The following is a 144,179-nucleotide window of genomic DNA, read 5'->3' on the forward strand; positions in this document are numbered from 1 at the left end:
ATTCAATTCTGTGGTAGTTTTTGAAGCCGTAGTTTTGTGATGTTTAGCAACTAACTAACAGTGTCAGTCTAGCCCTGCCAGTGAGCTCTGACTTGTGACCACTGTTCCTCCTTGCTGATGCAGTTTGTCCATGTTTGGTAAATGTTGTCATCATTTTCCAGACTGTTCCCCTTGCCACAGTTTTTGGGATCAATGCACCTGCAATCCAGGCACTGAGGAATCTGTTAGCTGCGTCATGTTTCTTTTAAACTCTCATATAAAAATGGTGATTGTCAGATCTCTTTTAAAGCTGACACATATTAATTGCCATTCAACTTAATATGACTCGCCTGTCTAACTGCCTTTGTAACTTTGATTTGTCCCTTTTAATGTACCAATTTTGTCCGCCCACTGTATGCAAAAGGCTACAGTGGCAAAGTGAACCACTGTGTCTACGAACAAGTCTGTTGGTGTCACATCGTATAGCAATGCAAGCAGAAAGGAGCTGACGTTCTGCATAATGATGTGCAACATTCATAATCATTAACATTGCATTCTTTCTGAAACTGAATTTGACCTTTTCAGACAAGGAGTCACGAAATCTTCTACCTCGCTGTGGGGAAGCCTCGAGCATTTCTCCAATAATTAATGCTCTATTGCTGCTGTTATGTTAAAATTAAACAAGGCCTGAGTCATTTCATATCACAACAGAGATGGCTGCCATTGTACCTCCAAGGTGAACTTGTACACTATTTTACACAATCCTGTAGGCCTTGACTGTAATTTGTAATAACTAATTAAACAAATGAAAGGCTTTGAATTTTAGAGCTGAAATATCTCAGATTTCAAAAATCTCCCTCCATGACTTCCTATAGACCCACTTTCTGTACAAACCAGTATTGTTACATTTTCAAAATCCTAGAATAAGGAAATAAATAGACAAATATGTCAAATATACAAGTAAATATTATAACTGTGTGTTTATATAGAAATATATAGCTAGATAGTAGTATAGTTTTGTGCTGCCATCTGCAAAGTGCGATATGTCTTCTTTTATCCTAAAAGTAATCCACACTTTAAATAGTGTTGTGCACACATGAAAAAGAGTAATACCAAGGAAATATGATTCACGACACACTCTGTTGTCGCTGTAATTGTTTTTTTTTTTATCCCCACCCTTTTTTCTTTCCATTTTTGTTTGAAGACCATAAGGCTGAAAAACAATTGATCTTTGAGGTTGAGCAAGTGCATTTTCCAAAGCAGATACAGAAGAGAATCAATTTGAGGCAAGAGCACCCGGCGCCACAATTGTTTGTGGGTATCAAAGGCTACCCTTCTCCGTCTCATGAAACAAACAAACCATAAATCACTGCTGATTGGACAGTGTGGCCGGCGCTGGCAAGGCCACTCAGTAATAGTGGCTTCACCACAGCTGATACAAGCAAGCCAGGAGTCCGACTAGAGTCAGGTAAACATAAAAACAACTTTCTTCTAGAAAGGAAACAAAGTCTAGGAATTAATACACTAACAAGTCAGGTGGGTTTTTATTATTATCATTCATTAATCGATTCACTAGCAGACCATGTTATTATCTAATATCCATGGGGATCATCTTCAATGAACGTGAAAATTAAAATGCACTTCTGGATGTCTAAAATGTATTCAGTGTAGAAAGTGTAGAAATTGCCACCAAGTCACATGGGTTGTATGTTATCCATTAATAGGCTGTAGTGTAACAATGACAACACAGTGTACTTTATATACGAGGTACATTTTTTATCTACCTACACATTATGACTGTGTACTTAAACTACTTTGGCATTTCCAGAGCTAGAACTTTCCTGAAGTATTGGCTAAACCACTCAAAAATGACAGTCATTAATTTTTCATAACCTAGCAGACTGCTCATTGTAGATCTGTATTTTTCTTGGCACACTGTGTCCTTGGCGTTTTTGTTTTTTCAGAGAACAGAAGTAATAAATTGGTATGTTTTAGTCCTTGGCCCTGTTTCCACGAGACACTTTTCATTTGATGATAATCATCTTTGTAGCACGGCACAGGAATGGTGATTAATTGTTGATTTTCCATCAGAGAGGTAGCAAGTGATGTATGTTACCGCACTGTCCCCCGATTACAACAATCCACCGGCTGATTGTAAAGGTTATCTCGGAGTAAGAGCTCTCCTTCCCTGTGAGAACAACCTTGGACAGATTGGCCCTCAGTATGCAAGACTCCTCTTTGAAAATCTTTCTCTGAAACTCTGTGTTCTTTTTCAGAAGGACAGTAGGTGGGATGTCCTTCCTGGCAGAGGTAAGGACTGGCGTCGTCACGTATGTTTGCTGTGCAAATGTCCCCTCTGCAAACTACATCAAGGGCATCAGCGGCTGCCTACATTTGAACAGACACGGCTGATTATTTAGATAGATAAAAGGAGGCTCATTTGTATTCAGAGATGAGTAGAGGGAGAGAAGTGAGTGCGTCGCGGCCTGGCAAGACCGATACTTGCAAATGAAAACAACCCACAGGTCAAATCAATACTCTGTCAAAGATAATACTGTAAAGTGGCGTACCAAGGCCATTTATATCTTTAATAACACTTACCACCTCAACAGTGCAATGAATGACCACAATACAATTTTATGCAGAACTTGCAGTAGCCCCCCCTGCCCAACATACACACACACCAGCCAATCACCCCTCCATCCACGTAATGAATTACGACAAAAGAATGCATATTGAATGAATACTCCCAATTCGATCCTGAGATGACTCACATCTGTTGAGATTTGTTCTCTAATCTTTCATTTCCATTTTCCTCTCAGCCAATCTCTGATTGGCATTTAAACAAAGCTTCAAGTAGCCTAGAGAGGACTGACATTTGCACTGCTCTTTTTTTCCCTGCACTCCTCTGCATACTTTCTGAATAAGATAAACCGTTCCTCAATGAACCCCTTATCTCCTCTTCTCGCTGTTCTGAAAATTAGTGAATAGGTAGCAATTGCCATACAGTGAATGTATAGCGTTTGTAACAGTATGTGTGCTGCACTATTTGTCCTGTACCACTGAGGCTTTCAATATTTGGACCCAATACAGACTATCTGGTATGGAGGATGACTTGCCAAATTGAATTGTTTGATTAGTACATGCTCTCATTTACTGGTGCTTGGCCTACTGGTTCTACTGGAAGTTGGTTTAAGTCTCAGCTGATTGCATGTTTAGCATAGCTTATGCATAAATATATTTTGCTGCAGAAATAATGCCAGTGTGTTCTTTAGCAAGGCCTTTAATCCCTGATTGCTCCAGTGTAGCTGCTCAGTAGTCAACAGTATAAGACTATGGTTGTACTGTGCAGCTCTCAGTGGCCAGTACTAGAAGACTGCAGTTGTACTGGGCAGCTCCCAGGAATAAATGTGTATAAATGTATGAATGATAAAGTATGGTGCTGAAAAAGAGCATTTGTGCTCAACAAAAGCATGCCCTTGATAAATGAATGTTAAACCTCTGAAAAACAATTCAAGATTCAAGAGATCCAGACTGTAACAGTGTTATTATTTTGTCACCAATTTGGTGTTATCAATTATTTTGCAAACGGTGGATATCTCATGTCTCACATGGTTCTCCTTGTGCAACCTAACAAAGCCCTCCACCAGACTGCTGTGCTCCTCCTCCTTGGCCTCACTGATTATCCCACAGTAGGGGAGTCGTCGGAGAGCTTCTTTAGGCGGCGTGACCCAGAGTTGTGTCTGAAGTCTGAGGTGTAGAGCACGAACATGAAAGGTGACAGTACAGCACCCCGGGGCGCCCCGACGTTGCTTTCCACAATGTCAGACATGCGGCTCAGGAGGTGAACAAACCGACGGCCTGCCGGTGAGGTAATCTGTAAACCGAGGCACCGTGCCCGCATCGCTTTGAGCCTCTCCCCGAGAGAAGGGGGCTTTTACGGTGTCGAAAGCGCCGGAGAAGTCAAGGAACATGATTCTCCCCGTGTCTCCAGGCCTCTCCGGATGGGAGTGAGCCCTGTGGAGCAGCTATGTGATGGCATCATCTCCAAAAAACAGAACAATTGCAAGGTGAGAACTTTGCAGAGGCACAATTTAGAAGAGAACAACTGAAGTTTGAAGCATATGACGCATATGTTTTTTACCACAAAGTAGTACGTGATAGGACAGATCAGCTGGTCAGCGGACTGCCTTCTGGCTCCACTCAGCCCGCCGCACACCGGGATGTATGAATGTCTAAATGTCCCATTACCACTTCACTGTATGGCGAGATTGATTCCATTCATCCGTGTTATTAGAGGGCCTGGAGGGCGGCCAATGAACAGGCAGTACAGTATGGCCGAGGGACGCTCTGTGACAATTCAATTAGCCGCCTCCATCTTTGCACCACCTCCACATGACCTGCACCAGTGGTTCTTGCTGACGATCCACCTATGTAAAGTGATAGCATCCTTGGGTTGTGTGGCAAACCCAACACCGAAATGTTGATGCTGAAAGGACTTCAGGTTAATGGCAAGGGTGGAAGGGCCTCGCCTGCTATTTTCAGCGACGTGATTGGTTTCAAGGTAATGGCTGTGGAAAATCAGGGATGGTTCAATTTCAGAACGCACAAAAGCACATTGAAATTACAGCTCTCTCTCCTCTGTTCTCTCATAATGCGACTAGTGTGCCACCAATGAATATAATCAGTTATCGTGCAGCTGCAGTACTTCACATATAACCTGTAATTTTATTTCTGGGTTTGTGCGTTAGAAGATTAGCGGGTGGCTCGTTTCTGCTGAATACTGTAAAAGAGCTTACCGTGCGCTGTTTTCAGGTCAGTTGTTTGGCCTCCACTCATCTGTGCACGTAACCCGCATGAACTGTACAGTATCTCTTCCCACGTTAATGGGGAATACCAATCAATTTAAGTAAGCTTTGAAAAATTCGATTTTTAATGCTCCAGGACAGTTGTATTTCTGAATATTCGCCACTGTCTTCCATAACCACAGACAGGACAGACAGGTTTATTGCCACACTGATATTCAGCTCCATAGAAGATGAATTTGGGAAAAAAAAGTAAAAGCTGCCTGTGGCAGAATCTATGGTGTTTTTCTTTCTGCCGCTCAGGTTGATGGTGCTGAGTAGAATGAAATACGCTGTGCTTTATTTGACATCCAATCTGTCTTTTTAGCTGTATGCCTCACCGGTATGTATAGATAAAGATGCTTGATCAGAGCGTTTGCTGTCATGCACCATGCACTGTTTGTATTCTGGAATAAAATGGACCTGTACCTCATAGATAGAAAGAAATCTCTCATCCTTATTTTTTGATGGCGTGCAGATTTCCTCGCAGTTATTAGAACTTATTTTGCCACTTTGACATGACAGAATACAGCTCAGTTGGGTATAAAAATACAGCAAGTCCATGCTACAAGTTGCAAAATAACTATCTGCTGTTTGCGGAGCAGGTAGTAAAAAGTCAAACTTCTAGATAAGCTTCAGCTGTAGATGATGCCTCAATGACCAAACCCATAATGCACCAAACCTTTTTTGAGGCCAATGTGCTAATATGTAGAGGATGTATTCTCAGAGACCAGCAGAAAACACACTGCGAGATCTCTGGTGTGATGAAGCTGCAGAAAGAGTTCAGGGGCTAAGGGAACCTTGCTACAGCAAATGACCTCGAATGCAAAGCCTGCTATGGGTAATGCATTTCCCCCTCAAGTCATTCTGCTGTTTTGGGAAATGGCACCATTAAAGTCATCACTGTCTACGATGCGGAAAGAACACAGAGATGGGGGAGCGGCGAGAAGACCGGCTGACCTTGATGGAGCTCATTAGCATAAAGCGGCCCGTTGGGCCCCACATACTGGGTGGTGGTGTATGTGCGCGTGAGGAAATGAAGTCAGCTCCGCAAGCTGCTTCCCCGTAACCTTATATCATATGAACCCATTCACCTTCTGAGGAATAAAAAGAGGATTATATCACTGTGGTGTCCACTAATAGAGAGGAGTAAGAATGGCAAAGGAATCCAGAAGTAATGAGATTACATTGTTGATTCTGTGTATTCCAGTGCTCTATGTTCCTGATTATTTTGCGCAGGTCATCAGAAAACTGCTAGGTATTACAGTATATTTTGAAAGTAACCTTCCCAACACACACTGTAAGTCTGTTCCAGAAGCTGAGGAGATTCATACTCTGGGACGCTGGGACTTGTTTTGGGCATGTGTGGGTATTTGGGCTATGTATACATGAGTGTGTGTTAGTTTTAATGGGAAATAACTAAGGGTTAGGATAGGGTTGTGTATGAATACCAATGACTCGACGATTACTTTGCCAAGTGCTGAGATTTCTGGCTGGCAAAACTCTCTGCAGTCCCGTTGGCACAATCACATATTCTAATAGAGGTTTGTTTTATAGGGGAGATGTCCTTCTTTGTTGGATAACTTGAGTTAGAGACTACTTTCCACCCTCTATCATATTAAGTTTATATTTAAACTGATCGAATCTGTTTCTCTATTCCATTGCCAATTCAAGGCCTAAAGGCATTTTCACACCTCGTTGGTTTGGAGCAGTTATTTTGAACCCTGGAGCGGTTTCCTCCTTAGTTGGGTTCGTTTGAGCGGCTGAGAAAACCGACTGGACCGAGTCTTTATTTGGAGGGAGGCTTCTCTGTACGTTTTCCAAACCAACCCCGGAGCTTCGTTTGGAGGGAGAACGCGATCCGACCTTGATCCCACCCAGCTGCAGGAAGCACCATGCATTATGCATTCAACACGCCGTGAGTTATGGGTTAAGGATGAGTTTTACCCCTGAAGAAAGTTCTTTTCCCACACCGAGTTTCTCACCAATGAAGGATGTGACCGCTCCCATTTGGCTTTTGCTGATAAATTACCCAGCGAGCACTTGAGGGACATTGACGTGCAGGAAGTGGCCAAGTCCAACATCAAAAACTGATATCAGAAACATATTTAGGTCCTGATTTCACATATATTGCGATCCAGGTAGCAGCTATAGACAACTATGGGCGACTATGGGCGTCGTCTCAACTTACATTTTGGCACAATATATACACAGGCTTTAAAAGTTGGTGCAGGCCGTCAAATCGACATCTATTCAACCTTAAAATGATTGCTAGTATCAAGTCATTGTTGTAGCAAAACACCCGACAACTTGGAATTTATACTCCATATTATAGTTCAGTTACGATTATTTTGGGTGTTTTCAATTATATGCAGTGTTCCATAGATGCATTGGTTTGGTTATATTTCACCCAACAAAATTTCAATCAAACCATACCTAGCACTGAAGTAATTATTGTACCGAAAACACCTGAGAACGTCTATATTGGAATTTACACTCAGAAAATATCCACATACTATGTATATTCACATGCTAAATTTGATTTCACTTTCAATATTTTTTATGACATGGATGACGGCATCTGAGAGGTTGGAACACCAGACTCGAGAAGTTGTAATCATTGAGTTGTACTAGAAAAACAGACAATATTCAAGAAATAAATTTGAGAAAATCACAAGTTTGCCGTTTCTTTTCCATCCATTCATTCATTCTGACTTGCACAATGCACACATTTTCTGTGGATTAATATTTAGGACACAAGTGTGTGAATATGTTCTGAGTGCAAATTCCAATACGCAAGTTCTCAGGTGTTTTGCTACAATAACTTCATAGCTAGGTATGGTTTTGTCTCCTGATTCGGACCAAAGCAAGTTTGGAAACAACCGAAATGCAGCAAATGTAATTGAACTGTTATGGGGGCGTATGCAGAGGGGTCACTGTGTTACTATGGCTGCTGCTCGAGACACGATCTATTCCTTATGGCCCTGTTCATTTCTCAGACACGTGCGCACACACACACACACACACACACACACACACACACACACACACACCACCTCAGGCACCACCGCTGCCTCTATACAGTTTTATCTTGGAGGTAGAGCAACGCTGGGCCTAATTGTGTCTTGGAGCTACTGCGCTGCTCATCTCTGGAGATCTCATTATAAGATCCACAAGCTGTTCAGGCACGTAGCCGCTCTCTTCACTCTCTCATCCCATCAGCTTGTACAGCATAACTGTCTGAAATCTCCATCGCCCCTTTGCGGTATTGACGGAATAAAGCAATTATTGTTGATTAGGAAATTGCACCGTGCACCTAAAGAGAGACACATGGAGACAAAGAGATAAACTGCTTGCTGAGGTGTTTGATCTCGCCGTTAGCTGTCAATACCCAGAGTCCAGTTAGGGTGTCTGATCCGAACCATGAGAACAGTGTGGGTTTCAAAGTCTGCGCAAAGTTTTGTCCATTCGACAGCAGATGTAACTGTTGAGCCGCCCAAAGCAAGCCTTTTTTCCCCAGATCCTGCTGGTGCCATGCTACTATCTATCAGACTGATTTACTTGTTCTTCGCTCTCTATTCTCTCCTCTGCAGGTACATCTATTATGGAGGAGGGATATGCAGCATTGGGAAGGTCATCGTCAAAGTGTAATCAGGTACATATTAGTGTTATCGGTTACATCTATAACCAATACACACACACATATAAAAAAAAAAAACACATTTTCTTGGCGTTGTGGCTTTGACTCTTGCACTCCTTACTAGTTTTTGTTTGTAATGTTTGCAATTGGATGATCTAACGTTAAATTCCACTGTTGCCTTAGCTAAATCCTTAAAATGTAAAAGCAGTAAATATCACTGTAAATATGAATTACACAATTAAAATCGGAATCAATATAATTTTCATTGGAAAAAATTTCCATTGGATTACCCCAACTCAATCTGATTACTTTCAGTTACTTTTGGATTACTTTGCTTCCAAAACGTATAGACTCTGGCATTAAATGGACTATTCAGAACATAATTTTAATAGTATCATCATCATTATCATGTGCAGACTTCAAGATGTGTCATTTACTGCATCTATAGAACTCCAGCACAATGACTTTTTACCCTTTTTTGAGTAATCAAACAAGTACTCACCTATTTCTAAAAAGAATGTATCTTCAGTAATTGCAATGCATCATAGCATTACTGTGATAACTGCAATCTTGTAACATGAAGTCCATTACTCCCCAGCCCTGCATCTAGTCCTCTTCCAGTGCACTTCACTTTATTGGACAGGGGTTGGTAAAAATGCATTAGTGGAAGTAGAGATAGGTAAAAGAGTGGAGTGTGGGGTTTGAACCCAGTTTGACCTTATAGTCTGTATTACATTCAGTGCAGTTACTTTATTATTTACCTAATCTGATTCTTAGAACAGGTAGGCTTTCACCGTCTTGCTCAAGGACACTTCATTGTGGATGAATGCGAGGATCAAACCTGTGACCGTACTTTTGCTTTATTTGAACATTCATTATGTGCACATTCTTACTGTCTGTGTGTGTGGAAATGATGTAACTCTAAGTATTAAATGTGCACAAATATGAAATAAGGAAAATATTTCCTGTTCTGTGAGCCCAGAATAGAGCGAGCATCGGCCGGCTGGCATGAGGACTGTAAAAGAGGTGAAATATTGGACGGGGAAATGATCATTTTATCTCGGGGGGGCTCATAAACTGTATGACATTAATATGTGAAGAAATGACCCACTCATCGTCCCCATAAAGCCCGGCTGTTATCCGGTCCAGAGGAAAATAAGTGAGGTTTTCTTTATCATCCCCACGGCTGGATTCGAAGGGACAGAGACCAAATTTCACTTCGACTTTATCACATTCATAAACATCTGCATTGCCCCCATAGCATACCATTTTCTATAACATAACTCATTATGCAGCTTGGTGTGCGTTTGCCCCCTCATCAAACTTTGCTCATTAAAACTTTCACACTTTTGCTTATTGAGCTGGCTATCTGTCCAGATCTCAGAGCTTTTCCAAACACTCCGGTAATTGCTGTCAGTTTCTCTGCAGATAAATAAACCTCAGATTGCTCTCCTGGCTCTCTCATAGCTATGAATACATGTGCAAACAGCAGACATTCAGGGAAGGTCTGGGGAATTTGCATTGGTTTGCCCTCACAATGGAAATGCTGCATTTTGCATTGCTTCTATCAGATGCTGGCTGTTTGAAAGCAAACCCCACCCCACCCAACCACCCCTCCTCCACACACACACACACACACACACACACAGACACACACGCACGTGTTTGTCATGACGGCCCCTCTCTGCAGCTGTCTGAATAATGAAGTCACCTCTCCCTCTTGGCCGGGGCCCAGGCGTAAAGAGACTATTGTCAGCATGACAATGAGAAAGAACGAGGGTCTCCTGCCCGCGAGAGGGAGATGCGGTGTCCTTGTCCGTCCGGCAGCACCCCCCCCCCCACCCCCCCACACCCATCACTCACTGTCACGCTGTCATCCAGCCGAGTGAAAATGAAACCTGTAATGCACGCTGACCTTTCCTTTCACCTGCTGCGAGGGGGCTCGATAGCTATTGTCTGATGCTCAAGCGTGCAATGCTAATACGCACACGCACACGCACACACACACACACACACACACACACACACACATACTCTATACATGTGAGGACCTTCCATTGACTACATTCATTCCCCCTAAGCCCTAGCCCTAACCCTTACCACTACTTAACCCTTACCCTAATCCTGATTCTAATTTTAACCTTAAATCCAAAGTCCTAAACTAACCCAAAACTACCCCCCCCAACACACATACACACACACACACACATAAACCAGTGAGTGTACCTGCACCACATCTCCATGGAGACCATTGTATAAAGACCATGGGCTGCGTCCCGGCACGACACTGCATCCACTCATTCCATCAAGCGGGGGCATCATTATTCTGCAGGTGTAAGTCTCGGGGAAACGCCTATTGATAGAATAATAATTTCCTGGTTAAGGCTATTTCCTGACATGGGGTGGGGTGGGGGGGAGCGTGAGACTTTGCACCGGCAGTGTGTTTGTAAACCTTGTCTGAGACCAGAATAAGATATTACCCCGGGAGAGCTGGAGCGGTCTTCGTTTAGAGGACACGGAGATGATGCATTGCTTATATGAAATGATTAGAGGCGAAGAAGCATGACCGAGCGCAGGCAATCTCTCAGGGTAAACCAGCTGGAAACCAAATTAAAACGGGCCTCCGGAGCACACAGGTGGCTAACCCCCGAGGTTGAGGAGGAGCTCTTCCACTTCCCGTCGCTTCCCAATGCACGAGATACACAAAACGGCCCGGGCCTCAGGGGTAGCGGAGAGATAGATCGGACAAATGGGGGGGAAGCCTCCTGTGAACGCAACGGATGTGTTCAGCGTTTCCAAGGTGGAGGGTGTCACTTTGTGGAGCAGGTGTGGCGGTATTCTGCTTGTATTTTCAACTGCTCAATCATTCTCTGTCATTCTCAAGCCCCAAAAAAAGCTAGCCTTTGAGCTAAAATTATCTAGCTCTCTACTAGGGCCGGGCAATATATCATATATTATATCGATATCGTGATATGAGACTAGATATCGTCTTAGATTTTGGATATCGCAATTCGGATTCGGATATCGTTTTAAAGGCTGCAGTAAAGTGATGTCATTTTCTGAACTTACCAGACTGTTCTAGCTGTTCTCTTATTTGCCTTTACCCACTTAGTCATTATATCCACATTACTGATGATTATTTATCAAAAATCTCATTGTGTAAATATTTTGTGAAAGCACCAATAGTCATCCCTACAATATTGTCGCAATATCAAGGTATTTGGTCGAAAATATTGTGATATTTGATTTTGTCCATATCATCCAGTCCTACTTACAACTGAACATTTAGCCCACTCCGTAGAAAATACCGATATATATATCATGTATCGCCATTCAGCCTAAAAATACTGAGATATGATTTTTGGTCCATATCGCCCAACCCTACTCTCTACTATGAAAATGTGACTTCATTATTTTTGTCTATTACAGGCCACTATAGGCCGATTCAATTGCAGATAGAGGTTGATAAGTCATAAATTACTTAATTCCCCTTTGTACAACGATCATGAGCGTTTCTGAAATACGTTTTTACATTTTCATCATTCAACCTAAAAGCATGGCAAAGAAAAAAACCCCAAAACAAAACAAAAAAAACCACTTTATAACATTCATCGTCAAAAGCTGCCAAATTTTTGCTCGGGCTGTGAGGGGAAAAAAAAAAAAAAACGGAGCGGGGTTAAGGAGTTTCTCGCTGAGTGTAATAATTGGAAAGCTTTCAGTGCTTTCTGAAGACCTGTTATCCGGTGGGCGTGCTGGAGCAATTAGAGTGCACAGGGCCAGAAACCTGAAGGAGGGTTGAGGTGGTTGTAAGTGCAGGCACAACAAAAGGCGAGCAATTGTGCCGGCGCTGTTTGCGACCGGCTTTACAAAAGTACCAAAAGACAGCTAAGTGCATCTGGGTAGCAAAAGTTGTTCTACACGTCTTTGAAATAACGGCAGAATTGACTTAAAATGTGTGAGGGGGGGAAACACAGTGTTGCTCATCATAAAAATGATTTTATTATCCTAATTGTTATCAGAGGACAGATATCAATTTTTGCGCTTTTTTACAATATATTACTATCATTAGACTGTTTTATACATCGTTTTATATATTAATCACTTTCAAATCATTTTGTACATGCTTTTGGGACTGACATTCCCTGGTCAGATGAAGCAGAACGATGAGGGAAAAAAAGGCACATGATTGCTCCTGTCCACGGTGAGCAATGCAGTCCAAAGGAAACAAAGAACCGTCGTGGCGTGTGTGTGTGTGTGTGTGTGTGTGTGTGTGTGTGTGTGTGTGTGTATGTGTGTGAGCGTAGGTGAAACGTGTCCTGATCTGGATGATGAGCCAGCCCCTGTGAAGCCGATTAAATCTCTTACCGGGGTGGCAAAAAAAAAAAAAAAAAAAAAATGTCCAAAGCAATTTTCCAAAGCACAGCCTGAAATAATTACATGTTGATGTGGCAATTGATAGCAATTTCATCTTTTTGATTTTGCTCAGACGCATTCAGAACAGAACAGAAAAAAAAAAATCACACTCTCCGTCTCATCTGCAAAGAACTGATTGTTTTACAGTAGAGAGACGAGAGCGCTGCGAGCGATCTGGCACCACCGCTCGGGTGTCTTGTTACTCTTGTTCTGTACATGTAGCTGGATGTAGGAAACGTTAAGGTCTCTGCGAACACATGAATGCGTCATATTCTTCTGCAAGACTCGGTGTTGGAAAGCTGTCTGGCCTGAGGGGGGGGGGGGGGGGGGGAGCTCAGTGTGCACAGCAGTCTGCGGTGTGAAATAACCCGCCGCACGAGCCCTGCCAGTCCCGCTCCCTGCCAGTCCCGCTCTCTGAACTGTCCGCCGTTTTTTTTTTTTTGCGCGATCCAACCTCCTCCTTGAAACGTCGCCCGGACTCTCTCTCTCTCTCTCTCTCTCTCTCTCTCTCTTGGAGCTCACTGTCTTGGCTTCAATGCCTGGGATGCTTAATCCAGTTTCGTATCATCCACTTCTGACCGGAGCACCTCTGGACCACCAGGCGAAGGCCGAAGTTGGCGTCTTTGGACATTTCCACCTCCAGGCATCGGCCGGTGTCCCTGCTGATGATCGGACCGTTCTGCAACGAAAGCGCGTGCGGGGAAAATAGCGTCAAATTTGCATAATCACTTCAAGAAACGCCAGATGGCTGCAACACAAAGCGCTCAGTTCTCAGAATAACTCTTGTGTCCCGATGCCTGTTACGGCGTCAATGACAGTTATTGCCCATTCAATAAAGACGAACTCCAAAAATACATGCTTCGCTGTCTCGTTTCAGCCTGCTTCACGTTTGGAGTGTTTTAAGTATTTATTTATTTTTTTTCCCCTCCTCACCTGTGTGAAGTCCCACAGCCGCTGGGAGATCCTCGAAACGGCGTCGCATTTCTTCAGACTGGGGGTGCGCCCTCTGCCGTCGTCGACGAGGCATTTGGTGTCGGGCAGGAAGGTGGTGGAACCCAGGGGCCCCAGCTGGAGGAGGCCCTCGGTGGAGTAGCGGGCGAGCTGCGACACAGAGATACAGAGATAAGCCACAACGTCAGACTCGATATTAGAGAACGCCTCAACTTTGGATCTGCATCGTTGGATGATTTTGCTGCCAATTTTTATTTTCCCCATTACTTTTTGTTGCAATATTCCAGTTCAGAGCGACGCCTGGAAAAACCGTATCTATCCCTTCATCAACGCTACAGACTCCCCCCCCCCCCGACCAAAACTTGATCCCCTCGCCGCTTAATCCTGCACATGAAAGGCTCCGCGACGATACGTATCTGTTACGTAAGGATACAGTAGAGATAGCATTTATTATTTATAGGAGCGATCCTCTCTGAAAAATGAGATGCCAAAGAGAGAGGGGTGGGGGGTGGGGGGTGGGGGGTCTTCAGGACAGAGGTAGTCCTGTGCTGAGAGGGAGAACGCACCCACATGAAGGTCCTGAATCTCTCCCTCACACACACACACACACAGAGAAAACCATCCATTAAAGCCTGGGTTAGGTAGCTTTATTATGCACGGACTCGTGTGGACCAATGTAACAGGATGCCTCTGAACCCATACTGTTGATATGCCGACTTATGTGAACAATGCGTTTAATGAATGCCAGTCGTTACCCTTTTGTTGCTTGTTTTGAATATTTCAATTACGGGTAAATAAGGAATATTAAAACGAGATGGGGGAAAATAAGCTTCGACACATTTCAGATCCCATTGCAAATGCAGGTCCTTGTCACCACTATCTCTACAAACACCCCGAAAAAACGTTAATGAATTCTCTCGGCGCTTCAATTATAACGGAATAAAAAGCAGTTAGCGCCGCCACACACTGTTAATCCTCGTTCAAGTGCCTTCGCCGATCAACTTTAGCGTGTAAAAAAATCTCTCCGAGCTGATTTTGAGGCTTTTTTTTTGTGTGGAGCGCTTTCTGCAAGATGGATGGAGGAGTGCGGAGCAGGCAGCCTGTGTGGGCGTCGCAAGGCTCTCCTCTGGAGGAGAGAGAGAGAGAGAGAGAGTGTACAGGCGGTTTTCAATTCAATGTTCTGCCCTGAAGAAACACTCCCAAAGAAAAGAGAAAAACAAAGAGGCGCCACTTTGTGCATCACTGAGGGGGTTAAACGCGCTCGACTGGGGCCGGCTGGATCGCTGTTAATGACGCTGGCCTTGATACGGATAATTCTTTCGACTTCCGGGAAACTTTCAAGTGATTTCATTGAACCGGATGAAAGACGTTCGCGGAATTTGTGATAAAACGTCTTTGATGAACAGCGTGAAACAATTGCGCCTGCCTCAGAAACGAGCTGCAATCCTCGAGAGTCGATGTTTCACAGCTTGTACTAATGCTATACACATAATGCCCTGATCTTGTTGTATTTCTCTCAAGGTGGCAGCCTAAAGGTCATTATTACAGACAGTTTGATTAGGAATTTCTCAAGGTCTTGGCGTCTTGGGTCTCTCGGCGTTATAACACCCTAAGCAGATTTACGCGCGGTGTAAACTATGACTGGGCACAAGGAAAAAAAAACCCCCGCATAATCCCCGCTAATACCTGTTTACGGCTCAGTCTGGAAGCCTTTCATACGCTAATACATTTAAAATGGGACCATAACAAATAATTAACGCGAGGAAACGATTCTGCCAAGCCAATTAACCTGTACTCCTGCAGAGATGTTAGACGCTCCATTGCCTCCCTGGCACCGTAAAAAGTTTTCGGAGCCACTTTTTTTCTTTTTTTTTTGGAGGTCAAGCTAATCACAAGTTTCCTAATTAGCTCGTTAACGGAGCCGCACCGCCGGGGTAATGTAAATATAAGGCGGCGGTGTTTGTGCATTGTATTGGAGATGTTATTTCTGAAGGGGAGATCTCCTCCTGGGCTGTAATCTCCTCGTCTCTGCCTTGCTCCGCCACCGAGTGACGATTACGGTTCGGCTTGGGGGGCTTGGGGGGCTTGGGGGGGGGGGGGGAGCTCTGGAGCCGGCACATGTCCTCTCCGTACGGGGGCCCCATGTGTGAGCTTCCGACCGCTACGCAAACCCCTATAAGGGGACTTAAGAGGCCCCTCAGCACCATACACACCCATGTACACCACGCATAGCTGGGATTCCTGCTGGTAAGAACCCATGTGTGTTTGCTTCAAAGTCATAATCCGCAATATTTTCATATAAATACATGTCTGTTATGCTGCTCTCTATCGCTGATTGGTATAACACAATAGTGATTCTGCAAGTTTTACGTTTCTGGTTTGTTTGGAATCAGCAGAAGAAGAAGAACTGGGTAGTTAGCGTGAGCAGCGATAGCCACCATGGCTGAACAGATAAAAAAAAAAGAGAAACTCAAACTGCATCGACAGAAAATCCAAGCTCCGCCCACACACTGTTTGATTGACAGGTGATTTCTGGGAAAAGCAGTGCAGAAACACCACAGCAATGAGCGCTGAGCAACAAAGATGGAGACACAATAGAGTCTAAAAATCCATAGGATCTCACCGATTACCACTTTAATTTTTCTGTATTGAGACGGTAGGAAAGCGAGTTCAGGCAGGATCTCTGTGTGTGTGTGTATTTGTGTGTGTGTTTGATGCAGGGCCTGTAGCCGTTTCCCTCCGCCACTCTGTACACTGCATTAGACTATTGGACAAAGGTGAGACATTACCCATGATTTAGATTTCCATTGGGAGCGCCGGCAGGGAGAGCCTCATTCCTCAGCAGCACAATAAAGATTTATTCTGTGCAATTACATTTTTCCATAAGTAAAAGGAGCAGTGGTAAAAAGGAATGCAAAAATCACGGCGTCCCGCGAAATTGAATTCGGCCCGGCTCGCAGTAATGCCGGCCATCATTGTAATCTAATGATACAAAGGCGCAAAATTCATCTCCATTTGTTTATTTCCCACAGGGGGGAGCGGGATTAAAAGAGTCAGCGTGGCTTTACATTACCGGACCCCACGGAGCTCTCGCTGAGAGGAGAGCCCGGTGAGGCTGCTGCCCTATATATTTTATATTCCGCATGTGACAGATAATAAACACGTCACTCATCAGCCGTGAATAACATTTGCATTGATTCGTGTCTCGGGCGTTTTGCGTCTCGCTGCACAAAAGGAAAACAAACAGGCTGCCGTCCTCCCACCCACACCGCCCTTTACCCTGGCATCTATTTTTTTTTTTTTTTTTTTTTTTTTTTTTAGATCTTCATTTATTCAGGCAAAGGTTATGCTGAGTGCACATGTTCTTTTTTCAGCATCGCCCTACTTCATATTCATGCACTTACACACATTCTCACCTGGGAGCTAACCGGTCTTCTACTGATGCTTACTGAGCAGCTCTAAAAGAGACTTTGAGGGGGCGGGGGTGGTGGAGGTGGGGGTCTTGCTCAAGGGCACTTTGACGGCTTTACAGTCACAAGGCCGCTTCTCTAACATTAAGGTTATACCAGCAACCATTGGCGCCTTTACAAAGAGGTCAGGCCCTCGCTTGAAAGGATTGAGGTCAAAGGTGCGACATGCAGCATTTTAACATCAATAAATCATGACCACATTCATTGTGAGACATGTACGGTACGAAACGGGAAAAAATACACAACTTTATTCCAGTTCCACTACTGTAACTGCATACTGGGCTAACTTCACATTTGCTTACTTGGACAGAATCTATATTAGCTGTTATCAAGGGCTGGTATTACCTTCTTTTTGCTCTTCAAAACACAGAGAAACACCAGGGAGGGGATATAGACACGAGTATACTGTAGCATCATTACAGTAGCACTAAGTGCAAGTGGATGGATGATTTTGAGTAGAAGACTTGATGAACATTGGCTAGTGATTTTGTTGTTTACTGAGCCTATTGAAAGCGGCGGTGTGTTAGGACCCTACTCTTCTGTCCAATGACAGCAGCCCTCCCCGCGGCCCTGGCAATCTTATTGTCGCTCTGGTGCCGCTGCCACCTTCACTTATTGAATAATGTCTGATTGAACTTCTAAGGGGCTTTTAGAGGAGAGTAACTGCACCGCACCGTCTAAGAGAGACTCCACGAGTTTCCGAAAAAAAAAACGCTTAATGTGTTGATTTATAAATCCAAGCGAGCGTTTTAACATTTCCCAGGAGTGCAATACAAGGAAAAGAGAAATACACTTTTTAATTCTCTTTTGGAAGAATCATCACAATAGCACAAATACACATGTGGCTGACTGGTAGATGAGCGTGTGTTGGGTCTGACCTGGGAGGACATGCCGTGGCAGGGGTAGAGGATGGCTCTGTCGTCGTCCTCGGCGCCCTGGTCCAGGCAGTAGCCGCTGGCCTTGCTGTTCCTCACCTGAAGGACACCACACAAGGTTACTTTCAAGATGTAATCTGTCACAAATTACCCATTACCTGTTAAAACTGGAAATTAGTCATGTAATCCGTTCCGTTACTCCAACACAGCAATGTAATCTAATATAATCTTGAACATTTTTCCCCGGAAGCATCTATTTGAGCAATTCAATAAGTAATCACTTTCACATTTTTGAAGTGTTGTACTCATTTGCTGTGTTTTGTACAGTAACTGTAAGTGAGTGCAATTACCAGTTTATTAGGGATGGGACGATATATCGAAATTCAATATATCACAATGCAAAAATGTGACAATACGTATCGTGGGGCAGAAAAATGAATCGCGATATCAGCTCCATTTTATTCTGGTGTAGTAACCACAAATGAGACGCTTGACCATCACAATTTCACAAGCTCTCCATCTGTATTATATTGTTTACACTATGTAATGACATTTTGTTTACATTCTAGCAAGACTTTGTTGTCATTGAACTTTTATTAATGACATTTTATCGTGGTTGTATTGACTCGTGAACCCCATATCGTGAGAAAATGACCCCGTATCGTGAGATAAGCATATGGTCCCATCCGTATAATTTATTGTAGTCAGATTACTGGAATCCTTTTACATCTGCTCTGTTACTCCCCAACCCTGGAGACTGGAGTCATAACAGTGGGTAATAAAATCATTTTAATTTTTAAGTAGAGTTGGCACTCCCTTTGGCATTATTTTTCCTTAGACAGTGTGGAGGTTAGCAGGGCTGCAGAGTGCAGCAGAGACGAGAGAGAAGGTTTCTTAGGATGCAGTGTTACCCACTCCACCATCTCTGGGCAATTCAGTGTGTTTCTCTTGAGGTCAGTTGCTAACCCACCTAAAAGAACTTCATTAGTCTGGGATTCAATGGAGAGTTTTTGTGTCTCATGACGGTCTACATGCTGTTCCAGAGGCTTTTCCACCCTGACAAGAATAAAATTCCGGGGGAAACACTGAATCCTTGTCATTTTTTGGACATTTTTGGTATCGTTAACAGCCTTCCAAATCCACATAAGTGAAACCCTAGTGTATATTAACACAGCGATCAAGATCTTTTTCTTTCCCTTTGATTAGAGCTAGAGATAGTGAGTCTGTTGCTCCCACTGCTCAGAAAGTACTTGCATTGCTGCCTACTGCGCGGTCTTGCTTTGGTTACTTCTGCAACAGAATTGAAGCTGAAAGCAAATCGATGGCCTTTGTTTATTTAGGACTGCTCTATTCCCTCCAATCTGACCCTCCCTTTCATCCCCCTGTGCACGTTACACCGTCTACCGGACCCGGTGTGGCTCTTTCACCCGGCGGCGTCTCATATCGGAATCATCTCAAAAGTAATAATCTTGAGGCCCGGGCCCCTGATGGGATGTCATCATGCAGTGGCCGGTCCCAGCTCTCTCTCTCTCTCTCTCTCTCTCTCTCTTTCTCTCTCCCTCCCCTCCAGGCCCGCAGACGGTAGCGCGCGCCGAGCGTGGCTCCGGGTCTGTGTGATTTGAATGCGGACGGCTTCATTTCCAGGTTGTGACATATCTATCATGCGCCGTCGTCGGGGGAAGGTTCCACTCCGCCGGTCCGGTCAGCATGGCCGAGTGCGGCGCTGATGCCCGGTGACAGATGAGACTCACTTCTGCTGCTGCGGCGGCGGCACAAGGCAACCCGCTTCCCGGGGCTTGTCGGCCGATCTGAAATAGTGCCACCTAAGTGGGCGCCGCTCCTGAGGAATCCATTAGCCGGGTGCCAGAGCCCGAGCGAGGAGGGGAGAGGTGCCGGAGTCACGCGGCGTTGATGAATCTAGAGGTTAATTTTGATGTATTCCGACAACGCATTCGGAGAGCATATCGATTTTCCTCTTTTCTCCATTGGTGGAATCGATACGGGGGAAAAAAAAAAATGGGTTTCAACGTACTTCCAAATGGTGTCTGACTCTGGTGTGCGTTCGATTCTTCAACCTGTCATAATCGTTTTTTTTTCACCCCCCCCCCCCCCGCCCGCTGTGCCGAGCGCGCAGCCGAGCCCAAAACAATCAAGTCGGAATGGAAAACTAATAAGTGTTTAATTAAACCTCATTATGAGGAAATTGCATCTAATCTTGTGTGGCGGTGCCGCGTCGCCATGGCAACGAGGTGCCTTTACCTTTTCCGGTCGGCCGCGGCGAATTAATTTTTCTATTCCCGTCAAAAGTGTGATCTTTAAAGTGGAGAGGGTGTGAGCCGCGCCGCCACTATGGCATGTGAATGCTGTTTATCTGTGCTTTATCCATCGGGCACTCAACACTCTTGCCTTTGAACATCCCCCTCTCTGCAAATGAAGAGTTTCTGCATGAAGTAGATATCAACTAGCCTCTGAAATCTGTGCTGCAGACAAATGTCCCTCAAATAATGCGACAAAGCACTGGCACAAAAAAGATCCAGATAGCGAATTAATAAGCTCTCGCCCGGCTAATTTTCTCTTTTTTTTTTTATCATCTGTGGAATCAAATTAGCTGTATCCATGTATGCATTGTCCTTAAACCATAAAGCTCTGTAATAGAATTAAACGATGACGCAACGACAAAAAATTAACACGCAAGAGAGTATATCCTCTAATCCTGTTAGCGGGGAGTCTTTTCCTCACCTCGCCGTACGTGATGGTGTTGTTGTAGATGCGCATCTCCGGGTAGACGTGCTCCAGGTACCAGCGGAAACTGCGACACTGGAGCCGCTTCCTCAGGGCCACGCGCTCCGACACGTCCCCGAAGTCGACCCCCGGGTTCTGTTGGCAAACGACACAAAAAAAACAAAAACAAACACACACACACACTCGTTTTAGCCAGCGGTCGCTTTACTTAAGCGGCGTGTGACGGTGCGATAGGAAAATGGAAGAGGCTGAAGGGTTGAGTAGGAAAGCAAGGAGGTTGGGGGGTGGGGGGGGGGACAGGGGGATGAGAGTAGGTATACAACAGCGTTTAGTTAAGAGATGGATAGATGCGCCCGTCATGTGGGACCTTCATTGTTCTTTCATTAGACATGATCCTGTGCTGAGCAAATTCTAATCAGCTGCTTAATTATGAGCCCTCATGGCCCTGCCGGCTTTATGGAGGTGGCTTCCCAGATTGATTGGGGGAATGCCTAATAGCTGCGCTGCCTGGCACAGTGGCCTGGCTCTGATGCACACGCACACACACACACACACACACACACTCACACACATGCAAATCACCATGCGTATCAGCACGTGCATGCACAGTAATATGCAGATAGTCACAGATACTGTATACCCACAACAAACATACATGTCAAAGAAATAGCCTTCACACAGTTAGACACGGTTAGCTGCAAAGGCGCACACACATACGCACACATATCACGTATTAGCATGCACACTAATATGCAAATATATGCACATACAGCCACAGAAAACATGCATGCACATGTAAAGGCAATAGCCCTTCTACAGAACACACACACACTCACACACAGCCACACCACACTGCCTCATTACCAGCCAGTGTTTCCAGGCAGATGCCTCTCATCACTTTCCCCTCTCTGTCGGAGTCTGCAGCCAGCTGCTGACACTCCTCTCAACATCTGTTAATAATGAATTCTAGTCGCCGTCATTGTCTGCTAGATTTATTTATTTTTTTCTCTTGACTGTAAAGCAACACTAGCAAATGCATTCAATTTCAGGGAGATGTTGTTTTGGACTTAGGGCTGGCGACCGTGGTGAATCGCATCCCCCCCCCACCCCCCAACCCCCACTCCACCCTCCTCCACTCCACCCTCCTCCGCCACCAACCAAAGTAATTGTGCTCTCAGCAGGCATCTCAGACAATAACACGAATCTGTGGTTCTGTGTACGGGGGAGGAGGGGAGGGGGAGGTATATGGAATAATCGTAGCATTAGGTCTTTGTACTGTACACAAAATAACTCTGCGCCACAGGACAGCTGGGGTAATAACGCGCCGTGCCACTGTGTTTGTAATTACACTGCAGAAGGGATGAAGCCCGATTGGCTAGTTTGTCAGAGCTCCCCCCCTCCTCTCCCCCTCATCTCCCCACGCTAAGGTGGTTAAAACATTTTCCCAGTTGGTCCTCCCTACCTGCACCTATTGTGTTCTCGTGTAATGATGTTTGTGCCAAATTTCCAGACGATATGCAGATGATCATTATGCTGATCCCTTCTTGTGCCGATGCCTTTGTTGGACTGCTGCACAGCCCCTGATTGTTTTGTTATTGACAGCACTGTTTTCTATCATGCTGTCTGTTGTTGGGCCACGTTCAGAGGCCTTTTCAGGCCGCGTCCTTCACTGACAATCATCCCATTCTGCATGGTTGAAGAGGCAATTAGGATTCAACATTAAACTCTTTATTAATGAAAGTAGCTGTTTATTATTTTGCAGCTCATCTCAAACGGCCCTTGAAAGCAATTAAGCTTAACTGATGTGTATGAAAGTAGACTCTGATTAAACATGAGGCTCCTCTCATTCATTTGGTGCACCTCTCTCATCTGTTTGGAGTGAGACTCCAGTGCCGCTTTGCTCTGCCTTACCCGCCGCACCCGCCGGTGTGAAGGTCGAGTGGGATGAAATCTGAATTCAGAATTTCTATTGACTGGCGTCTCTGGAGACCGGGGCTGCTTGTCTGAATGAACAAGTGAGAATCGGAGAGAGGGAGCAAAAGGAGCTCGGGGATCGAGGGAGGGAGTGATCTAAAACGAGGAGGAACTTACGTTCATGGGAATGTTCCAGGCCATGTAGACGTGGGATTTGTATTCATCCATCCACACCTCTGCGGCCCGCAGGGCATTGCGCTTGGCGTAGTAATCAATGTCATTGTTGTAGGGCTTCTTGGTGCGCTCGATGTGGGCCACTCTGGCGCATGGCAAGACCTCCATACTCCCTCCACACTGCCATACCTACACAGCAAGACAGAGAGACGGTGTTTCAATCAAATGTGGATTTGCAAAGGAATTTCATTACCAAGCACTTCTCTAATATACATGAACACTGTCTGGACGTAAAAATATGTTTTACATCTACTGTCTGGGTGCTCTGGCTCTGACTCTTGCACTGCTTACTACTGGTTGCTTGTAATTTTGGTGAGCTAAGAATTTAAGGTTATTCTAAGGTTGCGCTCATTGTAAGTCACTCTGGAGAACAGCATCAGCTTACTGCTTAAAATGTAAGATGTACAACATAACGGAATAACACAGTCTGTGGCCAAACTCAGCAGGGACACATGGCAAAGAAATCTAGTGCTGAACATCCCAGCACACAGAGCACAGATCTCATCCCGAAATATGCAAGACACAAAGTTCATAGAATATTCAAAAACAGAAGCAGAGTTGAGAACAGCATTATATGCACAGTGGTCACTAAACATCAGGAAATGCACTATACAAACTGTTCAGTACAAATACTGACTACCAAAGTAATTTTGTGGCAATGCTACCTCTTCCCAAATATTTGTAAAACCTTTGTGAAGGACCAATCTGGAATTTGTCCCCATTACAAGTTCTATTTATATCTTAAGTCTTCATTTGCAAAAGGCTCTATATCCATTTTGAAAAGAAAAAAAAATCCTTAGTACCTCATTTAATATCTTTATGATAGAGTGGATCAAGCCTGCAGCATTATCATTTTTTTATGATAATCATAATAACTTCAGCTACCTCATTTTAAAAGTACCACAATTTATTTAAATGTTATGCTATCAGTCATATTGTAATAGAACACTGAATATATAAAACTAAAGTCTGTTTTGAAGCTAAAAAGGTATGGTCCAATTTTCCAACTGGAGTCACAGTAGGATCTGAAAGACATTATTTTCCATCAGCAAATCCTACCAATGTATATGTGTATATAACCATACATCATAGCCCAAAAAACAAAACAAATATGACTGGGACAATGAAAACGAGTGCTTCTTTAATGTCACTAAAGATCCTATGTCGTCAGGTTTTCCTGTTAGCCGCCTCCCTGTTTAAGCACACGTTTGCTTGATGCAGCAATTAGGCGTTACGGCCCATTATTTTCTGCTGAACTGAGTGAAAAAGCGCGTGATAAATGACTCTGCGAGCCAATGGTCCATAAATACTAAAGTCCCCGGGGAGTTTGCCTGTGACGAACCAGAAAACCCTGACACCTGACTGCCGAGCACTGTCTGCATGTGCATAAGGAGTCATATATAAAGCCAGGCAGTAAATGCATGTCATCTTGAAAAGGAAAAAAAAAACATCCATCACCGCAGAAAGTATTGATTGATTGTAGCCTGAGGGATGGCGTGACAGTGCGCTGACATACTCAAGGTAAGAAAATAGTGGCAGGCAGTCACATGGCGGTACGAGAGTGATTCCTCAACGTGCGGCAAAAGATTTAAAGTTTCAAATTGCTGTGAAATAACTTGCACCAATGAAAAATATACAGTATGCAAATTTGACAAGTATGCCATGCTGCGGGAAAGTAGCCCAGCAGTTAGAGGCTTGCAAAACGACATCGGAATGGGACAGCATATGGTAATGTCCTTCCAGCCTTACAAACCGCAGAGCCGGCACCACCCACAGTCTCTTAATGACGATCGCCACAATGCTAAACAGATGTTCCGACCCATTAACATTTCTCTGAACCCAGAACTGTACCCCATGCATGGTGTTAAAGGGGATGACTGCTGCAAAACTATTCTCTCAATTAATTCAAGATCAGGGGGAAAGCTGGCGCTGAGCTGATCATGTTTATTTAATGGCGTAGGAATAAGCATAGCTCCTGGAGCTTTAGGGCGCGTTCACGCCAGGCATGTTTGGAGTGGTTTATTCAAACTCTGGAGCGTTTACTCTTTTGGTTCGGTTTGCCAGTGAAATTGGAGTGAGAAGGTAATCCAACTAACTACAGGAAACAACCCCAAAACACAAGGGATTATGGGAAAGCCTAGCATAACAAAGTGAAGTCTAGACTGATGCTCATATTAAGCTATTTCTTCATTTGTTCTTAGCTAGCATGAACACCAGAGAAGAAGAGTGCAGACAATCCCATCATGATTCAAACAAAATTCCCAACAAAATTCTGTCCAATGAACAACCTACTTGTTAGTTACCTGGTTAACTTGCAATTGGGCAATGTGAACCAAAATGTACTAAATATAGAAATGCAACAAAGTAAACTTTTCCATTATGGTTTGCACCAAAGAAAACAAACTGTTAGGATGAGAGATACACTGCTGCTGAAATCAAGACAGCAGTTCTGAAGAATGTGATGGTACAGTGCATATAACATACCATCTGTGATGCTGGCATGAGAGATATTCTTATGCAATCACACTGAACATTAGGCAAGTATGACTAGGTAAGTAGGTTGTAAAGAATGCGATATATAATACTATAACAAAAATTTTAACTCTGCAGATATCCATCCAAGCAGTATCAGAATACGGATCGATCCAATTATCCAATAACCCGACCAAAACTGTTGCAGAGTAACATCAGGAGCATCATCTGTAAACATGTGCAAGCTGAACACTAGTTAAGACAGCAAAAAGTCAAATCAAATCACCGGAGTAAGCTGTTTAAACTGATGTTCCTGTGGGCGTCATGCAGGCAAGGTGTTTGAATCAGTAAGCCTCCAGCCATATGGCCAAGTGTGCAGCGCTCATGGAAATGAGACCCCATCAAACATTTACCAGGTCCCAATTATCATAATTTACATGTTGCCGTAATGCTCAAGAGTGTACGAAGGCGTGTGTTTAATTGCACCTTAATAAAGGCATCTGAGGCGTTTGTCCTCTGTTGCTCTCTGTTATCCTGGAACCCTTTATTGTCTCCACTGTATCAGTCGTTGAGTAGTTCCCTTGGGCTGACCTAACCTTTGTCATCTCAATCGACTGGCTGACCCCTCATCTCCAGTGCTGATGATCCACGGTGACCCGGGCCTAAGAAATCCATTAGTACTTAGAGCAGGCTTTACCTGCTTTGCTGCTGCCCATGCCGAGCGCTGCCGTTCCACAATGGCCTTCATGGTAAGCACATTTATGTAAGCGTAGCTGCAATACCAACTTAATGGTAAGTCTTAAGTCCCTGTTGATTCCGCTGAATGCTTTGTGTACCATGCTGAGCTCTTTGTAATGCGGTGTTTCTTTGGTTTCTTTATCCAGGTTTCCCGTTTAAAATCAATAGCGTCTGCGTGTGTGTGCATAATGCTGGTGCGCATATCTGTGTGTGAGTGCTTGTGGATGTGGAGCACTCTTGGATAATTGAAGGCGTGTATATGTGTAATTGCAGTTACCAACTTGCCCGGCACTAAAAGCAAATTGAAGATCAATATTTTCTCAACCGCCATTTCCAGAAGGTCAGAAACCCAATAGCTAACTGAGCTTGTGAAGTAGGTTATAGTTCCTTTGCATCACATTAGGCTGCACTCAAAAGCCAGAAGCCATGCATTTACAAAAAAGTACTTTATTCAGTAATGAAGAGAAGAATGATTATTTTCTCATTCACATCCAGTTTCTACAGCTGCGTTGGATTTGGTGTAGGTTGTCCTTTTTTGGGGGGCAAAGTTGTCCAACATGATTCGACCAATCAGAGCCCAAATTCCTACTTCAAGTCTCTCTCCACTTCAAGTGGCAGAAAAACCAAAACGGAGAAATGACAAAGCCTATTTTCGAGACCTCTTTGGTCTTCAGCGGTTTCAGTTTGAACGCAGTTTATTTTCCTCTTAACGTCCATTCAGTTAATTTAATGGTAGCAGCTGAGGCTACTGTATGTGGAGAGGTTGGCTAAGTGTTGCTTTGACTCCAGCTGAAGCCATCGCAGGCTCTCAGCGGGGAGAGAAGCCAAGACCGGACCACAAACGTCTCAACACGGTAGCTCCGGCTACTTGGCTAGTATTGACAGTATTGACTGGAGCTTTTTCGGGTACAAGTGAGCGGCTGCTTTCAGTTAATTGTAAGTGTGTTGCAGCGTGAAACGATAGTATGTGTCCTTACTCAAATTTGCTTTCTGTAAATTAAAGTGTAATCAGCACCATGCCACACTAGAATCACGTACCTTGCTCCCACAACTTGTGTTTGCCTTAGATCTCCGTAGTATTGTGCACATCTTCCTATTTTTAATCAAGCCATTTATAGTGGCGGTTAGGTTTGAAATAAGTGTGGAGAGACATTCAAGGGGAGCTGTGTGTCATGCACTTCAAGATTGTACAAGGTTGCCTTGGGTCTTATTTATTTTTGGAATTTGTGTGATGTTCTCATAATCTTATAGGCTAGATGTTAGGATTTTTTGGGGGAAATTTTGAATGTAAACAAACATGGGTTTGATAATTTAATCTGTTATGTTGGTAGGTGTCAAGCTTGAAACTAGCACTAAGCTAGTTTTCACTTGTTTTTCTGTGGTGGCAGCAACAGACTCCACTGCCTCTGAAACAAGACTCCCACTGGTGATTAGTCAACCAGCGTGCGATGCTTTGACATGACATGTTTGGACATGTTGTGGCCGCTGCATCAGCCAGACAGTTGATAAAACACTTCATGTTGGCCTAGTGCTCACAGCGCTAGACGTAGGCTAGGCGGTTCAATTTTACGCGCAGTTTAACTCTTCCTCTTTCCCCATTTAGCTGGATATCGGATGATTTTATCTGTCTATCTGAGATTGCTGTGCTGCGACCGTGTAATAACCGGTGTGGCTCGTCATTGTGTTCATTTCCTACAATTCCCAGCTGCACTGGTAGAAGAAGATCCTGAAGAAATGGCTAGATCATTGCTGGGATTGGCCAGATATTACATTTCTGTTACGCTGAATACATCCACAACTCCACCCATGTCTTCATCATTGGCAATTACAAAAATGGGATTCCCTTACAGTTATTGCAAAAACAGTCATCAGATTACATGTGTTATGGGAAAAAATGGTGATTAGCCTACTTGATGTATTACTGTTTGGAAGGAAAAAGGAATTTACATTATGACATTATATTTTTACATGTCCTTAATAATTTAGGTGGTATCTGATGATAGTAATGATAATCAAATTACAGTATACATTGTTTTAATTAGTATTGTTTATCAAACTCCATATTATATAGACTCTGGAGACAAAGCAATGCAAAGGTACTGGAGCTGAAAGCCATCAGATTGCTGTCTTTTGAAAGTAACTTTCCCAACTGTGAGCGATTATTACCTGCAACAAACACTGTCACTTCAGATGATAACAGCAGATCAGTTTACTTTCCGTTCTTGTTAGAAAACAAATAACAGCAACAAAAACCCCCAGGATAGCATGGCTGATTACGTCGAGCTGCTGTAGGATCTTACATGCTAAGCTCTGTTTACCTCTGGGAGCAGGCAGAGTCTGAGAGACTGTCAGCCACCTGTATGCATTCTTATGCTGTTTACCTTGATCAGCGTTGATATCCTTCAGAGTAATTAGTGTGACTGACTGTGTGTGTGCAGGGCTTGGCATTCAGGTAAATTTGCCACTGGCCCTCCTAACCTAATGCTAAATGTTATACAGACGAATTCAAAGAATATTTAGCAACAACGCACCATTATATTACTGCAAGAAAATTATGTGACATTATGTATTTTGTCTGGCCCGAGTCGGCTACTTAAAAGGTTAATACTGGCCCGGAGGTCTGGAAATATGCGTCTGGGCCAGCGGGCAAATTGCAATGTCGAGCCCTGGTGTACGTATATGCGTGTGTATATGTGTGTGTGTGTGTTTCTGGTGGCTAAGATGTTCCTAATGCCACATTCACGTCATACTGGAAGGAACAGAAGAACAGGAAGACCTCTTGTTGCTACCACCTGGAAGCGTTCACATATTTAACTCGCTGGAACTCCCACGTCCAAGATGGCGATCGTCAGGTCGATTGCTGCGGCGCTCCTTCTTGTAATCATAAAGTATTTTACAATCTACTAATATCATCTTCTTCTGAAAGACCTCGAGGAGCAAAGGAAATGGACATCGGTGGATTTGCTGCCGTGCTTGCTGCCTTTATTGACGCACGTTTGCAATTCGTGACACAAAGCGGGAGATATTGGAACCTACGAGGCTGACGTCACGTTTTTCGCAGTCGGCAGCTCGTATTTATGATAAATCCAATATGATGTGAATGTGGTGTAATGCTTCTTGTCATCATGAATTGTGCAAGTGCGTCAATAAAGTGGAAATGTGGCAGCAACTCCACCGATGTCGATAGTCCAAGAAAATAAAAGTAAAAATTTTCCATTGTATTCGCACAATACAACCAACTCTACTTAAGGGCAGTGATCAAAGTCTGCTGCAGTTTGTTTATGGTCAATTTTAAATTCACAAAATAAAAATGACTTTGGGTGTGGCTGTTCCAAGTTAAACACATGAGCGCGTCCAAGTTGTAGCAATTAGATGGCATGCTGTTCCTCCATTCCTTCTGATGTTGTATGAACATAAGCACAAATCACACTGGAAAGGGCTCATCAGAAGCCACTAACTATACAACAGGGGAGGAGGAGGAGGAGGAGGAGGCTGGAGCAAAACAAACTTCCTTGATTTAACAACAACATGGAACATGGCGTCTGCAGGGAGTCAGATCTGTCTTTGAGGATCATCAATGCTGATCTGACCTTTTCCGACACATGAGAGAGCCCCAGTTCTGATGATTCGGAGGGAAAACAGGTGGCGCTCAGCAGACTGCTGGCTCAATGGTGTGTGTCACATTCCAGGGTTTCTTATCGCTCCATCCCCCTGCCTGTATCTTCAGAACTAGGGCTTCAGCCAAAGCATTAGCAAAACAAATCAGACCAAATGCCTGATTTTTTTCTTTTTTTTTCTCTTTTCCCTGGACACAAAAATCATAATAATGATGCTTGCCCTTGCGTTCAGGCTGGAAGACACATTGCCGCCACGCTGAGAGCAGCTTTGCCGCTGAATTGCTCTCGCCTCGTGTCCTTGTGTGTGGTAAATCACTGATCTGTAAGTGTGATCATCTAGGCGGGCTAGTAATGTTGTGATGTGTTTGTTCCGTATTAATTAAACCTGCCATTGCTATGGAAGAGGAACATTTGTTGCCTGGAATCAAGATGCTTATAATACTGAAGTAAAGCATTGTGCGAGGTGATATGATGTCTTTGGGAATATTCACATACTGTATGTTCTTAAAGACTTGCATATGAAATATAAGCTTTGTGAAACTTATTGTATTCACTGGAACTCACAATGCAGGTCTGTAATATTTTATAAATATTACAAATGTAAACAAATCTTTGTAAGCCTTAAAACACATGCTGACACATACATAAATTATAACGATAATGATAATGTCTACAATCCAATAAAACACTACTGTAAACAAAGCCACTACTGGGGATACAGTGTTTCAACAGCGGGCACTGTTCTGCATTTACAGATTGTGCCTTTAAATGCTGTGATATTTTGAGAATATCATAAAATCCACATAAAAAAACAGCTGGGAAAGGTCTTCCAAGGTAGCCCAAAGATAAATAAACAATAAACCGATATGAAGTACCTTGAATACAAATCCATATGTGCACAAATGAACAGAAGTGCAAGGGATGAACACAGAAAAGGCTTGTGTACATGCTGCTATGCAACGGGTTTCAAGCTCAAAGCTGTTCCTCAGGCAGCATTGAATGGGAGTGGAGGAGGATTCTAGAAATAGGAAAAGGGGAGCTTCGTGAAATCACATGAGACAGCCCCAAAATACATATAGACACAGTATACAAATGATATATAATAGATAGTGTTCCTGTCTGTGTTCATCCCTTGCTTATTTTACTTCATTTGTGCACTTATAAATATCATAAAATCAAAATACCAGATATGATTATTTTTATCTTCTAAGTTACTCTTTTGACACCCTGCCCTGCAGGTCCTTAGGAGTAAATTTTTTGTGAAGTCCATTTGGCATTGACCCTTCATAAAAAAGCAGACTACATCATTAAGAAGAAGCACTTAATATGGAGCACTTTGATGTAGTGGTAATGTAATTGCTAATTTAATTTAATTGTCTCTGTACATGCAGTTAGTTAATTGGACCTGGACCATTTGCGTGATAAGCTCCACAGGGCTACAGGAAACATCAGCCATAAAAAGCATAAAGAGCTATTAACAGCAGTAAACAGGTTTCTATCAGCGCCATTACACAATATAATCAATATGACGGGTAAATTCCATTCAGCCAGTAGGGACCTGTGACGGGCGTTATGCATAGGTGCTGTAGCACAAAAGCGGGTTTTCTCAAGTTCTATATGATTCAAAATACTGACGTTTGTGCTTCTGTTGCTGAGAGCTGCTCCCTAGACAAACTAACCTCACATATCCATGCAGAGTGCAAGCCCAGTGCACATACTAGATACTAGATACTATTCAAATTTGACCATTTTCATATGAAAAAATTCCAAAAAATTCCAAGGATTAAGAGTTTCCCCCAGAATTGTATTCTAGTTAGTGAAAAGCCTGAAACAGCATTTAGACCGTCATGGGACACTAAAACTCTGTTGAAACCCAACATACTAATAAAAAGAATACTACTGTCACAACATATTGTGTAGAATCTGATCAAAATTTCAGGTTAAGGGCTTCCCATAGACAACGAGTATAGTATTGATTAATTATACAATGAATGTGTAATCAAACAATTGCATCACATCCATCATAATGGAGGTGGACGACACTGACTGGCTGATGTCTGACATCTGATACTGTATGTTGGCAGACCAGTTCATCGGTGTAACCCTAGCACATATATTTACGATCAAAGAAGGATTGCTTTCAAAATAAAAAACATCCGTTTCACCTTGGCTTGACAGTAAAGGAAAGCAATATCATAAATAAGATCTCCTCTTCCTCTCATTTACTTCTCCTAGACATAGATGAGATTTTTGACCATTTCCTCATACTGAAATCTGCTCCTGGGAAACAGCTCACTCTCACTTTGGTACATCATGCTTCTCTCTTAGCGCTGTCTTTTTTTTCCCTCACGTCTTAATATGCTCTCATTCTATTCTAAGTCTCTAATGGGTCATTAAGGAGAAACATCTCTGAAATCTATCAGCCATCTGATAGCCATCTACAAATGAGATATGCTTCTCTTGTTTGTCTCGAGCGCTTCTTACAACGAACGCTGATGAGTATTCTCATGTGCATCTCTTTATTGCTCCTGTCCCATCTCTTTCCTGCTCCATATCAGCGATCCTAATTTCATACAATATTGAGATATGCTATATTTGTCTGAGATAAAGAAAAGGTAATGTTAAGCAGCAGATCTTTCCTATGGGACGGCTTGTTTTCCTCCCTTCAGGAGACGCCGTTTGCTGCCATTCATTCTTGTACAGTATGAAAAACAACTTCCACAGACTTGGAAATCATGTGAGCTAGATAATGCATCACAGTAAACATGAAGCCTTGATTTGGTTTTGTCAAAGTCTCTTGTTTTATCCTCATGTGTTTGTGCCCGAGTTGTGTGTTTTCATATCATTATCATATCAGTGCTGCATTATGTTACACTCTGCTTACTGGCAATCACCTGACACCCACAGGAAGAAATTCATTAATTGTACAAATTAATTGGATTTATTTGTACACAACTTTTTCACACATTTCGCAAATGTTGATATGCAACTATAAGCTGCAAAACATTTGCGAACCCGACTATGCATTCAAAAAATATTCAACATCCATTTGAGCCCAGACACAACACTGGGGCTGCGGTCGAATAGTCAAAAAAATACGTCCTATTCCTAACCACTTTTCCTTGACCTCGTTGGAAAACGTCATGGGGTCAAGGTGTGAAGGAGAATTCATAAGGGCTTAGGAAAAGACAACCGCGGTGCTAAGAGAATCCGACTGCACTTACACTAGGCTACGTAATTATGCGACGACGGATGTTAATGACGTGGGTCTGCTGTGGTGAAACTACAATGTTCCGGAGATGGACTACTAAAAGATACTTAGATACTTCGCCCCGTGCGTTCTTACCGTGTTGCTTCATGCAGGCTATATAAACGTGGACAACCCGGTGAAAAATATTGCTTCATCACCAAGGTTGGAATTGAAATAAAAAAGGAATATAGGCTACCAGTCACAAAAGTGAAACAGAATGGTTTTCACATCACCCTCCTGTCCACTCATATTTATCGACATGAATCCCAATTGAAATAATTGTTAAATTCATGCAAGATAGGCATAACATGTTAGACCTACAAATCTACTACTGTACATATCGTCATTCTCAAGTTTCAAACATCTTGAATTAAAAACATCATCTGGCTAAAAACGTCTCATATCCCTTTTTCTTGAAAGACAGACTTCTGTGTTATGGTTAATGCTGATTATGATCTGATTATTAAGCCTATGCATATAATAGCTTAAGAACCACCACACAACTCAGTAAACACCTTGAAATGTTGACTTGATTGTGCTTTGAAGTTGTTATGGCTGATACAGGCCTTTATTAAGGCAAGGGTTTCAGCATCTGTGACTGAAGTAAAATTAATTACTGTAATGATATTCCTAAAGGCTGCAATACAACAACGCTCAGAATGAAGAAATAACCAATGCAAACTGAGCATAGGTTACACTACGTTAACTTCACTTTGATCATTTTACAACAGCAGCGTAACGTTCATACTGTAGTTCACCTATGGGTTTAACATATTGTTCAAAACATATAAGCATATTAGCAAGTTATGGCATAAGATGGAAAATGCTTAATAAGCAACGGTAACTTGGAATTGTGGGGCGGCATTATCTCCTTTCCTTTCGTAAAGGATGGTCCAGTGTATCCTATGCTAAAGGAGCTAACTAAGGAAGCACTGAAGCACCTTTCCTTAGCATTTAGAGAATTCAAACAGCTCTTATCATGGCTGCCACTTAGATACTTCCGGGTCATTTCACTCAGTTAGGAACCTTCCTAAGCAAAAAGACTATTCGACCGCAGCCTGGGCCCCCGACATCAAACTTGAGCCCCCTCTGAAAATACTCTTTTCAATACTCTTTTCTGCTTTTCAACCCCACTAATGGCACATTTGCTTTACAAGGGTGATATTACCTATTCAGGCCTTTTCTCAGTCGGCGGTCAAGACGGAAAATAGGGCAGCAGAGAAGGAGCCGGAGAGCAGCTTGGAACCCAGATTGAGATGATGAAAAGGCGGGTTGAGGTCATGCAGACTTAATATTCTGCCTCATCTTGCTAGACAGCTGACTGATTTGACAGACAGGGTGGAAAATTATCCTGCAGCAACGAAACAGAAGCCGCAGGTTTGCCCAAATGGCTGTAGCAGTAGCCCGGGGGGGTCAACCAGAGTTCATCTCCGCTTTTCTCGGCTATTCTGCATGCATGACTGAAGCGAAAGGGACTCAACGTGACCGCAAACAGCCACCAATAGGTGTGAGGTCCCTTTCGGCACAGGTTGCGTTCTAATTTTGAATGCCAGCGAAGGCCAAATTATCTGAAGCTATTTTACTGAGAACTGAAGGACTGACTCATCGGGTATATTTTGAAGACATTCTAGCATTCTGCCTCCTTCAAAATCACAAATGAGCTAAAGGTCTGTCCTGAGGCTTCTCCTTCTCCCGGGACATTTCTTTTTTTCAGTTGATTTCAGTCGGGGAACGCTCTCAAGCCTCTCGAACCCGACCTCTTGAGGAAGCACTCCAGCTCTGCGCCTTTTTCCGTCTTTTTTTATGCAGCCACTTAAGGTGCTTCGGGTTGAAATATTTCTCGTTAATGTCATTTTTTTGTCCATCGCTCGATCATCGCTTGGATGGTGCGCAATGGTATTGTGTACACACATCTTCCTTTGCTCTGGGGTTGTCAGACTGACGGTGACAGTGGAAGCAGCATCCCCATAAGCCCATCCAGGGATAGTATTAGGGTGAGCATCCCTTGGGTGATTGAACACGATGGCACACATTTCAAAGAAAAAAAAAAAACCCTCACCTGAACCCCCCCATTATAGGACGCAATAAAGCTCTAAAGCATGTTTTCGTTGTGGCCCTCTTGAGAATCCCATGCTACACTATGTATCATTTTGGAAATTGCTTTTTTTTTTGTACAAGGTTACCAATGCACCTGTTCCCTCTGTGCATGTTTGAGCATGTGCACACCCACACAAGCGTGACTTTTCCACACTGTTCTGAAAATCAATGCGGTTCCTTCCTATAGGAATCAGATAATTGACATTTTGGAGTCCCGGTACTTGACACATAAACAAATCAATGCAAATGTCTATCCTGTCGATCAAGCTATGGAAGATACAGTCCTCCACCAAGCATTTTCCATTCATTTCTGGTTACGCATTCTCAGCCAAGTAACCACTCTGGAGTCAAGTGCACTTATTTAAATTTGCACTATTGGAATGAAATCTATGCATGGACATAGTTTGGAGTAGTGGTTGAAAGTGTAGCTGAAATGTAATGTAATCTCTGTCATTGTGAGGTAGTTGGTAGTTTGGTAAATTACAGTTTCCTCAACACTATTTCTGACTCACTATTGGAAACTGTTCAATCTGCAGTGGCCAGAGGGATGCCTCAGCACTCAGGGCAGATAATACATAACATACTATCTCTCCCTTTGGTCAGAACATTTAGAAAAACAGCCTTATTTCTGAATGGATGACCATGCATTTTTCAACTACTGTCATTTATATTGAGTTTCAAGGCTCCTGGGGTCATGGAACTTGCTCTAGCAATAAAAGACCATGTACACCTTCAGTTCAGGTAAAAATATCAACAAAAACAGAATTACAAGTTCTTCCAAGACAGCAGCCATTTGACTGACATATTTATCCAAAGCTTTTACAGTACCAGGAGTACATGCATTTTAATATTGGTGGCCCCAGTGACAACAACCCTAACCCTAACCCTGGCAGTGTTAGTACCAGGCTTCAAAAAGCTGTATAATGTCACTGTAAAACAATCAATGGATACAAGTGGATGACAAATGAATTGGAAGGCCTTTTATCTATTCTAAATAAAGCCAGGTGGATCTTTCAGCCGACCGGTGTCACAGGGCATACATACAGTTCACACCGAAATCTTCACAATTAACTGGGAAGAAAGCCATCCCCAGACTTGTTCTAGCCACTTGAGATAATGAGTTGTGTGCGTTCGGTTGTGTCTGGGGAATTTTACACTCCCTGTTTTTAATTGAAATGCTCGCCCCTCTAGAATCTCTATACCCAGGGGACGTCTCTTGCAGGGTAATATCCCAAAAAGACTCATCCGTTTCAAAGAAATGCCATGGAATGCTGATTAGGAGCGCCGAGCATCCGGGCTGCATATTCATATCTCCTCACATCCATTTTTTTTAAGTTTACGGAAAGAAAGACAAGCATCAAGCCAGTGTCTTTTGATTTTGGGCGACAGGGTGACTTGTGAAGATTCAATTTGAGCTCCCTGTCGAGTGTCAAGCTATCCAAGTCCTGACAGTTTGATAACAAAATCATACAAGATTGTTATTAAGCACAGACAAGGCAATCATAATAGGCTTGGAGACAACCTCTCTCCTTGCTGTAGCACCAGCCTTGGTGTTACTATCTGTGCATTGTCTGTGCATTCACATAAACTCTCATTTCCCATTCTGTTAGCATCTGTGCTGGCAGGTCCAACTGTGAATATCACATGGTTAACACTTAGTAAGTCCGTCTCCTAAGCTGTTGTGCGAGCGACTGGAATACCAACAGGGAGCTACAGAGGTACTATTATAATCTGAAGATCTGAAGGGCTTTGAACACACCGTCTCCATTTTAATACCCGAAATGCATCACTCAACACAGACAGTTTTATCAAAAACATAACTATTTTGTGCGACCCACATACCCACAACGCTATTTCACTCTCATGCCAACAATCATTTTGTAAGAGTTCTTCAGGGTGTCATTTATTTTCAAATGGCGGTGTATGAAAAATTAAAGAGGATCTGCAGCACTCCGCTGTGATGAACAAAAGTGAAAGGCTTTTATTTCACATTGGCAATTGAATAGTTAAAGGGGCATTAAGTAATTTATGGCTTTTATCGACCTCCACTGGCGAACAAGGAATTGCAACATCGACAGGTCTCTGGCAACAGCTTACGGTGGCCTGTAATTGACATAAATAGTGAACTCACATTTTCACAATAGAAGAAGTAAGCTAGCTGAATTAGAGCAGAGATCCAACAGTAATGTCGAGTGAAGAAGTGATATATCACCATGCAATGTAATAGTGTTTTTCCTTTTTTTGGCTTGAGAACGAAATGTCTCGTCTAACACTCGTCGTCTCGTCCTCCATCTTTGAGCTGTTGAAAATGTGTGTGTGTGTGTGTGTGTGTGCACGGGGGACCGAATACCATAGTTGCACCTGGTAATAGTCGAGTCACTGGTATTGATCAATAACCCAATCAACCCACTGGTGATTGTGTGCTATGTCACAGGGAACTTGCTCTGACCCTTAATGCACCTTTAAAATCTGACTGACGCATTTCAGTTGGAATCAGCCAGTCAATTTTTAACTATTCAGTTGGCAATCTATCTGGCAATAATCTGGTACTATCCATTCCAGGGAAAACCTGTTGATTGCTTTCTGCTCCGGCCATTTCTGGGATCAAGTAGCGTTCCAGATCTCTCCGTACCCCATTGTTGGACATCTCATTTCGGACTGGAACATTGCCGTGTCAAGCTCCTCCGCTCCCCTCTTCCTCTGAAGCCTCCTCCTACGATGAGTGATGTTTCAAAGCGTTTGGGAACTGAAGGCTTGCTCCTCCACCGGCCAGCCTGGATATTAGCCGCTCCCTAGGGCCCGTCTCTCCTTTTCATGCCTTTCTTTGTCTGCCTCTCCTTCTCACGCATCCAGAAGACGGAGGACGTCGGCGGCGAGATGTAGATGCTGGGGCCCCTTTTAACTGTCCCATCTGTCAAAAGCTAATTCCATCCCGTTGCTGCCTCTTTTCCTTTGATATGCTCGCTGACTGGGTGCAGTGGTGCGGCCTGAATCGCTGCGTCTTGCCGCTCTTCAAATGTTTCGGCCCTGTCAGATCGTTTCAAGTTTTCTGCCAAATAAGTCTGAGGCATCCAACAGAGGCAATTACGTGAACAGATTAACTAGTACTTAGATAATGAGTGGGATCTGTGCTTGTTAAAGTTTGCGATACTTCCTGATGTTGGTATTCCCCGGAGAGAGAGAGAGAGAGAGCTTTGATGCTTCGCCATTTTTATTCAATTTATAAACCCTGAGTAGCAGGACAATGTGAAACGCACAATCCATCTTAAATTATCTTAACTGCCTTGTCAAAATGTGCTTAAAGAAAGGTGGGAGTAACTGCAGTCACTCTCGAAAGAGGTCTTTAATGAAGTTTATGATACACATGAATAATAGGTGCGCTGTGACAAGGTCTGTCTAATTACTTGTCCCTCTGGCCCCCGAACGCCTTAGCAGCTCCTCTCCGGGTCGCGTTGACGCTCGGCAAGTCGGAGCCATTCTTCAAAAACGCCGTTCCGGGGCCCGAGGAGCAAGGCCGCATGTCATTGTTAAAGGGGGGGGGGGGGGGGGGGACGTTCAGTATGCTTTTCCAAACGCACACGTCTGTTGGAGCATGAATTACTGATACAGCCCGGATCCGCACCGACCTAAAATAACAAGACGGCGTAACTCCGGTTGAATTATCCACGGATGCAGAAACGCAAACCGTGAACATGTTTTTAAATGTTGCTCTATTGAACGCCACGCCGACGCAGAAACATATGCTCCAGTAAAACCAAACAATAACTGCAGTAATTAAATTGAAACAATACCTGATCATTTTTTACACTTCGCATCTATTCTCACTCTTGCCCCCCCCCCCCCCCCCCCCCCCTCCCCACCGGGACAGATGCAGGCTGCAACATACAATAATGAACCATGGAGTAAGTCGCTCTCAGTCCATTAAACCCCAACCTGATTGATCCAGCCGCTAAATAATGCAGGCGTTGAAAAAGACAAATGCTTGATCAATAGCTGATGCTCTCCTCTATTGTTACCTTTACACAGGGCGTATTGATGAGAAGCAGATGGCTCCTCCCATGTCACAGCATTCTGAGAGAATTAATCGTTCACGTGCCGGGGGAGGAGACGCGGTGGCCGGCAGAGGAAAGTCACATGAGAGTTACATATCGAGAAGTCGATACATGATGTACTGTATCTAAGAGATCAGGTTTTTGCTCCGACAGCATTCCTCATTATGGCGTTTCCCCCGATAATTCTCCGCATTCCTCTTTGCCGTTTTGATAAACTGCAACGGCGGAATCCCTCAGCGGCCCAAGATGGGTACGCGTCTTCGGAACGACTCAGTTTGTCGAGAGAGAGGGCTCGCATATGGTCGGCGCCCTCCGTCATTTGCTGCTTGATGGACACGCGGGGCACGGCGGTGATTTCGCAGCTGCCAGAATGGCCGGTGACCACAGATGGCCGGGGCTTAATGCCGCCTCGTAACGACTCTCCCGCCCTTTCCAAGGTGACTGCCTCTGCTGTGGAGGGCCGCAGCCGCTAGGAGTCCAAAGAAAACACGACAGAGGTTCGGACAGGCTCTCCGGATTGGTTGTTTGTCTTGAAATCCAGAATGTATTTTACCATCTGAACTGTGGGTATATTCAATTTGATTTGATTTGGGAGATAGAAAAATACATACAAAAAGGACAGCAAGTGTTATTTCCTTGATGGAAGACAAAAATAATAACTTGACAGACAATCCTAAACACAATAAAAATACAATCAAAAGATCATAGGATATATGGTATATGGCACTAGCTGAATTGTCGTAATACTGGTCCCTTCTCAATTGGTTCCAATATAATGTTTGAATGTTTTGATTTGTGAGGGGGAGGCAGTTCCACAAACTGATACCAGAGAAGCAAAATGAGCCTCTAGCTGCAGAATTCATATTCATATTCACATAGGTCTTGAAGGCTTTTGACTTTCGGATGGGAAATAATTCAACTCAAAATATCTGCCATGTTTAGTTGTAATATACTATCAGTCCCTGTATTAAAAGCTTAATAAATACAAGAATGAAATATACCTGCACAATACAATTCCCACTACTTCAACATCTCATAAGTGGAATATATAATCATATAGACACACCACAACTATAAAACCGAGTACAATTATGCTACAATGTATGGTAAAAACTCCTAGTTTTAACAAAGCAAGCCATCTGGAGTTTGCCGGCTTCCTTTGAGTCCTTTTGTAGCATGAGCTTGCTGCACATCCAGATGGCTCGTGAGGTTAACCAAGTGTATTAAAGTGTCCAGGTTTCATATTTTTACGAGTGAGACAGATGTTCTCAGAACAAACTAGGAGCAACATCTGACCAACTGTTTTGAAGCAGCACCTGTTATTGAATCACCAGAAATAATGGTTACTAACTCATCCTGAGTTTGCAGTTAGTTTTGTTTTCTTCATCAAGCAGAGAGAAGTTATCATCGGAAGAAAAGTTTACATTTACTGTAAAGTGAGAGTGGCAGGCAGCACTAGATGAACTCTGTGTTTAATTGTCTGGTTCACTGGTAACTGAATTCTTCCTGGTCAACAGATAATTAGCTTAAAAGTTAAGAGGCAGGACTTTCTCCAACTGGTGGATCAGGGTTGTTACAGTTAATGCCTGAAATGACTTTTTTCATATTAATAAATGTTTGTTTTGCTGTCTGTCTGTTTTTTTTCTGGGAACAGCGGTTTGGAATAAGTTAGCATGAGCAGCAATAGCCACCAGGGCCATTGTGGTCTATTGAGGCTCCTGTGGGTGGAGAATCTGGTCTCTCTCCTCTTCTACGATGGATTTCTCCCTGTATGATTATTGAACCTCTTGTTCCTCCCCTTGCTCTTTGATTCTGAGGGACTGATGCTAAAACCTTAAGTTTATGGTTAATGTTTTAGATTGCTGAAACATTTTCTCCTATCAAACTCCATTGTAGCTGAGCTGGAAATATCTCAATGTGAAGTCACATCATCTACTTTTGGCCAGTTATCCATGGGAATATAAGAAAAATACACCACCAAGCAACAAAATGAGCACAGAAATGCAAAGTATGTCACCAATAGCTGTTTTTTTTTACAGTCTTAGGGTGGATTATTCCTTTAACTAAAACTAAGACAAAAATTCAGCATGAAGAAGTGTTCAGTGAACTAAATAAAAATACAAACTGCACTTAATGAAAAAAGGCAGTGAAACTGAGACATAGTGCCTGCCTTCAAAACGAACAAATTAAATATAAATCAACCCGAATTCTTCTCAGTTTTAGTCTTTTGGGTTTTGGCAACTGGAGCCAGAATTCTCTTGTGATGAATAGGCCCAGATTAACCATGAACCACTGCAATACTTAAACTTTAAATAAAACTAAATAAATAAGCTAATACTGCTGAACTGCTTTTTTTTGTGGCTTTTTGCCTATACTGAACATTTATGAAGAATAAAAACCAAGCCAAAAACAAGAAGCATGCACATGCACACTTATGCAGCAAGGTGCTTCAAAATCTAATCAGATCATCTGCTCTGTAGGGGGAACCTGTGGTTTAGAAGTTTGGAAGTTTGTAGCATGTATTGTTCTTGAGTTATTGTGTCTACACACAGACAGACAGACGCCACCATGACGATGTAATGTCCTGCATACCATGTACCATGGTGACAGGTCATAAAAATAAATGCCGTCTGAAATATAAAATACTCAAACTTTGAGTCATAGTGAATAAAACTGGAAATTAACAAAACATTTAAATCTAAACCAAAATAATAAATGCCATCTGAAATGTAACTGAACTGCTAAACTGAAACAAAAATGAAGGATAAAATAATAAAAAAAAAAATGAATATAATCAAACTGTAATAACTCCACTTGGGATGCTGAGGGGACCAAGTGAAGTGTAATTATGTCCCTCTCCTGTCTGCTAGCTGGTGGTGCAGCTAGACTTTAATTAGCTCCATTCTCCTCACTACAGAGAGATTATGACCAGATGCCTCAAGGCCCGGCCCAGGTGGCCATGGAGACAGAACCAGCCCAAAAAACAAAAACCATGGTAAAGGTTTTTGGTTCATTATTTCACAAAAGAGTTCCTGTTGAGTTTTTTAATGGTTGTCAAGACCAGCAGGCCCACCCAATGAGATCACACTTGAGTTTGAGCTTGAATTTGGAAGTGACTGGATTGTTATGACGGAGTCTGATGGAGTTCAGAAAACAAGTGAGTTGCTATGTTGAGTGGTTTCCTGGTATGGGGTAAACCCACCCAGACTCAGTTTACCTTTCTATTCATGGAATAGCATATGACGAAAGACCCTTCTTTTTAGGCTGGCATAAATGTTTATGATGTAAATTCATTGTATAGTAAGTAGTACCACACCCACCTGACCACAGCTTCATAACAACAGTCTATAAAACCTGCAATGAAATTGTATTTTTTATTTTTTGTTTTATTCATTACTTTACTAGTTCAGTTATGTTTTTTATAGATGCATTTTTCATTTAAAGGCAGTGATGTGAGTGCAGTGGGTCACCCTGCCTTTAAAGAGCTGCTAACCCTAAAAGAATTCAATTAGCTTTTCCACACTGACAAGAATAGAAAAGAATCACTCTTCTTGTATTTTGAAAATACTGAATAGGTAGGAGATGCAGAAACTCGCACACTGATTTAAAGAGGGAATGTCGGGTCTTACTGATAAAGCATTTAATACAAAAAGTGCTCCATGGTGAGAGAAACAGTGCAAACACAAGAGAGTGCACAAACAAAAACGTTTTGGTCCTAGACTGTCATCAGCCTGTTTGCTTCTTAGAATGGAGGCACACACCTGTTATATATAGAGCAATCAATGCCCATTAGTGTCACATGACACAAGTCCTATGACAGTGTCAAAGCTGGGCAGAGAAAAGTTCATAAGTAAATCTACATTACAAAAAACAGTTAGGTGTCATCTCCTCATTAAGTCCTGATGGATGCATAGTTTTCAAATAATAAATCCATCTACATTCAGATTGTAAAAGACGTCACTCCATATTACCGCCCTGACAGGCTTTTTTAAAAATACTGAATATAAATATTGGCAACTTCTATATATACTGGTATCAGTATCGGCCTTCAATAACCCATATCGGTCAAACCCCAGTGCATACTGTATGCTCACCAGGACACCGATTCAAATTCAACTCATGAACCTCCTGTTGCTTGTCTTCCCCTCTCTCTCCCATCTTCTCTCTCCTCTGTGTGCTGTAAACTGACCAAACACCTTCATTCCACACTGGGTTTCATTGCTGCTAGCAAGTGCGCCGGCACCAGGGTCGACCCTCGATGGATTTTATGTAGGATTATATTTGAGGACAGAGCTACCACAGTATAATACCCGTGCCCAAAGGAACTTGAAAATAAAAGGCAATGCTCTGGTCTCCTGAGATGCTATATCAGCAGAGCCTCGGCGAGGCGGGGTGGGAGACGCATTACAAGATAAACTTGTATTGACACTTCTGGCAGAATTCATCATTTCTATCCCTAACCATTTTTCTCTGTTTGCAAACTCAGCCTCGCCGTACGCAGACTTTTCATTTTTCAGACATGGCATGAACAAAGGTTTAGAAATTTGAAAAATCCAATTCACACGTCGCTGGCAGATGTAGCAAAAGAGTGTAAATTGCTTTATTAATTCTGTTGTGCCGCTGAACGAGCTTCATCGCCATCAGCGGCTGATACAATAACAGTGCGAATATGTCTCAGTTGATTCTGGCTAATATATAATAAAGATTTGGGAGACTGCAATCTATTCAGATGTCACACTGATAGAATGTGTGTCAAACAACAGTATGGCTGCAGATGAAGTATGAATCCTACACTGAATCATACTGGGAAGGTCTTTTACATATCTGTGCGTTTGGCCTCTGCAGATTAGCCTTGCTATCTCTCTCTCCGCTCATTTCTTTTCACTCACTGTAAATTATTTCACACATAAAGACACAGAAACCTCCAGTGAGGTCTCTGATCTAGTTTCTCTTCCCTTGGCTATATTTTATTCTCTTCCATTCTTACTCCAAAAAAAACCAAAACAAAAAGAAAACAATCACCGCCGTTGTGTACGACCATCCGCGTGCGTCCCAGCCTCCTCTCTGCTTACAAAGAGGGCCAGCGCCTTGGATCCTGGGAGCCGAGCGTGCAACTTGCGGTAAATTATAAATACGGCGTGACCTTTCCGTGTGAACCGCGCCTTTCATCAGCCCCCCCCCCCCCCGTAGCGCCGATGGTCCCGGGCAGGCCGGGTGGTGCTGAGAGCCGTCCCGGCTAATTGTTAAACATGTTCCTGTCAATCAAGCCGATCCCGACCGGCAACTCCTCAGCCCGGGTCGCTCGCAACGAGCTGCCCGAGCCCGCCGTAGCCTTCGAGGAGTAATTGCCCTCCTCCGCGAGCCAGAAGCCCATCTCCATTCCATTAGCGGCTGTACAGTATGAATGGTCCGGGGGGTGGGGGGTGGGGGGAGGGGGGGGGGGGGGGGGGGCGTGTTGACTGCGGACCCATTCAAGCTTGCACATGTGCTGAATAGCCCCCCGTTCTGCGGCGTGTGTTTCATTTCCACACGCGCGCGCGCCTCACAGCAGGAAAGAGGTAATTGCATTTGCGGCAGGCATTGTGCGAGGGCCGCGTTCACCCACGGCTCCTGTGCTACTCCGTGAATCAAAAAGGTAAATATTCCACCGCGAGAGAGAGAGAGAGAGAGACGAGGAGCCGGTGCGATCGAGCCAAAAGGAGAAAGCCAGAGTTGACCATTATGCTATATCACACGCTTTAATAGAGTCGTTCTGACTTTATTTAGCGGCTGTGGCTGAATTGATCTCCCCCCCCACGAACCGCCTCTAACTCAGCTGCATGGTTTGTTAGGTATATAAGCAGCTCTACTGAATAAGAAAACACTATGTAACCTTGGGGGAGGCCGTTGGCGGCTGGCACATAATACATAATGATGAGTCATTGCGCGATGGTAATAGCAGAACAAGCGCCGGATAAAGACACAAGAGGGGCTAGACGATTGTGTCGTCGCTGAGGGCGAGAGGAACCTGCTATCGATGCGGGGTAAAAGCCACTCGGGTCTATTTGGAATTACGAGAGGCTCCGGAACGGTCATCAACAACTCTAACTGTCTCCGGCTTCAATAAAAAGCGCGGCGGGCCATCTGTAAACCGAGATCCGTTCTCCGGCTGCCGCTCAAGTGCCTTCCTTCAAAAGGCGGGCCGACACTTCTGAGGTAGCGTTCGCGCCATCTCGAGATTTTTTTTTTTTTTTTTTTTGCGAAAATGGAATGCGAGGATGACGTTTAAACGAGGGAGCGGGATCTTTCGAGCATTTCTCATTCCAATAAGCCGAGGAGCGAGTTAAGATTCGGAGCGGTTCCACTCGGCTGGAGAGAAACATTTTCTGAATTTAAACGCTAACCGATTCTTCACCGAGCCCCCCTCGCTCACATGAAGCGTTAAATTCAACTCAAAGCAGCAGCAAAAGAGATTTACATTTTCCGTATACAGGCTTTAGAGCCTTTGGGTTGGCTGAAGATTTGCATTAAGGGGATTTTTTTTCTCTCTCTCTCTCTCTCTCTCTCTCTCTCTCCTCCACTCCCCATCTAAGAAATTCTAACTTTGCAAAGTTTAATCATGGCTTCTGTTGACGCCCCTGGGTTTTGTATCTTAAGCTGTACCCCACAGGCTAGGAAACATAAGGAAACTTCATCATAAGCTGTTACAAAGTCTGAATATAGATTTCACAAATCATTCCCACCAGGACTATTCATCTGAATATTACCCTCCCAAATATTGGATTTGTAATTATGGCTTTTGTGTTCCATTACACCGGCCTTCCCGGTGTAGAACTGCACACAAAACCCTCCAGCGTTGAAGGAATGTCTCATTAAAGAAAAAAACCCAACTCTCCTCGCAGCAATTCTCTCACCAATTTCCTCTCCTGCTTAACGCTGCCTTTTAATTTGGTTTCAGAAAGAAAAGTCGCATCAAAGTATTCTCCCGGTCTGAATGCGTTTCAGGCCTCACCCGCATGCCGAGCTCGATGTTCTCGCCTCCGTAGACCTCCATGCCGGGATCCAGGAGACCGATCTCTCCGAAGTATTCCCGATCGACCACGAAGGAGCAGCCGATCATAGCCGGGGTTCTGGATGAGCGGAGAGAGTGACAGGAGCTGTTTAGTGTTGATTTCCTAGCTGCTGAAGTTTTCTACACCCACAGAGAATGCTGTTCATATAATCCTTAACTAAAGAATACACCAGGAATCACAAAACAATTCATGCAAATAAGATAGCAGGCACCTCAGGTTAGACTACAGGCACAGACACAATCTATTTGATCAGTGGCAATTTTGGAACTGTTGCAGAATCAGCTTGGAAAAATACACCTTAGCAAATGACTATAAGCATAATATTCTTACTGTTGGTTGCTTGTAATGTTGGCAATCTAGGAATTTAAGCTCTGTTGTTGCATTCCTTGTAAATCACTGTGGAAATGATCATGAATTGAATCCCTAAAATGTAAATATAATGTCTTCAAATCGGACATAATACACTTTTGGCTCCGCTACCCGACTGAAAAAAATGCAAACAGTATGTTGTTGACACTGCTTCAAATGTCACTCAGCCAATCACAATGCGTGGTGAGTAACAGCTAATATGTAATGAAGACGGACATTTTTATTGGTGTGTGAGATTGTCTTGGAGTAACCCAGCCCAGTGGAAAGCTGAGATGGGGTTAAGGGGGAAATATCCCCAATCCAATTACATGTCAAGGTTTTTCTCCATAATGGAATACTGCTTCTTTTTTTAAACTTTTGTACTTTCTGTATTAGATCCCAAAAGGTAACAGCACAAATTCTAGAAAAATGAACCATTACGCTTTAAAAATATTCCTTGATTGGACTGATTAACAGTGGCACATTAGTCGCACTGTGCAACACTATAGCCTAGTCTAATATTCTACAGGACAGAACCAGTTGAAACAGATGGAAAATGAACAGCAGTCCATCTCAAGCTGTAAGGAGGCGTTTCTGTTGACTTTCATGAGGAGATTGTTCTCTCTAAGACAACTTGAGAAGAACGTTCTCCACAAGGTCACAGGGAAAATCTGGACAAGCAACGCTGTCCCCTTCCTCAACACCGGAGTTCAAAGTATGAGAGGAGCAGGGGCAGCCAAGCTCCCCTAAAAGCAATGGGCTTTTATTTGGCATTTATTTATATGAAAAAGTTGTGGATGATTATTTTAAGAATGAAATCCAAACTGTCTCCTAAACCAGTGATTCTCAACCTTTTGTCAGATATGATTTTGTCCTGAACTCCATGACTATCTGTATTGTATGTAGAGAGATAACAGTGAAACTACCTTTTACATTCTCTAAATGTGTTAACTTCTTGTAAATGAAATAATGGTGAAGTTTAACAATTCATCAATTTGTTGGGGACCACCTGGAACCCAGTCAAGGACCCCTGGTGGTCCCCGGACCCCACGTTGAGAACCACTGTCCTAAACAGCAGTGAGTGAGTGCTCCGTCCAGGGAAAGCTGGACTCTCCAACGATGGCTGAACCTCTTCACCACTTCTTTTTTTTTTTTAGTTTTCTGACATCACCTTACAGGATTTCTGGGGTGTCGAGTCTTCAAAATTCAAACCGTTACCTCTCGCTGCCGTTTGGGGCCGCTGACGCCTCGCGCAGCTTTAATATTAAGATAAAATAAAATCTATCTCCCTATAGAAGGTGAATCCAGTCACGGTTTGGGTTTCGAAGCAGATGCACTAGCTTGATGTGTGTGTGTGTTCATCCGCGTCTGACCGGGGGAATATATTGTGTTGAGCGATGTGTCTGACTGACTTCAGCTTATCACTAAAGCAGTGTGAGTGTGTGTATGCTTGTGTACTGTTGCCATGCAGCAGAGGTGCTATTCAGTATGTATGTTACTGATGATTCTCAGCGTGTCTTAATGATGCTGCAGTGCACCGACCCCTGATGTACTGTACATGCATCACTCTAGCCTATTTGCAAATGACGACCCGCTCTCCTCCCCCTTTTCACTAAAAACTACTTTCCACCTGTGCTAAAAGAATGGCTCCCTCTCAAGCCGCTGTCACCCTGGGCCTGCTTTTTGCTGCCATTATCTATCGGGCCCTAAGTGCTCCGGGACAAAGATCCATAAAAAGCATTACAGTCATACAGAATACTGAGCCGAGTCAAAATGTTCCTTTCAAAATGACCAGTGAGTGGCTGTTTTTCTCCTTTCTGGAATGACGCCCGGGGTGAGTTCTCCATATATTAACACACACACACACGCACACACACACGCACGCGCGCACACACACGAGTAAGAGGTAAGAGTGTGTCTGCCACTTCAGTTTGAGAGACATGAGAGTAGGGAGTACGGTAAAGTGGGTCCTGCATTATGATTCATTGACTCTGTATTTAAAGAGTGCACTGTGCCATACAGTGTGTGAGCCAGGAAGAAAGGTGCTTTTAGGTTTGGACCTGATATATAACACTGTCTGGCCCATCATCATTTTTGCCTGAGATTAGTGTGATTTTGAAGACCACTGCACAGTAGCTGCTAAATGAAACTTGCATGCAGGGAGGTAGTGGAGGATAAACCCAACTGACCCACCTTTTGATGATATCTGACTATACATCATAGTCAGTGGTATCAACCTAATTGAAGTCATGAAGATAGGATATTTTAAAGAAACAAGCATAAATTGATGCTTTTCTGAAAGTGCAATTGATTTTTCTTAATAATGCTGGCTGTATATAGTATACCACTACATGATTGCTTGTATGGTTGTAGTTGCATTAACACTCTCTCTCTTTCACTCGCTCTCACATACACACACACACATATGCACACCACTGCCCTATCTACTCAACCCTTATCAATTATGTTACCAAAAATGAACAACAGCGTCAAGCATGACATGGTTACACAATTCTCCTCTCTGCGGATAAAGCTCATATGATTAGCTAATTAATCACAATAATTTAGCTCCACATCAGTTCATTTCAATGCATTACTTTACTTTAATCTCTAAAAACAGTATCCCTGCTCGCTGCCTTATGTAATCTTACTGATTGACGTAGCCTCGTACAGTCCTGTTTAAATTATAAGGTAGTGACAGGGAGGCTTTCAAGTGCCATTATTTGCTCTGGCTGTGCAGATAAAGAGACAGACATAGCACACACTCAGCCCCTTCACCTCGTCTTCTCTCGTCTCTCGACAAGTGACCTACCTTGCCTGTCTGTACAGTGCAAAGTTTGCGCAGCGAGGCAAAACACAGAAATAGAAAGGCCTTTAACCCAAATGTGGAGCGGGTTGTGGCTGCATGAGTTGGCTTTCTTGTTATGCATCGATTTTGAATCGTCCCTTTGGAATACGCTTCCTGGCAGTGTGAGAGAGGCAGACACTGTCTCAGTGTTTAAGGCCAGAGTCAGGACCAATTTATTTAGTGCAGGTTACAATCTGTATCAGCCATTCAGTTTTCCCTTCATTTGCTTCCCTGATTAATGAGTTTTTGAACTACACACACACACACACACAATGATGAAGCTACTGTATAACCCCTGGCTCGACACGCATGACAACGTATGATGCTGTGAAAAAATATTCCCTCCCTGTTTGATTTTCAGCATTTTTACATGTTTTTCACATTGAATTTAACAAGATGTTTTTGCGGGTTGTCGTTGTTTATAGATGGAGAAGAAGAGGGGAAAAAAATGACACCAAAGTTTGCTGCTTCTCTCATTTGTCTAGTGTGCAAGGTGATCACACATGCAATATTGAGGCGTGAAAAAGTAATTCCCCCGCTAAAGCCAATTAACTGAAGCCAATTAAAGGGATAATTAGAGCCAGCTGTTTCTGCAAAACTGCAGACAAAACAGGGGCCTGATACTTTTTCATGACACTGCATGTTAATAACATCACATATTTGCATCTTTTGCATCTGTATGTCAACATATTAACATATCATATAACATATATCATATAACAAATATCATGACATATAATCAAACAGTGTGTCCAGTACTGTGACGTCTTTCTCCTTGGATTTTCTGTTGATGTTCACTTTATACTGTTATAAACTGTAAAAAGCTGTCGGGGGGGGTTGTCAAAAGTCATTCTGGGAAATGTAGGAAATCACTAACTGGAGTAGAAGTAGACGAGGCAGGTTGAGGGAAAGTGTGCACCCCCCCCAAAAAGTACATCTCAACACTTCATCACAAAATGACTCCTGGAATGAGCCGAACATCACAGATTGATGATATCAGTGTAAGAGGATGTGAGGGTGCCTTTTTCCTTTTAATGTCATTTGGCTTAGTTATTTTTAGTTTACAGATGGCCAGCCTGCAGGGCTCGTCCGACCCTCACACCGCTTAGCTCCGTCCCTCAGATCGGTCGCTTGCAGTATGCGCAGAGAGCCTGATGAGCCTCCGATATGCATGCGGGCAATTTGGCAAGATAAACAGTTTCATTTAAACTGACTTACTTCTCCCCCAGATGTTGCTGTTAAGATGTGCCAGTTTGCCTCTTCTCACCACAAACTGTTTATTCTGTCTGGCTTATCTGTGACCTCTAATTCGAAAGGTGAGATTCTGCAATGGACTGAATGCTTCAAGTAAGAGTATGAGAGGACAATGCAGACACATTACTTCATTAAGACATTTGGCTCCTCCAACAATGAATAGACTATCCCAAACATATTTTTGTCCCATCAAAGCCACTAATGTCAAGCTGAATCTGAACTATACAGACGTTATGATGACTTAATGTAGGCCTATATGTACTGATCTGACTGGACAGTGGCTGATAAATGAAATGTGTGAAATTGCACATATCTGCTATTTTGTGTGTGTTGTTATACAGTTTTTATTGTGATTTTGCCCAGAGGTAGGCATCAAAACATCAGTTCTTCTTTAGTGATTAAAAAGTCTGTGTGCTCTTGGTACAGATGGTTAGTGCCTCCTTTCAGCCACTACTTTACTGGTTTATTTTTAACCTCTTTATTTATCCAGGGAATGGTTTTATTAAACTGCTTCACGTTCATGCAGTTACACACATTCACACCTGGGAGCTGCCCAGTCCAACCACACTCTACTACTGTTGTTTACTGAGCAGCACCAATTCAGCTATTAGTTATAGGTAATTTGCTCAGGTACACCTTGATAGTGACTGTTAAGGGAGTGGAGGGTTTTTGCTTATTTTCTTTCCCTGCCTGGGTTTTCATTGCCGGAATGGGGGTTCAAACTGGCAACCTGGTCATAAGCTGCTCTAACGTTTTAAGCTCCTTTTAGCTTCTAAGGACTTTATATACAGTGTTCCTTATGAAATGCACATTTTCCTCCAACTGGACTCAGGATTTCAGTTATGTCCAAGTCTCTATCCCTTCATCAAAACCAACATCTGACCACCCCCTGCTTTGCAGAGTCAATAATGGCTCTACTTACCAAAGAAAAGCCGTTTTTGTTAAATCCCTGAAACGGTTACAATCCTTCACATTCATCTCATACTCTCAGAATCGGACAGTCTGGGGCCTTCTTGTACCTTTTCATTGTTGCGTGTGTCCAAACAGCCAGAAAAGGCTTTTGAGTCTGAGCTCTGAATGGCCACTGAGATTCTGTTGTTGATGGGCAGAAAGCTTGAGGAAACAAGTGGGGGGAATGATTTCCAATAGAAATCCACAAAGCTGACACACTTCAGCTGGCCCTTGAGGCGCTCTGTCCATTTGCAGCAAAGTGTCAATAGGGAAACACCGAGCAGCCCTGCAGTGTCTGATGCTGTCCTCTTATCGCTCTCCCATTTCAGGTCTAGGAGTTAATACTCAAGAAAACATGATTTTCGTGGTAATTTGATACCATAAGATATCCAATATTTGGTGCCACGGTATTTTTCTTTCAACCGTCATCAGATTATTTGTTCATAAGAGACAAATCAAATGAAACCATTATTGCTTTGCCCACACTGGACCAAGCAATGTAATGAAACTCATAGTTTGTAATTCCTTCTTTGTTGCTCCTGGTCACAGGGACGGGGATGTGTGACTGTTTTGGCTTATAGTGGTTTGGAATTTTTTTGAAATAGGCTTTCTGGCTGATTCAGTCTGTTTCATGTCTGCAGCTTGCTTAAAATGCAGCAGAATCACATCTTTCTGATCCCTGCATCTCTTCACCAGTTATTGATTTCAAGATTTTACTGAGCAATGATTAGGTCTGGCCCCAAACTGTATCGCAGACCTCTGAACTCCCCATGAGCCAGTGTGCAGCCTCAGATCTTCAGGCTGGGCTCTGCTGCTCCTTCCAAAGTCTAATCTCAATGCTAAAGGTGATGAGGCTTTTGGCTCTGGAACGACCCGCCTGAGGAGTTTAGGCTGGCTAAATCACTATTACCCTTTAAATCACTTCTTTAAACTTAGTTTTATACACTTGCATTTAGGTGATTGCTTTTACTTTTACTCTATAATTTTTTTTACCATTATATTGTTTATACCCTCTATTCTTACCATTTATCTTGTGGTGCCTTCTTGGTGGTTTAATGTGTTTAATAAGTATGATGTTTGCTTTTATTTGATTGTTAAAGCACTTTGTAAACTCTGTTTTAAAGAAAGTGCTACATAAATAAGGTTTATTATTATATTAAAGGCCCTGTGATGGGACACCCAATGTCTGTGTAACATTATTTATGTCAAATAATTCTGCTTTGCTAGTTTATTAGTTGAATGCCTAACTGCGTTTTAGAGCTGTTCCATCACCATACGGCATACAGTGTCATTAGGAATTAATTTCAATGCATATTTCAGTGAGACACACATGCATTTGCACATTATACCAGTAGTAGCAGTTGAGTAGCAGCACTCCTTGCCTGTATATGCATAGTTTTACTTGGTCTGGTGGTCAGAGAGGTTCAAGCTCCACCTCTAGGCAAGAGAAAAGAGAATTTCCTTATGTGGATCAATAATGTGCAAAATTGTTATTATTACTTGCCATTAGTTCCTGAAAATTTCTTTCAGACAAATGCTGATGGTCATATTCATAAGCTTAAGATGAATTGCATCCTTTCTATCAATTTGTTTCCCATACATACTGTATGAAGAGTTTCACTGCAAAATAACTGTCGTTTGCACAAGTTGACTCTTACTCTTACAAAATGATTGCTGGCAGAGTGAAGAACATAATGTTATGGTATATCAGTTATAAAATAGCTAATATTTACAAAATGGAGGATAGAATCATGTTTTTGAAATACTGGCTGATGAATTTCAGGTAGCTACATTTTTCCAAAATAGCTTAATAGCATTTTGGCATGAAAGCTTTCATACCTTATGTTGTTACATTGTTTCATTGTTTTAACTCTTTAGCAATGCACCCAAGCCCACAGCAACATTTGCAGTCCAGTAGTGCCATGAATAGCCGAGCTGCTTCATGCTGGCTCTGGCTTGACCTTGCATTCTTGGCTCCTGCAGCAGCACTGGCTCTACCACACGAACACAAGCTGTGGTCACTTCAGTGTACAGCAGCATATGAACTAATTATTTACAGGTTTTCTCTCAGGAATCTTTAAGTGGCTTTGCTATTATCGCTCCCGGTAGATCAATGTTTGCCTAACTGCATGTGTGAACACTTCGATCAACATATTTCATACATTTTCAGAGTGTAAGAGTGTTTCCTCGCATATGCCTCTGAGACACACATGCATTTATGGATTTCATCAGAGGGATCAGAGCTCAGGGGGCAGCTGGATGCATAAAACCTGCACCTGGTTGGGAGGTTCAGGATACTTCAACAGGCGAATCCAAATTGCTGCTCATATCTTTTTTTTTTTTTTGCGTTATTGTTCATATTTATTCTAGGAGGTAACCCAGACAGAGATGTCGAGATTCCATGCGGCTTTTTGGGAAAAATGCTGGGAAAAATCTGAACTGCTGCAGTGTGAACATAGCCTGTGATCCTCCAATTACAGGATAATCTCTCTATCCACCAGGCCATTACATCCTATGCTAATAGAGCGCGACAGCCCCGAAAGGTGCGGTGACGTCGGCGGAGCGGCCTGATTGAAATATGCTGGATCTGCCGGATCCCAGCGTGGTTTCAATCACAGGCTAACACGCTTTAATGCTTTAAGTGAAATGCTCCGTAAGTTCAACAGTAACCTCCGGTCGTCTAGATAAAGCATTCGCCTCATGAATAAATAAACCCGGTCGATGCGATGGACTCTGGAGTTAGCGTTAGCCGCGACCTCGCCCGAGCCAAACAGATGTTGCTCGGAATATGCGGGACGGTCGCCGCGCAATACGATACTCCTGAATATATTAAAATTCAACTTTACCCTCAAGTATAATCATGATACAAGCCGGTGTGGAGGAATGCAACACGCCATTATCCTAATGACACGGCCTCACGTGCTCCTGCATCAGAATGAAGTTATTCATCATGGTAATTAGACAGCTTTCCATGGGAGGCTTGACTCGTGTGTTTGGGTGGTACATCAGACCGCGGAGCCCTTAGTTTGATGGCTCCGCACATGAATAAGTCATATCCCGGGGCTATCCATATTTCATCAAACATCCTCATCTATAATGGACGGCGTTCCGCAGCCCCGGGCCCCCCCCCCCCCTCACCTGATCGGGGCCGTCTCATCGCCCTTGTCCAGCCACTCCTGCGGGGGGATGATGTACATGCACCACAGCCCCCAGTTGTAGCCGTGGGCGGCGTTGGCGTACTGCTGCACCTCGAACGTGTTGTACTTGATGTTGTCGATGGCGGGCAGGATGATGCGGGTGTGATCCTCCTTCATCCTGGTCAGAATCGGCTCAGCCCTTTTGGAGAGGGAAGGAGAAGGAGTTAAGAAGTGGACTCAAGTATGGTGCCACTGGTGTAGTTGTGGGGCAAATAATAATGTTATGGGCGTCTTCTTTCTGCCCTGTATACGTTTTGACTGTTAATATTGCAACAATGTTAGTGTGCATTAGGGCTGTTGATTATTTTCTCGATTAATCGATCAGTTGTTTGGTCTATAAAATGTCAGAAAATGGTGAAAAATGTGGATCAGTGTTTCCCAAAGCCCAAGATGACGTCCTCAAATGTCTTGTTTTGTCCACAACCCAAAGATATTCAGTGTACTGTCATAGAGGAGTAAAGAAACCAGAAAATATTCACATTTAAGAAGCTGGAATCAGAGAATTTTCACTTATTTTTCTTAAAAAAGTACTCAAACCGATGAATCGATTATCAAAATAGTTGGCGATTCATTTAATAGTTGACAACTAATCGATTAATCCCTGCAGCTCTAGTGTGCATGAGAATCAAGAGTGGCCAGATTGAAAATGTAAAAGTGAATGTAGCTCTGAATGCTGTGAACGTGCTTCCCCAGCAAGCTTTTGACAGATGGGGATGATGCAAGAGGTTCAACTTCAACCCAACTGAGCTCAAAATCTTCACAATATGATATTATGACACGGTAAAAATTCATATAAAACAGCTTAGGAAACGATGCAGGTAGCAGCTACGGACGACTACGGGTGTCATCTCGCCTTTTTGCGTTTGCCGCCACATTCCCATGATTTCCAGCGTTGGCGCAGCCTGTCACATCAGCGTTTATTCAACGTCAGAACGATTGCCGGGGATTTCCTCTCTCACCGCTGCGAAGGCCCCGCTAAACGAATTTTCCGCGGGACAACAAATAATATCATATCGCGTTATATATCTTACGCTCATGAAAAAACGAAATGTCAAAATATGACACTTATCCCGGCGCGGGCCTCGATAGGAGGCGAAACCTGATAAAGCAAAAACACATCAAGTGGAAAGAGAGGCTTAGTCTGCTCCTGGGGAAAACTAGCCACTCTCTATTTCTTCTTCTGTGTTTTTTTTTTCCCCCTATGCGAAGGGGATTGGCAGTTAAGTTTTTCTGGAAAAGCCTCGCTCTTCATCTCGTGGCTTTTTTTTGCTCCGGGGAGAGGGCTTTCTTTGGCTGGCGTGCTGCCTTTTCGGAGCAGATTCCTGGCGCTCGTGTCCCTCGGTCATCGGAGAGGTTGGCTTCTCGAGCCGTGGCCCCCCGGAGGCGCCCGGCTTCTCGAAAAATCCTAAAAAAAAAAAAAAAAAAGGTGCGAGGCGACGGGGGAGAAGCGGCAAGCGGCTGCCGGATCTTCTTTCCTGTCGAGAGATTATCTCCACCACAGCTTCAAAGCAACCCGCCGAATTCTTACCTCTGAGGTTAAAAAGAGGGCCGCAGTTACGGAACGATAAACGCTATATTCCATAAGAATACTCCCACACTCTCCCTCTATCTCTCCAGCCACCAGTCTTTCCTGCTCTCTCTCTCCATCTTTTTTTTTTTAAAAAAAAGCCCATTTATCCTCCAGAAGCAAAAAAAAATACTGCTTATCACACGAAGGTACGGGACAGAGAGTACAGAGGGAATGGATCCAAATGGAACCCTCTATGTGATGATGTCAGTGAAATATGACTGAGAGGAGCGGCACTTAGAGACAGCGATCATTTAATAACGTCAGAGTGGTGGGTAAAAATACTTCAGCCGCCGTTCTAAAAGATTGGCAGATGGCCTCTCTTTACTCGGAAGGCATAACAGCGGTGATGAAAAGAAGCAGATTTGAGATAGTTCTGATGCAACATCGGCTATTCCTGGCTTTCTTGATGTCATAGATGTTGATGTAGTAGGTGTAGGAGCAGTGATGTAGTGGGAAACCAAAACGTGGGTCAACTGTGACTTCAAGTCGGTGGTCATCAACAAAGATCAATTATATATCTTTTTTTTTTTGCTTAACCGGCTCTATGAATCTACATGATAAAGCCTAAAAAAAGTGGTGAATGTTGTAGGAGATGTACAGTATGTGTTGACGTCTGCCATATATTCTCTTTGATGAAAAACAAAACGCGTTGGATCAGAGAGTTAAACTTCAAAAAAATACCTTTCTGAGGATAAATGCCCTGAATTATTTGCTGTGTTTTTTTTAGTTTTTTTTTTACTACTACTGCCGTTTCGCAACGTAGCGAATTCTTTTTGAAACCTTTTGATGTTTCAAAGCTGCCCCGGCGAGCAGTTATGTTATTTAACTGAACGAGTCATTCCATTATCTGGAAAAATACAGTATGAGCAAAACCTGGCCTATACGGGAGACCGGATGTCTCGCGTAGGGAACAAAGATTCAGCCTCAGCCTCGAAGAGGTCTTACTCAACCCGGGCCCCCCCCCGTTGAGCCGCGTAGAGCCGCCGGTCTCGACGTGGCTTCGTTTGGGACGACTGCCTCCGAAACCACATGCTGCTAGTCGATCCCCTTTTTTTTTTTTAACCTTGAGAAGACCCCCCCCCCCCCCCCTTACGTGTCGTCCCGGCCTCTTCCCGTTCATCCGTCCTTGAGAAGCCCCGCGGCCCGGCCCGGCAGCTACCTCCTCGGGATCCCAAGGTTGATAAGACAGAGGAAATGCTCTGGAAATGAGGACGCATCTGGTTTTGACAGATGAGCCTGTGTCATCATCATCCCCCCCCCACCCCCCCACCCCCCCACCCCCCCACCCCCGCCTCTATCTGCCGTCTCATCTGCACACGACCACGAGGGTTATTCATCCACATCTGACCAAATCATACTCAATTTCATATTCCGATGGGATTCTCCACCCCCTACCCTCCCCTCCTCTCGTGATGACTCATCATCCGATATCCGCGAATACGTTTGGACAACTGGCCGTCGCCGTGAGCCCCCCCCCCCCCGCCGCGCCGCTTCTTGTCGTGGCTCGTACCCGAAGGAGAAGGGGGGCTTCTGATTTATTAACTCTTCTCGGGCCTGGCTGTTTGTCCTCGTTAATGGCCTGTGTCTTGGCGTGGATTCGGATCAGGCTGCGCACACATTCCGCCGGCGCTAAACAAACGGGACGGCGCGTCGACTCGGAACATCGCGAGCCGAGCCGGGATAAATATCTCTCTCTGCGATCTCAATCTCGACTCAACATGGCGACCTCAGAGGACGCCCCCGCTATCTGTCCTACCTTTTGTCCTATACCCCGACACAAAGCCTTTGAGATTACAACTTTTTTTTTTATTTAATTTTTCCAGATTAATGGAACTTCGCATCTCGAATTGGGAGAAGATTCTCAAACGGGGGGGGGGGGGGAATTATCAGATAATGGGATCTAGCATTCACAGCCGTGCCCCGAGAACAGCAGGGCCCCTCGGTGCCTAAAATAAAATAAAAAATCCCTTTTAATTCTGCCTGGGACTGAACACAGCGGAACACGTGAGCTACCCATGCAGAAAAAACAAGAGACGATTTCAAATTTGACATACTGTAGCTTCCATTTAGGAGCCAAATTATCTGTGTGTGTGTTTGTGTGTGAGGATGCACACACCACTCGCCCGCATGTGTGTGATGTGTGTGTGTGAGAGAGATGAGAGGAATCTAAAGCCTTCGATGCCTCTAGCCATTTTCAAGCGCATTAAGTCTCTATAGATCTAAGAGCCGTCCTGTCCTCCTGCCTCGGCTGTTCCACTGAAAAGATCAGGCATGTATATGAAGAGCGCATATGAAAATTGGCCAATCTCCTGCCTCCCATTTAAAAAAAAAAAAAAAAAAAAAAAATGCAGAATCCTAAAGGAGGTACAGGTATTCACACAGAATTCCGATTCATTCCGGTGTCGGTGTCTTTTGAAGTCCTGTGATGCAGGAGCGTGAGCTGGAAAAGGTTCTTACAGGGCCGACGTTGGATTCCATACTACGTGGTTGATATGATACAAATGTAAAGGCGCCATAAATTTCTGTCGTTGCCGTGTTTCTGGGCGTCTGCCTGGCCCGTGCTCCGCGAAGCACTCGCCGTGTAAGCCGCCGCCGCCGCAGCCTCCTCCTCTCTTTTCAAGACCGATATAAAACACTGAACCACAGCCAGCCACTGTGGGCAAGAGCAAAGGCATGTTTCACTTTAGCTAAAAAAAAAAAATTTCCTCAGCCCCTCGAGGACTCCGAAATGGACGTGCCGTTGAATTTAAAGTAATGCCATTGCACCTGCGTGGCATAATAAGTAGGTAGAGCTCCATGATATCCATTAACAAAGGAGGTTTTGTCAAATATGCTGCGTCTCATTTAGCAGAAATGATGTAATTCATAATTCAAATAGAGGAGGCTGGTTCTATCTTATTAATTCCAGCGGTTTGTCTAATTCGTAGAAAAAACCCACCAGGTCACACGGCGGCGGGGCATTCAGCAGCCATCAAAAGTGTCGGTTTCTGAAGCGTGTGTTTCATTACACCCTCGCCGCAGTGACAGCCGTCTTATCTCCCGCCACACACTCAGCGGGGAGCGGCGGCTACACCGCTAATCATTAATCATTAATAACCCGAGACTGCAACAGTGCAGGATTTAAAAAAAAACAACAAATAAATATCAATTTATCTGCGGCTCCCCGCCGTAGCCCGCGCGGTTCAAGTGCGGCGTGCGGGAGTTCGTAATTACAACGCACTCCCGTTTCCTCCCATTAATCCTGTTTACTCAGGGAGCGGGGGGGGGGGGGGGGGGGAGTCTGGCCCCCGCTTGAAGCAGAACGGACAACCTGTGTCTCAGGGATGGATGGATGTGCAGCGCCGGAGGAGACAGATTGTGAACATTTAGTTGATGCAATACCGCATTAACGATAGGCAATGATTTCATATCCTCGTATTAAGGCAGAGTAAAGCCTTGGGAATGAGGCTCCATCACTCCGCTGGTGGTGAGAACTCGCTCACTCGCTCGCTTGTTAACTCCTCATAAACCGACACGGCATGGAGGGAATGTGAACCAGCTGTCAAGTGCACTATACAGTGTGATGCAATTATGTTTGTTTTAACAGTAATGCGAATCTACAGTTGGACTGCGAACGCACGGTGCCCCGGGGGGGTGGGGGGGGGGACGCCGCACTAGTGAATCACACCATCGCAACTGAGCGCTGGCAGCTCCGTCTTTGCCTCTTTCCGCTGAGAGGCTGGACGCACTGGTGGTGTGCGCAAGGTCATTGAGGGAGGCTCGGCGCAAAAATGTAGAGAAACCATCCATCTCACTTATCACTGTATGTGCCATGGCGAATAATCATATTATGATAAATAGGTTGCCTCTTCCATTGTAACAAACAGACAGATATGGCGAGTGAATCTGTTTGAATAAAGGGCAGCAGCGGAGCGTGTGTAGACTCTGCAGACAGAGATACTGTAAATGCACACACACACACACACACTCACACACTCACACGCAAACAGACACAAAGAAATCGAAGCAACACAAACAAGCGTCTTACTAGGAATCAAGACGCCTGTCATCTCATCCATCGCCCGTATCCCTTTTGCCCAGAATCTACTTGTCGGAAATCACAGGGATCCAGCTGTACTTTTCATTGACTCCTGTAAATATAGCCCCATGTGAAAGCAAATCCGCGGCGGCAAAAACAAAACACAAAAGGCGGCGGGTTATCAAAAAGAAGAGAGGGGGGGGGGGGGGGGGGGTGCTGGAGAGTGAGGTGCATGTAATTCAACGGCGGCAGCAGGTGAGCTAACTCAAAGGGATTTTTTTTTTTTTTGCCGACGGAGCCTCGGCATGTAAAACGGGGGTGGGTGGGTGGGTGGGGGGCAAACATGAGAAGGTGGGTCGTGCGGGGGGCGGGGGGGGGGGCGCATCCATTTTTGAGCAAGAACAGATGGGGAAACAGATGAGGGAACCACCGGGGTATCAATTATCATCAGTAATGCACACCGGCGATGATGCCACCTCCTCCTCCCTTAGTGCTGCTTGTTGGCCGGGAGCTGCAGACAGGGAGTGATCAAGGTCCGGGGGGGGGGGGTCAAAGGTCACCGAGTCCGGAGGTTAACGGCTGACTTAGACCGCTGTGGTTTTTTATTCATTCATGCCGGCCGCTGACCTTTTACCGCTTTCATGTCATATTAATAAAGCAGGAGGGAAGCGGTTATGTTCTTTACTGATGAATACCATTTGAATACTCTCATATAAAGTGACCTTTTATGTTGATTTTCAATAGCGTTTCCCCTGTTTTCATGTTTGCAACCTGCGGGGCCCCGATACGCGAGCGTGGCAGCGTCCTAGTTAGCCGAAGTGGCCGAGCTGCAGCCAGGGACTCCGTCAACAATTTATAAACCCAAACGTTTGGCTGCGCCCTCCTCCCCCTCCTCCCCCTCCTCCATCCCTCCTTTCCCCCCGCTCCATCCCTCCCTTCCTGCCTCCCAGGCAGCTTCCCGGGGAACAAAAAACGACACTCCGTCTTCAAACGCTGACAGGATGACAGGCTCAAATTAGGTGCCAATTACAAGTGTTTGAGTGACTTGTTTGGTGGTAAACCTAAGCGGCAGCCAGACATTGGACTGAGACCCCCAGAAGTAATTTCATAACGCGGAAGACGCCCGGAGCCCGCTGGTAAAATAACGCAGAAACACACAACATTTCAGCTTCGGCTCCCTCTTTAATTATCATCATCCTCGCCTGTAACAGTGCTCGGCTCTGTGTCTTGTCAGAAGTGTGTATTTGCCGGACAGGTAGTGTCATTTAAGCCGGGATGTCTTTTTATTCGGTCCTGCCCAAAGGCCATTACTCACAATTTAGAGAGAGACGCACGAGGGAAAGCTTATTAACGATAAACCCTTACTCATAATAAGGGTCATTCTGCTGAAAAAGTGCTGCCTCGGTTAGAATTGCCAGGGCTTATATTCACTCGCTCGGCCTGGCGCCGCATCAAAAGCGCTTAGGGAAGACTAAACTGCGTATTTCATGGATAATAATCTAAGATGACAGCCCCCTGTGTTGAAAACATGAAACGCAAAACGCACAAAGTCAAAGGCAAAAGGTGAGGGAAGACAGAGGGAGAGGGGGGCGAGACCCCGCTGTACTGAACATGACCCTTTCCTCACCAGCCGGCGTTGAACTCCACGTGGGCGTCGAAGAAGCCCACGACGGGGGCCGTGGCGGCGTTCCAGCCGTGTATCCTCGCCCGGATCAGGCCCTCCCGCTTGCTGTTCCGCACGATCTTCACCAGGCCCGGGTAGCGCTTGTTCACGTACTGGTCCAGGTTGAATTTCAGCTCCACTGGAAGAGGCAGAAGAGCGAGAGAGAGAGAGAGAGAGAGAGAGTGAGAATCCTCCTCTAAGCCCACATCCAAACAGACAGAGTGAGAACATTAACCAGGCAGCTGTGGTGAATGATAATGCGTTTCCGATTCGTTGCTGCTGCTGAATGGATTTAGCCTAGCCCGCCTCGCCATGTTTACATCAGGAGGGCTGAAATGGAATATAAGACCCTGAGTTTATTTTGATATTCTTGATGATTTTATTTATAGCAACACTAGGCAACATCACAGGTTGGTGGCTCCAAATGGCAGCAAGAAGTAACAATTTGAAAATCCTGCTTACCGAACCATGATTGCTTTATTCCAAATGACACCAAAGGGACAAGATCTAACATTGGTGAGTCCAGCTTTCTCTGGACAGAGCGCCACTCACTGCTGTTTAGGGAGACAGTTTGATTTGTGACTTACTATGAGCAGAGACCAGAATTTCATTTGGGCAAATAGAGAGAATCTACGGTCTCAATTATCGGGGATGAGGCGCTCTTCTCTGTTGCAGCCCCACTTTGTGATTCAGGCCGATAAGATATTTTACATCAAAATCTTTGCGCCGCTTTATTGTGTTTTTGAACTAGATGGATATAAATTCAGAAAAGTAGGGCTCCATCGATTAGCCCCTGAGAGTTTTTTTACGCGAGAACAATCTTTCGGCGATGCCTCAAGGACGACGCAGAGTAGCTCAACTTTCTGCCGTGCAGTGCGACTATCTGCTGATGACTTTATTCCGGCTGGATTATAACATCGCTCCCTCCTCTGAGCCCGGCTGTCATCAAACTTTGCGAGGTAAACAGCCAGCCCCGCAAATTTGCTGTCTTGTGTTTTTGTTGGAGGATGGATGGCTGTTTGAGCTTCCCCTCCACATTACTGCTGAGCGCTCCACTTTGTATGGGAGAGATTAATAAGGGAGCGCCCGTGTCGCGTGGCTCCTGAGCGCCATCCGCACCTATAGCTTCAGACTTCGCCTCCCTGCATAAATCGGCGACTGAAAGAGAGAGAGAAAAAAAACAAAAAAAAAACGGCAGTCTAATCCCTGTCTCTGTGGCTGAGGAGACGCTGCCAGTGGAAGGATTGTCAGTAGCCTCTTTCCGGCTGAAGGTCCTAACATATAGCTGTAACTGCTGCAGGGAGGGAGAGCGTGAATATGGAAGCGGTGACCCTTGAAGCAAACTGGCCCGGGCGTTTGACACCAAATTCAAGCAGCCAGTGAGTCACGGCAGCCTGGTTGTCTGTCTGTCTCTCTCTGTTGTGGCTCTGTTTGCTTTTTTTTTATTTCGAGGGTTCTCCGCTTATGTTTGAGGTGAATAGAGATGATTGGGGAAGAGTCGGCAGACAATGGAAATAATTAAAGCTGATTTTTATGTAAAATTCACTCATCTTATCAGCCTAAATCACAAAGTGCAACAAAGAAGAGCGTGTCATCCCAGCTAATTGCGCGTGCGGCTTGCTGACATCACGTAAAACCGAATTTACCAACGTGTGAAGTTCCACAGTGCAGCTTTAAAGGCGTCCGTGTGCCATTGTACACAAATGAAACTCGTAATTTGCTTTTCCACTGGCCGTTGCGGGGATTGAACTTGTGAAATTCCAGTTATGAGACAGTCTCTTTACCACCGGGCTACCCCCGCAGCTAAAATATGATGAAAGCCATTAGAGTGCAATAATTACTGGGCTTTGCTGGGACGGAGAAAAGTTATGGGCCTCCCTCTGATCCTGGCAAATAGAAATTTGGACTGCATCCATGGCTGGAGAGTTATGGAGCGAGGAATACATTTTAAAGGGACTGGCAGTGCAACACAGCAGAGGATAAATAACTATCCATCATACTGTGAATATAAAATGAATACGTAGCGCGGCGTACAGAGAGCCGCGTGAATTCCTCGGGCAAAATGGAAGATTATTGAAACCCCCTGCGCTAATGACAGATGGTAGGTAGGTATTGAACATGCACTGGATTATTTAAACAGTAGTGAGGCCTTACATTTCACTTGCATGCTGCAAAAGTGTGAATTATGTCCTCCCATATAACTGCCTCGCATGTGGTTACCAACCCACCCGGTGCAGCAGTATTCAAAATATGATACAGGGTTTACACGTGTTTTGTTTGTTACGTGTTTGCAAAGGTCTGGCACCTCGCTTTTAAAATAATCATGATCATAAAACCTTCAGAAGACATGAGATTTAGTCCCGCCTCGCTAAACGCAGGAAAAAAGGCTTCTCGGCGAGGCGGGATTTACGGACTCGTCTCGGATATCGATACCGAAACGGCTCTGAAACTGATTGCGCCGATCAATCACGCGCGGGCCGGTGCAGTTGCCTATCTCGCTTCGCCCCGCGAGTGACGCGGCGTTCATGAAATATTCACATATTCGTAGCCAAAAAAAAGTAAACTGATACTCCTCACCCTGGCATAACAGGGTCTCGGAAATAGCATCCGAACGCTGCATTCTAAGCGCCGTGCTATAAGTGGGAAATTTGGAGGCGTTTTGCATTGGCAGCAGACCTATGCATTAGGAGAAATAATCTGTGCTGTGGCATGTCAGCATCATGGAGGTTATCCGCCCTTCACACATTTATTGGAGACAACATGATTGCAAATTGGTTCGTGTTTTTCGACTCCTCCGCCCTCATTTAGAATTAAGCACTGGCAATGTATGCTTGATTTTTTCTGAATTATTGACAGAGGGATTATGAAAAGAACCATCAGGGACACACACTATAACTCCTATGAACTGCTTCCTATCTGCTTTTTTCATTGCCTCTGCTCGCTGCTTTTGATATACAGCTTCCACTGCTGGACACTCACATTACCTCCTTTACAGCTGCAGCCGCACTGCATGCCATGCTTTCTGAATGCACATCGTGATTGAATGCTGTGCCGGGTATAGTCTCACACTGTCTCTTTGCGCTGTATGTGAGGTCCTGCGATGTCTCCGCAACAATGCCACTAAGACACATTTATTGTAATTGGCAAATGAAGTCATTCTGAAACTGATCAGTCTACCATCTGCAGGATACAGATTTTTAATGGAACATAAAGCCAGAGAACTTCAGCGTAATTGAACAAAATTGGACCGAATGAAAGAACAAAGTGAACATTATTTGCACTTCTACTGTAAATGGCAACAGATGCAATTTTTTTTTTTTTTTGCAAGCATTAAAATGTGTCAACACAAATTCCCAGCAATATGTTAATGAGCAAATCCTACTTCTAGCATCTTTAATCACATTTAATATATGCAGTGTTTACAGTAATTCAACTCCATTTGAAATGAATATTACAAGCTGTGTTCAACTTGGCCTTAGTTTATATCCTGTTTTCATTATATGAATCATTAAGTTATCAATTTGGTCGTGGTATTTGCGGGAATTGAATTGTGCGGGCCTCATTAAGCCTTTCCTCGCCGCTAATACGGGGGAACAATCGGTGAGCGGAGTCATCCCGCCTGATCGACGCAGCTAAAGCTCATCAAGCGGAATGTGAATTTCCATCAGACTGCTGGAGCCGGTCCCGCGAATAAACCTCTCAGCCACCAATAAATGTCACCGTCTGTCCCGGCAAAGGATATGTGTCGCGGCGACAAGGCAAACATGCTTCCCCCGCGCGTGATTCATTATGCCAGGAGTGAGCGCGGCCGCACCTCCGCTCATCTCACTGAGCCTTGTTTAAATGAGAGGGGACAGGCATAGGCGTCCGGGAAAAGGTCAAGCAGTCCGGCTTGCATGTTAATCGTCTAATGTCAGACCAGAGCGGCTCCCGAGAAACGGCTCCCGCATCTGCACAAATTACCATCACCCATCGCAATGGATAAACATACAGTAAGAGTTAGGGTTAGGCCACATATCGACTTGCAGATGCACTGGCCTGAAATTGACCTTTTTTTATTAAAGCTGCACTAGGCAACTATTGCATCTAACGGTTTGGAAAAAATTTGAACCGCAATACCCAGAAATCCTGATGAGACGAGAGAGGAAAAGATCTAATGTTGGTGAGTCCAGCTTTCTCCGCTCGTTTGATTCATCAGTTCCTGTGGGCGGAGAAGATTTCCCATCCCAGACACCAGGATTTCATTTTGGCAAATCATTTTTTCGCGAATCTGCAGGGTCTCAATTAGTGGAGATGGGATGCTCCTCTCTGCTGCAGCCCCACTTTGTGATTTCGGCTGATAAGACGAGTGTTATTTGTCCATAAAAAATCTTGCCTTGTGAAGCTTTGAATATCAGATATCAGTCATTTCATCTCCTACTGATATGATGGAGCTTCCTCCCTGACCACAACTGCTATACATAAATACAGTCTGTAAAACCTGCGATGAAACTGTGTTTTTTTTGGGAAATTAATTCTCCATTCAAAGGCTGAATTGTACCCCAGTTTCCTTTTCCTTTGAATAGGTGTGGTGGGTCACTCTGCCTTAAGGAGCTGCTAACCCCACAAGAATGTCATTATCCTGGGTTTCAGTGGAGAGATTTAGTGTCTAGGGTCTAGAAGCTGTTTCAGAGGCTTTTTCCACCCTGACAAGAATACAATTCTGGGGGAAAGACTGACTATACTTGTCATTTTCTTGCCTGGAAAAAGGTCAAATTTAAAGCTATTGAATACTGCCACAAAATATTGGCCATTTGCGGCTTCAGTTTGACAATATTGGTACGGGGCTTTTAAAATCCATATCAGTCAAACTGTAGTACGACTACCGGCAGACTGGTGATGGCAGACCCGGCCAGTAGGCGGGCTCATCCCACATCGTTAGAGGAGGGGATCGGCTGCCATTTTTGCCTGTTCATTGGCTTTAAATGGCCGCCTGTTTAAGAGCCTCAGTGGGGAGCGGGGATGTGCCAATGTTGACTCTTGCTCGGTCTTCTTTCAGTATGTTATTTATGCGCCCTTTCTCTCTGCCAGCCTGGGGGAGGCTGGGCCGCCGCTCCGTGCCAAGTGAAGGAGGGCCAAGTGTCGGCTGAAATCTAGTTCATTGTCCCTCCCTCTCGAAAAAACGGGGAGGCTTCTGGGATGCCGAGCCGAGCGCCCGTCAGCTGCCGTGGGCATCCCGGTGTGGAGGCAACCGAAACCTTCGCCCACATCGCCATGGAGACAGTACTATGCAGCAGTTTAGAGAAGGATGAGACAAATCCCCTTGCCTGCTTTTTTTTAAAATTTTTCTTTAGCTATTTTAAAACCCAGTGTTGAAGAGTTCCGCCCTCAGGGGTTCTCTATCCCTTCAACTCTCACTCTCTCAGCCGTCACACAACCACACACATGCACACATGCACACAACCAAGCAACAGACACGCATGCACACACCCAAATATGCACAAAAAGCTACAATAAGGAGCTTAGCTAATTAGATCAAGGTTTCTTGTTTGCTTTGTGGGATACTGACTGCTCTGGCAGTATTCCAAACGTATCATGCGAGCTCATTTGTGTACAACGCCTCGGTCCACGCTCCACCAAGGAGGACAAAACATGATAAATGGGGTGACTGTCTCAATTGAATAAGCAAACCTACAGCATTAGACAATGATAAACTGTGGGTTCTACAGGTTTTATGGTTTAAAGTCTCGGCGGATACAGCCGGACACAAGAAACAATAAGAGGCAGAAAAGGAAATTTATGGACCTGAAAGCTGCTGGTTCAAACCCCCCAGATTGGTTGGCTGGGAAAATCTCAGCCCAGACCCCAACAGTGGAAGACTGTTGCGGTGGTAATCCTTGAGATCCTCAATCTTTTTTTTGTCTCCATCTTTGTTGCTAAGCGCTCATTGCTGTGGTGTTTCTGCACTGCTCTTCCCAGAGATCACCTGTCAATCAAACAGTGTGTCCAGCACTGTGACTTTGTCTTTTTCCTTGGATTTTCTGTTGATGAAGTTTGAGTTTCTCTCTTCTTTGCCTGTTCAACCACGGTGGCTATCACTGCTCATGCTAACTACCCGGTTCTTCCTCTATTCTATCCCAAACAAACCAGAAACGTAAAACTGCCCGGCACTGCATTTACAGTGTCAGAACGGCTCCGATAGTAAACCTGCAGGTGTCTTACCACTGTCGCTGTTGTCGTCCACCAGGATGATCTCCTTGAGGAGGTGAGCGGGGGTGTGGTTGACCACGCTGTGCACGGAGCGCAGGATGACCGACAGAGCCTCGTTCACGAAGATGAAGACCACCGAGATCTGAGGAAGGTCCTCCGGGTACGTCAGCTGCTTACATCTGTGGAGAGCAAAAAGATTCCTGTTATTAGCCGGTATTCTGTACACAAGTTACCTGCAGTGTTTCTTTTGGATATTCCTCCTTGAGACACACATGCAGGGAGAGCTTTGTTGTTGCTGATTCAGTATTGGATGGTGTAATTGTCTCCACTGTACATGGGGAGCTAATGGCGAGGGTGCAACCTATGATTACGATCGTCATTCTTGTACTTCTCTAATTGGGATAATTTCTAGGGAATTCAATTAAATTCAATTAGATGAAACTTTAATGATCCGCATGGGAAATGGGGCCGCCGCTGGAGCAAAAACAATGAAAGGATACATAAAAGAAGAATAGGATATAAGTAAGAATATGGCACAATAAACCGGCAACTGCAACACTTTAAAATCCATGAATGAAAATGTGCAAAAAAAAGTCGTTTCTGCATAATGAAATGTGAAAGAATTATAAAAATATATAATATGCAATATACAGTATAACAATGAGGGGAATATGTGTGCGAGAAAGGAAAGAGAGAGACAAAAGATGACATGAAAAATACAAGGGAAATGAAAATATTCCTCATTTTCCCGGGGATCCCCGGAATCTCCTCAAGCCAAGGACTCTCGGAACCTCTTCAAGAGGCCCCCTCAAGGACCCCTGGAACCCCTTTCGAGAACGTCCTGGGACCCCCTCAAGAACCCCTGGGTGTGCTCGGCCCCACTTGGAGAACCGCAGTATTAGAGAGGTCAAAGCGGGGGGGGGGGGTGTGATGAGAAAACCGATTCATCCGCTAAAGACTTTCAGTATACCTTCTCCTCTCCTCCGAGTTAAAAGTTCAGCGTCGCATTGCAATGACTGTTTTGTAACTTCCCTCGCCCCACATATTAATCATAGATGAAACAAAGCAAACTAACTGAATTCTCGGTGTGTGTGTGTGTGTGTGTACAGCCTTATAATTCCCCTAAAAAACGTGTCCTGAATCATCTTTCCTCGGTGCACAAAGCCAGCAAGGCAAAAAATAGCACTCTACTAAGATTTCATCTGAAGCCCACTTCTGTTTGATGGCATAGCTGCAGCTCCCAGGCCTATGTGCTGTGGCTGCTGGCAGTACAGAGCCGTTAGACCAAAACCACGTCCCGACAAGAAGTACATTTTCCCAGAATGAAGAAGGAAGAAAGAAGAGAATGCTCATATTTTCACTGTTTCTGAAACAATACACCGGGGTTTCGACAGGTTCACGACCAGGTAAGATTTCGGTTAACGCTCTCTATGAATAGCATATCTATAAGGGCAATTATAATGCAGTCATAATGCCTTATAACCAGGCTTATAAGAACTATAATCCCTACTGATGCATTTTATCAGCACTTGTAAAGCATTATAGATATAACTTAAAATGAGCTGCAAGTACGAGTGTCTTATGAGTGTTTATTCATTCCTCCTCCTCCTCTTCCTCTGCTTCCTCCACCTCCTCCTCCTCTGTTTCCTCCACCTCCCTCTCTCTCTTCCTCCTCCTCCTCTTCATCCTCTTCCATCTCCTCTTCCTCCTCTAACAGACTGAGGAGCTCAACGCGAGAAATCTGCCCCAAAATGGAAAAACTCTCTTGCCACCGATTAGAGGGCTCCTCCGACTCACTCTCTCTCTCTCTCTCTCTCTCAGTCTTGGCCCCTCTCTCTCTGTCGCCTCCTCTCTCTCCATTTCTGTCATGCGAGGACGCCATGGTAACCGCTTTTGTGGCGCAGTGATTGGAATCCGATTTCATGTTGCCATTTTCAATGACCCAGTTAATGGAATGAACTGCACACCATACAAATGAATATACGTTGACTCTGCCTGTCTCTCTCTCTCTCTCTCTCTCCATCTCTCTCTCTCTGACACACACACACACACTCGCTCACACACACTCCCAGTCCGAATCTAGTGACTGTCTATTGGTCTTCCCTGTTATTTCTAGTAAAGCAACTGTATGTTTTGTTTGTTTTTCTTTCTCAGAGGCATACTGTAGCTTTGAAGTCACGAATGACAGTGTCGACTGGACGGAAGCGCTGAGCCGATTCCTATGGCAACTGCGAACACACACACACACACACACACACACACACACACACACACACACACACAGTCGACGTCTTGCGAATCGCTCCACACCATCCCAATTAGGTTACTAACGCAACGGCCGGCAAACGCTTTCCGCCCGCTCCTGCTTTGTTTCCCCATGTTCTCACATATCTTATTCAGCAGTGTTGAGCTGTTATGTGGGGATAATGAGGAGACTATCATAATTGTTGCGGCTGAATTATTTACAGGGGATTCTGGCTATAATGAAATACGTGTCATATCGCTCTGCTTTGACTATCAAGTTGACACAAATCTACTGTAGTGTAAACAAATCTATCGCATCCACTTTCCCTCCAGTAAATCCTGCCAGTGTCAAACTACATGAGACACTGAAGTGACACATCTCCAGGTGAAGCGCCGTCCACGCTGGAAGACAATATATTTAAATTGAACTATCTTTAACTCATAGATTATTAGATGTGATAGGAGACAAAGAGTTAAGGCTGAGATTCGGTGTCAAAGCTGCACTAGGCAAGATTTTTATGTAAAAATCCATCCGAGAAGAGCGTCCTATCTCTTCTTTAAAATCTGTGAAATAAAGATAAAAAAAAAACAAAAACATTCCAGCATTTTCTTGAACTAGCGTTGTCACGCAAACCGAAAATTTCAATCCTGTACCAATTGCAAGAGGTTGAATTCGATATTTAATTTTATAAACGTTCAGTACCTTCACCAAATATGTTCTGCAATCTGAAAATCCATTTGAACCACTATGTGTGTGTGGATGATACATGGATCGGAATAGCTAAAAACAGAAGAAGAAGAAGGACCGGAATAGACAGAGCAGCAGTCTGGCTCTTGACAGTGAACCGCAGCAGTCGATGGCAAACGGCTGAAAACATTCAACCGCGCCAAACAGTCCAGCGAGTCCTGAACTGACTCTCAGTCCGCCTAAACCGGCTGACAAAACTGGTGCCGGGAGCCAAATATGGAACCATTTCACTTACAGGGACGACAAAGCCTGACACCCAAATGACATCAAAACCCCCTGTGTTCACTACCAAGCTGTCCAAGTCCAAGTCGAGTATCTTGGGAAAGCATCTCCGTGATTTTTACAAGACACCGTTGCATAGTGTTATTCAGGATTTTGATGTTTTTGTTATATTTGTTCTCAGAGTTCGTAGAGTTTTTAGGATGTTTGTTTCCCACCTACAAGAAAATAGGTTGTTTTACATAAGCAGCTTCTTATGCTAATGAGCGACTGCTCTGATTGGCTGGCCATTCTGGAAGGCCCACTTTCCTCTTAGCATCGATTGGTCGATTTCAGACAGTCCAGTGTCTTCATAGAAACTGGAGCAAAATCTGTCTGGCTTGTACAAGGGGGCGTGTTTTATAGTTGGTGACTCTGGGGAAATGGCATAGTAATATTACACCATAAATACTAAGAATTGCCACATCCTAGGATACCCCTCCCCCCTTTAAAATAAATCACATTGCTCGACAAGTTTTCCTTGTTTCCATGGCATCGTAGTAGTATCGTATTTTTAGATATTAAACTTAGCATCGGCATCAAAGTCGAGTTAACCAGACTCTCCATCGCTCGCTGTGAGCCATCTGAACTCTGCTGGCGCTTGTGGCCCTGGCGGCCCCGGCGGCCCCCAGTTGCCCCGGTGGCCTGGGATGTCAGTTTGAGTCAGCAGCAGCAGCCGCGGGGTCGTGCCGCGGGGGGGACGGCCACGCAGCAGATGGATCCCAGCATGCTGCTAACGGTACATCCTCCTCTCTCCACCCATTCACAGCCACTGGTTTCTCTATGGGCGCTGGTGTGTGTGTGTGTGTGTGTGTGTGTGTATGTGTGACTGGACTGTGTTAGCAGGTTCTCACCTAACAATGAGTAGTGGCATGAGAGAAACTGGCAATTATGTTGGGAGAAACAACAGATGGCATCTTACTTGTGAAATCAAGAACATACAGTCGGTACTTTGGTGCAATGAAATATATCACAATAAATCGCAATACAGTAAATGGGATTTTTGCAATGACCATTTCTACTGGTTTTATATTATATATTATATATTTTATATTCTTTACCTAGCACTCCTTTATCATGCATGAACACTCAAGGCAAGGGAGTATTGTCACATCCACTGCCACTGTGACTTTGTCCCCCTGCTTTCCTCACATTTGGTGGCTTTTAATATTGATGACCTCAGTGCTGCTGTTGCACTTGTAAGTCAAAGAGTACAACAGGCAGCTAAATTGAGTCAAATCATGCTCTAAAATAATATATATATACAAAAATCAAAAGTTTGTATTCTTGTGTATGTCATATGTTATTATAGTGAGATAGTAAAAATAAAATCTGAAATTGTGCCAACGCTGTCGCCTCAGCTTTGAGCGTCGGCGCTATGGCAACAGTGCCGCGTCCTGATAGGCCGGCCGAGCCCTCGGATTTTAAGGTGGAACCGAGGAAACACAGGCAACCGGCTGAGAAGCACCGACATTCCTGACTCACTTCATTAAATGCTGGTGCAGATTCATGCATGGGATTGAGAAATCTGCCGCCCGATCTCGCTCTCCTTCCTTGGACCCGAGCTTAATTTCATGCCGTGTCATCAATCGTTTCCATCACTGCGGCCCGCGTGCATTTGACAAGAGAGGTAATAAAAGGGAAGCTAAACCACAGCGCCTGTTTATGATGGAGTACGGTGCGTGCGTCTATCTATACTTTAAGCCCCGCTCCCCGCTCTGTATTCGTAAGAGTAAACGCGCCAAGTGTGTTGATTGATAACCCTTCCACTGTATCATTTCAGTCCCTCCCCGTGCATTCCTGCTCTCCCTCAGCAACTTCCCTTTGTTCCCTCTCGCGGCTTTCTCTATTGCCTCTCTCAATCAGCCTTGCCAGGTCTATAAATACAATGACAAATCTGGCAGTGAGTTTGAGGGGAGGGGGGGATTTTTTTTTTTTTTTTTTTGCGCTCTCCTTTGCAGAGACACAGCCGAGAGACGGCGACCGCGCAAAAACAGGATGATGCATGCTTCGTCCCGTCCTGTTACGTCTCTCGCGGCGAGCCCTGTGTTTAATGAATATTACCATAGTAATGTCTTGTGAAAGTCAGAGGGGGCGAGGCACCCCCATCGCTTCTACTTGAGCTGTGGTCTGAGGCTGGATTTCAGTGTCGAGATCGTAAAGTGATATTGTAGTTCCATTGCCCTAGTTACTGGATCCAATTTGGGGCATCGCTCAACCTTAAATTTGTACCTGTCTGCAGGAGCGGGGAAGCCTTGTAAGGCCGTAACAGGATGAGCGATCGACTCATCTGTTTGTAATGGGACTGAGCTCACTGGCCAGCGCTCATAATTTGACCTGGAACAAGCTTTGACAGAAACAGAGCGCCAGATTAAGACTTATTCCCATCACACCTCCCCCTTCTCCTCCTCCTCCTCCTCCTCCTCCTCCTCCTCCTCCTCCTCCGCCCCGCAAAAAGCCCGGGCCCGGGCTCCGTCTGACTTTCCCCCCGCTGGCCGCTCTTACTCGCTGTGAAATTTCACATTAACCTCCGGTAACCTGCAGCGGCGGCAGGAAACACCGAGGCAACTTTCCATTCGCGGGAGCGCTCTTCTCCGAAAGATAATCGTTTGGCTTGTCATTTCTCCGTCCCCCTCCCCCCCCCTCCCCCCTCGAGATAAACTCGAGCGTCGGAAAGAGCAACAACTCGCGGCGAGGAGGGCCCCCCCCCCCGCTTACAAATGGGCACCGCGGAGACCTCGCGATCCCATTCTGCAGTATCAGAGGCTCAGGAGATGAGGCGAGCCTGCTTCTCTGGCCTTCCCCCGCGCGCTCCTTTCTGGTTATCACCCTCCCACAGATAGACAAACACAAGAAGAGAGGTCCTCGGGAAGCAGAGCATCCTTTGTGCTTCGATATAGTTTTAGGTTTAACAGCTATTTTGACGTAATATAAATCAAGCATTCGGCAAAGTGACAATAGAGATGGCGTCGCGATTACAGTAATTGAAATAAGAATCCTCTTGGGCGAGGAGGGCCGCGGGTGAAAGGCATCTAGATGCGTTAAATTGCATTTTTCTATCAACACGGTGGGATTTATGAGAGTGACCCTTTCGTGTCATTCCATGCCTTTTCAGGGTTTTTTTGGTCCTCGGCAAACTTAACAGCTCGTCTGTCGTCGTCGTTCTTTTTTTTTCTCTCCGCAACCCGATGAGCTGTTATTGTACCTAAGCCTCCCAAGGACGGCGCATGGCGAGGCGCTGAGTCACCACAATACCGAGCCTACTTAAAAGTCCCTCGGTATCTCGGTTAAGAATGTCACCAATAGAACTGAAGGGCAATGGAGAGGGCGGTGAATGGGGATTACAGGTTACGAGAATTGGTCTCTTGACGAATCCGAATTGTACCGAGAGACAGTAGCGGCTGTAATTATTATGAATCGGCTTTTGCAGCAGGCAGGTTTAAATGGGTTTAAATCCTATGAAGAGGGTAGGAGGGGGGATCAATATCATACTCGCTGGATAGAGAATTGAGATCGGGTGGTTGGAGAGCGAGAGAGAAAGCGCGCGAGAGAGAATGCGCGAATTGTTCAATCGTGGCGATGGGCCTTGCCTTCCCCGTAGTCATCAAAGATCTCTCCGCTCAATGACTCCCGTTCAATTAAAAGCCCATTAGACAGGAGGTGCCCGGTTCCTGCACTTGCACTCACTGCTGCAGCGCTGCAGTCGCCTCTCGCCCCGCGGCACCGAATCCGAGTCAGAAATCAGAAGGACGTCATTGTCTTTCTTACTATACGAGACGTGATATCGCAGCAGATAGACCAAAGTTCCAATGTTTCCCTCGCTCTTCAAGGTGCCCTTCCACTTGACGTACGCAGAGGACGAGACCGAGGCAAAGTGCGTTTGCGGCGTACTGATTTCCATTGTGCTCCGCAACAAAATGCGCTAAATCTTTATCACGCGTGTACCTATCGGTTAGCTGTCACGTAGAGGCTTTTCCCTTCTTTGAAATGACCCATTTCCGTGTTTACGAGAGCATATGCTTGTCTTACAAAAGTACAAACAGTTGGTGTGTATTAGAAACTGACAAGAGACGGATTAATACCCAGGCAGAGGAATCCCAATAACATACAAGGTTTGAAAAAGTATCAAATCCACGCACAGGAGAGACATAACAAACTCCACTCAGAACCTGGAAACAGCCGCTTTAGCAAACCCCCGACACTCGCTTCCCCTTTTTGTAAAACATCCCGTTTTTTTGGTGGAATTAGTCAATTAAAAAAAAAAAAGTCATTTCCTAAAACCCTTCCATTCCAAAAGCACTCTCAGCTGACGTTATTAATTAGCGAGCTCCTTTTTACTCCCCCTCCTCCTCCCCCTCCTCCTCCTCCTCCTCGTTCCGCTCTTGTCTAATTTTTTCCGGGCGTGAAAGGGAGCGCGGAACAAAGCGCCGCGGATGAAAATGAATTGTTATCCCCCCCGCTAAAGCCCACAGAAACCTCTCTCGGCCGTCAAGATTTCCTCTCAGTGTCTCTGGCTGTTGGCATTGTTCTCTGACACCGTGTGATATAAACGCCACTGGCGGCCCTGATTACCCCCCCCCTCTTCACCCCCCCCCCCCCCCCACCCCCACCCCCAAATCCACTTCCCGCAGCACTCCCCGCTCATTGTATCGCAGATGTAGCTCCGCAATCTAAATATAAAAATTTATTTCAAAAGACCATTAAGACTGCTTGCCGGGTTGTCCGCTGGGTCTCTTTCATGAAAAAAAAAAAAAAAAGAAACTGCTGCAAGATGCCTTTTATTATTACATTATGAACTGGCTCTCAGACTATCGCCATCATCTTGGCAGTCTGTGACAATGTCCTTTCATGTCGGGATTACGTGTGTCTAAAGCAATTTCCCTTTTTCGCGCGACTCCTCGCGGGCCGAGGCGCTACCCTGAGATGCCCCGTGGACGTGCAGAGTGAACCGAAGGAGGGAGGAGAGAGAAGAGGATGAAAAGTGTCAAAGGAGGATGCCGAGGAGGTACGGAGGAGGAGGAAGAGCTGAGATGTGGAGGAAAAGTTCTTGTTTTCCTTCTGACAGCAGAAAGAAGACTGTGCAGGCAGCCTTCCTGCTTGTATTAGATGATGGAGATGTTATATCCAGACAAGTGGCTGTCTCCACCTTGAAGCCTCTCCATGCCGTCTATCATTCAGCCATTAGATTTGTTGCCGGAGAAAGGTTAAGCACTCATCACTGCGTATTATATCAGAAGGTGGGCTGGTTTCTCCGGCCTTGCGCAGAGTTCAACATCAGGTTATGTTTTCATATAAAGCATTTCTCAATAAGCTGTCAAACTACATCTCATCTTTTATGGTATGGAGAGTCGGAGCACATCAAACTTGCACTCTCAAGATTGCGCGGTTTTAGAAATTTCAAGATTCTGCTCTGAACTGGGAAAGGAGCTGAACTTGGGACGGGGCAATTCAGAGACCCAATCAAGGACGTTGAAAAATTTGAAGGTTGGAATTCATTTCATCCATTGTTTACATGGGCGAACCTTTATCATTCTTTTAAATGGCATAATTGTTTTAATCATTTAATCAGTGCGCACTTAGATTTAAATTTGAACATTTATCATTTAAAATTGTGCTCTTTTACCTTTTGTATTGTATCAGGGCTGCATTGTAAATCAGATCTTGTGTTTAAACTGCACATCCCTGAATAAATAAAGGTAAAATAATAATAATTTCAATTACCATATTACACACAGTGCAATTAGTTTCTTTGCATGTCTGTTTGAGACACATATCCACTTTTCATTAGGCTCCATTGTGTGTCACAAGCCATCTCTCCTCAGTATTAACCAGAAAAGATGTTGATGTCATCTGCCAGCCGGTGCAAAATGAACACCGACCGCCCCCTAAAATGAATGCCAAACATGACAGAAGTGTAGTCATGTGTCAAAGTGTGTTTGCGGTACCAAAACAAATGTATCCATACTGCCAGAGTGCGCTGCTCCCTGACTCAAGACAAGGAAGGGGGCGGTACTAAGGGAATCGTATGCAAATGGTGAAAGGTCTGTCCGTGTGCCGGTAGCAAAATGAATGTCATGCAGCACCAGGTGCACCAGAACATCACCTGCTGGTGGGCGTTCATTTTCCAGCAGTCAGCATTCATTTTACGGCGATCTGTGTTCATTTTACGGTGGTCGGCTTTAATTTTTGCGCTGGCCGGCGGGTGACGTTTGGGTTTTTACTGGTTAATGCGGTGACCCACTTGGCAAGGGAGAGGGGGTTCAACATCTTACCGATGAACACACTGCAAGGACCAAACCGGTAAACTTCCAGCTAGAAGACAGTCTCTCTATCCACCACCCAGAGTGGAAAAACAGGCGTAGAAGAAGGTGGAAGGAAGAAGAAGTGGGGACCTACTTTTTCGGCCTGTAGTCGGGGATGCTCCTGTCCAGGGAGATGCGGTCGCTGAGCTGGGCGTTGTAGCCGTACTCCTCGTACTTGCCCTCGGCGTCGCGACTGTCCTCCCCCAGAGTGGCAGCGGCTCCCCCCTGGCCGAGGCCCCCGGGCCCCTCCACCAGCCCCATGGGCTTCGCCAAGCCTGCCGGGAGAATCGCACACCCACACAGACACACACATACACACACACACAGAGAGGGAGAGACAGGTGAGAGGAGAGGCCATGCGACGGGGCAGCTGATTGACATTCTGTGGCGGTGTGAGGAGATCGGTGTATGGCAGCTCTGAGACCCAGCGGGGCTCATCCGTAGGGCATCATTACACTGTCTGTCAATGGAAGAGCTGCAAAACACCCACACACGGACACGGACGTCACCGAGCTGAGAGATGCAGCGGTGTGAAGGCGAACATTACATTTGAGACTTCTAAATATACAGTATACAGCTGGAGGTCACACACAAAATACCATGCCTGGAATTGGCTGCGGGAAATCAGGTCTGAAATCTCCCTTTTGAAATCCATTGAGCGAAGGACTGTGGTTATGATTGCGCTTTTTTTTGCTAACCTTGAATGTATTTTGCTATGTGCCATGCCATTTTGAAACTATGAGGATCATGATTGAAAGTGAGTCTCTGGCAATAGTGGCAGCTTTGCTGATTTTATCACATGAATCACATCGAAAAGTTAATCTTTTAAAAGGTAGATGATTTGAATGAATTTTAGGGAGCGTTACTGTAGTGCGAGTAAGTTGAACCTATTGTAATGTGATTATGAAACAGGAAAGTATTTCATCGTCAGAGATATTGTATTTTATTCTCTTTAACTGGGTGAAAAGAAAATACTACCTACCTACTTTAATAGGTACAAAATACTACCAGAAAGGGGTTTGTTTGGGTTTGATTTGGATTTGGTTAAAATTCTGATCTGCCTGTTTTATATAAAGACAGTAGGATGGAGACTCAACACTTTGCATTCAAGCAGGGTTTGATCCTAGACCATCAATGGCTAACCTGTCCCAACAAAGATGCATGGAAAGCTTCACCGCCGAATGGTTAAAAGTTAATTTGGTCTTGTGGATTTAAGAGCCATCCAAGTGAAAACCACTGGTTCTACATGGAACTACCACATGCTACATAGAACCAATAGTGTTTGTTCCAGTGAAGGTCCTTTTAGCCCACAAAGAACCCCTGAAGGACTACAACCTATCAACAGACACAGACAGACGGCCTATCTGCATGCTTTGCGGTGAATGAGAGCCTGGCGTCGCCCATCCCGGTCATGTGAGGTCTCTCTGGTCTATCACGACTGTAATCACTACCGGATTTAATGCCTTGGACTTAAATTACCCCTCTGCTCGTATTAAAATGACTCATCACTGCGACTTAACAGATCATTACTCGGTTGCTGTGACATTGACATTTTCAAAAAGGGGAAAAAGAAAAGTGGGGAGCGCTGTCAAAAATGAAATCTCGGCTGATCAAAGAATTCAGCCTTCAAATAAAGTTGAATTTCGCAGATATCGGTGAAGTGAGTTCTGACGCAACATCAAAGGGTTTGTCTTAACAATAGTGTCTTGTTGACTTGGCTCGTATTGATTTCTGATTGCTTCTGGTTTTGTCTGCCGCCTCGCCACGAGGGTCAGAACTTTTCTTGTCTGACTATTTAGAACTCCGTCAGTTGTGCGAAAATGCAGGATAACGTCGGATAATTGTTATGCCAGACATGCTTCCAGTGTGGCCTCCGAAGAAAAATCGAGCCGCCTCTGTTCTCCATATCAACAGATGGACACACAGACAGTAAGTAAACAGTGCATACCAATGAAGAGCTCAGCTCTCAGCTTCGCCCCTCCAGGAACTGCAGAGTAATCACCATATTTGGATGGCCTCAAATCCTCGGGTGCTACTGGAGATTTGTAATTGGAGCTGAATGGTTGCAAACTGGCTTCTCCCACGAGAGGGGATTTGGCACACCCCTGCACCAGCCAACGTGGTGGCATTCTGACAAGGATGGGTGGGGTTCACGTCACGGACGGCCATCTGGCACGGCGGCCCGTGTCACACAATAACACAGATACTCTCCAGAGCCGGAAACTGAAATCTGGAGGGCCACTCTGTCTCTGCGTGCGTCTTGGAAGCAGTACAATCCCTGCCAGCTTTGTTTTCTGGTCGCCTTGTTATTTTGCTTTTCCCCCTGCCTTCCACTTCCACTGGCTGATTGAAGGAAATTCCATTATCGCATGAGAGGCGGTGGATATTGTCAGAGTGAGCCCCGAAGATCTGATCTACTGTCGCCTGTCCGTCAGAGCGGAGACGAGCACTTCAGCATAAGTTTCAGGATTTTGTAAAAACAGTCTGATATGATTGGGAACTTTCTATTTCTGACCCCGCTGCCGAACTGCAGCAAAATCAATGCTGTTTAGAAGTGTCAACCGGAAAGTTTTACAGGTCTTTTGTTATGTAGCTGCTGATAAAAAACTGTTTTGATAATGCCTGGGAGGACAATTTGTGGTAGTTATATTGCTCTGCCTGGCGCTGATTCATCTTTTCATGTTTTTCTCCATTTTTTTTTTCTTTTTTGTCCTGGAGCTGAAATTTGCTTGGAGGAAAGCAGAGAGTCATACAATGTAACAACTTAATAATGCAAACAGCATAGCAGGAGCCCTTTATCTTTTGTGGTTTGTCTGTGATGGAAAAATTGAATATGCATAGATATACGCCCCATCAATAGAAAAACCCAAATGCTCGTTTTTTTTTTTTATCAGGCATCATTTTTTCCAAAAACTGATTGCTTACAAACCCAAACAGGACCTTTAAATAAATAGAGAAATATTGGCATAGAAAAGTAAACAAATGTGAGTGGACTAATCGGACTGTGTGGCTCCATGGGTACTGCATGGCACTCATGCTGCAAGGATGAGCGCCTCTATTCCCACTGGGGCTGCACATGTTAAAAATGTATGTACCCATGATACAGGGAGGCACTTTGTATAAAAGCATCTCACCAAATGGACTGTTATGTTCTGGACAAAAAGGATAACAATGACTAAAGGTTGATGGCAGAACCCCGAGTCAAGGAAAGAGCACAAGCAAGCTGCCTTCAACAGATGACCTGCCATATGCAATGAAAACTGGTTGGAAAAATGACTACAATTTTAAAAAGCGACAACAAATACTGATCAAATAAAGCAAAAACGTACCTGCAGTGCTCGACTAAACTGAATGAAACGTCCATGTATTTCCTATGCGAGATTCACGCTGCAACCAGCCACCTTTACCACCTTCATTATCCCAGGATGAGGCAATTACAGCCCGACATCTGCTTCTTCCACTGTAAACACTCAGGCTTCAGTCCCATCCGAAGCAGAGAACGCACTATGGGGACGACGCAGAGTACGAAAAGGAAGGTCTTGTGTATCATCGCGGCGCCAGACATCAATCCGGATCGCGTTGCGTTCAAGTATACATCTGTCTCTCCGCGCTCGTCCCTCACAATCCATTTGTCCAAACCCCCGTGACATGATGCATTAAACCCGTAACGGCGATAAATTATGGAGCAACCTTCAGGAAGCGTCTGATTTGGCCTTTTATAAGATAGAGTCTCAAACTCGGAGAAGCCCCCGTTTTTGGTGAATGATTTAAGAGCCAAGAGTGGATTTATGCATGTCCAAAGTGATGCAGCGCTGCTCTAAATATTGATGGTTGGAGGAGGAGGGTTCAACGATCTCCTGAAGAAGGAGGAAAATAACTCATTCTGGAGAGGTTTAAAGGCTTCAAAGGCCAAAACAAATCTATGAAATATTGAGAGCTGAGAGAAGGGCTGCATACAGTCTGGATGTGCCACTCGTGATGGCAGTGGGCTCGTCAAGAGGATAACAACACAGATTTAGAAATTGGTCGCATGCACTAGACCCCCCCGTGATTATCTCGAAACCGCGGAAGGTCGTACTTGTGCGAACCTCAAGCCGCGTAAGAGCTCGCACGACAATGCACGCACACCACTCACATAGAGAGCTTCTGAGCATAGATAGCACAAGACATGCAATATCCTACAGGTCATTTTTAGACCTCGCAGCCCATCTGTTATAGCATTATTATTAATTGGTTTTCCATATAAAAGCCAATAATAAATAATAAAGACCCCATCCATAATTTCACTATGGCTCAGCCTGCTGAAACTCTACCCCCCTGCTATTGACTTTTTCTACATAGCGCTTTATTGGATTGGAGATGTATTTTTTTGGCATCAATAGTAGCTCGGTTATTGTCCGAGCTACCGGCGCAATGACTGCCAGTAAGCATGAGGGTTTATGTATATTTTGCAGATGTGAAAGGTGAATTTACATTTGCGAATAGAATAGAAAACATCTGCAATATATTGTTAGTTATTATGGGTTAAGAAAGCTACAAAACACTTATGTTCCATCTCCAAGTCAAGCTCCTCAAGAAAATATGGAAATACAACCAAAGTGTACACGGTCACATAAATTCCATATAGTGTCATTCATGATAAAGACGAGCAAATTGGCACATGCCCTCCCTGCGTAGAATGTCATCATAATGCTAGTAATCAGATCATTGCGTGACTGTAGGGCCTACACCGTAAATAACGGCAATGCCAGCTCCATGTGAAATTGCGAAATTGCGATTATTGGCATTTCATTACGGGCCGGGGCTGAATGCTGATTGTCAGGTGAGCCGCTGAATACATTATTGTGATTCCTCAAGGCTGCGCAGAATTGATTCTCATCTGTTTCTAAAACTGTTTTGTCGACCAGTGCCTCATCTACATATCGCTATTTGAATATATTTCATTTCATCAGGCCGCATCCATCCCTCACTCTAGCGTGCTGCGGTGTCCCTGCGATCCACCACGTCACACACACACACACACACACACACACACACACACCGCGATATGTATCATTAAGATCCAGTCGGAGCATGAAGTATGTGTTAGTGGGGAAGAGAGAGGGAGAGAGTGACATTTCTCATTCCTCATCAAGACTTCGTCCCTGCGGGCTTAGCATATAAACAACATTGGTTGCTTTGCCATAATTGGGCATTATAGATAAGAAGCATATCTGGTGCTGCAGCTGGGCCTCTGAGGCTGCCATCCCATCAGCACCTACGCACCGGGAGGAGGCCAGGAGTGACATGCATGGCTGATGACAAGAGCCTCTGTCTGACCGTGAGCTGGGGGACAACAGTGGAGCTGAGACAATAACACATTCCAGGGCCTGGGCAGGGAAGCAGGCGGTGTAGGAGCACATTTCACTTCGCTCATAGCGATGGGAATTTCTGCTGAGTGACAGAATATCGAGGGGAGAGAGAGGGGATGACGTGCAACAAAGGTCATGAGTCTTATCCGAGCCTGATCCATTACAATGACCTCTATAAGAGCGAGAGGTAGGCCGATATATTGGTTTGTCAGTATATAAGGATGATATTGGCTTTTTATGAATATCAGATATCAGTCATTTGTCATGTCGTCCACCTCCGAAATGAAAGAGGTTCCTCCTTGACCACAGCTACACCCTACAATGAAATATTATTGCCTTTTCACATTTTATTTATGCATTTAATTATCCAATAATATTTTTTGTAAATTACTTCTTCATTTAAATTTAATAATCTAATTACTCCATTGAAACCCATTGAAACTCCATTGAAACCCAGAGTAATTTCTGGGTTTCAGGTGAGAGTTTTAGTGTCCCATGATGGCCTAAATGCTGTTTCTGAGACTCTAACACCCTGACAAGAATAACATTATTGGTGAAACATTGAATATTTGTAATGTTTTGACATGAAAATGGTCAAATTTAAAGACATTGGCTGCAGCTTCAATCCAAAAAATATTGCGGTATCGGCCTTCAAAAACCCATATCAGTCAAATCCTAATAAGAACCTTATGCAATATATCTATTTCTAATAACAGCTGATGTCATTTGTGTATACTCGTCATTTCAGCTGCTCACAGGGCCTCTGCAGGTAAGCTGCGGTCTTTGCTGAGGAGATGTTTTCTGTTTCTAATGCACTACTTAAGGTCAAAGCCCCGCTTCATAAGCCTGTTAACGACAAGCTTAAAACTCCCTCAGATGATTATCCAAAGATGGCGGCGCACACAGCAGAGGAATAGCGCTGATAACCCTCTTGTCGGTCATTTCTGCACAGAGCGGGCTGCCGATAAGGCTTGACTGTTGTTTTCGTGTCGGGAGTCAGGTGACCGTCCATCAGAGAACCATAAAAGAAGAATTCTGAGACTTGTTTATGTCCTTCAAATCTAATTGGACCTTGCTGCAACTCCCATGGCATGCCATTGGTAGGCAATAAACAACAGAGGGAATGGGCAATTACTTCATATCGCTGCCGGACATGGTAATAGTTATTGGCACGCCGGGTCCTCCTCCTACCATAGTCATTCCCAGTGGCCATAGAATGCAATTTGTGGTCTGTGCACGATTTAGAAAAAGGGGCAGCGACCTGGGATATAAGTATATGATTAAGTATGCCATTAAACAGCTAAAGACAAATCATGGAGGGATTGTGACAGCCAGCGAGTGTTTCCAGCCTCTGTGCACTCCGGGTCCATATTGCCACTGTCACAGAAAAATCACGTAACCGCAATTGATTTCTTTTTCTTTTTCTTACCGGAATTGTATGGAAAGAGATTAGCGCCAGGAGAGATTATGATTGAATTGCATAAATTAGAATTTGTAATACTCGTATTGAACCACTGATTTAAAACAAGAAGTATAATTTGTAAGGCACAATCTGAAATTGAATGCAATGGCTTGAAATTAAATTTAACTTTTAACTATAATTTTGGTTGCAATTCAAATCGAGTTTTCTTAGTTCAGATTGAGTTGAGACACACATTTGGGCACAATGGACTTTTTTTTCCCCCCTTGGTAATGAGGCTGCCTCCTCCAAGGCTGACAAAAAAAAGCTGTAAATTGTATCCTAGCTACTAGTTCTGGGCAACAAAGAAGGTTCAGTACATCAGTTTGCCACCTGTTACTGTTTAAAAGCAACATATTGCAGCCTGGCAGGACTACAGGTGCTTGAAACATCATGTTTGGATATTTAGCAGTGGTTGCATAGAATATCACTGCAGTATTTCTACATGCACAATAACCACAGTGAGGGAAAAAGACAGATTTTTGTTTTGGAAGCAAAAAAAACATGTAAATTAGCACTTTTTTCCAAACATTTAGCTGCCCAGCAAGCTAGTTAGCCAGACAGTATGTAGCCAGCAGCTAGCAGCTCACTAGGCCTCATGTTTATAGCCAACAGTCTAACATAAGATAAATGACACAATTTGCAACTCTTTTGCTTAGGTGAAGAGTGGGGCGGGGCCACTGCTGGCAGCCTTCCAGTCGACACTCAGGGAATAAAAATCCCTTGTGCCCAAATGTGTGTCTCTGCTATGCAATCTGTGCTGGCACTAATCTCTTTCCACAGAATTTTAAGTTTGAAAGTTTCATGACCCTCGGGCCCTTAAAACCTGCCCCATTGTATCATTTCATAAACACATGGCTTAATAAGATGATGAGCACATTTTCTTCCTGCCTACAAACTCTGCAGCTTTGTGTTTTTGTGTGACATCAGTGACACGGGGGGTTGATTGGCTCAGTCGCACAGCCCCTCACACTGGAAACAATAAAGCCGTCTCGAGTGGGAGGATGCATTGTACTTTTTAAGAGGCAGTGCCTGGCTGGCCGGATCCCAGATGCAAAACATAACTCAAAGTGACAGAGTGACCCTCTTTCGTATACAAATGGATGCCAAAGCTCAGGCATAATAACAAGATCATACAGACACGATCCAAAGTTACACAGTTTCGGGTGAACCGCCCTCGACTTCTTTTGAGAAAACAGACAAACTGGGTGTCAAGCCACTCCTACTTGATGATCCCAACATCACAATCTGTTGTCGGACTAAAACCGCACATCTACAAAAAGAACACTCTTTGAGAATGAAAGCACAATGCCTGTTTTCTCTATCTCTATCTTCTGCGGGTTTTTTAAATAGGATTTGAACAGGCTTCAAAGGGCCAAATTGCAGTTACAACTACAATCCGCGTGGATGATATTGCAGCCTTACCGAGATTGCATCGCCCCACTTCTGTGCTTGTTTGAAAACAATGAGAGGGGTGATTGCTAGTGTCTTGAATCTCCATCGGGTTCGTTTTTGCTCCAGTAGGAGCTGCAAAGTGAGTTTTGAAAGGCAGGAATCTCAGCACCTAGAGAAGTAATTGTTGAGTCACTGGTATTGATCAACAACCCTATCAACCCCCCTGCAGATGTATTATGGTCATTTTGTGCTACGGGGCAGTAAAAACCTTACTTATTTCCCATTTACGTGTGTTTTCCACAGCAACAGCGCAATACTCTTGAATGCAATCTCACAAAAACGCCATTGACTCCATCTTGAGGTGAGCCACCAAGGAACTGCGTGAGAGGCATTCGCTTGTGATCCCATTTACTCCTTGACATCCTCTGAGTGAGCACCAAGCTATAAAAATACACCTAAATTGAATGGTTTTTTTTTTCCATGACAACAGTACTGAGACACAAGAGAGTCAACGACAATCAGGAGAACTCAATAGCCAAGCAGATAGCTGTTTGTATCACTCATGGATTATTATCTTCTGTTAAATGGATTCTCTATTCAAAGATTAGAATCAGGTGAAGTTTTTTGTCACGGACTGAATGCAAAAAAAAAAGACAGTCATTGGAGCCCTGGACCTAAACGCACTCAGGAACTCACAGAGGTAAAAGTATTATCTAAAGCCTTTTCAGTCAGGAGAAATATCCTTCTTGGTAGAAAAGCAGCTGTGGAAATACTTGTACACGCATTGTCAATTGCTCAAACAATATGCAACTGCATTGTGGCATCTCCTGTAGAAACACTGCCACCTCACCACTGACTTTGTTTATGTTTGGATTTATTGAATTGAGGAGATATTGTTCACGTCCAAGTTGCTTTTCACACAAGGCACGGCAATATGTGACAGCTCCACATGAGTTTCAAATGAATTTTGAGCCTGTAAAAGGTTTGCTTCAGTTGTTAAAGTTTGTAAACACTGATGTAAAATAGACTGTTATGATTGGTTGATGCAATTTGAAAATGCTTGTTTCCTATATGAAAGTCACACTCTTGAAGAATCTGTGTGAATATAGCCAAATTAGCTACAGATTGTGTCTTTGACAACAGGCTTGGATGAGTCAGACGGAGTCATATGTAACCTGGTTTAAAGGACGCTGCTCTGCCGAGGAGACCGAATCTGTCCCAAAAGGCTTCGCAGACTAATGGCCATGTAATGAAATATAAGTCTGTCCTTCTGTTACAGAGCCATCTCCTTCAAAACTCAGACAGCTTGTTAAATCTGATACGTTTCGCCAGTGCCATCTCCAATAAAACGGCGAGAGCCGGGTGAGGAACAGACTTCCTCTGAGTGGGACTCTGTACAAGAACTATGGATATGAGTTATGCTTTTAAATGTGAGTTTAGTTTACAGCAAGTCAACGATGGGGATGTGGATGTTAAAGTCTGACAGGCTGTTAGAGAAGCTGTTAAAGTCGATCAACCCATAGCCATGGCTCTAATGCACTACATTGCACTATAATGGAAAACTCTGCCTCAGAGGCTTAACAAGCAAGGTTTCGACCACAAGCAGTGAACCAGCAGACCTTTACTCACCAAGACTTTTGACAGTAACTTCATGTGTAACATTACTTCATTGCTTTTCCAAAGAAATGCAAGAGCTGGTGAGAAACAGGCTTATGTACATGAGTTATGCTTTAAGTCTATGAGCGGTTTACAGTGAGCAAACTAAATAATAGGGATGGAAGGGATGAAAGAGAATTAAACCACCTTTTTAGGTTGGCATAAATCATAATGACCTACATTCATACTATAGGCTAATCATAGTAAGTATTATCAGTGTTGTAAGTCACATGAGGAGAAGAACATAAATTCATGTTTTTCTGGAAGGTGTCTGTTTATAATGGTGGTTGTTTGCATTTATGATAATCACCAACTGGAGGTCATAGTTTACCCCCCACCCCCCTGAAGTCCATCCACCCACAGCCTACCGTTCAGCTGGTTGTAGACCACATCCTCCAGCCTCTCCAGCCTCTGGAGAATCGACTGCCTGTCCACCAAGTTGGAAACTTTGCCATTCCGGGCTCGCAGCCTCTGGTCCGAAATCCGCCCTATCTGGATGAGCTCCTCGGAGCGGTCCTGAATCCTGCAGTAGACCGAGAACAGGATAATCCCCACGAACACCAGGATGTTGACGGTCAGCAAAGTTTTGATTTTGCGTGCCACAGCCATGAAAAGACGAGACGGTTTTGGCTGACGCAGTCGAGCCAAAGTAGGTGTCCGTGCGGGGTGGCCTGCCTTGCCACCTTCGTGTGTGTCTAGGAGGATGCTGGTCTTGTGTTGAACTCGTGGAGACCTGACTTCTCCTGTTCAGCACCACGGACAGCTCACGCGGCTGCGCTCGCTCCCGAACGGGGGCATCGACATCACCGTGGAAGTTCAAGGTGGGAGAGGATGCGGGCGGTCTGCTCTGCTCTGCTCTGCTCCCCCCCCCCTCCCCGACGGCTTTCACATGTATCGGGCTTCGCGAATTCGAGCAAAAACGCTGCGGGATGGCTCTCTCTCTCTCCTCTCGCCCGCGCTACATATTACGGCCGAGAAACGACGCCAGGGAAGGCATTCGCCCTCTTGAGCAGCAGCCGGCGGCACTCGCAAAACATCTCCTCCTCCGCAACGTGAGAAGTCGCCAATTCCTTAGTCCCAGTATGCCTCGTCCATCCTACAGTAGACGCGCTGCACTAACCGGTTTTGGCGAAGCATCCTCCTCCGTCTGTCGCCGCCGCTGCGCCGTGGCATCTCCCCGTTTCTCAAAGGCGTTAGTGGTCACACGTCCCGCTCTCCGCAAAATAGGAAACCCCCGAGTAGCTTATGTCCAGAAAATATGTGCATGCTTCAAAAACAAGGCGGCGTTTCTCTCTCTCTCTCTCTCTCTCTCTCTCTCTCTCGCTCCCTCTCCCTCCCTCCTCTCTCTCTCTCTCTCTCTCTCTCTCTCTCTCTCTCGCTCTCTCTCCTCCGTCAGTCCATCGTTGTTTACCGTGTCGGGCGCTGCAGGGTATATAGGACGAGTCCGGGAGCCGATTTGCCCTCAAACGCTTTCAAACGATCCCGATGCTCCGCGTCTGTGCACGGGGAGAGATGCAGCCGGGCTCTGGCATGCTGTCTCTCCTCCCAGCCTCTCCGCTCCGCTCTCTCTCTCGCTCTCTCTCTGTGTCAGGGAGGAAGAGCCGCTGCGTCCTGACGTTCCGAGGCACACTCATGAATATTCACGCGCTGTGTCGGGATCGCAGGGTAAAATAAACAGCGCGGCCATGAAAGCAGCACCGCCGCCGCCGTTTCCCCCCCGTATCATGTAGTAAATTTGCGGGAATGTGTGCAAAGTAGATCTGGATTTGCCATTTGATCCGTAATGCGTTTCCACACTTCCGCACTCAGTGGCAACTTACCAGCTATTAACGCTACAGTGATTAACATCCATGTTGCATAGGATTTTTCATTTGCATGTTATGCAATTGCCCCTGCAGACTTGCATGGTCAACTTCAAGAGCTTATAATCAACATTACATTAATCACATGCCTGGCCAGAGTTTGACCTCCATCATATTAGCACCAATAAACATCCTGTATCCTGTAAAGAACAGCTTTTTAATTGAGCTCATTAATAGGAGTTGAGGCAGCATTCAATTAAGTTTCTTACAAACCCTTTTGCCTCATCTGTGCATTACTGTCAGGTAGGTTACTATTTATCAGTCCAAATTGTAGGCTACTCTTTCACCTCATAGGCTACATTTTACATCTTATTTGGCCCATTTACACCATAATAAAAATGCCTGATCTAGGCCCACATTTCCATGTAAGTAGGCTAAATGTCAGTTTTGCTACCTGTATTGATTGATATAACACAATAGTGATTCAACCTATAGCCAGTTCATGAAAGCTTTTACATTTGCTGTTCTAAACATCCGGTGTCTGGTAGCTCTTTCCTGGGAAAAATCCTCTGGCACACAGGAAGTGATGTGTTTCACATTTCTGGTTTGTTTGGAATAAACAGAAGAAGAACTAGGTAGTTAGCATGAGCAGTGATAGCCACCATGGCAAACTTCATCAACAGAAAATCCAAGGAAAAAGACAAAGTCACAGTACTGGACACACTGTTTGATTGACAGGTGATCTCTGGGAAGAGCAGTGCAGAAACACCACAGCAATGAGCGCTGAGCACCAAAATAAAAAAAAGATCTCCCATATTACCACGTTGAGGAGAATGGATTGCTTCCTCCTCTTTGTATGTTTTCTGTATTGAGATAGTAGGACAACTCAAGTAGGAAGACACAAATAAAAGACTTGTGGTGAGATCTGATTCTAGGCCAGCAGGGGGACAAAGTGCTTTCCCGGTTCAAAAACTCACATTCAACTAAATGAAACATTCTCCATGTCTAGACCATCATTCCATTCCATCCACAGCCAAGTTCACATCACCTCTCCCTCACAACTCAATATATATAGTACCCCCACCCCTCCACCGCAAGCGCCTCATCTCCAATTCCAAATGAATTATGGCTCAAGTAAATCACGTCCAAAGAGATCCAGACTCGCTGTGTACTTTTACTTGATTAGGCGAAGCCAGACATGGCTCAAAGCACTTTGATCCCACTTCACGCCCACCCAGAGGAGCACAGATTTATACCCTTTGGTTTGCTTGACGCTTCAATATAATCAGATGTGGGCTGTGACTGTAAAACCTTTATGGACTGCATAGTTCTTGGTCGGAGCGCATTAAGGTATAAATGGGAGCTTATATAGATTTCGCATAGCTCCTTGATGGCGCACCTCAAAATGGAGCCACATTTTTTTTCATTCGAGAGCTTTTATTTTTGATCGTGCTGGAAACCGGTTTAAGTTGGCGGTCTCAAACGAGTATTGTGTTATTGTTGGGTTTTTTTTTTCCTTTCTTCCTGCTATTGGGTATGCTCTTCAGTGGTGATGACTCAAACGCATTCACTTCTATGACAAAGGAACAAACTCGACATGCTCACAAAAGCACTGAGACACTCGACATTCATTCCACTGATGCTATGCAAGTAATTACGCCAAGAGCTATTCGCATGAAGTATGCGCTGCAGATGAAATAGTACATGGTGACTGAATGATGAATGTGTATACTGTATGTTGAATGTAGGTTGGTATAGTCTACTGTTTATCATATCCTTTGCACTGTGTCTTTGCGCTTTGCACTATATCTCTGCATCAATGCCACTAAGACAAATTCCAGCACATTTATTGTACTTGACAAATGATAAACTCTATCTGAACGTTAATAAATAGCTTTTGAAGAGGCAAAATAAGCAAATGTTGAGCTGAATTGCACTAACTTTACTGATCACACTATTTTAAGGGTGCTGATGATTCAGTGCCTCTCCTAGCCTCCTTCTGTGCTTAATGACAGCTGCCCATGTGCTTCCTCTCCATCCGCCGCTCTTTTGTTTCCCCCCCCCCCGCTCTGTATGACAAGTAGATTTTAAATAATTGCCTTTGTATGCAAGAGTTAATTAGCTTTCCTGCTGCACATGAATCCCATTACAAAAGATGCTGATTTGGTTCGAGGTCTGCAGAAACAAGACGGACTACGGGGGAAATCACCGTCCACCTCAGCCACCTCAGCCTCTCAGCCTTATGCAACAACTACAGTATCGTTGCCCCCCCCCCACCCCCCGCGCGCTCTTCCCCGAGACTCCGAAGAGTTATGTGCTGTTTTCTGTATTCAGCACCCTGCGTGCCTCTGTGGCGGCAGACACCGGCACTCCAGTGTTTAACCATATTAACCTGGGTCATTGCCAGCTGCACCTTAGTCATCCGGCTCGCAGTCTTTCCACATAAGCCTCTTAAACATATTCAGGGGGCAGATGCAGGCCGGATGGGACCGTGTGCATCGAGCATTGCTGCAAGACGGGGGGGGGGGGGGGGGATGCATTGATCACATATTTCACTGCATCATTATTCATAGCAAACATAATAGTAGTAGCATCCACAACAGTTGCCGTCCAATTTTATCAGTGCAACAAATAAAGTCTGATGGCATGTATTGATCTTACACATCGGTATATTGATAGTGGCATTAATTAATACACTTAGTAGTTTTATTCACAGTAAAAACGTCTTACTAGGACTTGGGAAAGAAGTTTGCAAGTGCAGTATATAACGGCTCACAATAGGAGCCTAGAAGAAGGCTTAGAGTGATCCAAAAGAGACAGTAGCTACTGTAAACTATCAAAACCCCATGGGAGTAAGTGCTTTGTTGGGACCATTTAGTTCGCTACACTCCAATGCTTTTAGTATACCGGCCATCCTCGCTGCTCTTCGCCGCGTTTGATTCACAAGAGGCCCGACATGGTCGGCCGCAGCAAGTGTGTTCAGACAAGATGCTATTAAGCAAGGACACCCACAAGTCAACCGGATCACACACATCCGCTGCATGGCATGCATTTCCAGCCACATTGTAACAGCGGAGAGAGAGATCCAAATAGTTTCTGTCAGCTTTTTGTCCCTGCTCTGTTGTTAAGGCAGTTCTTTAAAATTTAATCCAGGTTTTAACTAGCCACAAGCTAACTTTGTGTCCTTGCCTTCTCTCTTGGCTATCCACACACCCAAGCATGGGTGTTCTGATAGAATGTAATGAAGGAAGGACCTTGTGCTTTCTTTAAAAGAAACGCAGTTTGTACTCAATATGATGCAAACTAGGATTACTAACCAGAATTAGTAGAACACAAGTAAAAATATGCATTATTTAAAAAGTAAATTATTAAAGCATGTCTACCCCGTTGGACACAGCAACATTCATCGGAAACACACAAGGTTGTTGTTTTTTTCCTTCGAGAGAACATTGTGTCCTCTATTTGTATTCAATGGGCCTAATATGCATAACATTTTGGCACAAACACTTCTCTAATTCACCACAAGCTACATGAAGGTCAGTGTGGCCGTTGTGGGGGGAAAAAAAAGCAACCGGCAAATTTGATGCAGCAGCAGCAGAACTGAGTGCAGTGGAGTTAAATAAGCCGTGTTTGTCTCTGATCGTCTGACATGCAGACTTGCTGTGCCTATTTCAGAATATAGCACACACTCTAAGATACTCGTTGGTCACTAATGTAGTGGTGTCTGCTTGCCTGCCAGAACTAAGTTCATACATTATCACTTTGACCCCAGGCTAACAGCTAAGCCCCAGTTCTGTCTGCCTTAACTTAGCTCATTCACATTCCACCTCCAGCCACTTCGCCCCACTGCGCTGCTGCTGGAGCTGTTGATTTGCCTAATGCCTTAACTAAATTAGAATAATAACCCCGCGGACTGGAATATGCGGTGTACAGCTCTGGGCGAGTTTTTATATGTTTTTGTTTTTTGTAAGACTTAGAGGAGGCAACACCAGAGGCAAGCGGCTGAATGTTTATCAGAGTCTGAGCCTCATTAAGACACAATACGCTCCTTGACCTTGGCGCACAAACTCAGGCTGTAGCAATAATGCATCACTCAGTGCCATCCCCATCACAAATGCGAAGGGGTTTTTTTTTTCCCGAAGTGGGGACAGGGCAAATCCTGACCCTATTAAATTAGACAAACAGAGGCGGGCCTTGTTTGAAGCTCGGCAGACTATGATAGGAAATACCGCTTTAAGAAAAAAGCACCAAAACATTATGTAGGAGACTGAACAAATCGGATATCGTGTCAAAAATGAATGATTGGATTTATCAATACAAACACAAGCCCGGCTTCCCAATGTGTTTGTATTGGAGCAGGAACTCTCGAGACGCCCCCGACCCCAAATGTTTCTTGATTTATGGCAGAAGCAATTACATTTTGCCAGTGTACCGATGCTTGATGGGCGAATCGGTGCAGGTAATTAGAAAGAATAATGAAACAGCGAGCCGAGGGAATGAATCCCTGCATCAAAAAATCTAATCAGAGATAAATGGACTATCCATATTACCTAGTCATTATGCCAGAAAGATTATTGTTTTAAATCCCTGTGTGCGCCAACTATGGACGCTTTGTCAAACAAAAGTCATTATTCCTCCCGACGCCTTGGCCTTGTTTGCAGACTGATTGACGCTCCGTGGCTTGTGAGCGCTCCCTGAGCTTATGGTTTGTGTTTCTGGGTGAATGAGAATGTGCAGGGGTGTTTCCTACTGACGATAACGGCTATAGGGACTTAAATAACGCATGCACACAGACGCATATGTTCAAAAACGTACACATAAGGTTACACATACACACACACATACATGCACACACTCAGACACACAAACACTATACGTTCAGTTGTATACGCTGCCTAATTCAATCAGCGCATTACAATACAGAGAAGGAGCTGCTCTGAGGGTTTCTATACTGTCAACCCTGAATCCTCAGATGCAATTACAAACAAACGCTCTGCAAGGACTCGGTTCAATGGCACCTCAACGTGCTGCGACCGTATAGCTGCTGCCGAGGAGAACACACAACCTGGGCTGGTTTTCTTACTTGAAATGAAAGATTATGTGTTGAGTGAGGTTCATCACCCTGGGACCTTCATGTCATTTCGAAAATACACACCACCTTCCACTGTTTTGGGCAAAAGGGGGGGGGTAGGGATCAGGAGGCGGAGACGGGTGGGCGTCCCATCCGGGCAACAGGGTGCCCCTTCACCCATCCACTCCTCACCTATGTGTCCCAGTCTCTACTTGACAAACCTGGGGACTGAACCAGTGGACCAGAGACACTCAATCATATACTTTGTAAAGATTGTTGCACTCATCCCCGAAAGATGTAATGTTAGTACTTTGCGTCACATGGACTTATTTCTTTGGTGCTGAAATAAAGACGCACAGGCGAACCAGAACCCGATTTTCCATGTTTCCAAGCTCAGACCACACTGCCTCCCAATGGAAATGAACGGCATGGTAAATGGCACCTGAAAGGGCGTGTGAAAGGGTGGAATCCCAGCAAGCATCTGACATGCAGTTTTCACAATATGGCATTATGGCACGGTGAAAATACATATTAAAACAGCTTTGGAAATTGTTTTGAAGTGATATCAGGAAGATATTGAGGTTCCCGATCTCAAAAAAGCAGCTATGGACGTCATCGCCACTTTCATTTTGGTGGTGTATGTATTTTTCAGCGCTGGCGTAGACCGTCGCATCACCATCTATTCAACGACAACATGCGTGCTGGGATGAGCTGGGTGCATTGTCTGATCGGCACAAAGCGCCCATTCGCTCCTCAGTGGGGGGGCGGCAGCCTCCGAGCTGCTGATGTTCAGCTTCTTGTCCATTTGTAGCCAAAAGAACCAGCAGCCAACATCACAGCCGGGACTAATCACAGGCTCACAGCGGCAATCACACACACACGGTCGCTAATCAGTAAACACAAACGTCCATACAAACAAACACACACACACACACACAAGCAAGTGCATACGTGTACGCACGCACACTCACACCTACATGCACATGTATAAATACACATATGAGTGCGCCTACACACACATACAAGGGCACACATGTATATGCACACATGCCATATTGGATATCAGTTAAAGTTGTGCACTGATATTATAGAAATTCCTCCCAGACTATACAGTGACTTAAAAGAGTCACATTTCAATTTTCTTTGCACATTTTACTCATTTATTCATTTGCTCACAATTATTTTTGTAAACGAATCCTGCCTAAAGGCCTCATGTATCCAAAAGATTGTCCAACCATTCAGTATGTGTGGTGGGTCACCCTGCCTTAAAGAGCTGCTAACCCACATAGAAGAAATCCATCAGAGTGGGTTTCTATGGAGATACAGTAGTCAGTCTGTGCAGTTTCAGAGGCTTTCCCACCCTGAAAAGAATACAATTCTGGATACTGAATACTTGTTTTTGGCATGAAAATGGTCAAAATATCTGCTATCTGCAGGTTTAATCCAAAAATATCGTTATATGTATCAACCTTTAAAAACCTCAGTTGAACCCTAATACATGTACATACTGTATATATGTTTGCATTTAGTGCACACAGTCTCACACACACAAAATCCCTGCTCCAAAAGAACAAAGTCATCGTTGGCCCCGGGGATCAAAGCCTACAGATGGCCGGGCTGAAACTTACTTTTGGAACAGAGCGGCAACAGAACGGCGGCCATTTTCAGTCCGACATCACGGCCCAAAAAGCATCGCATCACCCAAGCATTCTCAATCTGCTTTGAACAGTGATGCCATGCTGTAAGCCACATCACTGTAAAATAAAATATGGTTGACGTATGAGGGTATACTGCCATTTGCCAACAACATAAAAGGAAAAAAAAGGTTAAGTGGAGGGCCAGGAGCAGACGACATCAAAGGACGACCCCCCCCCCACCCCGCCTACGAGATTGTAATTAAAGATAGAGGCGCACGCAGCCGTACGTCTACCCAGAGAAAATAATTATGTGGCTCTTGCCGGGGGGGGGAAGAGTGCATGTGGGTGGGAGGGTGGTGGAGTGGGGGGGGGCCCGCAGGGGACGGCAGGGGCCGAGGTCGAAGGGAGCGGAGCGAAGTGCAGGTCATCACTCCTCTCCATTCGAAATACACACACACACACACACACACACCACCCTATCCCCCCACTCCCTGATGGCTTATTAGAGGGCAGAAAGAGAGAGAGATACAGTAAGAGAGAAAGAGAGAGAGAGAGCGGGGGGGGGGGGGGGTCTTTTAAACAACTGTCCCCCCCAGAGGCCAGAGTGTAATATCTGAGGCAGAGGTGGAGGGAAATTCTAGTCCATCGGTTGCTGTATTTATTTACCAGATAACAAGGTAACAGGTAACAACTGAATCAGAATTACAAGCATTTTATATTCGCCAAGCGCCATAAATGTGCAGGAAATTGTGTTGCCGGCGTTGCTGTACATGCTGTAGCATCACAATACACACCAAGGTTATTACAGTAAACTGAAACTAAGACCAAAACTAGTGATGTTGTCATAACCTGAAATACAAATAAATATGAGTTTGTGAAAAAAATAAAACTGAACTAACACTATTTCGTCTACTTGGCAAACTAACTAACATAAAAGAAAAACGTATAATGTTTTCAGGTTTTGTCTTTTTGTTTATGTGCAGGGTAAAAATGAGAATACATTTCGCGCTGAGAAGTTTTGGGGTATTTTTACTCAATGTTAAATGAAAATTAATGTAAATATATTTGTTATAAAGAATTGTGTGTGTGTGTGGGTGTGTGTGTATTGTTTGTATTACACAACCGGTGGCAAACAAAATACCTGTTATAAAGTTCTGTCATTATAACTTTAAAATATACCACCGCTACCAAAAATACTAAAACTGAAACTGAATAAAAACTAAAACGGAAACCAAACATTTGTGAAAAATAAAAACCAAACTGAAATTACCGAACCCACACCGAGAACTAACTAAATTTAAACTGAAATTGGAATAAAAATGGAAAAAACCTTAATAACACACACACATGGACAATGCAAAACATACAACAGACTACACAGTTCAATCTAAAGACATACATTCATCATTAATTCATCATTAAACTATATTTGCATTGCATACAGTAGAGGAGCTGTAGGGAAGTGTGTGTGTTGCAGTGCATTGGTCCAGTGTACCATGAGTCAGTTATACTGAATAAAATGAGAAGCATGAAATAAACTGTGAACAGTGCACAGACAATTCCTGAGGCAGAATGAGGTTGAAATGTATCCTTTAAAAGTAAAGTACCCCTAAAACACAATCCACCTATGGTATTTCCATGAGCCAAACAAAATGTTAAAACATGAATAGCCTACCTCCCTTCCAAAGCTGGAAACCAGAGGATCGATCACTGTGAATGGAGAAGCTCCAGGATGTGTGTCTTGATGACATCATCAAAAGAGAGTCGGTTCTCTTTACTTCTTGTGAGAAACTTGTTCATGATCACAAACCTACTGAACTGTTGAGGAATCTAAGAATGGCAGAAATTAATTTGGTTTTAGAGTGGGTTTTCCCATTAATAGCACTGCAGATGTGCTGTACACTAACTAAATGAAATATGCATTTTATACAGTAGTAGTAGTAGTACAGTATGTTTGAAATAGTCCACTGATGAATTATCAGGCATTATAAGCACAGTATGAGTGCATGATGATTGTTGTAAACATAATGTGCAAAACATTAGTGGGTTGAATACTTTATAGGCCGACTGTATAGTTAATCTCACATTATTAAATTAAATGTAATTTCCTGATGTTTGTCTGATGATGTTTGTGTGATAATTATACTATAAGAAAATTATTATTCTCCACGCTCTAATGGGTTTATAATCTGCTTGTAATGCATCACAGTGCAGCTCAAGTAAAGTGTTACTGCTAATGCTTCTCTGGCATCACAACAATATTGAGCGAAATGAATTGACTGAGGAACACTAGAGGACAATAGCAGAAGGACAATAGTATAGCAATTTTACAGATTTGTTAATTTAATAAATTTGACAGAATTAACAGCAGAATCATAACACAATTAGCTGTCTAAAAGTTTTTTTAGTCAGTGACAGCTCTATTAAAACGAATGTCATTGCCCATTAAACATATTTTAGTATAATATCTTAACTGCCAATGCCATGAACATATTGAAAGGAAGAGTTTTACCACCCAAAATATAAAATTTAGAAAATGATTGTTGGCATAGAAGTAAAAGAAAATGGAAGATAATGCATAGCAATCTTCAGAACTTTGATTACAAAAAATACAAATCACCTCCCTGTGTACTGACTCATGTGATATATGGAATAAATATCATGCAGCGATTATTTTCCAAAATGTACATATAGCATTAGTGAATGAAACCCTTCAGATTGGTGCTGAGTCTTCAGCAAGTGAAAGCTCCATCGGGGCTTCAGATTGGCATTTGAAACCCAAATGGAAATTGAAGTTCCCTCTGTTGTTGCCTTTTCGACCAGCGTGACAAACCATGTTTGAGCTACAGATTGCTTGCTTACTCCGTTTTTCAGCAGTGGCATCTATTTTATGCGCAAGGGTAAGAAAGTCAATTGAAAGTTAATTCCAATGTGTTTGATTAATGGGCGCTGGAGGATGCACACTAATCTGCGCTCTGTTCAGCGGTTCCATTTGAAACCACACACAGGTAATTATTCCCTGCGTTCTCCCAGTGTAAATGTTTTTGTTCCACCTCTCCCTCCTTTGACACTGGTTGTCTTGTTTCCAGGTGTTTTTCAAAAGTATGTAAAGGGTAAGTTATGTGCTGGTGGTCTGGTGTGTTTTCATTCAATAGTGCAAATGGAAGCAAACTGAGCACTGTAAGACGAAATTTCATTTTTAGTTGTCAACAAATACTGCAGGTGTTGATAACACTTGTGGATGTTCCATTCTTTCATTTTCTTTACCCGCTTATTCCTGCTCAGGGTCACGGGAGAGCTGGTGCCTATCCCAGCACGCACTGGGCAGGAGGCAGGGAAACACCATGGACAGGTCACCAGTCCATCACAGGGCTAAATTCAATTCAGTTCAGTTCAGTTCAGTTCAATTCAATTCAATTCAAGAGGATAAATGACACTTCAGCAAATAGTGATAGGATTCAGCAGAGGAGATGAGCACAGAAAGAGTCTAGGAAATAAGCAATACAAATCAGTAGAAACTAACAAAAACAATAAAGCAATAAAATATAATGTAAGTGATTGTGTGGTTTTATAAACATATGCTGGTGTCTATTTAACCGCTTTATGTGGACTGTAATAGTTGGAAATATGGGAGAGGTGTGGATTGATTCAGTTACAATGCTTATAGTCCTGACTTGCAGATGTTACTAGCAGTCTCAACTGCTTACTTAAATATGGATCACTAAATTTTAAATGTTTGCTATATTTATAAATAGAAGTACAAATAAACCTTATATTATATGAATATCAAAATACACATGAAATAGTGGAACCATTGTGAAAATTCCATTAATATGCATCATATATGAATGAGAGAGATACGTGAAAACTGAGGCAGCGAGTATGTGGATTTACAGCTATGTACAGTACATGGTGTGCAAATGTGCATCTTATGATTGGTAGAACATGATGAGTGGTCGGATCATATACTGATTGATAGAACATGTTGAATGGTCTGCTCGCTGATTGGTAGAACATGATGAGTAGTCTGTTCACTGATTGGTAGAACATGATGAGTAGTCTGTTCACTGATTGGTAGACCATGTTGAAGAGCCTGTTCATACACTGATTCAATTCAATTCAAATCTTTAACCCTGTAACGGCAAATTTGGTTTGCATAAAGGGTTTAAAATGTAATAATTAATTCATATACTACATAGACATCAGTTAATAAGACCAGGCAGGGAGTCAACAGTCAATACAGTGCAAAAAAAGTCACAGACAAAGATATCAGTGCAACATATAAAAGGCACAAAGGCTGCATCATTTCATACATATTTACAAACTACTCCAACTCTTTGGAAATTTGGCCCATTGGTCGGCCAATATGTGGTGACAGGACTGGTAGATTTGTTCTGTCTGGTGTGCATACTAACGCTTTATCACACAGTATGTTGAGTAATCGTTAGCATTATGCTAAAAGTGAGATAATGAGAACCTGTAGCAGCTCTAAGGTGGCATGGTTATTTTAATGACATGTCTGAACCTGCCAGGCTTGGTAAAATAGACCTAAAATTTGACAAAAAGAATGCACTTTCAATAGCAACTATCAACTTTCACGAGACTTCGTAACTTGTTTTGTTCACACAGGCAGTGAGTGAAGTAAGCCAGCTAAAGTTTTTGTCATTGTTGATTCGTAATGGACTATAATGATGAAGTTTGAGATTTTGTTTTCAGAGGTTATAAATCTACAGGCCACAGAATGAAAAACAATACCAATTTTGGATTACTAAAAGGTGTATCTTTATACTTTGGATAATGCTAATCACCTGGAATGCTTAACAAATATGCTAAAGCGATAGCATGCGCACCAAACAGGGCTACCTACTGCAGACACAGAGATGATTTTGGTGCCAATCCTCTCATCAAATATTAGGTAAGGTGACCAATGACCCAATAACTCCCAAAAAGTCATTGTAGTCCTTTAAGCAATCTAATTTCATTGGGAATTAAAGAGCCGCTTGTTCTTTTGCTCTTGAGTTTAGTCACTCTGAAGCTCAAACTGCCCTCTAAAGGGATGACCAAGAGCATCATGGCATGGGCTTTCCTCACCACTGGCCTCTCAAACATTTCAAGTCGCAGTACTTCTGCCCGGCTCACACCAATAACCTTACTGGCTCTTTTCATTAAGCTCCACACTCTGTTTTTACTGCTCAAGCTTGAGTTCCCAAACCAGGCTTGAATAGAGAATGTTAATGTTAATGATTCAATAAAGCTAGATAAAACAAGATCATCATTTTACCACACACGGCAAGAGAGTTAATTTACCATAGGGAGAAAAACATTTCTGTACCTCCTGACAGAATGCATCTGTATTTGTCTTGAAGCATAGTTTGCAGCAGTTCTCAGATATTTATAGCTGTTCACCAATTCCATTTCCTTGAGTTGATACCTTGTGAAATCTATTACCATGTGCTTAGTTTTTAACTCTTCACACCAGGGCACGAAGCCATCAACAACATGGCCATTACCCATTCATAATTGGTTTAATCATTATGGTAAACAATATGGATCATTATGATACATTTCTAAAAACACGTGTCATCAAATGGGGATATGGTACTTCTCATTTTTTCCTTCCAAGATTTCATTTTTTTAGACAAGCAACTCCTCATGAGTCAAAACCATATCTCTCTTTTATGTGTTCCTGACCATTTACTTATTGTACGCATGTACCTCTTCACTCCTCTTTTCATTATGGCGCACCATTGTGCGCTGTGCTCACTGAAAGATCATAGAAAAACTTAAAATGGCCTTAAAGCATCAAGGATACATCGCTGCCTCTGTGAGAGACTGCAGGATGTTAAGAGGGCAATTGTTTGCAAAGCTTACCGGCGGGAGCAAATAGAAAACTTTAAAAAGCAGAGCACTAAATAATGTAGGCTTTCAAACCCAACAAAACTGTCTGCTGCTCTTAAACTGCAATTTTTTTTCTTGAGAAAAAGCGGTATTTTATCCCCACATGAATGGCTTAGAACATTTCCTTAAGTTCTCAGGGTTTGGGCAGAAATGTTGATTACTGTAGAATTGGAGCTTGATTGCTTTTGGTGTCTGTGCAACACTCTGGTTAAGAGTTTCATTACATAGTGACATAACCGCTATTTGAAAAAACTTACATCCACTGTGACAGAATGATGACGCATATGAAAGCACATAATGGGTTATTGTTAAAGTTATCAGTTTTAATTTATTTGGTTATGATTCCCTTTCTCGATAGTTCTGTTTCTGAAGGGAGAATCATCTGTATAGGCCTACATTTACATACAACATTTAGAATATGAATATTGGCATTTTGGAATGAACCCTTCAAATTTACATGTAAATTTGACATATTGGTAAGATACGAGGATGGTAATCAATCAGCCATGGCACACAAACAGAGACTATTACTGTAACTAACCTTGTTCCTGACACAGAGTAAGCTTGTGACATTATGAAATGCCACTAAGCAGCCAGCCATATGGCCATGGCTAAGAAGAACACATTCAGGTTTTAGTGAGTTTAATCCTTCGCTTCTCCATGGATGGCTGAATCGAATCCTCTGTATGCGTTCAGCAACAGTGCAGCGGCACAGCAGGAACCCTTCCACAGCAAATGGCAGAAGAAAATAACGGTATAATTTCGCCAAATTTCCTTCTAAAACACAAATAAGTGTAGTCCCAGTGTTTAAAATATGTCCTTTTATGAAGTGCCAAAAGAACAATGTTCAGCACTGCAACCTGCACTGGAACCGACTTGGACCGAAATAGCAGTGGATGCGGGACTAAAATGAATTACCCCGCAGCACCACTGTGGCACGAAATCACAAGAAACTATTGCTCAACAGAGTATTGCTCAACCAACTGCTTCTCTCTCTTTGATAAACAGAAAATCGGTGCGTTCTTTTCACTTCTTCACATTTTTGTTGGTTTTCAAGGAGAAAATGTTGCTTTTACATTTATATTTCAGACATTTCATGCTCTCATCCAGAGTGCCTGACGAGTGCAACAGATGAGCGTACATAGGAGTGCAGAGGTCAGTGCCACATCACCCTGGCAATTACTGGTAGCAAATATTCCTGTGACCCTGGAATGAATTAGGTATGACAGAGAAGTTACAGCTGAAGAGCTGGGGGGGGGGGGGGTTCAAAAAGTTAGAGACAGGAGTGGAATGAATACCAAAAAATTCTACTCAAGGAGAAGTGCTGTTTCTGGTGTAAAAATCTAAAAGGCTTTTTCTCTACCAATCACAAAGGAGGAGATGTAGATAAAGAGAGGCAGATGAGTTGGAGAAGGACATTTGAGACAAATGTGGATTGTGCAAAGAGGGCTGCAGCTATCTGGAAAATGTCCCTAATGTTGTGTACATTCAGTGTATTTTAGGTTCTTGTTGAACTGCCATGTCTGAAATGCCTATGGCTGTCTGTGGAAGAGTGTTTCACTGGCTAGATTAAATTCAAATTCACAATTTACAACATGTTTGATTTAGGTTTGCACATGGTTTGTTGGACTTCTATCTAATGTTAGTGTAGTAGGCTTTGCTAAAGTATATATGTTGTGGTAGTGAGCTACTATTAGTGATTTGATTACATTACATGCCAATGTACTCACAGCTGGCAAGCATGTAAATAGCGCCAAGCTAGTTTTCACTTATACTCCGTAATGATTTAAAATGTAGCAAAGTAACACCGATAATACTGAAGTACAATGTTACGCAAAAAAGCTACTCAATTACAGCAGCGAGAGCAAATGTAATTCATTCCTTCCACCCATGTGTAGGGCAGGGGGTGTGTGTGTGTGAGGTGTTTCTGCAGGAATTACCCTCCACCGCTCTGAGGCTCGGACAGCGTCGGCCCGGCCTGTCTGTGCCGCCTGTCCCCGGCAGAAGCCCCGGCGTCACCAAGGTAGCAATTGAAACGGCAGTTGGATGCACTCTCAAGCTGATTGAGTAAAGCTCATTATCTACAGCCGTCACAATGAATCCATTTCATCAGCGCGCCAGCTCTTCGTATTAACTGTCGCAACTCATCTCATCCAATTGAATTTCACCCAGGCCCTTTTTATCGCTGACAACCTTGATACCGCCGCAGTCTCCTTTAAGCAGATTAACTTAACATTCTCATGAAACCTGTTATGTCTTGCTGGCTGGGGCCACTGTTGATTAACTGATTATATAGAGTGAATAATAACAGCGCCCAAAGGAATATGACCTTTGACTAAATGTTTTTGTGGTGTTGTTGTTTTTTTTTAGCAAACAATTTGACAGACTTATTAAGAATGCCTATGGAAGAATGTTGAGCCTGGTGCTGTCCTTTAGTTTCATATGAACTGTGAGAATATGCCTCTGCTAACATCCACTATCCCCTAAGACACGTTCCTGTACATTTATTGTACTTGCTGATTAAAGTGATTCAGATACTTGGGGATTAGTTCTATAACAGCACCTTATATTAAATGTATTTCATTGCTCCACAGAGGCATTTTATAATGAGTTGCGGCGGCTGAACGTTCAGGACGCCGCACGCATCTAATCTGATATGCATTAGCGAATAGAGTAACGTCTAAACCGGATGGACCGTGCCCTTGGCCTCAGGAACCACTAACCAGGACATAGGCATAGTGGAATGTTGTTTCCATCGCATCATAAACAGATAGATATTGATCCGTGGACGAGGGTGCCACCAAAACTAAATATGGACGGTGTTGTCCTTGATCGATCCTGTGAATATCACTGTCCGAGGCGCCACAAATAAGGAGCCGGGTGTCTTTGCTTGTCACTTTGGCTGCTCTCGCAATGACATTGTCCTTACGGGAACGGGCCGGGAACGTGTGGGTGCTGCCTGCCTGCCTGCCCGCCTGCCAAGACATTTGTCAAACTGAATCCAAGATCCATTTACACTTTGATGCAGACAGTGCACTGCAATGCTCAAAACGACGCAGCGAGGCAGCTCGGGTCTCAATGATATACATGTATCGTCATCGTTATGAACGGGGATAAAAATAACAGCGGACGGACATTATTTACCGGAATCTGGTAATTGCCTACTTGGAAACCTGGCTCGGTTGTTTGAGGGAAAGCGGGATGGATGAGAGCTAAGTTATTCATGTGTCTTTGGAATATCCGTGCACCGTCACCAAAGCAAAATAGCCCAATAATGAGGAAGAGCTAGGTGCAGAAATGAAGCAAATCGTTTTTCAATATTTCAAGATGATATTCATGTACAGGTTCCTACATCAGTGGCTACAGTCGGATGATGAAGACGTTTTGAGGATGGCGAAAGCTCTAAAATGATCCATCAACTCAGATTTAGCAACTGAGCAATTACCGAGCTTCTGTTTGAGGCATCATTTAGACAACATGAAAGCACCAATTACAAATATTAAAACCACCACCATGTCAACATACATACAATAATTACTCTCCGAGTTTTTGTAATTACCAGATTCTTGCAATGTTTGGGATGCGTGGCTCTGTGACATCTGAATCAGCTTCTCTTGTCCACAAAACAAAGCACACATCTTTTCTTTCCCCCCCTTAAATGTAGCAAGCACTTAAAACGTGTTGCTCGGAGGCAGTGTTATTTCTCCCTCCCCTCGCCCCATCTCTGTAGTTAAATGCTCTTTATCCAACCAAACACAGACTGGAAGCATTGGAAGAGAATGCATAATGAAAAGCAGCCTCGGATTCCTTGATAGCTGTGGAACAAATGCCCCTGCTGGGCTTGCTAATGAGTTTAACTTGAGTGCTCAGCCATTTTCTTCCCCCATCCACATATTAATTTCATGCAAATGGGTATTCGCCGCAGAGGCCCCGGTGAAAAAACACAACATGTTTTCCCCCGCAATTCCAATTTGCCGTTATCGCGCGGGAACATTCGGAGCGTGTTTAGCGGCTGTCCGCGCCGGCGCCTGGCATGCTGTATTTACCGAGGATGTGTGAGTTACAGATGGACTCCCTTTGGTAACCGGGTTTCCTTCAAAACCACCCTCGACTACAGAGTGACTGAACTCTGCCAAGACCGAAACATCGCCTGTGACGTGTGCTCATGACATTTTTGATGCTTTCCTGACAGCCAGGTTGCATTCAAAGCCCAAAGTCCAAAGCTAGATCGCTACAGGCCTATGCAGAGCCAGGTTGCATTCAAAGCCCAAAGTCTAAAGTCCAAAGCTAGATCGCTACAGGCCTATGCAGAGCCAGGTTGCATTCAAAGCCCAAAGTCTAAAGTCCAAAGCTAGATCGCTACAGGCCTATGCAGAGCCAGGTTGCATTCAAAGCCCAAAGTCCAAAGCTAGATCGCTACAGGCCTATGCAGAGCCAGGTTGCATTCAAAGCCCAAAGTCTAAAGTCCAAAGCTAGATCGCTACAGGCCTATGCAGAGCCAGGTTGCATTCAAAGCCCAAAGTCCAAAGCTAGATCTCTACAGGCCTATGCAGAGCCAGGTTGCATTCAAAGCCCAAAGTCTAAAGTCCAAAGCTAGATCGCTACAGGCCTATGCAGAGCCAGGTTGCATTCAAAGCCCAAAGTCCACAGCTAGATCTCTACAGGCCTATGCTGAGCCAGGTTGACCCTCCATTGTCCAATAATCACTCCGCAATTTACACCTCTTAAAGTGTGAAGCAGCTCCATTCAAATCAATGTCATTTTTCACTGCAGTAGATGTGTCTCTATCTCCTGTTGTAAAGCCTCGGAGCAATAGACAGGGCCTTGGCTCTGGAGGGCGAGATCAATAGCCCGGGAAAGCCATTGGATTTCTCTAAGCCTCAGTGTTGTAGTGGTCTTTTGATTGGTTTGTTTTTACGGGTTCGGGCGGAGGGAGGGGTCGTAAACTAATAGCTCCAGGTTGCTAAATATTACTGGGGGAAGGCAGAGAGACTTTAAGCCTTTAAGTGCAGATTCAGCCATTGATGCCGGGTGTCCACTCAGCACAGCGGGGGGTTAACAGCAACCCTCGCTGCTGGGACAAACGGACCCCCATCAGCAACAATCTGGAGGAACTACATCCATGGAAACCCATGCTATTGATTGCCAAGGAAGGTTTTACAACACTCACACACATAAGCCCTTACAATGTCGCCTTAGGCTTAAAAACACCTCTACCCTCGCGGAGGTAGTTTTCTTGGGTTGATATGCAGGAGATAATGACTGTTTATTAGAAAATGAGTCCATTTGCTTTAGCTGTGTAGGTCTGGATGCTCGATCTCTCCGCCTCCCTCTCTTCAACTATCCTTGTATTCTGCTCTCTCTCTCTCCCTCTCTCTCTCTCTCTCACTCTCTCTCTGTCTTTCCCTCATCTATAACCCACTAGGCAGGGAGGCCAGTATAACTCACAGCCAATTTATAGAGCTATTACAGCTGACTACAACCACCATTTTTTACTGCATTCATTTATGGTAACTGTAAAAACCCTCACCTCCCTTTACTCCACAGAATGAGTCTGACAAGGTAGACCTGTGCATACTCTGACTTAAAACAACACTAGTTACTGTACACATATACATCATCCACATACACTGCCCTATGGATGTACATTACCTCATATACCCCATACTGTACATATGTATGGGGTATATACATGCATATTTATATATAGTATATAAACAATTCCTAGAGGTGTTTGATGTACAAAGACACTTCTCAACAGTTTTTCATATATGATATTTATTTACCATAAATATTACTCTATAACCTATTATTATCTATGCTTACTACTATGAATGTTACAAGACAGCTTTATAAAATGGATAGCTGCAGTCTAGGATGCAACAAATAGGAATAGACTATAAATAAGAATAGAGCAAATGTAATGCAACCAACAATTTCACCACTATTATGTATTGAAATGTATGATTGAAAAGTATGAAAAAAAGTAATAACAGCATGAGGGGGTGCAAATAATAGCACTAGGACATACTGAGGCTGAGAAGAAGAAATATGTGATATGACAATATGCCAAGGTTGTGAAATATGCACTTAGACTTAAGTGAAAGTTTATATAAAAGATTCATGCAATATATAACACATATGAGAATATGAAGAAAACCGTATGTGATTTTCCTGCAGATGTATATGGGAATATACATCCCGCATCCCACATATGTACATCCCATATATATATGGGAAGAATGTGTATTACATTCACATTAACAGGTCTACAGTGGGCCATACATATGTACAGAAAGTGTAGAAAGAAAACATTATTTGCCTTATCAAATATATACAATTTACAGATGTAGATAAAATATATACGCAAAATAATTTTGGATATATGCATTACTATCTGTTAACCTATCAAAAACTAAACATCTAGGTATGTAGAGAAGGCCTGTGCATTGGTGTCTGTATTCATTACTGCTGTTATTATCAGAGCATATTTATAAATGGAGCATACATACATTAATTATTATTACCTAATTATAAATTAACATGGCCTCTCTTGGCTCATATTGCTTAAATAATCATCTGTGAAACTCACTTATATCTAATTTACGAATGCACTTCTGGACACATAGAGAGACACTTAATAGCATGAATTCGAACAGCGTCAGTGTGTAAAAGCCAACTGTAATTGTCTATGAGCCTCGGTTGTGTCTATTATGCAGAGGCACCTCTTGACAGCTCCCCATCAGAGTATATTAATGGGAAATATTTTACCTTTAGAGAGTGACTGGGGGGCTGGAGTGCTGCTATACTCTCCTGCAGCGCCGAGCTCTACTACAAAGAGAAGAACGCCATCATTTATTCAACTTATCACAGGCTGCTATCACAGCCCGCTCACAGCTGGCAGCGGTTTTTTTTTTTTTCTTTAAAACATGTCAGTGGAGTTCCCTCGGTCTCGCTCTGAGTTTAGCCTCTTTTTTCCACGAGAGGAATGAATTACAGTGATATGATTAAAAATAATTTAGCAACTGCCATCCATCACTGCGGCTGAAGAAACTGTAATTTTCAGATTCGGATCATGGATACTTTTGAGAAATAAGCAATTACTCGTTGGATTACTCGTATGATTGTGAATATTATAGAGATTAAAAAACATTTTATATGGCTGGAAGTATTGTTGAAAGCTGATGATAACAAACCTATTCAGCTTACAGTCTGTGAATTAAAATAAATTGCCTGTTTGATTTCATATCTATCACATTGTGGAGGCAAATTAATCCAAAGGTTTCTGTCCTTACTGAGCTGGGGGTAATCCAATTAATTATGCCAGTGTTTACCAAGTTAAACAAGTAATCAGGAATCTGTATTGGATTACACTTTGAGAGTAAACTGTTCTCTCCTCCCTTCATGAGTCCCTTCGCTTTTCCAGCATCCTTTGCCTCTGCCTTTCCTCTCATATTTCCCTGACATCTCTTTTCTTTCCTGCACTTTCATCCCCCCTCTCTCGCTGTGACACCGCTCCTCTTCCTCTGTTGAGCTTTCACTCCCCCAAGCGCACGCACACACACACACACACACTACCCCCCATTCAGCCATGCCCATTAGCTTGAGTAGAGATATCCTGATGTTGCTCTGCAGGGGCTTGACGACTGCGAATCCTATACAGTTCGCAAAATCACAATCACTTTACCCGCTAAATACAGTAAATGTACAGGAATATGTCTTGGCGATGGTGCAGAAACACTTTGACAACTAACACAGTATACTGACACCCATGGTACAAGGGCAACAGGACCTCACAAACGGTGCCAATGCACAGAGGAGAAATAGGATCAGTGATGTAGTGGTGAGTCCAGAATGGGTAAACAATGGCCTCCAATCAATGATCATCAGCAGGATACGAAGGCAAGCAACCGCCGATGTAAACAAACAGGAATTATATTTCAGCAAAGCATTGATTCATGCTCGTTTATCCCTAAAAGACTCCTATCCTTGCTTAACTTAGACCAGTATTACACCGCTCACCATGAGGAATACTTTTTAGGTTTATCCGAGCCTCAAGATGTGGATGTGGATTACACCCCATGACACCCCAGCATGCGATAGACAGCAGCCTATACATATCCCTCTGCAAATATAGTCAGTGTCCTGCAGGATAAATAGGGCGGCCTCAGACCTGCTGGAGGATTTCGTTTAGCGGTTCAGGATTCGTTTTTTTTTTTTGCAGCTTAGCGTCGCAGAGATGCAGGACGTGTCGATCGATTTCAGATGCCAATGTTGTCAAGGGCCAAAGACGCGGAGCGGTTTGATAAATACAAATACCTGGGCATGTTTATCGATGACAAATTGAGCTTTGACCACAAGACAAAAGATTTGCAGGAAGGGGCAGCAGGCATTGTTTATCTTACATAAGCTCAGCCACTCTCGGGTCGATGAGAGCTTTATGACTCATTTTTTGCACATCTTTTATTGAATCCAATTTAACTTTTCTTTTTCTGCGGCGGGAGCATCGAGGACAAAAAAAAACGGCCTCAGCTACCTGATCGAAATCAGCAGCAAACTGGCCCAGATAGCAGAATGCTTCTTTCATATGATTCTGTCATTTTCCTCAGTTAAAGCCAAGCCGAACCTCTATGACCAGGCCTTCCATTAAAACTATCAACTGCTGAACTACAGACAAGAACACCAGCAACAGATTCAGGCATTCAATCATTCCCGCTGGTTTTTTTCTTATATGATGCTAGACCATGAATGGAAAAAACAGTAAGGAGTCGAGAGTGCAGTGGGGAGTGGAAGTGGTATTTTTTTTTTTTTGTGCAATCACAATCAAAACCTTTTTTTCTGTGTACAGTGCATTTCTCAAGACATTGACAAATGCGACATTATTGCAGAGACATATCAGCTACTTGCAGAGTCTCGACCAGTCGAAGACATGCTAGGTTCTACATTTTAAAGCGACATTTTGGTGTTATTGAGTGTTTCACTCATTTTAATCATTTCTCCGCTGCTTTTGGCCCATCTACATTTGCTTACTGTGCACAGCATGTGATAACAGAAACGCAATTCAAAGTCACTATACCTTCCGCCATGCAAAGGATCCCATTCGGTTTGACACTCCATTAAATATCCCGCTGACGGACATATTTGCCAATACAAAGCAATATTCCGCCATCCATCATTTAGCGGTGTTGGCTTTCTGCAGAGAAAGAGCTTTTTTGTTCTTTTCAGACAATAGCTTTAATAACAGGCGGGGTAGCTGAAAGCTAAGTAGCATTTCAATCAAGGCACACAATATAGGATAGGAACAACATTCAGTTCACAATGCAATAGCTTTAAACTGTGATTTGTGAAATATTTTGTGTCAAGTGAACATTGTTCACCAGTGGACTGGTATTGTTAGAACTTTTGACCGAACACGAGATGACATTTAAATCTGTCTGAATTAAAGAGACCTTACCACAAATTACTATAACTATGAATAGTGTGAAACGGAGGCGTGAGCAGCAAAAGAGTTAACATGAAAAGCATATTCCTTTGAAGATACAGAGCAAAATTGTTTTTCATTCTGGTGTATTTGCACATGTTCTCAACGAGTTTGACTTTTAGAAACTCTCCATTCATAACTCAAACCACAGCTCCGTTTTCCTCCAGCGCTTACAGACATTATTCACCTAAACAAACCTTTTACCGCCTCAGTGAACATGAAATCTCATGTTTAGCTGTCACATACACTGTCAGTCCTTCTGAGAAAAGATCAGAAAGTACATTTCAGAGGGAAAGCAATGTGCTTAATCCGATAAATCGCTCTGTAAACACACAGGCAGTGGTGGAGCAACAGTGTTTCAGCGGAGCATGTCATGCAATTATGGATCAGGCCTTTAACTGGATAAACACTTATTGACCCATGAATATTAATTCACCGTTCATTCATGTCTTTACTTATTTTAAACACATTGTGGGAGGTGATTATAGTCTACAAATATACATTTAAGAGCCTGTAGTCAGCTCGATGGAATGAGCACATGGACTGATCACCCGCCTGAAAGAATTTCATTAGTATGGGTTTCAATGGAGAGCTTTAGTGTCAAATGTTTGTCTAAATGTTGTTTAGAGGCTTTTTCACCCTGCCAAGAATAAAATTAATCCTTGTACCTTATTGGCATGAAAATGGTTAAATTTAAAGATATTAATATCGGCAGAATAATGGCAGTTTCCAATGTCATTCACCAGTCAGAAGACATTAATTATTATGAATCAATCTTGACTAATAATAATAATTAATGTTGGTTTTTGAAGGCCAGTACCAATATTTCTGGATAAAAGCTGCTGATATGTTTTTGTGCTGATATTCTCTACATTTTAATTTGAAAATGTTCATGGCCAGACAATTTCAAGTGTTCAGTGTTTTCCCCCTGAATCTTTTTCTTGTCAGGGTGGAAAAGCCTCTGAAACATCATTTAGACCATCATGGGACACTAAAACTCTCCATTGCCTTCATTGTCCAATTGACACTTAAAAAAACAAAACTAAAACCAAATTCATATATATGAAAAATCTATATAATTATGGGTGCTAAGTTGGCATTAGTTTTGCATTACTGTGTGTTGTCGAAACTTGACTCCTTTTCATGTTAAGAGACAGACTTTATTTTGATTAATTTGTTGATTTATGTATATTGTATTTATATTTCTCTTTGTTGGTTCGTATTCCTGGATGCACTATAAATTTTTCCTCATTAAATAGTAAAACTGACCTTCACTTTCACCTTAGGAGGTGTGTATGTGTGTGCGTGTCTGTGTGTGTGCGTGCGCAGACCAGTTTGTCATTCCTGTCGCGAGGTGTTCCAGTCATTCAAGTAAAATATACAGACTGCGCCAGCCACACCAACGCATTGTAAATCACTGAGGTAATCATAGAAAGTGATGAAATGGGGAAATCCAGGCACATCTAATCGATACCAACTCCAAAGCATGATTTTCTTGCTTTTGCTTTGGGGGAAACATATCATTCTGGTTCATGGGATCTATTATGAAAGTGACATGAAAAATAGATATTATTTACCCCTTGTGGCTTCTGTGGGCATATTATTAATGACTGTGCACACGCTATGTATGTGGAAGTGTGTGTGAAAGTGTGCAACAACTTGGATTGGACTGCAGAGACAGTGTTGTAATCTGTCTATTAAATATTCTCCCTGGTTCAGGAGAGTCCCGGTTTTATCACTCCACCGAACAAGAGCTTTGGCTTTCTGCTGTACCACATACGATATATTGTATGTACGCGTGGATGAATGCCGTATACAGAGCTGTAGTCACCGCAGAACTCCCCCGTGCATCTATCCTGCTGCCATCCTCGTCTTCCTCAAATGATGTACAGCAAAATTGAATCGGCATACCGGAACACAAAGCTCATGTTTCTCAATCAAGCGGCTGCCAGATCTCGCCGTGCGCCTTCCTGACGGGTGAAAAAGAGAACAATGCCGGATTTTTCCAAACAATTCCTCTCGGATGAGGGGGGGGGGGGGGGGGGAATATGCAGCAGTCAGCCGCTTCCACATGCAGCGGAAGAGTGAGACTTCTACGATGGCAGCGTTCTGAATAAAATTAGAATAGCAATGAGCACTTCCAGATCTCTCTCTCCTCTACTTTGCATGCTCCTACGGAGACTGTTTTCCTTCTTTGATCGAAATTCTCATCATAGTAAATGACATGTATTTCACACATTATTCTCTGTGTGCCCTAATAGTGAGGGAATGCTTTCAACAGAGGCAAGATGCGGCGGAGGAGGGGGGGGTGAATGGCCTCATGCTGTGACAGAGAGATGGAAGAGTCTGAAAGCAGGACATAATTCTCTCAGACAGCATCTGGGAGTGACAGGTCTCTCCTCCAGGGAACACACAGACGTTCACACATGTGCAGACGCACTAGAAATGCATGGGCACGCTTGTGTGCGCACACGCATACATATATACACCCACAGACACGTGCATGCGCATGCACACTCTCATGCTTACATACGTATTTGTGCATGCACACACACACACACAGAAGTGATGCTGGACCCTCTAAATGAAAGACAACAGGCCTGACAGGTGTGGACAGTTGGTGACAAACACAATGGACTCTTCACACCGGCCTGGCAGTGTGAGACAGAGTGTTTGGCCATTGGTCTACTGCATGCCAAAAAGGGAGCTGTTAACATTACATTCTATTTTATATTTCTTTTCTCAAAGTTTCAAAGTTTCAAAAATGAACAGCAGGGATGTAGCAGAGGGTAAACACACCCGGACCCAATTTTTATTTGTAGAATAGACTTGACCCACCTTTTGCCAGCTGCCATAAATCTTAGTGATGTAAATTCACAGTACACATCATTAGTGGTAAGTTATATAAGGATAGGGTCTTTTAAGAAAAAAAACCCCAATGCATTTCTTTAAATATAATTGATTTTTGTTTATAATAGTAATTTTTTTTTTGGCCTTATTCTGACTAGGTTACAGTTTACCCACAGTTTATGTATATGTATGTGTGGTTTTGTGTACGTTGTTTACACTACATCATTGATACACATGTACCTACAAGTGATCCAACAAGCCGCTTGTATTTCAGTCAAATCTTGTGTTTTGCTATTTCTTCATCGTCTTTGAAAATGTTCTTCTTTGATATTTTCTTCTTTGAAACTTCCATTGCACTAGAGGAAAATGTGCTCAGTATCGCCTGACGCGGTCACCAGTAACCTCCTTTATATCAAGTCTAGAGCAGTGAGGTTATCAGGTGAAACTGTCTGAAAGGCAGTTTCCTGTATGAAAGCATAGCTACAAGGATCACTTCACTAGCAAAAAAATTTTCTCATCACTGTCTTCAGAGCTTCTAGCCAGCCTTGATGTAAGGAATTTACTAGCAACTATGAGGGGGGTTTTCCTTTAATGAGAAAACGTAACAAATACATTCCTTATAAAAATAGCCACATTCACTAGAAGAACATCTTAGATGAATTTGGCTTGACATTGTTTCCAATATAAGAGAGAATGTCACATATCTGGGTTGTAAACGAAAGGACAGGCGTGTGATTACTCCATATCTGCGCTAGCATGGCTAACGCTAACGTACTGGATGCAGATAATGAGCTAGCCTTCTGCTTTCCCTCCCTTAGACAAAACAAGACAAAAAATAATAATTTTACCAAAGCCACTTCTGCTCTAAATGTGAGCTTACATTGCAATTTGCCCAGGTAGAGCATTTTAATGTAGATACATGAGTCATCCAGGTACTTGTGGGTTCTAACTTGCTAGCGACGCTACCAGTCTCTCTTTATTAGTGGTATGTGCTTAACTTAATATTTCTCACTAATTGCTAGTTTTTAGACAGCAGAAATAGACAAAAAGGTAAAACTCTCCACAGACAGCATAACATCATGACAGACAAAATAGATGTTTAGGTTTGTTTCCTTGACAATTAGCCTAATATGTGCATTTGATTGGAAATCTATGAGTGAGGGGTGAGTGTGTACCCCGCTAGCATGTTTCTACTGCTAAGCCTTGCGTGTCCATCACACATTTGTTATGTTTTGACATACATTACAGGATAAGGCTGGTGTTTTTTAATGCATTGCCAGTGATGTAAATAGGTTTTCAATGTAGTGAGTCCCCGGGACCCACAGGTGGTAATTTGAGTGGGTCCCAGGGAAATTGAGTGGGTCCCCAATAAAATGAATCTAATTGTACGTACATTTTTTGTTTTTATTTCACACTTGCTTTGGCAATGTAAACGTATGTTTCCCATGCCAATAAAGCCCCTTTGAATTGAAAGAGAGAGAGAGAGACGCAGGGGGGCTGTGTGTGCCCAGCAGCCTGTGTGACACAGAGCTTCAGGAGAAAGCAAGGAACATAAAACATTGTGCTTTTCTCCACACATGAAAAAAAACAACTGAGCCTGACCCGACCCGAGCCCGACATACAGTTGTAACAGTCGCAAATATGCCTACTATGCTTTTGGAACATTGTTTGGTTGCAGTAACAGATTATGTCACTGGGTGGCGCTCCTTGTTTTTTACTGAGACTGAGTTACAGCAACAGGTTGAGTAGGCTACTACCAACTACTCCCAGTCTACCCAATACTGACGTCGTCTCGCTCTGTCATGCTATCCAGGAGTAACGTTAGCCTACTTCCCTAAAGCTAACAAGCACAAAGCTAATGTAAGCTAAGACACGACCAAGCATGTTACAGTCTCGGGTCCCGTCGGGTTCGGGTCGGGTTGCAGACCTCTGTGTAGTAAATGAAACAACTAGTTAGTGAAATCAAAGTCCTATGTTGCAAACAGAATGGGCATTTTTATCTTGTGGCTATCCACAATGACATGAATCTATTTGAAGAAACATAGTGGCTGACGCACAGACATGTCAATCATGGCTTTTTTCCCCGAATAATAACGAGCAACTTCGGGTAGAAGAAATATCTGTTTCCATCACATTAGCCTATCTGTGCTTTCCCGAATAACGTATTCGGGTACATCCCTACCTGCAATAGTTTGTTGGCCAGCAATATGTTTGATCTTTTTCTTTGGTGGCATTTTAAAACGTTTTCCTTTCACTCATTGAGACTGAGCAAAACGGGAGATATGCGCGAGATATATGCACAGACGGTGAGAAAATCGCGGCCGGTGGATTTATTTTTTTTCAACACGGTGCGTCCCCTGGACGGTAAAGCATCATCGGGTCGTCATCGACATGAGTGAATACAGCATCCACGTGAGTTTATTTACCAATTACCAAGTTTGTGGCCTTGTTGAAATGAAATCTGTGCGGCGAAAGTAGCATTGGATGCAGGCCCAGCAAGGGCATTAAGTCTCTCCTGCGGTGATTGAGACTATTTTCTAGGAAAAAATAGGGTGCGTCGATAGTGAGTTTACTGCGTCCTTTCAGATTTACATCACTGCATTGCTTACCGTCAACAAATCCTCCAAATCCTATGAAAATAACAAAATCAACAATGCGTTTGCTCTACTCCCGTTACTCTCTGACTTCCCACGTAGGCTACCGTTTTTAGCCGTCAACCCGGAAGTTGTTGGCTCCAATTGTAAGCTAAAAACCTTGAAATACAGCTCACAAAGACATAGTTTCAATTTTAAAAATCGCTAACTGTTACCACAAAAAGGCTGTTGTAGTTATTACCAAATAAAATTCAAATGGGAACAAATTGAGATCACAAACATGTCTACAGCCGGCTTATTACGTTTTTTGAGGAAAACGTCAGCTGGTCTGGTGCATCGTGATGATCAAATATCTCTCTGACGTGTTTTTAATTGTTTTTTTAATACAATGGAGTTCTATGGCTGCTGGGACATGGCTTCATTGGGCACCGGCTACATGGACAAGACTTGCTGGCAAAACAAAATCATTGCTGATTTTGTTATTTGACGGTAAGTAATGCATTGTCACATGTAAAAATGCATGATGGTAAGCAATGCATTAAAAAACACCAGTCTTATCCTTTAACACTAACATATAGGCTACTACACAACATATGCTTTATTAACATATGCAGTATTGAAAAGTAACACAATGTACGGTGTCCCAAACTAGTTGTAAATGCTAGCTCCTACCCTGGAACAAGCTAGGCTACATGTTTCTTTCTCAATATGAGGAGTTAAAAAGGATCAATTTCTTCAGAGGTTAATTTCTTCTAAGTCTGAAACTGTCATATTGATTTGTCAATAGGAGTGAATAATTTGAATTAATCATTGTCGTAGCAATAGCTGACCTCAGCTCCACAATGTATAGCCTACTATGACTTTTTTAGTTCATAATACTTATGAAAGGTTTTATTGGTTCCAAAAGTGCATTTTTTCTTTTTTCATAATAGTTGTTTTAAAAGGTGGATATCCCTGAGACAATGTTGCTCCTGGTAGCAAGAACAAATATAATAGAACCCTGACCTTTACATACCAGTCTGCTTAGCCAAGTGAAACAATGATTAAGTATGCTATTAAAAAACACAACCCCATCCCCAGCTGTCATCGTGTAATATGAATAGTCACTTTGTAGCCTTCTCATGCAGAGTTCCCTGTTTTATGGTTTTTGCATTTACATCGGAGATGGGACCTTGCGTTCCATTTCTTCCCTCCAGCGACTGAGCAGTTCATCTGCTCCCTCGGAAGGTCATAAAAATCTTCAAATGTAGATCATGAGTTTTTTAAAAATAGCATCGAGTCATGTTTTTATGTGGCGGTGTACCTCAGCATGTAACTTAATTCGCCCCGGTAACAGCAGGGATCAGGAACTAGGCCAGGTAGCCAGGGAGTTGCAGGAGTTTTGGGATGTTTTGGCTTGCCGGGGCCCCGATGTGAAGAAGCCGTTGTCCGACGAAAACCTCATATCTAATGATAAGTATATTTTTCACGAGGAATGAAGGGATTGTTTAAATTCTCAGCGACACCTATATGTATTGCGTGTATTGTACCGGGCTCATGAAACTCACTCAACACACAAACGACCGTGTAAACTTTCAGTTCGAGCAAGAAAGAGACGAAAAACAATATTACGGCTCTGTGGCTTTTCCGTGGCGGCGGCGGCGATAATCTGTTGTTGCTCTCCGTCCGCATGGCAGCATCCATCTCCCTGACTCGCTACGCCTCGCTATCCCTTCCCTCTAATAAAACTCTGTCATAGGCAGGGCAGCCAGCCAGTCCGCACGGACCACCACACTGCTGAATAAACCCCTGCTTATTGATGTGGTGGGGAAATCGTGTTTTCCTAGGCCTATTAGGGGGTGGGGGGGATGGGGGGGGGGGGGGGCTGTGGAAGCTGCTACTGGATTAGAGGTGGCAGGGGGTTGTGTGAGTGAGAAATGAAATCCGATTCCCCGCACCGTTCAGGGCCGACTATCAGAAATAGCTCAAACTGAAAGAAACAATCCATCTATCCGGCGCGTGCGAGGGAGGGAGCGGGATGCCGAGCGGCGGGTTCTTTTTTGGAGGATGAAAACGAGGCGCTCTCTCTCTCATGATTCCCCGACTATCAACGGCATAATTCAGGGTTCAAGCGGTGCCGTCTGCGGGGTTAAGGAATCAATTTGTGTAAGGGTTAAGACGCTATTTGATTTGGAATCTCAAGGGCACGCGACTGGGCTCGTTCCGTCTCCCTCGCCCATTACCCAGAGTGCATCGGCATGTCATTACGCCTCGCGAGGGTGGGCAAAGGGAGAGAAAGAAAGAGACACAAAGGGAAAGAGAGACGGGGGGGAGGAGGAGGAGGAGGAGGCTGGATCGGCAGCGGGCCTCGGTGATGGCGGCGGGGCTCGCGATTGTAAATCCAGCCTCGTCGGAATTCAATCACCGCAAAGCCGGGAGCCGATAGAGGATAGAGAGGAAAACCAGGAGAGAGAGAGCAGTCTTCCTTCTCCGTCTTACTATCAGTGCACTATTAAAATCATAAGGGTGTTTTTTTCGACTCGACTCCCACCTCGGCTCGGGAACTCAGGTGTCCAGACGTGAGGGTTCGCCGAGGGCAGAGCCGGGGGACCGACGGAGCGAGGGAGGGAGGGAGGGAGGGACGGGTGGCTGGGCGGTGGGATGGGGCAGAGGTGAAGGATTGGTTGGAGGGAAAGGTCGGCCGGGTTGCTGACGAGTCCCGTTACACCCCAGTGCTTCACACACACAGGCGCGCGCACCCCAGCACCGCCGACCTCCCACCTCCCCCCTGTCCTTCATGGCCTCACGCATGGCTGAGCAGTGCACCATGGGAGGCCAGCATGGAGGCAGGCAGCAGGCTCAGGGATCCTGTTTTTCAAGGACAGATATCGCCTCTCTCTCTCTCCGAGGTGTGAGGGGGGGAGGGGGACACACACCGATACCAACAGACATTACACACACACATTCACGCACACACACATACCAAAACATATGTGCAAACACAGCAACCTCTTCGCCGCACACGTAAAAACGATACCATACACACACATACACATCACCACCACCACCACCACCACATACACATATACTGTAGGCAAACACACATATGCACGAACACACACATTCACATGCATACACACAGAGTATCCATAAGTCCTTGAAAAGTCTACCAAAATCTTAAAGTATCTACATTAAGTGCTTAAGAAGAGTTAATAACTGTCTTTATTAATGGTCATATTTGTTTCACCATATAATGACAGGTTTTTTTTAGCGCTGCATGTCCTGTGTTCACACAGCAAAACTATGTGGAGTGGCCACAAGGTGCTTCGAACGCTTCTTTCTCAGCCAACCAATCACGATGAAGGAGAGGCTGGCCATTTCCCCTAACAACAACAAAGATGGAGAAAGTGGCGGTGGAGAAATTGGTCATGAATAAGTGAATTTCTGTCTCCGCTACACTGATCGTAAAGAGTCACTATGGGATTATGCTGGACATATATTGGGAATATCTGGTAAACCTATACTTGTTGCTCAACACTGTATTGTCTGCTAGAAGTGCTAACCAGCTGGTTAGCACTGGTTGGTTGAAAAAAGCAAAAGTAAAATAAGCATATTATCTACATTATACATATTTTATACTATCAACCAAAGATCCATATAACACAAAGGCTCACTACAGTATTGACCGCTGCTCTTAGTGTTTTCTTTGCTCAGTGTGACAGTATCTGCTGTTCTGGTGACTTATTCAGTTTTGGGACATGTCTTCATTGTGTTGAGAGCTTGATTGCTCTCAAAGCTGTGGCCTTTTCCAACTATCTGCCAGCTGTGACATTGATAAGGCAGTTTGGGCTACCTTGATACTTGCTGTTATGTCAATATTAATAGCCAGTTGTAGATCAATTACTCTTTAAAACATGCATTTGAGTTTTGAGCCCACATGTAAAAGCAAGATACAAGTGAAAAGTCCCTGATGCACTGTAGGATCTGCTGCAGACCCTGATGTCTCCTGCTGGATTTCTTTTTCAGTAGTTATTCATGAATCTGACTCATGAATCATGAATATAGAGATAGTTCAAGTGAGAATTTGATCAGATCTGTTTGATCAAACTCTGTCACAAACCTGTTAACACCAGAGTACAGTATTTTAATAGATGTATCCAAAGTGTAGGTGTGCTTCTTAGTATTTGTTGCACAGATCTGAAGCAAAGATACAAGATCTGCATTGGAAATTCCATAATCAGTTACATATGAATGAAAACAGCACAATCAAACCATTTGTTAGGGGCAAAGACTTATTTTTTTAATTATTATTTTGCCCTCATGAAGCTGCTACATTTACACTGCAGGTCTTAGTGCTGAGTTCTGATGTTTTGCTCAGATGTGATGGTCTGGTGGGAAAAATCTGAACTGGAACTTCAGCAGCAGTGTAAATGGAGTTACTCCTCGGCATGGGGAAAGCAACGATGGAAGGCCTTCCTCAGTCGGGAGAGGAATCGCCTCATCTTTTTAAGAGGTCTGAACTCTGCAAGTTAAGCAAAATGTGAAGTTTAGTAAAATGATCACCCTTCACTCATTAGTAGGAAATATAATATGAATCAGAAATAATACACCTGTACAGATCAAATTTGGACTTGTATCTTACTTTTTTTTCTTGACCTCAGTGAGGACAGCGGTCGAAGCCTCATCAGCTGGGACAGTGGGAGTGGAAGCCCCGTCAGCTGGGACAGTGGGAGTGGAAGCCCCGTCAGCTGGGACAGTGGTAGCAGTCGTAGTCGTCTTGTCAACTGGGACAGAGGTAGTGGATGCCTTGTCAGCCAGGACAGTGGTAGTTGAAGTCTCATCAACCGGGACAGAGGTGATGGAAGCCTTGTCAACCGGGACAGTGGTAGAAGAAGTCTCGTCAACCGGGACAAAGGTGATGGAAGCCTTGTCAACCGGGACAGTGGTAGTTGAAGTCTCGTCAACCGGGACAGAGGTAGTAGTTGCCTTGTCGACCGGGACAGTTGTAGAAGAAGTCTCATCAACCGGGACAGAGGTGATGGAAGCCTTGTCAACGGGGACACTAGTGACTGAGTCAGTTGTGGCCGATGTGCTGTCATGACAGAAAGCCTTCATAGCCAGGAAGGAGTCTTTCACACTGCAAGAAGTATGACAATTAATCCATCAATCTATACATCAATCAATCAATCCTATCATCCTTCCCTCTATCCATCAATCAAGCACCTGTCCAACCATTTGCTTTGTCTGCTAACACACACACAGACACACACACTTACTGAGAGCTGGTGGCGTAGGAGTCCTCCAGGTGGCTCATGGTGAGGAAGGGATGCTGCAGAGCGTCACCGGGCGTGGCTCTCCGCTCAGCATCAACCTCCATCATCCATTCCATGAGGCCTGCGAACGCCCACACATCCTTACCCTCAACTGCCTCGTCTGGGTAGAGCTGGATTTAGAAACAAAGTCAATGACAGTTCAGCCAAATTCACTTCACAGCTCACGGAAACAGAGCAAATGTTACAAGACTTGTCAAGTTCCAAATGAAAGGAAGGAAGGAAATCTTTTTTATACAAGAAAACAGGGACCACCTACGTGTAGCAATTCACCCAGCCGATCGAAGATGTTCGTCCTGTTCTCTGTGGACTCAATGCCCATCTCACAGGTGAACATCTCTGGTGTCTAAAGAAACACAGAATATATATGAGATATTTCTTCACACATGTTTTAACAATTTTAAAAGGATTGTTGGATCTTCTGGAAAAAACAAACACCCTGTCCAGACAGAGCCAAAGCAGGAGGGTGTTACAATACCTTCAGCCTCCAGACCCCTCCACGGCCACGTCTGAAGAACCAGCGGGTGTAGAGACCAGCATCCAGCAGGTGCTGGTCTGGGAGTCCCTGTGCCTCTACAATGAATCTGATCTGAAAGACAATACAGCATCACATTAGCCTACATTCTACATCACTCTCCACATGGGTGTGGAGACTTGTCTGTGGTGGAAACCACCTTAGAGTAACTGTAGAGTAAATCAAATGTAGGTATATTATATTACTTACTGCGTCATATTCATTGTTAGACATGTACAGGTCATGACCCAGGAACATGTAGGCCATGATGCACCCGAGGGCCCACATGTCAATAGCCTCGGTGGCTCGGAGGCCCAAGAGAACCTCTGGAGCCCTGAGGGTGGAAGACAAGAGCCAAACATAAGAAATGTTACTGAGATTTGAAGACCAAGAATACAACATCTGACATTAACCAAATTCAGCATTTTTCCTAGAAGCTACAGAGGAATGACAGAACTTCAGCTATTCATTTACAGTATAGGAAACTCTCAGTAGAACATACCTGTACCACAGAGACTGGAAGATCTCTCCAGGCCTCACTGTGGAGGCAGGAGTGGCCAGACCAAAGTCAATGAGTTTGACTCTAAAGGGCTGATCCACACAGTTCACCAGCATGATGTTGTCTGGCTTGAGGTCTGCGTGGATCAGCCCTATTGACTTTAAGCCTGAAAAAGCCTGGGCCAGCTGCTTCAGGACCGGTCTGATTTCAACGAGAGACAGGGGCTGGTTTCTCTCCTCCATGAAGGCCTGGAGGCTCTTGTCCAGCATCTCGAACACTAGACAGGGGTGTCCTCGGTGCAGGAAACACTCGTGCCACTGCACCAAGTGACACTTGTCTGCATCCAAGATGCGGATTGTTTCCAGCATGGCTCGCTGGGGAGAAAAGATGAGAAGTTAGCCAGGTTCATTGGCTAGGTATAAACATTTCATGATACACATTTTAATAGACCAAGCAAAATTTGAAACATGCTATCCAAAACTTTCATGAGCGTTATCATCAAAAAGAATAAAAGCATCTCGAACACTAGACAGGGGTGTCCTCGGTGCAGGAAACACTCGTGCCACTGCACCAAGTGACACTTGTCTGCATCCAAGATGCGGATTGTTTCCAGCATGGCCCGCTGGGGAGAGAAGATGAGAAGTTAGCCAGGTTCATTGGCTAGGTATAAACACTTCATGATACCCATTTTAATAGACCAAGCAAAATTTGAAACATGTTACCCAAAACTTTCATGAGCGTTATCATCAAAAAGAATAAAATGATCTACCTCTTCGTTGAAGTCCTGCAGGGCTTCGGCCCCCCTCCTGAGGACCTTCACAGCCACTGTTGTGGCCGTGTCCGTCTTCAGGCACTGGGCCACTTTGCCGAAACACCCCTCTCCCCTGAACACCTGAACCAGGTAGTCACATGAAGCGCTAGACAGCACTTCACCCTGGACTACCTGGAATTCCTCAGGTGCCGGGAGGAGAGGGGGGGTCTGGAAGTTCCCAGGAGCCAGAGAGGAAGGTGGAGTCAGGAGTGTCTCCCGTGGGAGAACTGGTGAACCCGGGGGGAATATTTGTAAAAAGCAGTCGTTACATTCAGAGTCATGCAGTCAACACAACACATACAAACACACAACTAAACCATTAATTATGGCCTTGAATTTAAATACTTGCTTATCAGTCTAAGACTATATGAAGTAGACACATGTATCAACTGCAGAAGATACTCTGAGCATTTTAATGAGGAGCATTCCCAAAGAATAATACAAGAGGCAACGGAAGCTGAACAAGAAAATACAGTCTTGGTACTTCTGTACACCATCAAACAATTGTAAGAATATTTATATATAGACCGTGGTGTGTGTGTGTGTGTGTGTGCACGTCTGTATGTATGTCCATTTGTCCGTATGTGTGTGTGTGTGTGTTTGTCTCTGTGTGTGTATGAACATGTCTGTGTATGTTTACAATTTCCCATTTGGCAGATGTTAAGTCTCACTCACCTGTCCTGCTCCGGTCTTCCGAGTCCTGCTGGATTCCATGTGGATTCCACATGGTCCGTGTGTTGTTGTCAACAGTGTTTGTACTGACATCCATACGTGAAGTTTCCATGTCTGTTGGTCTTCATGTGTTGGTGGAATAATGCCTTTCCAACTCAGTGTCCACTTATACAGGAGTCTGTTGTTGTGACTTCATAGTGAGATATAGAACCTTAGCAGCTCCATCCTCAAAGGGCCTACAGACTGATTCTTGTCCTCAGTGATGTCATCATCTTGCCCTTTCCTATCTAAAATAATTTCTCTATAGGGAAAATGAATGGGGTTTTCATATAATTGTCCCTGTCACTGATTTTTAAACTTGGACGTTTTCACCAACATGCATTTATGTCTCTAATGGCACTGGATCCATTGAATTCTGTACTGTTTTTTAGTGTGTGTGTGTGTCTGTGTCTGTGTCTGTGTCTGTGTGTGTGTGTATCTGTGTGTGCCCAGAATTATGGATCATACAACACACATACATAAAAAATGGCACTCCCCCTGTCATTGGATTGGATTGAAATATATTTTTGTGAACTAAAGTTACTTAAAGGAAGTTGAAACTATGTAAAAGACGTAAAAAGATCAGTTTCCATCACTCCTACATGTTCAGTCAGACTCCTGTCTGCCAGAGACTAGTCTGGACCTAAAGTCCAGGTTGCTCAGCAGTGTGAGAACCAGGTTTTATCCAGGAAGTGGAGTTACCAATGCACAAAAGCACAAGCAGGACACCAAGACCTGGTGACGGTCAGCAGTGAGCGGCTGAACACAGTGTGAGTGTGTTCTGCAGGAAGCCTTCACAGTGGTCAGAATGAAGGAATAAACAAATACAAAAATACACTGATCTCTTTTATAGTCACAATATTGTAGTTGTTTGTTGCAGTAGTTTACTACAGAGTTTTAGAGTCCCTGGTCTCAAGTGAGATTCTGATCATTTTATTAAGGAATCATCAGTAATATTTTACTGGCTGGTTGTACAAATTGAACATAATATATCAGCAGGGGTTCAGCAGTGTTGTTGATCAGTGCCGGTCACTCCACTGTTACCTCAGTGGCTGCTGAGATTTCAGGTTTTCTAAACAAGCAGTCAGGTCCGTTCTCTCTGTTTTGGTGGAAATTCTCCACACACACCCTTAAGTTCAGAACTTCTTTCAGGTTCATGTGCACAACCATGGAAGACCGAACCGCAGTGAAGCCTAGAAAGGCCGACAAAGACCACAATGACAAGTCTGCTCCAGAACCAGAGTGAACATTGCTGTAGCGTTTCAAAGGTGGAGGAGCTGAGGACTGAAATCTTCCAGAGCAATGCAGAGTCTGCCTGACAACCGGCGCCGTTGCTAGTGGGGTGAAAGGTGACGATTCTAGGGGCCACAGCTGGAGAGGGCCACAGCAACTCCAGCAGGATGTATGAATTAATGTATTCTATAGACCCTGCAAAGGCATTTGATACTTCAGAGAAAAAATAATAAACCCACAAATTATGCAATATGTGTATACATATTTAATACTATCACCCACAGATCCATATAACACAAAGGCTCACTACAGTATTGACTGCTGCTCTTAGTGTTTTCTTTGCTCAGTGTGACAGTATCTGCTGTTCTGGTGACTTATTCAGTTTTGGGACGTGACTTCATTGTGTTGAGAGCTTGATTGCTCTCAAAGCTGTGGCCTTTTCCAACTATCTGCCAGCTGTGGCATTGATAAGGCAGTTTGGGCTACCTTGACACTTGCTGTTATGTCAATATTAATAGCCAGTTGTAGATCAATTACTCTTTAAAACATGCATTTGAGTTTTGAGCCCACATGCAAAAGCAAGATACAAGTGAAAAATCCCTAATGCACTGTAGGATCTGCTGCAGACCCTGTCTACTGCTGGATTTCTTTTTCACTAGTTATTCATGAATCATGAATATAGAGATAGTTAAATTTATAATCCAATATTATGAAGATGAAATTGAGGACTTTAATTGTTGGCTGTGTGGGTTTGTTTGTGAGTTTTTAGGACGTTAGTTAGCAACCTGCCAATTGCACTGATTGAGTCTGAGTCTCCCTATTTTTAACCCTTTCTCCCGCTGTGCTCCCGATTGGTAATTTCTCCCGTTAATCTCCCGATTTCATAGTGATACAAATCAAATGGGTGTTTCTCAGTTTCTGTGGGGGATATGTGTCGTGGTACCTGGCAACCCAGCCCAGAGGCAGAGGTGAGCGTGCGCAGACGACCCTGCCTGACGTGTGTCACTCGTCGCTGCGCTCGCTCAAGCCCTCCGCTCCGCTCCGCTCAGTTTGCCACTGAAACCAGGTCCCAAGAAGAAGAAATACACTTCCACACGTCAGTCCACTTGGTGCGAGGAGACCTTCCCCTTTCTAACCACGAGCCACATCAGCAAACTTGTAAATGTACTAGCTATTTACTAGCTATTTTGTATAAACCAAGTGACATAATCTAGAAATATCAACACTTATTGAATGCTTGCTTATCTGGTATAGAAACAGATTTTTTCTTAGTTACTGGAAAATGGAAATGGAAACTACCATGGTAAACAAACAAATTACTTTGGTAGGGTCATATTTGATATTTTAAGTGCTTTTTTTTTACATTTCATACTGCATTTCATTCTGTTATTTCTAGATTGGATTACATACGCTATTAATCTCTGTGTGAGGTCACAAATGCAACTATATTGTACAATAATGTACAATAAATGTACAAAACGCACCAGAAAATAGTTGTTAAAGGCAGATTTTGATCCCACCCCCACCCCCCGACAATAGACAATGTATAGCCTATATATATCCATTCGTAAGAAAATCTCCCTCTTTTTCACAGCCTAATGTTGGCAGGTATGTACTAGAAGTATTTCAGCATTATGCTGTTAGTCGTGTGCAGAGCCAGAAGAGAGTGGCATGTGGAAAAGGAAGGAGAAGACAGAAAATGGTTTTGACCTCTATATTCAAGCTGAGTGTTCACTGCATTAAATATGCCCTTTATATAAAAAATACATACATTTATTAAAAAAATGGGGGCCCAGAATAATATTCTCTCTGGGGGCCCAGAGTTCCTAGCTATGTCTCTGCTGGTGACCTTTTTTCTTTTACCACCCATTGACAGTTTCAAGAGTTTCATTAGCTACTGTATGTTCACCTGGAAATTGGCTGTTTTGCCAGCTTTGTTTCTATATTTTGGGTTTGAAATTGCTCTTAATTCAACTTCAGCTGGCATGAAAGGTCTTAAAACATCTTAACACACACACACACACACACACACACACATACATACACACAAATACAGTGGGTGAGTAATGTTACGGGACGGGTGATACACAAACACAAAACCACAAACACACACACATACACACCAGCGCCCACGGCATCAGGGCTGAGCACATGATTGAGATAGTGAGCTTAGGTTTCAGTCAAAGGGTTTTACATCTCATCATATCCCAGGCAGTGTTGCGTAGGAGGAATGTCTCGCAATTGCGTCAGTGCTCTTTGTAACGAACACGGGGCTCCGAAACCTTGTGGAGAAGACGAGGAAACTCTCGAGTCAGCCTGCACACTGCACAGCTAAATTATACTAATACTCATAGTATAAGAATAAGAACAACAGTTATTTATATAGTACTTTTCAAAACAATACGAAGTGCTTTGCAAAGGAGTTCAAAAATATTAGGAGTAAAAAAACAAAAAAATCCAAAAACAATGAAAGCAAGGCCAAAAAAATATAAAAGCAAGGCCAGAGACATAAAAGCGAACCATAAAAGGGAGGTCAAAAACAATTAATAAAAGATCATTACATAAAAGGACGTCTGCTAAATGATTTGTGTGCGTATAGCTGCAGGGATGCTGGTGGAGGGTAAACTCATCTAAACTCAATTTACCCACATTTTGTTATTGTTATATATATATATATATATTTATTTTTCCATCTGGTCATCAATGCATACACATATCATAAACATGAGTTTTACCCATTTACAACACTGCATCTTGCAATCTATGCATACATACATCACATATGTCAACACCATATATTTACTATAAGCAGTCTTTGAATAAAAATTTGCTCTTAAAAACACAGTTAGATAAAGTGCTGCACTCTCTTATATGTGCTGGTATTGTGGTCCACGTTTGGCATATTTTGGTGAATTGATTTTTTTGTTCATATTGGTCATATCTTACCCCGCTTCTTATTTACCACTACATCACTTGGTAGTAGCTGAAAACCTACAAGAATACCAAGCTCCCCATGAAGTGATGTGGAGGCATTGTAGGGTTATTAGGAGCTTGCATGGCTAAGCATTCATGTTGGAAGTCATTTGCTCCAAACAACCTTGTTCTGAATTGTCCTTGAGTGTCTGTGTTTTCATGCTCGGCCTTGGGGGCACAACGGCAATCGAAATTGGCCTTTCAGTATGCAAGGGGTGGAAACCCACCAACATTTTGTTTTCATTCCATGCTGCTTTGCAAGCTGCTGGCACCGAACCGCAAAAAGCTCTCCTGATTTTTTATTTATTTATTTATTTTTATTTTTTTGAAGGGAAGCTGGGATTTTTTTTGTTGTTGGTAAGCAATTTTTTTTTTCCTCTCACCTCAAGAGTAAATGACAGCAGGGCTTTTCAATTTGCTGATGCTTCGTTGTACGTTTTATTGCGCTTCTCCACTGTAAAAATAGCCTATTGATGAATTTCTTTGCTTACTCAATGGAACAGCAACTGGAATTTGCTCCAACTCAAACTTCATCCCGTTTTTTGTTTTTTTTAAAGAAGCTTCCGTGACAGTTTGTTATTTCAAATGGAATTCGTCATCGCGCTGAGAAACGTTCGCTGGGGCTGAAGCAGGAGACATATGCCTTGTGATAATTAATACCACGTGTGGCACTAAAATTAATAGATTGCCTCGCTAATGTCCCTGCAGATCAATACAACGGAGGACTGGCATTATCGCAGCATTAACTCCCCTGCAGACATTAGCAGCATCCTCTGCCTGGCCACTTACTCGTTGACACTCATCAAACGCGGCGACTTTTATTATCCTGTCAGTGGTTGTCATCTTGGCTCGCCAACTGCAGTGTGCCACCATGGAGCGCGTGTTGACACACAACCCTGCAAGGGCAAGGATAATAATGGCAGCTTGTCTTAGCGTGTGTGTGTGTGTGTCTGCCAGGCTAATTCGCATTACCTGTCTCCCCACCTGACTAGATGCAACTCCTCTGCTCCCTCCTACCCTTTCTCTCTCTCTCTCCCTCTCTCTCTCTCTCTCTCTCTCTCTCTCTGCTCCCTCGGCACTGTGATTGCCACCACAGCAGACCCTCTCACCTGCTGGAAATAGGCTCAGTGTGGCGCCTCGGGGGTTGAGGCGAGGGGACCGACTGCAGAAACTCACCTGGGAAGCTTGTGTGTGTGTGTGTGTGTGTGTGTGTGTCTCTTTGTGAGTGTGTGTACGTGCATGTCTCACTACGTGTGTCTGTGTCTGTGTGCCGCGTACCTGTCTATTTGTTTGCGTGCGTGCGTGTGTGTGTGTGTGTGTGTGCGTGTCACAGTGGGAGTCTCTGGTCAGATGTCGCTGTAATAAACACACACCTGCTCTCTGGAGAGAGAGAGGAGACAGAAACATAAAAAGAGGAGAGAGAGGGAGAGAGAGAGTGTGATCTGGCATTTCCCTTCCTTAGATCAGAGTGTCTGTGATCGTCCTCCTACACACACACACACACACACACACACCAACACACAACAGCACACACGCTGACATTCATGCATGTACACAAACATACACAGAAACACAAACAAATCAGTGCGCTGCAGGAACAGAGGCACAGCTATACATACACACACAAATACATAATCAAACACACACACAGACACATTGTGTTTTTTTCCACCTGCCCCCCCCCCCCCCCCCCCCCCCCCCTCCCCTCTCCTCTCCCCAAACCCATCAGCTCAGTATAAGCCCTTCTCCAGCATGGAGCCAAAGAGTTCAGCGATGCCAAGCTGAGTCTCTTAATAACCCCACAGCTCTCTGGCCTGTTCCCAGTGTCAGCCCCGCTGCGAATGACAACTAATACGATGGCGGGCCCCGCCGCGCCGCGCGGACTGCTTCCTGTCCGACTGGAGGGGGGGGGGGGGGGGGGGGACCGGTCAGGTGCTGGCTATCAGGCCTACGTGTGGCGAGGAAAGCTGTAGACTGTATTAGGGCTGGGCCGATACATCAGTTCGCCGATATTGGGCTAGTGTTAATTGGGGAAATAAGTGAGGTTTTTACTGTCCCATAGCACAAAATGACCATAATATATCTGCTGGGGGTTGATAGGGTTGTTGATCAATACCAATGACTCAATGACTACTTCTTAATTGGCTTTCAAAACTCACTTTCCAGCCTGTACTCTACTTTGGAGCAAAAACCCCCCGACCAATGGGGATTCAGCAGCTCTTTCAAGGAACTTAAGAATTACTCCTGATGACCAGAGAAATCATTCCATTTGTGGTGTGGGAGGATTCTACTCAACAGTCTGTGAAACCTGCCTCACTCTGCCTTAAGGAGCTGCTAACCCACCTGAAATTATTTCATTACTCTGGCTTTCAATTGAGAGTTTTAGTGTCCCATGTTGCAGAGGCTTTTCCACCCTGACAAGAATAAAGTTCTGGGGGCATGAAAATGTTCTTATTTAACAAGATTGAATATTGGCACAAAATAGTGCCAAACCCTTAGACTCTATACTGTGGAGTGAGGGCGAGCCTCTATCCTCTACGTCCCGCTCCCCTCCTCCTCCACCTCTCTCCTCCTCTCTCTCCTCCGCTCCCAGTAAGCCAGCAGGCCTGTGTGATGATGGATAAGGCCGGAGTGCGGGGGCTGATGAATTCACCTCTCTTCCGCCGAGTCTGATCCGACCCCAGGCCCAGCGTGAACCGCTGCAGCTCCGCAGCCCAGAGCGCTACAGCCGTACACACACACACACACACACACACACAGAGGCACATGATGAAGCCCTATGGCCGCTACATATGCATCTCCTGAAGGATGTGGAAAATAACTTTCATTTAACCTCCAGGCAGTCCCGTTGAGATGAAAACTCTGCATTTCAACCCGTCCGCAATGCAAAGCCGGGAAGCCTGCGTAGTATTTTTCACTGTCCTAAGAGTTCGCGCCGGATGAGCGATGGTCGTTGTTTTCCACTTTTTCCTCTTGCCTTTGTTTTCCTTATCTCTGTGAGAGGTTGTATTGGGTGCTTCTTCGCCATTTAATATGAAAACTGTTTGATCTACTAAAGGCACAGTGGAAAACACACTTCCTCTGGCCTCCTGAGTTCCAAAATGGTTCATATTCAGCCAAGTGTGGCCAACATTATTCAATGAAAATAGATAGATTACAGTTTGATCTGATCACAAATAAGGAGATTTTGGTCCACTTTTATTTTTATCTTTCGGAGAACATAAAAACACATTAACAAATAGGAGCCTAAGAAAATAGCAAAAAAATACATTTTGCATATACTTGACTACTTCAAAATATGTGACGCAATAGGCCTATGTTTTAGAGGTATGTTGCAATACTGTATACACGTATTGCATAATACTATTCATAATAATATTCAGTTTTTTAAGTAACTCAGTTCCTACTCTGTACTTTAAGTAGGTATTTACACCAGTCATTTTCCTCCTACTCAAGTCAAATCCCAGTAAAATAACAGCACTTCTACTTGAGTGGGATATATTGGTTCTCGTTCCGCCCTTGTAGAGCTACTTCAGTACCCCCCCACCCCCCCCTCCTGAAGTGTTGGGTAGTGGTGGGAGGTGGGGGATGGGGGTTGGGGGCACGGCATAATCTGGCTGGTTTTATAGGTGTCTTTTAATTAGCCGTTAATGAAGACAGAGCGGAAATGGTTCCACTGATCAATTGAGCACATAATTAGATCAGGGTTTTTATAGAGGGAACCGGAAGGGGGGGAAGGGGGGAGGGGGGGGGGGGGTGAAGGGGAGAAAGAGGACGAACACGTGCAGACAGGTGTTGTGTGGGGCTTATCACACGCTGCCTTCAAGTGCTCCTCGTCAGTTTGAAAATCGGAAACTACAACGCGGCATTCAAGTGCTTTTTGGTTGGAAATGAGAACAAAATGGACCCGGTAATAAAAGTAGTTGCTCGGTGCTGGAAAATGTTCTTCCGACACGTAATTGACGTCTTCGCTAATTTTTATTTACACACAAGTTGTTGCGCACATCACTTTTACTACCGGTTGTTGACACGGCTGCCATGCTCTCCGCCCCCCCCCCCCATCATCGGATATCATAGTAAATCTAGACTTTCCCAGTCGGAGTCGTATTTACCGCCTTGCCGGGTTGTTTGTGTTGCAGCTCATGTCATAATTACGATATTTCCGACAGCGCCTGTGGCAGCAACGCTCAGCAGTGGTGATGGGGGATCTCAGACAGTAGTAGAGGAGGGTGAGTGGGTATATGTTAGGAGATGAGTGATGTGCAGGATGGATAGATGCTGCCCCCTGCTGACCCTGCATGGACTTGTTTCATTTTTTATCTTCCTCTGTCTCTGTCTCTGATGACGGTCAATTCACTAACATCTGACCTATTAGTATCGTTTGCCACCAAAATGTGCCACAAAAACATGCTTATATCAATTTAATTTCTGGGGACAAAGTGGAGCAATGACTGATGACTGACAAGATATTATTATTTGTCATTGTGATAAACTATTATATGTACTAGGTCACCAGACACTGGTCCAACCTGATGTGTGTTTTTTTGCTTGATCTTTGCTCTCCATTATAATGATAAATCTCACTAATGCTAAGATATGACAAGTGCCACTACTACAAGTGCCATGCCAAACTGACACTCTCTCATACTCTCTCTATTTGTCTCTCTCACTCATACTCTCTCTCTCTCTCTCTCTCTCTCTCTCTCTCTCTCTCTCTCTCAGAGCTGATAGTTTGGTGACCTACGTCTAATAATTTGTCACATTGACCAAATAATAATGTCCTGTCAGTCATTACTCCACTTTGTCTTTTATTATACATTTAGTTGTTATAAGCAGATGTGAAGTTTGGTGGGAAATGATGCATTGCCATACCTTATGGTTTAGTGAATTAATGCCTCTTTGCAGCCATTTGATTGATGTGTTTAGTACTTTGTGATACTCCTGCTATGCAGCCAGAGCTCCTGCTTGTTCTGCACTTATCTCTCTACTACACAAACTCCATTTACCATAAGGTAATTGGCTGCCACTTAAGCAGACAAGCATAAGTAGGCTTGAACTTGGCTCAAGAAAATGCATGGGAGGACACCTCTTGAACAGCGGTTTCACTGGGCCAGTGTAAGGAGACATAACAGTGCTGTTGGTATTAGCAGCAGTGATACAGTCTTATATAGAGCAGTCTTATATTTTAGCAAGAGCACATAACCATTAGTGGGCTGCATGTAGTGCAGTGGTGCGTGCACACAGGCTGGGTGCAGCAACCACATAACCACTTGAGGTCAGTGTTTCCTTATAAAACAGTAATGCTTGTGTAGCAATATCCAACACAAGTTCATGCAAGGATCTCATTCAAATGTATTCAATGGAAATTAAGCTTTTATCAGTGTAATATTGTTTTCTAGTAATTGCAATACTGAACACGGAGAGCAGATTGACTTAGGGATTGAAAAAGAGTGTGGTTGGTAGGATCAGCACTGCCAAAGTACCATTGAGCAAGGCACTGAACCCCTATATGCTCCAGAGGTTGACACCTATTTGCTCTAGAGGCCGATGCTGCACTCACACCATATTCCATCTAGAATAGACAGTTTTCACACATTAGAGTCTACAAGGTCAACTGATCCACTAAAGGTAAGCAAAATAAAAAATTTCCTGTAAATTCCATTCATATGGCACGTGGACCCTTTGATCCAAAACACCTCACAGTACCATGAGTGCCTATGTTTTTAATATTGGTGGCCCCAGACAAAAAAAATCTAACCGCGTTCTCCCCATCGCGCCACACAGAGCCACATAAATTCCACCTAAATTGTCATCATAACAGATGGAGTTGAACTATAACGCCGTCACCAAATGTCACCGATCTTGAGAGCAAAACAAAACAAAACAGTACGTGGGCGCCGAGTAAATGATCTCTCCTGTTTTATTTGTTTGTCCTGCATGAGAGTTTTGCAGATGACAAACTGCGGGGGGAATCTATTTCATTCCCAGCCTCGGTGAATTGCCCTGGAAGTATCTACTGCAACCGCAACCCCCCCCCCCCCACACACACACACACACACACACACACACCATCTCACCACCACACCTCACCTCCACACACCCCACAAGCACGCAGCCCGCAGGAATGTTTTATTCAGTGTCGTGGTACAAGGCTGGCAGGATCCGCCTGAATATCTGATGTTGAATTTGAATACATTTGACACCGCAATCTGAATGAATTACGTTTAAATGAGATTTGTTTTGTGACGCGGCGCGCTCTCCTCCGTGTTACATTTGAATGGCTGTTTGTTTAACTCGCTGGAGGAAAAAAAAAAGTGTTATTTCACAATTGATTTATAGGCCCGCGAGGTGTGAGGATGTTTCATTTTGCCTTTGGAGAGGGTTAGTTAAGGCTCGCTCGCAATGCAAATGTTGTCATCCTGGGCTGCAGTCGCTGAGTTCAGTGGAGTTTTGGTGCTTGTTGAGCTTTTGCCATTGTGCCCTTACATGCGCTCCCTACCAAAAAAGGCCGTTTGCTTCCAGAATTATATCAGAGTCCGAAAGTTGGAAACTCTCGGCAGCGACACAAGGCTTCAGAAGCACCATCTGGTGTTCCGAGCGGCGAGGGAGAGGCTTATCCTTGATATCCTTGATCCAAATTAGAGGGATTTTAGTTACACTACCATGATACCACAGCGTACTCTTGTGGCCAGTGACTGTGGTGTGTCCACATATCCATGTTCCATGCTTGGCTCATGTACGGCCTTCCTAACACACACACCCACACACACACAGGGAGAGACTCAACCACAGCCACAGGATGTTGTCCTTCCCAGTCGATGGTGATTTCCTGGAAGCCTAAGCCGCTGTGCAGCATCTGGGTAGCGTATCAGGACTTTATATGACATTGGGGAGATGCAGAGAGGCATGGTTGGCTTGTTCTCACTGATGCTACTTTTTGCCGCGGCTCAAATGCGATCACGGCACGGAAAAAAACACAAAAAAACGAGCGGCTGCTGGCGATTGGCTGGCGTGGCGAGGCCGGACGCGGTCGGCAGCTGGGGTTGCTCTCGTGGTGTGCGGCGCCGTTTGGATTGTTTTTCGACAGCAGGGGCAACGGTGGAAGCGGCCAAATCAATGTGTAAATGGGCACACTGAAAGGAGAGGTGGAGCGTGAAACCATAAACTCTTTTATCTCACTGGCAAATACATTTTGCATTTGCATGTTAGGTGTTTGGATGAGGCTCTTCTTCTGAGCAGCTCACCATGAGTGCAACAGTAGGATGTGCTTTAGTTAGTTAATCAACAACATCTCAAGAAGCCAATAGAGGAGTGCAAAGGTCAGGGCCACAGTAACCAGACATCTACGTTTTGTCGTTTATGTTATGTATGTGTTATGCATTCTACTGCATGTATGCGTTTTATGCTGCTGAATGTACATTGTTTAGTTGCTGCTCTGAATCAACTAGCAGCCATATAGCCACAGTGTCAGTCTCACCGGAAACCACATTCATCATAGATAGAGGAAGTGGAGAGCAGCTCACAGCATCCCTCTTTGTCTCAGAGGGGAAGTGGTTCAGACATACAGTGCAGTAAGGCCAGATACTGTTTGCGGCGGCTGCAGATTGACTCAACACAGACACAGACAAGCATGGTATGTAAATATATACTTCCCCCAGTCTGCATCAGCTATGACTAAATCCCCCTGCTTTCCTGAATGAAAATGTAGAATGTGACTGGAGGTAACCTAAAATCACACATTGGAGTTAGTTACAGAAACCGTTCTGCTGCTTTGGAGGCAGAAATAATCTCATTGGTTGAGTTAAACCTCAATGGTCAAAGCCAAAGAACCACAGTTTTTCAGAGCAAAAGTTAGCTAGCTGGCAGACTTGAATGGCAAAGACGGTACTGTGGTCAAAAAATAAATAAAAAATATAAATGACAATGACTTCTCTTTGTCATCCATTCATGACCATGGCATACATGAACTTGGAAGGTGAGCAGCTAACAAGTTTACCTAGATAGCTATAGGCTAGTATGGCTAGTTTGAATTTGGAAGGTCAACTAGGCTAACTAGCTAACCTAGATAACAGTTTGGCTAGATGGCATGTTTTCAGTAAGTAGCTAGGCTTCATAATATTAGCTAGCTCCTCCATTACCTTTTCCACTGTACTTCAGTCTAATGTTACTTAGCCAGAAAAACTGTTGCTCTTTGGCTCCGCCCACTGAGTTTTAACTCAACCAATGAGTTTATTTTCTGCCTCAAGAGCAGCTCTGCCTCCTAGAAATGTTTGTAAAAGTAAAACATCAACCTGCCTTAAAATCATCATTTTCACTTGTAGGATGTGCTTGTATTACAACCTTTCTATTCTATTCTATTCTATTCTAGTCTATTCTAGTCTATTCTGGCCCATATTCTAATCCACTTGATCTGCTCCTTTGTATTGCATTGATCTCATTCTATTCTACCACAGTGAAAATATGCTGCTGCAATTTTGCACGTCTGCACTTTTGCTCCTGCAATTATGCCCCTCTTCTTTCTTCTCAACATCCCTGCCATGAAGCCAGGAGACCTGAGCAGAGGCAATTGAGTCTAAAGGGGCCCCAGTGCACCAGAGCATATAGAGTCATCACTGTACCAATGAATCCATGTGCTCTGCTGGCCCTCACAAACAGGGAGCAGCAGAGTGGAAAGGACAGCTCTTTCCTCAGCGACCGGAATACAACGCTATGCGGCGAGATGCATGGCCTCCCCCCGCCCCGCTACAGCTCCATTACTTAGCTAACAGTTCACTGGGACACGACGTCTCCACCCAGCATGTAGACACTCTCATTCCAACCCTATAAACCTTCGGAGAGGAGCCATCAGCACACGGGGAGATTTACAATGGGCTGGCCCAGGGCCCCAGACAGTTATAGATCCCTTTACCTTTCAAGAGCAATTTCACCGCAAATAGGATTAAAACTAATGGCGTTTGACACCGCCGGGTCCGGCACATTGAATCCATCGGGTTTTATCGCGCTGACATTTCAAAAGGTTGGCCTGTGTGTGCGGCGGGCCGCTGAGCGATGCAGAGCCGGGTGACATATAGAGGACCCCAGGAACCCAGGCTTTTACAGCTAGCTGTGGAGATGCTGCCCCCCCTCTCCCCCACCCCTCCCTGCTCTCATCCCCGCCACCAACCAGTTCCATTACAGCAACTTTTATAGGCATTAACACCCAAAGACTACAAATCATAACACCCCAGTGCACCATTTTTTCGAGCAGTTTGCAGATGGGAGAATTTGTTTTTCTTTTTGTTTTTTTACGGGTGAAGGTCCCTCTCTACTTGACCATGCAGCGAATATGTAAGCAGACCTATCAGGGAAATAATGTTCATTATCTCAGTTATGGGGAAAGTAATATTCTTTCAGTGTGATCTGTTTACTTCATGAGGGTAAATTAAACCGGGGAGTGATTTTCTTCCTCTTTGCCGTTTAATTTCAATTTGTATAAACAAGACTCTTCAAGGTCAGTAAATGATAGTGGCGTGTTTGGAATTTGAATGGAGTTTGTTGCCTCGGGGATCCTGTGCTATTAAAATGTGCTCATTCAGTAGCATAGTACAGTGCTTGACCTGAATAACAATTTTAGCATTGCCTCATTTCATGCCATAACTGAGTGCACTGTTCTGAACTCATGCTTTGTGTCTTTGTTTTTTGAGGTAATATCCAGTTTGTTGGAACAGTTTTATGAGAAATCAAAGGCAGCGCACGCTATGATGCTGCCTCAGTTATTTAAATACAATTTAGAAACACAAATAAGCCTCTTTTCTTTATTAAGTGGTACTATCTCCCACATGTTTGATGATGTGAACAAACCAAGCTATTGCAAATGCATTGTAGAATGCCAGGAACACATGCACATCACTGAGTAAATCTGCCAGCTTTTCAACAGTAAATCCCTAAAAGCGTAACCCAATGGAGTTACAGGGTTTCAGCGGGACACTATGTCTTTCCCATACATCCCTGAATGAAAAAAGATCCCAGTCACACTCTATAGCAAATGTAAAGCAAATGAACTTGCTACAAAACAAGCAATTTCCTTAATTTCTGGCTTTGTTCACTGTAAAAACACAAATTGCACGTCTGTCATCTCTATTAGGATGTCCAGGCTGAACAAGGGGCAGAAACCACCAGCCGAGATGGAAAACCTAATTAAATTTACATACGGGCTCCAAAGCCCTCTCTCGCTCTCTCTCTCTGTGTGCTTTTGGCATTCCCATTCAAGCCTGTAAACACCACTCTCAGAAATCATTACTTTGGCACACTAAACACTTTGCTCGAGAACAAAGCGGGAAGGAGAAAAACGGAGAATACATTAGCAACTGAAATGAGATCATAAGCTGCATTTGCGAGGTGGCTGTGAAATCACAAAGCAAGGATGAAATATCTCTGCCTGTGGAGTGTTCAAAGCTGGCAGAGCCGGGAGTTAGCCGCTATGAATGATTGAACTAATATTTAGAGTTATTAGTTCTGCTACATTTTCTTTTAGAATGAGCGGTGTGGCGGGCCCGGGATGACATAGTTTATGCCACTGCTGGGATCTCTCAACCAGTGAGTGCTTAAAAAAATGTAAAAGTGATGAAAATCACATCAAAACCGCTCTTGTGTTTTCAGGAGACAATTTGGCTTTTACATTTCAGACAGCGCCCGGTGCAGCGCCATGCACTCAGTGAATATAAAATGTTATAGACCTAATTACTGCTGCAGGTTCAGCGCCCCCAATATCACTTTATCCCAAACGCATTTCATGGCATTCAAGTGGCCCACTATTGGTCCACGATGACCATTTTACTGACAAATCTGCTAAACAGAAAGTTGCTAATTAATTCTGGTTAGCACACATTAGAGCAGAATAATGCAGAGAGTTGGCACTGGTCTGAATGTCCAGAAATTCTGAGTAGGGAAGTGAACAAGTAGCACTACAGTACTGTGCTGGGCCGCTACAAGATGTGAATGTGTGTAAGGGTATGAATGTGAAGCAGTGTGGTGCCGGAAATACATGCCTACTCAGCCCAACTCTTCCCTGAATATCTAAAAGCTATTTGAAAATGACAGCGAGCCACTAGAGGCTCAACAAGTGCTTTTTGGTAGAGTAGCGTTGGTCGCCACCCAACAAGACAAGCGTTTGTATCCGCATTCTCCTGTGGTTTTCATCCCACTAAATGCAGCATAAGCCTCTAAAAAGCGATGAGCGATTGATCCGCAGATCAATCCTGAATAACACCCGTGTTTTTCTCTTGGTGTGGCAGCGAAAGTGGCAATTGCCACGGGAACCGAATGATTAGCGGGTAGCAGAGGAACGGGCCCCATGCTGCGATGGCAAAGTGCCTCTCGCAGACTCACACTGAGGTAGCAGCCGAGGCTTTTAAGCCATTTTTCTATTAGCTTTGTAAGCGCCATTAAGACGCTCTTTTGAGATTTGCTCTCGATTTTTGGCTGCAAACAAACGCAGACACAGATCGCCGCGGTGGAGATATGCGCGAGCACGCCGCCCGCCTCATCACCGGGCGAGGCCTGATCGCTCCCTCTTGGACGCAAAGCGCCGGCTCTTCAGAGACGCGTCGACTTGAAAGGAGAGTCCTAATCCTCGACTAATGACAGGCACTAAACACAGGCCTCCGCGTCATTATGCCGCAGCTCTGCAAATACCACGCAGCTGTCTAATGGCATCTTGGCAATGGTAACACTTTACCCAGAGTGAGGATGTATGGGGCCATTTACCATGCTCTGATATGGAAAACTATGGCTGCCACTCTCTCTCTCTACCCCCCCTTCCCCCCTCCGTGTACGGACGCTTTCCTGTTTCATCTAGCAGAGACGAGTGGTGCTTGTCTGGTAATTCATGCAGCACGTCTGGGAGAACAAATGTTCTCATTCAGCAGCGCCCAGAGGGAGCTTTGTTTCAACGGTGGAGGTTTCGGCATCGGAGGCCGGTGCAGTCGGGGATCCGAGCACCAGGTGGCAGTCTAAGTCTTCTCTCTCCAGGCCCCCCCACCTACATCCCAAACGATGATGTAATCCTTTTCAGACCATTATATCACATGGCACAAACAGGCTCTCTCCTCGCTCGTCTCTGTGCGGATCCACTTTGATTTTCTCTGATTCCTGATAGCATTGTTGCGGTTATCTCCCCCCCCAACCCCACCCCCACCCCCACCCCCGCTACTGTGCGGTTATCTCGTATTCATAAGAAGCTTCGCAGTGTCTCTTTAATGAAATCAAAGTCACTGCTGATTCTGCAGCACCGGCGGTGAGACGAGCTCTCCCATCTGGCCACATATGCACCGACCGCTGCTGCTCTCTCATGGATTTTAAATATGGCTGTGACCTTAACAGTAATAAAAAGCAATTCTCACGGCACTAATCCTCTCCTCCGGTCTCACTAGCTCTTAACCTTCTCTGCCACCGAATAAGTGAACCGAGCTGTGAAGATGTGAATATGCACGCCCCCCCCCCACCCCCACCCCCACTCTTCTTCCACCCTCCACCCCACCCCCCCCCCTCTCTCTCTCTGTAAAAATCAGCGGCTAATAATATTGGCTCAGCGGCAGACAGATTACAGCAGGAGGAGAGCATCTGCTGGAGGGGGAAACAATATGACGGCTTCCTCCCCGGGGAGCAGTGGCCGTAAAAGACAATCAGAGAGAGTGAGAGAGAAAGAGAGAGAGGGAGACAAGCGGGCTTTCTTTGAGAAACATGTAGCCATCATAGCCACAAGACCCCAGGGAGACTGAGGGGAATGTTTTTGCTTCTCCACAGCATTGTCATTCTGTGTACCGATTTAATATGCACGGCACTTGTTTACCTCCCAATGCCGGTGGAACAATATTGTGGCAGTTTCCCCCCGCTAATTTGATATGAAAGAGTTTGATTTGCCTGTGAATTGTGTTTGTGTCTTGCCAGGAGAGGAAATGCAGACAATAGGGCGGATCGTTATTTGATAAAAGCGGCATTTTTGTTCGCAGGTAATGAAGCGTCGCGGTATGCGCAAAGTCGGCCTTAAGCTTTGGATCTTGATGAAATCTCAGATGAGTTCGTGTTCGCCAATCTTAGCTGCGCTGACCTGACCGAGATCATAGGAGAAACACATCTGCATGCTGTTTGAGGGCCGTTTTTTCCCCCTTTAGAATCTCATTTTCCTTGAAAATTCCCTCGAAATGTGGCCAATTGCAAATGGAATAGCGACGATTGAAGCTGGAACGGGGCGTGAAGCTGACTTGAACCTGTAGCGACAGTGAGCCCAGAAAGGGATGAGAAGCGACAGTTGTGTTCAGACGCCGCATTAGAGGTCAAAGGTCAGGAGTCAGAAAAGGTCTGTTGCTGCACGGCCTGATGGGAGGCTGGCGTGAAGCTCTGAAACGGGGCATCATGCCAACTGGTAATGGAGCATGTGATGTCAGAGCCGCAGCTAATGCACTTCACACACTTTGCCCTACATTGTGTGTGCACGGAGGCGTCGGCCTGTGCATGTGTCTGCATGAATGTGTGCGCTTGTTCAAATTCACTAAAAGAGAGCGATCCAGAAATATGGGGAAAATTGAGCTCAAAAGGAAAAAGCCCAGAATAGATTCTTTGTGTAACAAAATGACTGAACTGAACGCGTTTAGCGCTGTGAGACGCCGCCTGAAGACAAAGTTAAAACACAATGGACACTTGTGTTGTACCTGAACCCGGAGCCATTTTTGTTCTAATTTTTCTGGTGATGTGTCTATGGGTCTTTGTTGCCTTGTGGTTTTCACTTCTTTCCGATGCCAAAAGGCTCCTCTTCCCTCCATTCATAACCGCTGACAAATGAACGGCGTCCAAGCGAGCCTCCGAGTTTCCATACAGGCTGCAGAGCGGCTGATTGACACCCACTTCCACTTTTCATTTGGCCAAATACGAGGATGTCCCACAGCGGGATTCTCACTTATCTTACCTACTTCCCGCTTATGAGAAATCCGCCTGTATACAGTCTAATGCTGCAGCTGACTCGGCTGTAACAAACTACTGTATAATCTACTGAACTGTAACCTACTAAATTCTCCATTATCAGTTTCCTCTCATCTTTCAGGCGGCCCTGTTTACAGTGGGAGGCAAACATAACACGCAAACTTTTACAGCGCCGTCTCATTTATCTGCAAGAGTGCCTGCTTCTCGCATAATTGCTCAGGCTTTGGTTGAACTTGGGTTCGACAAATATTGTTGAAAAATAGTGTTGTAAGCAATTTATCATCATAAAATGCAATTTCAATGTTTCAAAAGTTAGACTTTAGCTGGGTCTGGGCTGATAAGAAGCTCAAAACCTTGGACTTGGTTCAGGTTTGGACAGAATTTGTTCTGGGCTTAAGGTTTCAGGCAAGTCAAGTTCAATGCAGTTCAATGCAGAGGTGAGAAGGACAAGCTTAAATATATGCAGCAGTATGGCATGTGGTTCATTTGATAATGCCATAGCAACATTATACACAGCAAAAAATATATCCATCATAACGAGTCATTTAATCTGGTATTGAGTCTATTTTTCCTAAAACAAGTGAAATATGCCGTATCTGCCAATGGAGTGAGATGATTTCAATCGTTTCCAATGCAAATCAACTTGGGTTTTTTTGTGTCTTTTTTTGTACTCTTTTCTTTTCAAGTGACAATATCTTGATATAAAGCGTCAAGATGATGCCACTTCATTTTCCAAAATTCCCTGAACTTGTTGATTTATCTCACTCTGTTGTCAATCTTTTTCACTTGTTTAAAGAAAAATATATCTCAGTACAAGTTTGAATGACTCATTAAGGTGGAGATTTCTTTGTAGTGTAAAACTGCACCCAAGAATTAAAGGCGGTGCATATATTACCGACTGAAGCGCTCGTATTTTCAAAACTGGTGACAATATTTTTAGGTGATATTTTCCAGACTGTTAATCAGGTGAAATCGCTACCGAGTACGAAGTGTTAAAATCTCCCTCCCTATCTGTGTCTGTGTATCAATGGCTTTCCCTCTCAGTGGAA

At 44.0% G+C, this 144,179-nt stretch overlaps 1 protein-coding gene across 1 annotated transcript; it reads right to left on the reverse strand.

Moving 5' to 3' along the window:
• Window positions 1-13,408: 13,408 nt before the first annotated feature.
• On the reverse strand, window positions 13,409-88,400 carry galnt9 (polypeptide N-acetylgalactosaminyltransferase 9). Its single transcript, XM_071519663.1, has 11 exons — window positions 88,160-88,400; window positions 78,025-78,205; window positions 68,391-68,557; window positions 62,154-62,328; window positions 54,880-55,077; window positions 46,280-46,397; window positions 23,006-23,191; window positions 20,912-21,049; window positions 18,176-18,271; window positions 13,810-13,977; window positions 13,409-13,555 (listed from the first exon to the last, which is right to left on the reverse strand). The coding sequence occupies exons 1-11, from the start codon at window positions 88,398-88,400 to the stop codon at window positions 13,409-13,411; spliced, it is 1,815 nt and encodes a 604-aa protein (XP_071375764.1).
• Between the last annotated feature and the right edge of the window lie 55,779 nt (window positions 88,401-144,179).

The sequence above is a fragment of the Centroberyx affinis genome, unplaced genomic scaffold (assembly GCF_046629955.1).
Source record: "Centroberyx affinis isolate AG114_WGS23_722 - 3 ecotype Tasmania unplaced genomic scaffold, CSIRO-AGI_Caff_v1 ptg000719l_1, whole genome shotgun sequence".
NCBI classification, from domain to species: Eukaryota; Metazoa; Chordata; class Actinopteri; order Beryciformes; family Berycidae; genus Centroberyx; species Centroberyx affinis.

Excerpts from the sequence above, each read along its gene's own strand:
- galnt9 (XM_071519663.1), bottom strand. The coding sequence starts at position 88,400 with ATGGCTGTGGCACGCAAAATCAAAACTTTGCTGACCGTCAACATCCTG. Across the intron at positions 21,050-23,005 it reads CCTGGAACATTCCCATGAAC|AACCCGGGGGTCGACTTCGG; the intron begins GTAAGTTCCTCC and ends GTTTGCCAACAG. Across the intron at positions 13,978-18,175 it reads GCCACGGCATGTCCTCCCAG|CTCGCCCGCTACTCCACCGA; the intron begins GTCAGACCCAAC and ends TCTGTGTCGCAG.